Source organism: Nuphar pumila, chromosome 12 (assembly GCF_984573655.1).
Source record: "Nuphar pumila chromosome 12, dmNupPumi1.hap1.1, whole genome shotgun sequence".
NCBI classification, from domain to species: Eukaryota; Viridiplantae; Streptophyta; class Magnoliopsida; order Nymphaeales; family Nymphaeaceae; genus Nuphar; species Nuphar pumila.
The window spans coordinates 14,053,408-14,197,586 of NC_143260.1; the positions used below are offsets into that span (position 1 = coordinate 14,053,408).

Genomic DNA, 144,179 nt, shown 5'->3' on the forward strand with positions numbered 1-144,179 from the left:
TCCTTTAAATTAAATGAAGAGCTATGAGCTTTCAAAGTAAGATTACCTGTGTGTGAGATGAGAAGCATCTTACCATTACCAACTATGATTTGCTCAACCCCATGATATTGTGATTTATGAGAGAGTTGTTGATCATTCATTGTTAGATGATTTGTAACACTAGTATGAGGATATCAATAGTCATCATTGGATTGCTGAAGAGACATGGCTGAAAAAGCTTTAGGTATATCCCAACAAATTTTGGCAATATGTCCTCGTTTTCCATAATATTGTTAGGTGACAACTTTACGACCACCTTGGTTTTGAGGGGTAGGTTTATTATTATTAAACGTGTTTGGAGAGAAGTTTCTTCCTTGACTCCTACCATGGCCACGACCTCGACCCCTGGATGCAGAAAAGGCAGTTTATTGAGGTTTAGGGGTTTCAAGAAGCTTGGTATGAATTAGAAGCATATATTTTTTCTTGGTTAAGAAGCAGATCATATAGATCTGTGAAGGTATACAGGGCCAGATTTGTGGTGACAGAAGTCACAAAGCTTTCGTACTCATGAGGAAGGTCATTCAGGGTTATTTAGACTAATTCTTCGTCTTCTACAAGACGGTTGGCGGTGGCAAGAGAGTTGGCTAAAACTTTATGCAGTCTAGATATGACAACATATTCATACTCTCTTTCTTGATAAAGGTCAAGTCTTTCTTCAGAACCATGAGTATTAAAGGAGATTGAGATCTATATACTTTTTTTAGAACAAGCTAGGCTTCACAGACCGTTTTTGTTCTCATGATTTGACCGAGAACAACTTTAGAAACAGTAGCTTTAATCCAGCTAAGGACCAACTGATCTGAGCGAATCCAAATAGAAAAATTTGGATTGTCTATCTTACCTCCATCTATCGTTGTAATGAAAAGATCGGGTTGAAGAGAAGAGTCATCAACAAACCTGAGGAGATCTTGACTAATTATAACTAATTCAAATTGAGATCTCCACATCAGATAGTTGTCTCAGTTTAATTTTATAGTGAAGACAAGCCATTTGATTAGTGTCATCCGTAAACCAATACCATACATCCAAAAAGCCATGGTCATCAAACCGATGCAATTAGTGATAAGGATAAAGCTATTCTGAGTTCTCAAAATTCTAAAGCCAAGAGGTCTCAAAGTTCCAACACAACAAAAAGTGTTCCAAATATCTCAAATGTAGTTGCTCAATCAGAAGTCTCATAAATTTAAACTATCATTTTGATAGGATAGACATTATCGTTTTTATCATATACAATAACTGTGTACTCTGTTATATTGTAAAATGTAAAACTCTTTCTAAATTATAAATAGACAACTCGGCCTCATGGTGGACAAGTGAGTCTAAAAACTGAGTTTCTCATCTTCATGAAATCCTTTCATGGTATTAGAGCTTTCAAGCTCCAATGAGTTATCAATGGCCTCTTCATCATCTTTTTCCTCTTCTATGGCCCAGTGGAACGTCATTGCTCCATATACCATTGGGATTCCAACTTGCAACGTCCCAACACAAGGTGGCGTGCACTAAATGCTCCTACCAGACAATGCAGAGCCCTCGTTGGTAAGGATACACATCTGTTGGTTTCAAACTTCTAATGCCCCTACTAGACAAGTGGCATAGTGACAAATATCACAAGATTTATGAAAATATTGTGATAATAGCATGAGAACTTACCTGAAAGTTAAAAACAGAAATTTCCCATGATATTTTTCAAAATATCATGTTTTTCGGCAAAACTTAAATATCATGATTTAAACACGATATTTATTTTTTAAATGGTTATTTATCATGACAAAATCATGTGGTTTTTATTTTTAAATATGTTTTATTTATATTTTCTTATAAGATTTTTTTTTTATTTTTTATTGCCAAGATTTTACCAAAAAATGTGACATTTAAAAAAAAAATCAAATTCTCGCAATATTTTAACGAACAAAATGTGTTTTAAACTTTGTCACTATGGCAAGTGGGAGCTCTTGTTAGTGCTTATGTCTAAGTTGGTTAGATACAATACACATGCTCGAGATGACCCTCACTTCTCACTCGGTGCTTTTCTTTGTTTCATTTCTTTCCTTCTTTTTCTTTAAGTATGGTCCATCCAAATGCACATGCAAAAAGTGTCAAAGCTTAGTCATGGGTTTTCTAAATGAGGAAAAACCCTGCAATAAATTTGGGTTTTGAGGAAATTCCTGAGAAAATACCAGCATATATGAAATTTGCAAATACAAAAAATATACAAACATTTTTTCTTTGAAGAATTATAAAAATTTTATTTATCATAGGAAGAACCGAGCCCATAATAGTTTTTCTTTCACTACAATGATGGGGTCAATCGTGATGACTCTTTTCCAACGAGAAAAAATCCCGCCGCTATTGATAAAGCAATAACAGTGAAATTTTTGTCCCGCTATTAACTTCATCAATAATGGTGAACCATGAATCTCGCTGCTATTACTCTACTACGGCCATGAATCTTGCCGCTATTAGCTTCGTCAATAACAAGTTGGATATCTCTTAGAATGCCTTGTCTTGCACACATCTCGTTGTTAAAGACATGTATAAGAGTGAGATTCTTTGGTCATTAGATATTGTCGTTAAAATACTTTAATGACTATATTTAGGGACATGCGAATCATGATTATAGATCTTGGAATTATTGAATCATCAATCAAAGCTATTTCAATTTTTATGACACGAAGAAAATTTCTTACAAATCTACCACAATGATACCTGTATTTGGTGACCAAGTAGTGAAGGAAGATTGTCAACAACAGCTTGCTGAAGTCTGCGCCCATGCAGACTCTAGAGTCCCCACCAAAAGCCATGAAGTTCTTCCTCACGACATTTAAATTCATTCCCTGCATTATTATTATATATTTTTTTAGCCAACATGATCGGTTTGTAATGTTTGGTAAATTTGGTTTGTATAGGCGCAATGTGCACCATTCTTGTTCGCCACTTTACCTCCCATCTGGATGGTTTAAAGGAAATAGGATCAGGAAACAAATCAGGATTCATATGTACTGCAAGAGTGCACACTGCAACCGTCCAACTTTGGGAATTGTATATCCTGTAACAAACACTTCTCATCATGAAGCCAAGGAAAAGTGAAAGAGTGGCCTATCCTGCTGAAAAACATGGCTGACATATATTACCTGTAATGTTGATATCAGCTAATGATTTTCTGAATATAGTGGGTGCAATGTTGGCTAACCTAAGCACTTCCTTTATTACCTGCAATATTCTGGTGGTCACCAATTGATTTGATGGTTAGGATTGAAATTTATGATGGAACTCATCCTAGAGGAACGGAGGGGGCGAAAACCTAGTTCGGATCAGGTGCCATGTGATGGCACAAAAAAATGTGCCTTACGCACCTGATCACCCTCCATCAGGTTTTGGGCCCCCACAACTGATGGGCCCTATCCCTCTGATGGAGGGTGATCTGGTGCGTTACCCGTCAGTTGTAGGGCCCAAAACCTAATAGAGGGTAATCAGGTGCGTAAGGCACATTTTTTTGTGCCATCATATGGCACCTAATCCAGACTCGTGTAAACCCGGGTGCAACCCTTAACCCAGGGAGCCACCGGCTTCGGCTTAGCAAGTGGGATAATGCTTGCAACAATCGAAATGCCCGTCTGACAGTCAAGACCCTTTCTAACTACGCTAACCCCTTGGGTCTAATGTGCGTGCTTAGTTGGCCAACTTCCCAGCATGGTCATTTACATGCCCATTTTGGCCCATTTTTTCCAAATAGTTGCATTGGACACTCTGGTGTTGATCGATCATTCTTGACCATCCTTTTATTTGAGATCTTAGTCCAAGCTTATTGGTGTGATTCGATATCCTTGATCCATTCAATTATATCATATCTGAGTAACCCAGTAGAATCCTAAAAGTGGCCAACTTAACTCAACCCAATGAATTCCATTAACTTCACCTTTATGAGCAAAACTCATGCATGTCTAGACACCACAAATTTTTAAGAGCATTCTGATCTCTTCCATTATCAAATTGACCACAAGTATTTTACTTTCAACAATTGTTTTGGATTTTTAAGGGCATGCCATGGTACAGATATATTGCTTTCGGGCGATGCTTTACATTTAACATCCTCTTTATGGTCTAAAGAGAAAACTTTCATTACAAATTATCAAAGAAAATGAAACAAAATATTTTGACACTAGCCTTCAGTGCAATCCAAGATGGTCTCAATTTTTGTAATTATGTAGGCTGAATGTATGGCCATTTTTGTCGGAGTATATAGTTTCCTGTGATATACTTTGTGCATAGCTTCAATAAACGGTAGGGGCCCTCTCCCCAGCATGCATCTTCTCTCTCTCTCTCTCTCTATATATATATATATATATATATATATATATATATAATTTTTGAAATTTGACCCATGTTCAAAATCATAAATAATTAATTTTGTTAGGACCTTTTTACCTTTCGCATATACGAAACTCACAGAGTTTGCATGATGTATCACTTCGCTCATCAGTTATCGCAAACTTTCACTTAAAAGGAGTTTCACACATTTTTTTGCAAATGTCATGAAGTTCGCATAATCATATTTGCGAACATCCTGTTAAACTCAAACCTTGAAACTTCACAAATATTTGACTAAATTCGCATAAAAAATGTGTGAAACTCCTGTTAAACTGGACCTCGCAGCCTCGCAAATATTCTGCTTAAATTCACGAAATTCGCATAAAAATATTTGTGAACCTCCTATTAAACTTAACCTCGTAACATTGCAAATACTGGACTAAAGTCGAATATATGATACTAAATTTGTGGGATATTGTGCGAACCTCCTTTCTGTTACAAGGAGATCTGCAAATATGTGGCTATTTATACAAATATTTGGCATGTGAACCTGTGTAAGTTCGCATGATTGCCGAATCATATATAAACTCATTTATATATTTTTTTTCTGAAAATAGTTATATTTTCCCTATAGGGCTCTCTACATTGTTCATCTCTCCTTGCAGTGAAGCTAAGGTGCATTTTGACGTTGCATTCTGATAAGGTTGTTGTATCATCATTCTTATTGACTTTCTTGGTTAGGTAGAAAAGTGAGTTTCATACAAACTATATATATATATATATATATATATATATATATATATATATATATATATATATATGCATACTATTTTATTTCACTTTGAACCTTTTTTCTTTTTTTGTAGATATGATCACTTCATAGCCTCATGTATGTTTGTGTTTGGTTGTTGTTGTGAATGTTTTTGTATATTTTCTTATGTTTTATTTAATATTGGCCACCAGATTTACTGTTTAGGGTTTACTATGTTTAGGGTTTTTTATAGATATATATATTTGTTTGTTTGTCTTTTAGTTAATAGTTGTTGTTTTTAGGTGGTATAATGGGGATAGGGTTCACCATGCACAAGCATTGAATATGAGATAGTTGATTTTTAGATTGGTTATTGTAGGTAGTTTTATTAAGAAATTTGGGTTACCACTTAGTCCACTTTGGTGGTGTGCAGTTTGAGCAGCCACGAAACTACATTGCAATTATTTTTTTAAAGTAATTTGAGGGCAAGATGAAGGCACATACAATTATGTTGTCACTGACATGAAACCAAAATATTGGGCTAACAATCACTTTTCAACAAAAAGATATGGGTTCTTAGCATAATATAGCAGAGAGCTTGAATTAATGAATTATTGTCATACATGTCAAGCCCATAATTCCTCTTATTAAAATATTTTGTCTCATGTTGATGAAACTTTTTGAGAAAAGAAAGAATATCCAACAACATATATCAAATGTTGGATAGAGGAACAGAATATAAAGACATAACAACTACATATGCAAGTAGTGTATCGCCACCGACGTTGGTACAAAGCTTGAGACCGATCTCACGATTATAATGTTGATCTTCAAAAGCACTTGTACTTTTGTGAAGAGTGACAAGTTAGCAGGATTCCTTGCGAACAAGCAATCACATGCATTTTGTATAAAGGCATGTTACTAAAGGATCATTGCGACAAGTTTTTCATAGTTGAATTGTATCAAACTGCATATAATGAATATTTATTCTTTCAGTGGTGGATAATGTCTCACACATCGCTCTATCAACTCTTATACTTGTTTATTCATCAAAAGTGTTCGTAAAGCAGGGTCCCTTAGGTGAAGAGATGGAGAATAAAACACATGAATGTTTTGTTATACAACACTAGTGTATGTGATGAGGTTGACCATAATAAGCGAAAACACAAATAATAGCATGTTAGAGTATGTAGCTTAAGTCTCTTCACACTGAGCTTGGTGTTGCCCCTGCTTCTCTGCCCATTCTATGGTGTGACAATCTTAGAGCCTTGTATCTTGCCGCAAATCCGGTTTTCCATGCTAGTACCATACATGTTGAAATTGATTTTCATTTTGTTCAGGATCATGAGGTTTGTCTTTATACATGTCAAGCTCAATGTTTTTGACCCCACGTTGAGCTCACCGGTGCATGCTAAGGATAAAGCTATTACGAGTTCTCAGAATTCTAAAGTCAAGAGGTCTCAGAGTTCCAACACAGCAAAAAGTGTTCCAGATATCTCAAACGTAGCTACTCAGTCAAAAGTCTCATAAATCTGAACTATCGTTTTGATAAGATAGACATTATCGTTTTTGTCATATATGATAACTGTGAACTCTGTTTTATTGTAAAATGTAAAACTCTTTCTAAATTATAAATAGACTGCTCGGACTCACGGTGGACAAGTGAGTCTAAAAACCTAGTTTCTCATCTTCTTGAAATCCTTTCACTTACGCCTTGTTGATATTTTGAAAATGATGTGATTTTATCAATGATGTTATGAGAAATCATAAAATCTAAAAGATGCAGTATTTAAACAAATTAAATATTTTTAAAATATAGTGATTTATTCTTTCACAGTTTGTCGATGGTTTTTTTTGTTTTATACTTTGTATTTTCATATCTTCCCGTATATTTGTTGAAATTCAAAATCTGCCTCAATTTGTCATGAGATTCGTTAAGGCTATATCACAAGCGACTCATAATTGGATTTGTAATTAGTTTTGTACAATTTACATCTAAATCCATATCAATTTCCCTGTCCAAACCTGACTCTGTCAACACGTAACCGACCCATCAGGGTCTACTTGCAACTGCCCAAATAATAAAAGGTCAGGAGCAGGTTAAAGTGCGGGTTTTGTGAGGTCATGAAAATAAAATCACAAACCCGGATTCGTATTATTTCAGAAGTTTACTTTATGTAAAAATACATGTAAAACACTCAGGTCGGGTCGGATACCCAACAAAAAAGCTAGGTCGGGTACCTGGCAAAAATCTTAACCCAAACTTGACCGGCATATTGCTCGGATCAGGTGCTGGTCGACCTGACTAATATTCGGATTGACACTTTTTAGAAATTCTAGTTCAGGTCGGGTCAGGGTATCCCGATACAAGCCCGACCCATGACAGCCCTACGCTTGTCCAAATAACTTATGAGATTTGAATTTCACCTTAAAATACCTTATGAGATTTGAATTTGGTAACATCTTCTTTCATCGAAATCCAATTAAATTGGATCCGATTACGTAAGATTCAGTCATACTCACGCCTACACCCTAACTGAATCGGACCCGTTTGAATCCCTTGACGAAGGGTTGTCTCCATAGTGACAAAAGTTAAAAACTGCAAAATATCGACAGCCAAAACTCACGAGAATTTGATTTTTGTGTGGGAAAAACTCATATTTTTTTGGCAAAATCTCAGCAATAAAAAATAAATTTATATTTTTATAATGAAATATAAAAAAAAATACTTAAAAATAAAACCGCACAGTTTTCTCACCATAAATAGCCGACAAAAACATAAATATCGCGTTTAAACATGACATTTATGTTTTTGACGAAAAACTCGCGAGAAATTATCATGAGAAATTACCGTTTTTAACTTTTGCGTAATTTTTCGCGAGATGTTCATAAATCTCGCTAAGAGCGCAAAACCTCGCAGCAACTCGCGTTCAAAGTCGCGGGAAGCTGTTCGGGGTATAGAGAGAGAGAGAGAGAGAGAGAGAGAGAGAGAGAGAGAGATGGAGAAGGCGGTGGTGAACATGGAGAAGGGAGCCAACTGCAGCGGTTGGAACTACAGCGGCCAGAGAATGGCGTCCGCCTCCGTCGACGGAACCGTCTCCATCTACGACGCCGACCATGCCACCTCCTCCGCTTTCACCTGCTCCTACCAATGGAGGGTACGCACCTCAACCCCTCTCTCTTCATTTCTTTATTTTCTCTCTTTAACCTTGGGTTCATGCCCTAACATATTCGCAAAAATGGTATTAAGGCTGTTGTATGTTGCATCGTGTGGTTTTGCCTCTACAATCTTGTTGAAAGCGGCGGGAGGGGGGGGGGGGCGGACTTGGTGGTTTTTAGCTCTCCTCAGCTGCTTGTTTCGGTTGTAGTTATGTGTATTTCAACTGAATAATTCGCTGCTGATGAAGCAGAATTCGGCCACTTTATTGGGCCATATTATCTATTCAATTTTAGGTCCTCGCTGATTCAGTGTGGAAGAAAATGTTGACACATAAAAAAGATACAAAGATCATTATATTATTGGATTGGGGATTTCCTGCCATTTTTGTCTTAGTTTGTGCAGCTACGAAATCGAAGATCTGTCGGCTCTCTTGTTTGTTGGCACGGAGTTGAGGGATTATAGTCCGTTGTTTTGCCTCTAGATTGTGAAATTAGGGGACGGGGAGTGCTTTCTACTTAGCGTACCTTAACCGTAGCCGCTGCTGCATTTTTTTGTTTATTCCCACTGGTCATTTTGTGTTTGTTACTTTCAATGTGCAATAGTTGTCCCTATTCTTTTCAAATAGTGTAGATTTTTACTATAAAGAAAGGTAAAAGAAAAAGAAGTAAAGGCCACCTTACGATTGAATTAGGAATGCTGTGCGTGGTACGTTATCCGTATGGATGCTCACTGAAACTGAGGCTGTGCCCACTGATTAAATCCAGTTCCAGCCAGCATCAGCAATAGAGCAATAGAGATCTCTATAATCCAAATTGATGCTTAGTCATCATCCACCACACACACACATTTGTATATGCATGCAACTGTTTCCATCCTTCCATCAATTCACCCCTGATCTCATGCCTTGGTTGTTAGCAACAATCTGGAAAGGAACTCCAAAGAATTCGAAGCATCTAAACCTGGTCTCTAAACATCGTGGCTATGGAATAATATGCTTGTTAATGAGAATTTGATCCATCATATGTCCTCAATCCTGTTCTTCATATGCTGTTATGATCCTCAGTTTTCCTATACCTGACACCTGCAGGAGTCAAAATGTAACATCCATGTGCATAGTGGTGGAAAAATAAGTGTATATTAGAGGATGAAAGAGGCTAATGAATGAAGGAAAACAAAAAACAAAAAAAAGAGTCCTATTTCCAGATGAGATGGGCTTAGAGAAAGATTGGATGCAAATGCATGATTTAACTCTTTTGAAAACCAAGAAACACCATTAATACTTGTATCAATGTTACGAAAAGCATGCCGTAACACAGTGGCAGAGCCAGAAATCTAAACTAGGGTGGGCACAAATTCACAGTAAAAAAACCAAATCAAATCCTTAAATCCTAACAAATATCACTTGTAGATATGCTAATTAAAAAAAAGCCCTAAAATTATAAGCAAAATCAAGCATGCATTCATGAAATCCTGTTTAATGTTGATTAAATTAAAACACACACATAAATATCTAGTTAAATACTCATGTCATGTCTAATGCTATTTGAAAAAAAAACACAAGAAACCTAAAACCATAACGAAATATTTATGCCATTAAAAAACAAATCAAAACCTAAACTCCTAAAAAACACAAAAAAAACTAAACCCTAATTAAACATTCATGCTATTAAAAAAACCAACTAAATAAAAAACATAAACACCAACATCACACATTATGTTAGTTAAAAATAAATAAAACCCCTAAAATTCAAACCCTATCAAGTGATTAATGGAATAATTTGAAAAAAACCTAAATTCATTCATGATTCGTGGAATAATTTAAAAAATGGAAACAAGAAGAAGAAGATGAAGAAGAAGACCCCTCCACATAGGGGCGTGCACCAGAGAGCTGCCAAACGGCTGGCCCCGATGCAGTTACACACAGAGAGAGAGAGAGAGAGAGAGAGAGAGAGAGAGAGAGAGAGAGAGAGAGAGAGAGAGAGAGAGAGAGAGAGAGAGAGAGAGAGGTGTGGTGTGGTGCATCGGAGAGGCAACCGTTGGTGACACCGAACGACAGACAACTCAACCACCAGAGTGGAGACTACAGAGAGAACTTTGGGTAGGTGGAGAGAGAGAGATAGAGGGGCGGGGGGGGGGGTGTAAAAGGGTTGGGTCCGGTCAGGGTGGGCACCAAACGAGGTGGTCCCACACTAACCTGATCTTTAACATGTATTTTGTGTCAAGGTGGGCACCATCAACCCTGTTTTGAATCCCTCTACCGAGGGATTTTCAGGTTAGGGTGGGCACGTGCCAACCTTGGCCCCAATGTGGCTCTGCCACCGCCGTAACATGTACTAGAAGTGTTTGAAAGACATTTTTATTGTGTCGAGCTAAACTGTACTATAGTAAATAATAAAACTTGCAAAAATGAAAAAGGAAGCTAAAAATGTTTGCATTTATTTTTCTGTAAAGAAGAAAATGATAACTAATGAACAATTAAGTACACATAAGAAAAAAAAATATATCATAATAACTATTAACAAAAAGATTATCACATTGAATTATATTCACATTACTGCATGAATGTAAAATAGTATAAATTTGTTTTTTGACAAATGATCAACAAAACTTTATCACAATGTTAACACTCATAAGTTCATAACTCATGATTGCATAACACATCATGGAAAACTAATTGTCAATATATATTGTGACAAAGACCTAAAATGACATTATCCAATTTTCTAGATTTTTTAAAACTTTTGCAGTTTTTTATTCTAAGTAGATGTCTTTGTCTTTTACTCTATTCATCACTTGTTTATAGACTTGACAACTTCCTTTAGCTTCATATGTTTGATAAACTTCTTCAATCATTCTTGTTGGTGATGATGGAGTTTGATATGTCACAGGGATTCGGCTAACCAGGTGCCGAACCCGTGTCGACGCGACGTGACGCAGGTGCGACACCTGGTGTGGTCAACCCGATATGTAAAAAAAAAGAAAACCCCATCGAGGGAGGCTCGCCCGAATAAGAAGACAACAAGTAAAGAGAGAGGCGAGAGGGAGCTCACCTGAAAGGGGGCCGTCGCATCACTGGCACGTGGGGCTTGCCGACGTCAGGTGGCCGAAAAATGAATGGGAGAGAGGGAGCCTGCAACAAGGGGAGAAGGCGAGCGAGGAGAGAGAGTGAGCAGCGTGGGGAGGGTTTCTCGAATAGAAACCCTACCCTGCGTGCTTATTTAAAGCACACAATGATTGTTTTATCGGGTTTGGATCTGGGTCGGATCCGAATCTGACCCAGGTCCGATTTTTTTTTGCCGCACCCCCGCACCCATGTTTTTTTAAAGTGCCGCATCCGCGCACCCACACCCGCACCCACACCCATGTGACATAGTGTTTGATGGTGGTTGACTGCCATTAATTTCTAGTGGTGGTGGTTGGCCTTTACTTTTCTCTTACCATTTCTTTTCCTGGTCTTATTTGTATATCATCATCCTTTCTTGGAAATTCTGTAGCATCTTTCCTTGTATCTCATTTGAAGGCTTAGGAGCTACAAATGGCTTTTTTATGAAATTTGTATGAATCCACCCCTAAATGTAGCAAAAATAAAAAGATATTCTATCTTGTTTTCATTCACCAAACAACTACCGGGTTCCTCTATTGAATAACTTCTCACCATTTTGCAAATTTAGCAAAATGAGTTTTGTGATTACGGAAGAATATACACAAAATCAAAATTTGAAGCCTTCAAGACCTTAAGAATGTGGGGTGAATCTTGGCAAGATTTTGTTTGTGAAAGTGGTTCGAATATTAGTCATGAAAATAAAAAGTCAAAACCATGACGACATTTTAGCATTTCCCAAATATGCAGATATGGCCTCCTCAAGTATGGGTCAATCCTTTTTAAAATATTTAGGAAGTCTCATGGTGCGGGGTGGGGCATAGATCAAACTTCCTCATGAGATTTGAGAAATTTGAAGGATGGATTATGGTAAAATTGCATAGTAGTCTCACTTTGAGATTCAAAATCATAGAAATGAGGTGTAGATCTTGGTCTAAGAGGTTTAGTTGTGAAAACAGGGTAAACTTAAAAGCCTGGTCAAAATGGTATTTGAAAAAAAAAGGGAAAAAGTTTGTCGAAAAGTTTTGGTTTTGGACTAAAGAGGTTTTCTTTTTCATTCATTGGTTTTTATTGCATAATTTATCGTATCGTGTTAGCTCAATTATACTTTGTAATGACCCCAACTCATACCCTTTGAAAATGCAGATTAAAAAAAAAAAATCAGTGCGAAAAACTTCCCAGAGACCCGGGGTCCTCACAGTTCCAATTCCAATTGGATAGCCAATCACTACAAAGGGATTTACATTTATCATCCACAAAAAACCAAACCAAACCAAACCAAACCAAACCAAACCAAACCTTTTTATTCATAAATCAATACTAGTCTTACACTCAACTGAAAGTAAAGTAGCAACTAACTGGCTGCCGTGGGCTGGAAGGTTGGTGTTGATGTGGACACACTGAGATATCGGCACCCGCATATACGGATCGTGGTTCGCGAGTAAAGGCGTTTTCGTCTTCTCTTTCTTTTTCTTTTTATTTTATTTTTTAGTTAAAGTAGGGCCTTAGGTCACATTTAATTAGGTTGTATTAATTTCTTTTCTACTCTATATTTTGTAATAGGGTTTATGCGTTTGTTTGCTGCACTTTAATTTTTTTATTTTTAAGGCAATAAAGGTGTGCTTTTGTTTGGAATACTTAGCTTTCATCCCGTTCCCTGAGTTCAACCCAGATTTCACCATTATTGTGAACCAATTTTTATTATTTGGTGTTCGGTTTGCACAAAAGTTTTTATTGAAAATATTCTTTTAAAAATATCTTTTATAAAAATTACACAAACTCACATTATCATATTCAGGCCGAAGTCCCATAAGGAGCTCAATCCATAGTTTTCAAACCCAGTGACTTGTCACTCGGCTCGTCCTTGAGTGACTCATGACTCGGTCAAGTTAACTCGATGACTCCGTTGAGTCTTGTTAACTTTATATATTATATAAAATATGTAAATATATGTATATACTATGTATATTTTATAGTATGTTACCAATATATTGTATATAATATACATTATCTGATAATTTTTTATAATATGTTCAATGTATAATTTTATTAATATATGTATAACCATATTTTTATATATAATATACATAATATTCGTATTATATTTCATATAATATATGCAATTATATACAAAATATATTATATATGTATATATATGCATGACTCAATTGAGTCATGGGCAGACTTGGCCGAGTCATGCTAAAACTTGGTTGACTCGATCGAGTTTTGTACAAAACGAGTTTGTACTGGTTTTTGACCCAGTAACTGGGCGTTCTGGTCCGAGTCAACAAGTTGACCCGACAAGTTTTCAAACTATGGCTCAATCAACCTAACATTCTCCTTGGATTGATTTTCTACCTCTATACACGCCTTGCAGTCCTTGCATTTTTCATATTTCTTGCCACTTCCAATCAAGGCAAGAGAGTCCCATAGTTGCTGCATTTTAAAGTAAAAATCCTGGACTGACTTGTTTCCTTGACTTAAAGCTCACAAGTCCTGCATAAGTTTATACTATCTTGTCCAATTCTCTTGCATATATACTTTCTTCAATTTATCCCATTTATCCTTGGATTTTTGAAACTTTGAAATGTTTATAAGTACATAGACCAAAGAATCCATTATTTTACTTTCACATTATTCATTTTACAATCCATCATCAATGAATCATGATTAGGGTCACCCTCTTTAGGCTTCACACTGGTACCATCAAGGTACCCTCCCAAACCCTTTTCAACAATGATTACTGTCATAAAACCAGAACAAAAACCATAGTTGGTCTCATCTAACTTCACCAGAGTAAGTTGAATCGGATCTCCCTTCTCCATACTACCACAACTCCCAAACTACAAGTTCATACTGCTGCACCCAAGCACACAAAATACAACCAGAAAGGAGACAATACAATATGTATAACACTCAGCTACAACAAGCACAAGTCACAATAATGCATGATATCAATTACTTCACCAAAATACCAAATAAAGAGATCCACCGACACCCAAAGTAATGTATGAATACCAATGACACCCACAAATTGCACGAAAAAGATTTTCAAAACAATACACTACACAATTGTGCCCTGTTACACCAACTATAACAGTTGGTACACAACAGAATATCGAAAACCTCTTTACCACCAACAATAGAATGGCCAAAACAACAATGGAACTCAACTCAAATTAGGTTTTAAGCCCGACAATCACAATCAGATGATGCCTCAATAAAAAAATGACCAAAACCCATCTCATTTGCCTGCTTAAAAACTGCGATAGACCAAGGACCAAACATGAAACCAAAAACTGAAAATATTGGAAAAATCACAGAAAATCCAATACTACGATCACTGCGATTTTTGATTGATATTACTTCTAAAATCAGCAGCTACCAAATCCCCACATCAAACAGGCCAAACTCAGAACATCACCTGGGCGTGCTGACGTCCTCACCTTAGGTTTCATGTCTGCTTCAGGTGGAGTGAGAATGACACCTCTGCAGCCTTTTGAAAGCTCCCACAAGGTCCTCTTTCTAGTGCCAATATTGGCTCTGATACCATATTGCACGATGAGGATTCTGTAATGAAATGGTGGTCTTCAACAAATGCACAAATAACTCACAAACAAGTGTCTATTGGAGACACTACAAGCATGACCCTTGAAAGGGTATAAAAGGAAGAACACTTGAAAAATAAATAATACTTTATTCATGAACAAAATGCTTAAGAAGCATAGTTATTTACATTGAAGGGGTTCACCCCTATATATACAAAAAAGTGGGAGAGAGGAGAGCTCATTTTGAGCTCTCCAAAAGAGACGTTGGATTCCAACGTCTCTTAATATAGCTGAGTCCAACAACATTTATTATTATAGCTGTTGGACTGTAGTCCAACAACATTTATTATAGCTGTTGGACTACAGTCCAACAGCTATTTGCACAGTCAAGTTCCAACAGGAACTTGACTGGATCAAATATCTAGTTTTTATTGAACTAGATGCTAAAAAAGAAAATAATAAAAGAAAATATAATAATATTAAATAATATATATATATATATATATATATATATATTACAGATTACATTTTAACACTCCCCCTCAAACTTACGGTATAATGAGCGAAAGTTTGTCTAAGAGGAAGTGAAATCTGGGAGCAGCGAGAGGCTTGGTGAAGAAGTCTGCTAATTGATATTCTGATGTAACATATGGCAGATCAATGGTTCCATGTAAGTATTCCTCTCTGACATAGTGACAGTCCATCTCAATGTGTTTAGTGCGCTCATGGAATGTCCGGTTGCTTGCAATGTAGATCGCACTTTTGTTGTCACAGCACATCTTTGAAGCTTGCGTTGCTTTAGCTCCCATATCCGCTAGCAATCGTCTGAGCCAAACAACCTCCATAGTGGTAGTTGCCATGGCTCTGTATTCAGCTTCGGTGGAGGAAAGAGAGACTTTCTGTTGCTTCTTGCACCTCCACGAAATTAAGGTTTCACCTAGGAACACATAAAAACCAGTAGTTGAGTGTCTATTATTGGGATCACCTCCTCAGTCAGCATCAGTATATGCAATTAAATTTAATGAAGATGAAGCAGACAAGAAGAGCCCTCGTGAAAGAGAGGATTTTAAGTATCTAATAATACGCAAAATCGCTCCCATGTGCACGGAGGTGGGAGCATGCTGAAACTGACTGACTGTATGAACCGCATGAATTATATCTGGCCTAGTAATGGAAAGATAAGAAAGAGCTCCAACAAGCTGTCTATAAGGAGTAGGATCATCAAGAAGTTCTCCATCATCAATTTTCATTTTAACATTGACAACTTCTGGAGTGTCTACTTTCTTATCATCTGTAATTCCAGACCTGGAAACGATATCAAGAGCAAATTTAGATTGAGATATCAAATACCCCCGAGGGGAATAAACAACTTCAATGCCTAAAAAATATCTTAATAAACCTAAGTCAGTCATTTCAAAGTGAGTTTTAAGAAGAGATTTGATATTTGCAACTCCCTGTTTGTCGCCTCCGGTGATGATCATATCGTCCACATAGAGAAGAAGAATAATGATGCCTGCATCAGATTTCTTAACAAACAAAGCCGTGTCAGTTAAACAAGGTTGAAAACCAATATCAAGCATAACATGACTAAATCGGTCATACCAGGCTTTTGGAGCCTGTTTAAGACCATAAAGAGCTTTTTCTAGACGAAGAGCTTTACCCTTAGGGATACTAATACCAGGTGGGGCTTCCATGTATACTTCTTCAACGAGATTCCCATTCAGGAAAACATTTTTGACATCTAATTGAAAGATAGGCCATGTTCTAATGGAGGCCAAGGCTATTAAAGTTCTAACAGTGGTCATACGGGCCACAGGAGCAAATGTTTCTTCATAATCGATGCCATACTCTTGGGCATATCCTTTTGCTACAAAACGAGCCTTATATCTTAGGGTCCCATCACTTTTGGTTTTGACTTTGTATACCCACCTACAACCTATAGGTTTCTTACCCAGAGGAATATCTTGTATCGTCCAAGTATTGGCCTTTTCTAGTGCATCCAATTCTATTTTCATGGCTTCTATCCATTCTATATGATTTTTTGCTTGAGAATAGGATGATGGTTCAACATATGATTGTATTAATGTAATGGCGGCCCTATACGTGGGTGAAAAAGATTCATAAGACACAAATTTTTCTGGAGGTTTAGAGATTCTAGACGTTCTTCTAGGTGAGACTTCAGAGTATTTTTGTAATGCACATGGAAGATTTTGCTCTCTACGTCTTAAATATTGTAGACTAACATCCCTATGGATTTGCTCTTCATTATCATCATTTTCAACAGCAATAGGACTTTGATCATTGTTAAGGTCACATCCAACATCACATTCATTGGATTTTGAAATTGGATCAATTAAAAACGAGTATTCAGTGACATCCTTGGATTTTTCAAATTCAAAGAAGCTTTCTTTTTCCAAAAAAAGATACATTTTTTGACACATATAATTTGTCATTTTGAAAATCGAAACACCTGTAGCCTTTTTGATTATCAGCATATCCTAAAAAGGCACATGGGATTGCACGAGAAGAGAGTTTGTCATTTCTGTTGGTGAAAACAAAACATTTGCATCCAAAGACTCTTAATCTAGAATAATCTGGAGTTAAGTTAACAAGTTTTTCTATTGGAGTTGTATTCTTTAATGAGGAAGATGACATCCTATTAATGAGGTAGGTGGCAGTTAGGACCGCTTCAGCCCAAAAACTTTTTGGAACTTGATTTGCAATTAGCAATGTCCTAGTAGTTTCCATAATGTGCCGGTGTTTGCGTTCGGCTAGGCCATTCTGTTGTGGAGTGTGTGGACATGATCTTTGATGTGTAATACCATGTAAATTGAGATAGTCTTTGAATTCGTTGGAGATAAATTCTCCCCCTGAATCAGTGCGAAAAATAGAAATATCATTTTGAAACTTATTTTTAACCATTTTATGAAATATTTGGAAGTTAGCAAAGACATCAGATTTATGTTTAAGAAAATAAATCCAAGTATGTCTAGAAAAGTCATCAACAAAAATGACATAATATGTATAACCATCTTTGGAAATTACTGGTGCGGGGCTCCAAACATCCGAATGTATTAACTCAAGTGGTCGTGAGGAAACAAAAGTTCTACTAAGAAATGGTAACCTTTTCATTTTGCCAAGAATGCAGTCTTTAGAAGAAAAATTTTCAGAATTACAAAATTTTTCCAAACTTGGAAAATATTGAATTTTAGACATATGAGGATGGCCAAGCCTTTTGTGCCATAAATCCAATTCTAATTTCTGAATATTATAACAAAATGCATTCTTGGGTAATTCCAAAAAGTCCATGTAATAAAGTCCTCCTTCTCTATGGCTTTCCCCAATCAGCTTCCCTGACTGGCGATCCTGTACCCAACAACCATGAGAAGAGAAGGAGATCTTACATCCATAATCAGATATTTGCGAGACAGATAAGAGATTCAAATTAAGTTTAGGGATATATCTAACTTCTGGGATAAAAAATCTTTTGGATTTTTGAAGATTTTCAAAACATCCTATTCCTTTTACTTCGAGAGATGTGCCATCGGTTGTAAAAACCTTTGACACACTTGAGTTATTTTTAAGACATTCGGATAGACTATTAACATTTGGGGTCATATGAAAAGAAGCACCAGAATCTAAAAGCCAAGGAAAGTTACCTGGACCGGAGAAAGATGCAACTGCCGCTCTAGTTGAGGCTTCGGTTGAGGAGGATACCCCTTTGAGAAGAGGTTGAAGGATTTCCATCAGTTGAGCCATAGACACAGGTGCATCTTGATCTTTTGACTCAGATTCAACAGATGCAACTCTTTTTTCTTCTCTTCTTTTTAACTTTGGACATTGAGGCCTATAATGCCCCGGTTCATGACAATGATGACAAATAACTTTTCTTTTATCAAAGTCGCCGTTTTGCCTTCCAAAATGAGGCGGCTTGTAAGTACGAGTATGATTCCCCGGTCTAGATACAACTAAAACGGAGTCATCATCAACTTTTGGAGTACTTTTTCTAAGTCTATTTTCCTCCATAGTGAGCTCTTCTATAGTATCAACAATAGAAGGAATTTTTCCACGATGTAAAAGGGCTGATTTGGTGGATTCAAACTCCGGCCTTAGACCATTCACAAATTGATAGAAATGTTCCATATCGAGTTGCTTTTGGCGAAGCTCGATGTCTTCGGCACAATGCCATTTGGGCTCAAGAAGAGCCAACTCTTCCCAAAGTTCGGACAACTCATTATAATATTCTCGAATAGTTTTATCTTTTTGAGTCATTGTCCGAACTTTATCTTGTAAATTGCATACATGTGCAATATCTTTAAGGGAATACATGTTTTTGAGGTATTCCCAAGCCTTATCGGCATGCTCAAACTTAGCTAGACTAGAGCATTTTTTTAATGTCTATGCTATTGATGAGCCATGACATAATTTTTGCATGCCCTATCCTCCATTCTTTCCATTTCTTTTCATAAGTGGCTAACGTCTTACTCTTCTCTTCTTCCGTTAGAGGAACCTCTTTATCACCCTCTTTCTTGGTAAGAGATAGTTTAGGTTCCAAATCGGAACCATCCACTATACCTCATAAACCTTTTCCCCAAATGTGGTGCTTCATAATCGAAGCCCACATTACATAGTTAGTATCATTTAGCTTCATAGGAATGATGGTGATCTTATCATTGTCATCCATCTTTTACAAGGGTAAGAGAGGAATAAATAGGAGGAGAGAGAGAGAAAAATAAAAAGAAAAGAAAAAGAGTAGACAAAAGAATAAGAGAGGATACAAAACCATTTTTTTTTTGTAGCACAAGTTCGCCTTTCTTCAAACAAATCTTCTTGAGCCAAGAACAAGGTGATGAAACACCTTTTGTAAATGTGGCACGGAAATGGAGGCAGAAGCACTTCAAGATCTAAGGATTTCGTAGCTCTGATACCATGTAATGAAATGGTGGTTTTCAACAAATGCACAAATAACTCACAAACAAGTGTCTATTGGAGACACTACAAGCATGACCCTTGAAAGGGTATAAAAGGAAGAACACTTGAAAAATAAATAATACTTTATTTATGAACAAAATGCTTAAGAAGCATAGTTATTTACATTGAAGGGGTTCACCTCTATATATACAAAAAAGTGGGAGAGAGGAGAGCTCATTTTGAGCTCTCCAAAAGAGACGTTGGATTCCAACGTCTCTTAATATAGCTGTTGGACTACAGTCCAACAACATTTATTATTATAGCTGTTGGACTACAGTCCAATAGCTATTTGCACAGTCAAGTTCCAACAGGAACTTGACTGGATCAAATATCTAGTTTCTATTGAACTAGATGCTAAAAAAGAAAATAAAGAAAAATAAAAAAAGAAAATATAATAATATTAAATAATATATATATATATATATATATATATATATATATATATATATATATATATTACAGATTACATTTTAACAGATTCAAACACTAGAGAAGAGGAAGAAGAGCACTCAAAAGTGTTAGGATTTCATTACTTCAAAAGAATGAGAGTATACAACATATAGGGGTCTGCCCTTTTTGCTACACAAGAGGACAAAAATAGTTGACTAAGTCCCCTAATGCTATGTTACAAAAATGCCCCTCAATAATAAACATATATACACAACTATGTGGGTAGCACAAATACATGTAATATGACATTCTTTAACAGTAATGAAGCCCTAGAGGTCTTTTACAAATTCCATGGCTAATGCCCGTTTGGCTGACAAATAGCATGGTGTCATGACTGGCCTAGTGAGAGCTTCAATCATGGCTGCAAATGAGCTGTTTGAAAGGCTTGATTGTAAGTTCAAGAATATTATGATTATGAAAATAGTGAAAGGGCTTCTCATCATATGCAAGTAACTGCTCCCAGGTGGTTGTAGTTTGTAGACAATAGTGCGTTTCTACAAGAAAGAAGTTGCTTAGTGAGGAAGGCTGCAGTTATGAAAGGAGAGAATGTCATACTATGAATGGATGACTATTTCTGAAAAGAAGATGCTAATTGTTATATAATGATGCATTTATACAAGAATGAAGTTGTTTACTGAGGAAGGCTGCATCGATGAAAGGACAGAATGGTATTCTGTGAATACATGGCTATTTCTGAAAAGAAGACATTGGTGGCTCTTTATGAGGAATCCTTGAATGTTTCCAACCATTGAGTGAATTTTCCTCCACAAGTGATAATCAAGGGTTCCAAGTTACTAGTGTTATATTTGATGGAAAGAACTACAACTCTACAAGGCATGTTCTTGTTGCATTATGGCTGGAAGGGCCTGGTTTGGGCTGCATGTGTGGCCTGAAGCCCAATAAGTCCTAGGACTAACCTAGCTGAATAAGGCTGGGCTTGGGTCGGGCTAAAATATTTTCCCAATTTACCCATATAAATGTGAGCAGGTCCTGGCTTGAGCCTGATAAGAGCCAGTTGGACTGTTAGTGGGTCAGGCCTTCTCCCGGATCTATAGGTCTCTGATGAACCTACCTGAGCTAGGCCCAGCTCATCACAATGGCTACCCTATAATGTCCATGTAGTAAAGCCAATAACTTGAAAGCTATTATTTTTCTTTGGGCCATGTGGTCTTTTTTTTTTTTGTCAATATATTTTGTTACCACTCTAAGTCTAGATAATGATACCTCTCTCTTTCTACATATGAGCTTACCTTCTCATAATTGTTAATGCTAGGATGCACTATAATAATGGCATTTGAAGTTCATGGATATGACATCTTTGCTATGAGAAGTCGTTTCTTCTAATTGAGGCATTTGAGGCAGATGTCAATGTCGTTAATTATGCAGAAAGTGGATGTTATAGTCAAGTTTTGGCTCCTGTTCTAAAAGCATGTTTGGCAAGATGTCTAGCTCAGAGTTACCGTAAGCGCCTAGGTAAGTGGGGAAGCACGCTTCGGAAGCACGAAATGTCGCGCTTCCGAAACGCGCGGGGAAGCGCACTTCCCCTCGCTTCCCCCATTTTTTTCATTTTTTTTTGTATTTTTTATTTATTTTATTTATTTTTTTTGCTTCCCCCTCGCTTCCTAGGTCGCTTCCGGTTCGCTTCCTAGGTCGCATCCTAGACGATTCCCAGTTCCCTCCTAAGTGGTCCCATGCTTCTCACTTCCTAAAATTTTGAAAGTGCCTCGCTTCCCGCTCCCGCTTCTCGTATCGCTTCCCGCTTCCTCAACTGGCAACCATGGTCTAGATTCATAAACGGTCCATGAATCACAAATTCACCATCAATTAAAGTGTGGACTTGAATCACTTGATTGCAATTAGACATTCCTAGTACGATATAGATTCTTATCTTTTGAAGACTTATTGTGCATGTTTTTCCTCTTACAAAAGTTTCATACTACAGGCTCATGAGCATGATATTACAAAAGTTGTGTGGGCTCCTCCTGAATATGGTGATGCTATTGCTTGCATATGCATTGATGGGACCTTGTCACTGTGGGAGGAAATTGAAGAAGGTAAGGAGATTGTCTATCTCAGAATAAATTCTCATTTTGTTTCAAATTTTTATGCTAGAATTGTTGCTTTGTTAGCCTACATGCATAAAATTGACGAAGAAAGCTTTGTTAATGCCTATGGAGCACCAACTTTAGTTGGTACAAGTATTTGCATCAAATTATTATCAATTTCTAATCCATCTAGCTGCAGCTACACCTATGAAGGGAGGAGCTACTGTTAGAGAGCCACAAGATCTTTTACTTTCCCATTGCTTAAAAAATTGAGCGGACTGTTCTCTTACACTTGTGTGGTTTTTCAAGAAGCCTCTTTGAAGGCACAAGACTCTTTCATGTACTGGGTGGTCATTGTGTTTGCACCAGCTTCTTCAATGTATTTTTCAAAAAGATATGAATGTGAGAAATAGTGAAAATTGGGAGAAGAGATGTTGATTCTCCTTGGGATAAATTGTATTAAATTATAAACTAAGAGTCTATATCCAAAACCTCAAAAAAGGTAATCAGAAAAGTGAGATAAAAGGTGTTCTGGCTCGTAGTAGTGACATGCATGGATGAAGATTAAAGCAGGGTTACTGGAAATGCTATAGGACTCGGGGAAGTGTGCTTCCTCGAAACACATCGCTTTTGAAACATGTGGGGAAATGACCATTTTAAACCATTTATGGGGAAGCACACTTCACATTATTGGGAAGCTCGCTTCCCGCTCGCTTGTCAACATCAGGAAATGTGTTTTCTTTTTTTTTTTGGTCTTGGAGCCTTTAACAAATTTTTTTTTGCCCAATAACGGGGAAACTCGATTCCTATTCGCTTCCCACTAAAATCCTAGGTCGCTTTCCTTTTCGTTTCCTCTTCGCTTCCCTTCTCGCTTCTGAGACGATTCCCGATTCTCTTCTAAGTCGTCCCACGCTTCCCACTTCCTAAAATTTTAGAAGTGCTTCACTTCCCACTCTCACTTCTTCAACTGGCAACCCTGGATTAAACTACTGCCAAGTATGTAAATATATCAAAGTATACATGCCTCAGGGGGTGTTTGATTTGCGGACAATCCTGGACAATGACACCATGTTCTGCCAAGTCTTGTGTTAACCCTGTTCAAGACAGTTACATGGTGTCCTTGTCTAGTGTTTGCATTGATCACGTTAAAACACTATTGTTCAGGACAATTACATGGTGTCCTATAAAGGGAGGAGCAGAACACTATTGTTTAGGACAGTTACATGAGTGTCCTATAAAGGGAGGAGCTACTGTTAGATAGCCACAAGATCTTTTACTTTCCCATTGCTTAAAAAATTGAGCTGACTGTTCTCTTACCCTTGTGTGGTTCTTCAAGTAAGTCTCTTTAAAGGCAGATGACTCTTTCACGTGGAATAATACATTCACATAATGATAGAAGGACCTTATAAACTCTTGGAAGATATTCATGTTATCACTAAAGATAATATTATGCGAAAAAATTCTAAGATTCATAATCTTAAGTTCACAAAGAAAATCATGCTTGGTCACATAATTAAAATTATTAAGGAAACATCATGATTGACTAAAAAATCTCAAGGATAAGCCATGTATACACATATATGTGCATAAGAACAAGCATACACATAGGTTAAGAGACATTCAAGGGAGAAATACAACATAAAAATTTAGTATTTTTGAAAAACATGAGACACATAAGGATACAAGAAATCACATATTTTTGTGAAATATAAATTTTCAACATACATATCTACAATATAAAACATATACGTTATATATCAAAAGACAACAAATTCTAATTTCAAAAAAATCATTTTAATATATTATTTTAAAGATACCTACCATATGCAACTAAAAGTGCCAAAGATACATACCGGAATGTGAAGACCTTAAATCCATACCATACGAATCTTTTCCAAGACCACGATGCACCATGCAATGAAAATGACATTGACCCCGATGCACTCCATAATGAATACCAATACAATGTACCCGTTTGGTGTATCCGCGGGCCACGGTAATTAAAAAGAGGAACTTAAAGACGTGTGCATTTAATAGGGCATGCATATGGAAAGATGAAACTTAAATGAAAGATAACAGAAGAAATCATGCATTGCACATAATCATGCATTTTTCTGTTATGCATTAGATCATGCATGTTTGAATCATTCTTGATATCATGACATTATTTGGTGGTAGCATACGCATTACTTTGTGAAATCATGCTGAAAGGTTTGATTATTTAGTTATTGATATATGACATTGCTTTACTGTTCTTGACTGGTGAGTATATGCAATTATTAGTAGTTATGGATATTTAAATGTTGCAAATTTTATATCTGTACTCACTCAAATCACTGCATGAAATCTTATCCATGTTCTTTCTCTCACCTGTTTTCTTTAGAAGTAGCTGTGCTCAGAATTTCGGTTCTGACACCCTACTTTGTTGGTTTTTCACAAGTAATGGTGAACAATGAAGTTGGACATGCATATGGGGATAGATGAGTTATACTTGGGCTTGTCAGCTTCAGTAGAGGATATAGTGGCTCTTTCTTTTGTCTTTTAGTTCTTTTAATTTCTGTAATTGTTACTTTACTTTCAGTTGAAGAAAACCTTGTCTTTGAAATTTACTTACTCATAATAAAAGAGTTTTAGTTGGTTGATATGGATGATGATTGCAACTTTCTTTGTGGTGGTTGGGCTATCCAATGGAAAGTGGAACTGTGAGGACCCCAAATCTCTAGGAAGGTTTCTGCAACTCTTAGAAAAAAAAAATATTCTGCGTTTTAAAGGGTATGGATTGGGGTTGTTACAGGTTTGGTATCAGAGCCACCACAAAGATTTGCAATCTTGTCATCTTTTGAGTGTTAAATTTTTATTTTTGGTATATGAGCCCTGTCCTGAAGCACCGATAAGTGTGACTCATCCTCCAGAGCAGTCTTCTTCACTGGTATGGTTATTTAATACTTTACTTGATTTATGTGAATTCTGTGTGATTGATTGCAATTATAGTTTAATAAGTCTTGGTGCGATTACGTGAACGATTATTGTTCGTGATCAACCTTAAGGGGGTAGGATAAGTAAGAGTCTAATTTGTAGAAAGGATGTGCGTTGTAGATGTCGCATTATACCCGTAGAGGTGCTTCGTCCTCTACTGTTGCTCCCGCGAACTGGCAGGAACAAAGAGACTTTATGATGGAAGCCATTCATACCTTGACGGATACCATGACGGCTTAAGCAACACAAACAGCGCAGGCGCTATAAGCGGCCCAAAACCTCCATGCGGCACAGGCTGCACAAACGGCGCAAGCGGCACAGGCTGCCCAGGCAGCTGCGCAGGCAGCTGCGCAGGCAGCCGCACAAGTAGCAGCTCGTGACCCTCCTGTCAATATTGTTCCAAACGCGGGTGGAGTTTCTTTCGAAAAGTTCCTGAAGTTGGATCCACCAACTTTTTCAGGAGAGGCAAACCCAGAGGCAGCGGAGAATTGGGTTGAGGAGTTGGAACGGGTGTTCGACGTCCTGTCTGTTCTTGAGGACAGGAAAACATCTTTTGGCACGTACCGTCTGAAGGGCGATGCCAAGAAGTGGTGGGATACCCACGAATGGTGAAGTTCGCCGATTGGGACGAGATCCCCTAGGAGACATTCAGGGAAGAGTTTCTGGATACGTATTTCCCTGCGTACGCCGAGGAACAGATGCAACGGGAGTTCCTCGATTTGACTCAGGGGACCATGAGTCTCGTGGAATACACTACCAGGTTCTGGAGCCTTGAGAAGTATAGCCCAAACCTCTTTAAGAATGAGAAGGCAAGGGCGGCTAGATTCGTGCGAGGACTGAAGGACGGGTTACAGAATCGTGTGCTCGGGGGTCGTTCTTCTACCCTGGCTGAGGCGATCGAGTCAGCCACCGTACTGACCGAGGACTGAGAACGATCCAAAGGTGACTTTCAGAAGAAAGGTGGCAACGGAGGGGGTTCTTCAGGCGGGACCAGGAAGAATCCTCCAACAGGAGGAGGGGGTGCAGAATGGCAAGAAGCAGCGGACCTATAATGGGCAACCGCAAGAAAAGGCCCCGCCAACATGTCGTAGGTGTGGCAAGAACCATCCACTAGGTTTTTGCCCGTTGTTCAAAGGAAATTGCTATCACTGTCAACAGCCAGGACACATTGCTCCTTTTTGTCCGAACAAGCCAGCAGCTTAGGTAGGACAACAACCACTGCAACAGCAACAACAAATACCTCAACCGCAACAGGGTCAACGGAAGACTAATGGGAGAGTTTATGCCGTTGCGACTTCTACTCAGGACGATCAGACTGATCTGGTTTAAGGTATCTTCTTAGTTGACAATCGTTAGTACTCGTGTGATATTTAATTTTGGTACTACTCACATTTAGTCCGTTATAATTTCGCGGACGAAATTCTTTTAAGGGGGTAGGGATGTAAAACCCGAAAATTTTGATTATAAAATATGCCAAATTATGCAATTTGGGCCTAGATCTACATTACGGATCTAGGACCCATAAAGGGGGTAATTAGGATTAATTGTTTTAAACCTCGATTAAATAACAATAAAAACAATAAATAAATAAAATTTTAAGTTTTAAAAAAATTAATCCGAGGATCCACAGTTGGATCCATTTGGATCCAACTTGTGGATCCATTTTGACTTGGGGCCGGGTTGCGGGTCTCGGGTTCGGACCCGAGCCCCACCCCATATCTCTGCCCTGTTAAATGAAAAGGGCAACCCGATAAGGGTTGCCCGATAAAACCCTACCAGAAACAGAAAGGGGTGCGCAGGGGGGTTACGCAGAGCGTAACGACCCCGCGCCCATCTCGGCAGAGGAGGGGGAGTTTGGGCTGATAAAAGCAGTGGAGGGGAGGGGTTTTCCCTCTTCACTCAGTCCCCCATCTCTCTTCACTCGATCCCTCTCTTCCCTCATCTCTCTCCCTCGTCTCTCTCTCGGTCTGTGTGCGTGCGCCTGAGGCAGGAAGGTCGCCGGCAAGTTTTTTTTTTGGCCACCAGCCACCACAGGCCACGGCAAGCAACCTCGGTCACGGCAGCTGCGTGGAGCGACACCAGCAGCTCGACGTTCGCGTCTTCAGCCTCCGTTCGCCGGAAAGCTTCAAAAAAAGGTGCGGTGCTTCTTGGATTTTAGGTGAGGGATCGAACCTGAGTTCGATTTCGGGTAGGGATTGGAGAGGAGGGGTTCATGCTGTCGGAAATCCCTAACCCCTTAGAGTTTGGGGATTTCAGAACCCTAGTTGATTTGTTGGGGGTTTAATATTTTTCGGTTAAGGGTTTTTAGATTTGGGGATCCTAAGTGTTCTGATAGAAGGGGAGGTACGATGTATGTTGATCCCTGTTTGGGGATCTCAGTTGGGGTAAAAATCCCAAACCTAGAATCAGGTAAGTCATTACTGCAAATTGTCTCCATGCTACTCGGCTCCTAGAGTTGATTTTTTTTTTATGTATCGTAACTCGGGTGTAAATATTAAATGTTAGTCCATTCCTGATTTTATATTTTTCCAAAAAAAAAATCCATGAGGCTAATGTGAAACAGTGCAGCTAATGATGGAAGCACATTTATATATCGATCGACTGACACAATGATGGCCTCTTGTTGGGTTATCAAGTAAAAATCGTTTTGGTTTTTAGGAAATTAAAAATAAGTAAAAAGAAAAAAAATCTGTAATGCATAGTTACAAGTGTAGCTTCTTGTAATGTCTGAATGTTTTAAGTCCTGCTTGTTATAAGAATACCTAGTGTAAATGAAATTGCATGTCAGAACTATGTGTTGTATATTTTCCTAAAATTTTATTTCCAGATTATAACATGATGAACACTGTGGATTTGCGCACCTCTGTACACGAAGATTTCTTGAATGAGAATGCATTCTAGCTGCATAACTCTAATGCTAAATACACATTGGGCTAACATTCAAATGTATATTAAGCTGCATTTTTCTCTGAAGTCTAAAGAGATATTAAACTACATATTTCTGGATAGTCAAATGTCTATTAGAATGCATATTTCTTAAAAGGTTTGAATGCCTATTATTTGCTGTGAAACATAGCGTGCTGTGTGATATCCGAGCTGCATTGAAGATTCATGTAGCTCTTTTCGGCATAGGGTACCTAGCCATGTTATTTTGACGGTTTGTGTATTTTAGTAAAGTCAGGGAAATATGGCATACATGATTTAAACTATGTTAGCAAAAATGGTGCCTGTTTTGAGAACACTTTACTTCATATGAAATCCGCCGTTGAGGAATGTGTACAGCTGTACATGCTTAAGACTGTCACATTTAGTGCAAATGAATGACAATACACTTAGTGGCATATAGATATGTGCCTTTCTGTGAGGCAGTCACTTGGGAAATTTTGCCTGGTGGACAATATTGATTGAATACCCGATGCGGGTACTTGGATGGTTAACTCTAGGTTTTGGCACAGGTTACATACCTAAGTTAATTCAAAGTTAACGAATTTACATTGATAGCTCTATCCGTTATTATATACTTAAAGTTGAGTTTGAATATTTAATGGCACGTGTTAGCATGATTTATATAGTTTGTAAACTGTGAGATACTTGATTTCCGGTGAATATGTGAAATCTTATCTTAGCACATCATTTTGCTGGTTGTTTAATCATGAATGTGATCATGGATCGGTTATTGATAGTTTGGTAAGCATGTACGCTTGATGAGAACCTGTATTTCATGTGTACGCTCACACACTTAAAGAAACCATGGATTTGGTTAATACCCATATGTGATGTAGGTAACACACACATATTGAAAATGCATATGAATGAATGATGACATGCATATGTTTGGGTTTATATTTGCATGAATATATATGCTTTTGGCACTTTGGCCTAGTGTTATGAATGAAACACTAATTTGGTTTTATTATGTGGTGCATTGATGGCCTAAATGGACATCATCGGCCTGGAGAGCCGTGGGTTTGATTTTCTTTTATATATGTTTTTAAATGCATCACTTAAACCACATAAGATGGTTTGGTACTTTACTACACTGTTCTAGTGGTTTACACGGGCTGGAGTCCCGAAAGGGGTCCCCGCAAGGGAGGATGCGGGTTTTCACTTTACTTTTGCATATGTGTTGCAAACTTAAAGAAATGGACTTAATTAAAAATATAATGAATGAGAACAGTGTAATTTACATTCTGGGATATCTCATCTGGAGTATGAGAATCTTGGATATCCGGTCTTGGGGAAACTGTGAGGATACAAAAACTCCGCGTGCGTTGTTGCCCCTGTACCCGATATTGAGGTTCTTCTCCTGGCCACAGTTTTAGGGAGAGCCCGCCACTTTACCCGGGAGTGGTGTGTAAGTCACAGCTGTGAGTTTATGGTACCAAAGAAGTGACACTTGTGGGCGTGGGGTGTCCCTTGTGTCCCCGACATTAGATGTGGAGGTATAATGTTCCGATGGATGGTGCTGTTTCCTGATATCGGTCGAGGGCTAAGTTGGAACCCAGTAATAAAATACAAATTGTGTGTTAAGCTAGAGGTTTTAAGTTGAGTAAGAGTAAGACTGAATATATGGAATGTCGGTTTAGTAAGCAACGAAGTAGTGATGGGAGTGTAGTGAAGCTTGGTGAGCAAGATATACCGGTGAATGATTATTTCAAATATTTGGGATCCATCATTCAAATGTATGGAGAAATTGATGGAGATGTAAATCATAGGATAAAGGTTGGGTGGATGAAATGGAAAAGTGCTACTGGAGTGCTGTGCGATCGTAGAATGCCATTGCAGTTGAAGGGAAAGTTTTATAGGACGACTATTAGACCCGCTTTACTATATGGTACGGAATGTTGGGCTGCCAAGAGACATCATATTCAAAAAATGAGTGTAGCTGAGATGTGGATGCTTAGATGGATGTGTGGAAATACAATAAAAGATAAGATTCGGAACGAAGAGATACGTAAGAAGGTAGGTGTTGCACCCATTGAAAATAAGATGCGAGAGAATCGTTTACGGTGGTTTGGACATATTCGGCGAAGGCCTAATGATGCTCCAGTTAGAAGGTTGGAGAAATGGGAAAATATATTAGTTAAAAGAGGTCGGGGTAGGCCTGGGAAGACTTGGATGGAGATGATAGGAAAGGATATGAATGCTTTGAACCTCACCGAGGACATGGCGTTGGATAGAAATGATTGGAGGAAAAGGATTCATGTGGAAGACCCAAAATGAATTTATTTTTTGGTTCATATCGCTGACCCCAATTGTTTTGGGATGAAGGCGTAGTTGTTGTTGTTGTTGTTGTGTTAAGCTACCCTGGGAATCTACTTGACCTCGGGGTTTGTACCCGTTTGGTGTATCCGCGGGCCACGGTAATTAAAAAGAGGAACTTAAAGACGTGTGCATTTAATAGGGCATGCATATGGAAAGATAAAACTTAAATGAAAGATAACAGAAGAAATCATGCATTGCACATAATCATGCATTTTTCTGTTATGCATTAGATCATGCATGTTTGAATCATTCTTGATACCATGACATTATTTGGTGGTAGCATACGCATTACTTTGTGAAATCATGATGAAAGGTTTGATTATTTAGTTATTGATATATGACATTGCTTTACTGTTATTGACTGGTGAGTATATGCAATTATTAGTAGTTATGGATATTTAAATGTTGCAAATTTTATATCTGTACTCACTCAAATCACTGCATGAAATCTTATCCATGTTCTTTCTCTCACCTGTTTTCTTTAGAAGTAGCTGTGCTCAGAATTTCGGTTCTGACACCCTACTTTGTTGTTTTTTCACAAGTAATGGTGAACAGGGAAGTTGGACATGCATCTGGGGATGGATGAGTTATACTTGGGCTTGTCAGCTTCAGTAGAGGATATAGTGGCTCTTTCTTTTGTCTTTTAGTTCTTTTAATTTCTGCAATTGTTACTTTACTTTCAGTTGAAGAAAACCTTGTCTTTGAAATTTACTTACTCATAATAAAAGAGTTTTAGTTGGTTGATATGGATGATGAATGTAACTTTCTTTGTGGTGGTTGGGCTATCCAATGGAAAGTGGAACTGTGAGGACCCCAGATCTCTGGGAAGGTTTCCGCAACTCTTAGAAAAAAAAATATTTCGCATTTTAAAGGGTATGGATTGGGGTCGTTACACCTGTACTTATCGTTTCCAGATTTACGCTGATTCACGGCTGATAGATCAGATTTACGCTGATTCACGGCTGATAGCTTCACTCCCAGATTCAATCAGATTCACGCTGGCAGCCTCACTCCCAGATTCACGTAGATTCACGCTGGCAGCCTCACTCCCAGATTCAATCTGCTTTGAGATCCACACAGATTCACGACTGACAGATCCACGCAGATAGGCTGACAGATCCACGCAGATAGGCTCACCCAACAAGGTTCACGCTGATAGTCTCACGCTGAAGGCTCACCCAACAAGGTTCACGCTGATAGGCTCATGCTGAAATCCATGCAGGTTCACGCTGGCAGCCCTTCACTCCCAGATGTCGCGTAAGGCTCTGATACCATGTTAGAAAGTAACCCTATCGTTTATGGAGAGAGAGAGAGAGAGAGAGAGAGAGAGAGAGAGAGAGAGAGAGAGAGAGAGAGAGAGAGAGAGGCAAGGGGGGGTTCAGTCCATCGTGACTGCCCTCTCATTCTATTAATAACAAGAGTGTAAAACACTAGGGTACTAAAATACCCCTTATACAAGATTAATTTACATCATACATAAACTGGGTCTGGACCCGATCCATTACATAAATGGATCGGGTCAGACATATACATAATGAGGATAATGACGACTTCTTTTCAGTTATATCTCTACCAAATATCTAAAGTCGGAGGACCAAGTTGTTGATATGTTTACAAAGCCTCTTGCTAGACCAAATTTCTCAAAATGTTGTGACAAACTGAGCATGATTGATATCTATGCTCCGGCTTGAGGGGGAGTGTTGAGAGTAAGAGGTTTTTAGATGTTATTTGAAATTTTAAGTTAATAAGGGATGTATATGTAATTTCTCCTTTTTAGCATCTCTCTATTTAACATAGAGAGTAGCCCTAATATGATTCACGAGTTCTTCTTTTCTAAACAGCCGTCTCTCTCTCTCTCTCTCCCTACCTAGGGTTTGGTGCTTCTCAAATATTCTTGAACAGCAAGGATTTCTTGTTATCAAGAAGAAATGCAGTAAGGGTTATTTTCCATAATATGGAAACAATGAAATTAGTCAACCATCAGTCAGTCTATACTGAAACTTCATTCATCAATTTAGTTTTGTTGATAACAAAAACAAAAGGATTGATTGTGGTTCTCAGCATTGAGCTGCTTGACGCTAATGTTGATGAAGAAGCAATTTGAAAGATAAACAGTTGACAACATAAATTTGGGATTTCAAATCTAAAAATATCATATATATGATATCAAAGTACATATTATAGGATTTTTTGGGAATTTGCATTATGATTTTGATGATTTATAGGGTTCAACAAATAATTACTATGAAATTCGTGATTCTCAAAATCCCTAGCTGCCTCTACAAGAGTTCAATATTTGCACAAAAATAGTGGTAATACTATGAATGATAAACAGGTGCATTCAATATGTTACTGCTTTCTGCGTTTTGTTTTGTGTTTGTTTTTATCAATTATAATTCATTGTGTATGTTGAGTATAGGAATTATTCAATTAAATGAATGAAACTTTCATCATGCTGCTTTGTGGATTGCTTAAAATTCCAAATTGGATAAGTATTTGGATCTAATCGGTAGATACCACCTATTCTACGTAATATTTGAAGAAGTTTGGCCATGAGTACTAAATTGCTATCTGCCACTATGTTTGCCTTCGATCTTATAATAGCATTTGATTTGGTAAATTAGGCTGATTAATTGTTAAGCAAGAATTGATTTTTGACTCAACATTCTATTCTGTTTGGAGAAACACTCTATGAAACACAGACTGATTCATGCATGTTATTTGGGTACATAATTCCTAGGAAAAATGACTCTCACATGGAAGCTATGTAAGCTCTTTGAGGGCAATGAGGTTCAAGTGCTTGACCTTCATTTTGGAAATTGCAGAAAAAATTTGAAATTGGTAAGTGCAGTTTTGGTCTTTTGCTCTTTGATCCCTACCCTAGTGTGAAGCATTGATCTGGTTAGACAGTTAGGCTCATCTTAATTTTTATGATGCATATTTATTGTTTCTAGGGGGATAAGTTCTATATGATAAGCACATGTTAATTTATAAAGCACCTTATATTCTTCTATGATGTTTTTCCTCAATGGTTAACCTTCCTGGTACAAAGCCAAATTTGTTCTTGTAAACATACAATTCTCTTCTAAAATGTTTTTCTTTTTTTTTCAAAAGATCAATCATAAGTTTAATATTCTAATAGTTAGTGCATTTTATGGTACATCATTAGTTATTGTAGGGACTAAATGTTTTTTCTCTATTCATTGGGTACTTTTTTTATAGATAAAACATTGTTGAATAACTTTTACTAATCATTATGTCCCTATGTTGCACATTTAAGTGAAAAACTCTATAGGACTACAATTTGGACCTAATGCCTTGTTCTTTTGCATCTTTGGTATTCTTGTTTCTATTATTTCGACACTAACTTTGTCAGTCATTACATGATTCAGTTTTCTCTCTTGATCCACTTCATTCTCCTTCCTCTTATAACAAGCTAAATATTTTCTATATTTATCTTCATTTGATCATCTCCTGTCAACATCCTTTTATCTTCAACTTTGTACACTTCACATGATTTATAACTCTACTCTTGACTAACTTATGTAGCTTTACACTTTCTTCTGTATTTAACTTATTGTAAGGTTTATACTGTCTGTCCTATTAGACCTTGGCATAAGATTTTGGTCCTATTTTTGTCTACCTTGTATTTGTCTAAGCGTTTCATGTTTTTTGCTTGTCATTTAATAAAGTATGCCATTTTATGCTTAAATGTTTTTTTGAACTTTTTTGCTGTAACAACAATGCCTCTGCATACATCACTCCTGTCAAGAGTCTCACTGCCCGCTTCACTATTTCTTTAATGCAACTTGTCATTTTCTGCAAATTGATTTGAATCTGCTAACCAATTCCACTATCTTTGCTTTCATAATATTTCCTAAATATTTTTCACATTGGCACCTCTAAGGTCCCTCCACCTAACCTTTGGCTTCTTTGGATTCTGTTGCTGCCATTTGACTCTTGACATGTGCGTCTTAAACTAGTGAAGTACGTTATTAATGTATTCTTTTGGTTTGGTTGTACATGTGCCTGTTTTCTTTTTTTAATAGACAATAATCTGTATATGCTTGATTAAATCCACTGTTGAATGTTATAAGGTGTTAATCTTTCTTCTTCAAGTATGTTTTTGCCTGTCACATGGATACAGATGTGGGAGCAAGACACGATGCAGATACTCTTGGTACGATGTCAATGTGATAATTTTCAAAAATTAAGACACAGGGACACGGTCATACACACATAAATATATCTATGTGTGTGTAGAAAACAGCGGAGGTCACTATAACTAGGAACATCAAATAATAAAATCAAGTTGAAATTGAAATGTAATGTAATTAATGATAGAATTTAAACTAAAAAAGACTCAAGTGTATACGAAATAAGTAAATAAGATCATAAAAGAAAATAAATAAAGTTAATGACACAATGTTGACTGTGTGTGAAACTGGTTTGACTATGTCCATGGAAGTATCATGCCGTGTCTGTGAAGTGCCGGTTTTTCTCGTTCCTTCTCTTTGATAGGGCATTGGAAGCATATAACATTATGGCAGGGAAATGTTTCACAGCAGTTTAATGAATCTTCTACTTAAAAGAAGCCGTGTCTGGAAGTGCCGAAGTGCCGAGTGTCGTGTCTTGTCTACACGGGATACACATGATAAGTGAAGTGTCCTTGTGAAATAGGTTTTTGCCATCCACAGCGATAAAGTCAAGGATCATTTTCCTCATCCCAGTTTTGTCTCCAAACACAGTTCTTTTATGTACTCTTCTAAACCTATTCACCTTTCTTGCATGCTCATTTAATTCATTACTTGGAATTTCTTTCATTACATGCCAAAGTCATTCTGACTTTTTCATTTAAACTTGGCAAAAGTGCATAGGCACTTATAATAAGAAAGATATCCTTATCTAAGTTGATCTTTAGCCTACTAAACCAGTCACTCATTTTATGAATCTAGACACTTTTTTCTTGCAAAATACCATTAATTGTTATCTTTAGTCAGTTAAATTTTTTTCGTACCAATCCTTACATTCCTCACCTAGGTCCTTAGTTTTTATACCTTTTCATTTTGTCACTTATAAACATATCGTATTTATTTTTATTGTCTTCATTGTGACAACATCCTTTCTTGTTAATGTACTTATATTTATTCCTTTTTTCAGTAGAAATGAAATTTATTTAATCATGTCTGAAGGTGGGCGATGTATCATTGTCAACAGTTCAGACATGGGATCCAATTCTCTTGATTCCATTCCAAGAATTATTGCTTTTTAGGCTATTTCACTAATGCACAATTGTGTATATCTCTAGGTATGGCATAATCTGGGAGCAGGTCTACCATTAAAAACTCATTTCTTTTGAGCCTTACAAACCACCATGCGAACTGAGTCCTTTTTTGGAAACCATCTATTTAAGTGGGAGAACCCTCATTATTGCAACTGACTTTTGTTATTCTAACTTGCTACGTCTTTGTGTGCTGCTCACTAGGACTAATCATAGGGCATTGCTCAAAGTGAATGCCCTTCTCACGTTCTAACCATGGCCAAATTTCATCGAGGCATGGAGAACACCCCATGATTAGACGTTCTTCTTAGTACTCATTTTACAAGATGCGACAAAAGATTTTCTGTTGATTGCTCACTGATGTTAACTATCCTTTATCCAGGCTTTGAACTGGCACCAGTGGAGATGAAAAATCCCACCAATCTTAGCGGATACTTTTGAAGACAGCCAAATTTGGTCTTAACAAAGAGTTTTAGAGGTGTGCGTGCATGCAGCTTATCTAACTTTAAACTCTTTGAATTCGATTTAGCAGTGTTCCACTGATTATAATGACCAAAATAGCCTAAAAAAGTGGCATTTTGGAAATACGTAATTACTTTGTAAGGTTAAATAAAAGGTCACTTTCTCTTCCAAAATAAAATTACAAAAAAAAGTGAGTTTTTCTTTTTCCTCCAAAACAAGATTTATTACACCCCTAAAAGTATCCACAACTTCAAAAATGCCATCATGTTTGAACTTTGAATGTGTTTTGGTCATTACAATCAGTTGAATAAGGCTAAAATTAATACAAAGGGTTTAAACTTAGATCACTCTTAATATGACTGTGTGTGCATACACCATTTTTGACATACAGCTGCATCTCTCTCTCTCTCTCTCCACATTCATATAGACAGAAATGCACACATGTATACATATACATGTACATAATGAATGTGTGTTTATACTTTTGTCAAAGCACGAAAAGTGACATTTAATAGAAGTTATGTATGCAGAGCATAGTCACAAATAGCACCGATATTTTGAAAATATTGCGATATTATTGCTGTAAAATGAACAAACGATATTAAAGGAAAAATATCACGATATTTTCAAAACATCGGAAACTTATATATATTGTGATATTATCGCGATAATATCGCTGTCGCAACCCAGGCAACAACTTTTTTTTTAAACTGTAGGTGTAGGGGTATTTGAGGTTTTAAAAAAAAAGGGATACATGTGTCTTTAGTTTTTCTTTATTAGGATGCTTTGTGTATAAAAATATACCTTTTTATTAGGGTTTGGGTTACTTTTAAGTTTTAACTTTTAAGAGACTCAAAACAAAAGAAACGTAAGGAAATGGTTGCAATCAACGTGAAAGTGAAACAAATAGAAGAAAGAAGAGAACCATGAACAGGGTTGCGCCATATCCTTCACTTGTTCAACAGTCGCGTCGAGTTCTCGAGCAGTTCAACACTTCATCATAAACAGGGAAAAAAAGAAGAGAAAGAAGAGGAAGGAAGGAAAGAAGAAAGATGTAACGACCCCAATTTATCTTCGTAAAAAGTGATTTTATTTTTTATTTTTTTTAAAACAATTATGGAAACCAAACCCAAGGATCCGGGGTCACATATTTAATAATTACCAAACCACAAGAGATAGTGCATTGAATCAATCGAAGGAATAATCAATTTTATTAACTAATATAATGAATGTCATAAAAATATAAATAAATAAAGTCTGTAACGTAGAGACACTCATGTCACGTAAACTTGCAGACTCCATGTAGCACTCACCTCCATCATCGGTCCTGAAAAACATTTTGAACTACAGGGCTAGAACCAGAGTTTTTTGTATGAATTTCTCTAAAAATCCAAACAGAAAGCAAAGAGCATAAACCAAATTCATGCATCAATTCAGAGGAATATAATAACAATAATTTCATAATCAGTTCACCATTCAAGCATTTAAAACAAGTACCATGCAATAATAATTTTCATACGAGACAAAATAAGTATGAATGCATGAACTAATGCTGAACAAAAAGGATACATGATTCAATGCACATGCATGAATAACTTATTAAGTTATTATCAGAGTTTTCTTTTATATGTACGTCCCTATTAAATGCATAAAATTTTAGTTTCACTTTTCATTAAACCCGCGAATACTCAAAACGGGTACTACAATTCCCGAAGTCTAAGTTAGGTTCCCAGTTGTAGCTTAACACACAAATTGTATTTTATTACTGAGTTCCACACTTTTTTCTCGACCGATATCATTAATCGACACTATCCATCGGAACATTAGAAATCAACGTCTAATGTCGGGACATCAAGAAAATCACCATCCACTAACACAACTTTCTTGGTATACCAATAACAACAGCTGTGTCAACACCCCCCCCCAAAGAAAGTGACTGAAATCTCCCTAAAACCGTGGTCGGGATGTAAACCATCACATCAGGTTTAGGGGCACAATTGCACATGGAGTTTTAGTATCTTCACGGTTTCTCAAAAACCATCATCCAAGATTCTCACACTGTGGAAGGGATATCCCGGAAGAAGATTAATTACAATGTTTGTCTCTTTTCACTTTTTAACAAATTTAAGTTCTTAACACAAGAACAATTTTGCAAATCAAAATGCAAAACCCAACTCGGGCTTTGACCCGTCACATTTTAACATTGCAACTAATTTTGGAAAGCCAATAATTTCAGAAACAATTTTGTGATGCATAAAAGCAAATTTTGGAGCAACACCTGCTCCTGGCCCACATGGCCTGCAGTGGTTCTTAACGGACCACACATATGCATCTTATGCAAAATTCTTAGTGAACATGCACACACTTGTTCAAAACATGTTCACAATGCATATTCGATTAGACACAACAAGAATACACATGTAAAACAATTTGCATACGCATGCGAACAAAAGCTTACAACATACATTAACATGATCTAATTTATGCATAAGCTCTCAAACATGCACACAATCTTATTCATGCATACAACAAAATAAATTTCATAATTTTCCATGCGTATGACATAAACATTTGCAACATGATAATTGAATAGATAACATATTCATGAGAAGTACCCTGCAGTCCATACAAATCAAATCTGAACATAACTACATTGTTCAGAAAAACACAACATACCAACCATTACCAATCTGATCAAAATTCACGTGCCACACACATGGAAATAAAATCAGATTGCACAAGAGTCGAGAAGGGGCAAATCTGGTCTAGATTTTATCGGACTAAGCTCCAACCGACAGGCCATACTTAAGCTGCCTCACATGCACAACAGCATGCTGCCGCTGGGCATTGGCATGCTGTTGGCAACATGTTGCGGATGCAAGAACATACAACAACATGCTGCGAACAAGGAACAATGATGTATGAAAATCTGCAGCACCATAATGCCCAACAACAATCCACAAGACGCGTATGTACATATTTTTCAGCATTTACAACAGTCAGCATCTAAAACAGATTGCATCAGTATAGTTTGATGTCAATCATCAAAACAAATTGATGATCAATGTCATAACCAGGGTTACCGGAAGCGCCTAGCTAAAAGGGGAAGCTCGCTTCGGAAGCGTGAAACGTCGCGCTTCCGAAGCGTGGGGGGAAGCGTCCCCCTTTTTTGGGAAGCGCGCTTCCCTTTAATGGGGGACGCGTTTTGTAAAAACCAGTTAAATTTTTTTTTTTAAAAAAGATCGGACCCGGGTTGGGTCCAGACCCGACCCGGATCCAACCTGTGCCAGCCCCTCGAAAACCCTTTTGGAGGGGACTGGCAGCCCACGACAGGGGGCCTCTCCGGCGACACAGGGGGCGGGCCCTGTGTGCGCCCCCTCCCTATTAAAAGACGAGAGGGGAGGGCCTACGAGCCTCCCCCGACCCCCCCCCCCCCCCCAACTCTCTCTCTCATCTCTCGTCTCTCTCCACTCTGCTCTCTCTTCCCCCGACTCCATCTCCCTCTCCCTTTGCCGACGCAGGCCAACCCCCTCCCCTTCACGGCATCCACTCGCCGGCGAGCCCCTCCCCGACAACCTCCTTTCTCCTCGGCAGCCCAGGTAAACACCCCTCCCCCTCTCTTCTTCCGTTGGCTCGCCGGAAGGCCGGCAGGTGGCCGGCAGCCCCTGCCGAGCCTTCCTCCTCTTTTTCGACAGGCAAGGGGCTCCGCCCCCTTGCCTTCCTCTTTTTTTCGACAGGCCCCCCTTGCCCTCATCTTCTTAGCAGGCAGGGGGCGGAGCCCCCCTGCCCTTTTAAATATTCTGGCAGGGGCCATGGCCCCTGCCCTTCCCTTCGTGTAGGGGCCGATGGCCCCTACCCTTTCCTTAAGAAAGGAAGCAGGGGCCTTCAGCCCCTGCCACACCTCTTGGAAACCCAGCAGGGGCCGATGGCCCCTGCCCCTCCCTTGACCGACAGGGGCCTCTGGCCCCTGTCTCTCTTTCCTGTCGAGCAGAGGCTCGACAGGGGCCATTGGCCCCTGCCACCTCTCCCGATTAGCCGCAGGGGGGGGGCTTTGGCCCCCGCACTCCCCCTCTTTTCCTTGAAACCCAGCAGGGGCCAATGGCCCCTGCCCCTCTCTAGACCGACAGGGGCCTCTGGCCCCTGTCCCATTTTCTTGTCGAGCAAAACTCGACAAAGGCCATTTGGCCCTGCACCCATCTCCTTTAACGGCATGGGTCATTGGACCCTACCCCGTTCTCTTTCGCAACGGTAGGGGCCGATGACCCCTGCATTGAGTTGCGGAGAAACCGAGCTTTCTCCCTACCTATATTCATTTTATGCATGCTAAACTACGTATTTTTGCAGTTTACGCAACGGAGCCCGTTCGCGTCCCGCGAACTAAACCGACAATCACTTACGTTCGTAGAAGACTCCATCCTCGCAACACCCCAAGGTAGGAGAAGTTGCACAAGGACTTAAATAATTAAATCAAGCTTAAATAATTGATAATCGAAAGGACTTAATGATATATTTATATACTTATATGTATATAAGTACACTTTTAAATCAAGGACGCGGTTTCGCGATCCTTGTCCTTTGCTTTCGCATTTCAGTTTGCCGTCGCGCTTTGCGCCCAGGCTTTTACTTTCGTATTTACTGCTTATTGTCTTTTAATTCAAGGACGCGGTTTCGCGGTCCTTATCCTTTGCTTACGCACTTTCTGTTTCTGTTGCCGTCGCGCTTTGCGCCCAGGCTTTTGCTTTCATAGTTACTATTTACTGTCTTTTAATTCAAGGACGCGGTTTCGCGATCCTTGTCCCTTGCTTTCGCAGTTCCTGTTTGCCGTCGCGCTTCGCGCCCAGGCACTTCCTTTTCGCATTATTATCTTTTGTTTCTTTTCCTTGCCATAGACTCAGTGTATTCGAGAGGTATACATATTCCTCTTTCCACCCGATATGTTTTGGGAAAACCCTTGATTTGGGGCAAGACCAAGTTGTTGGGTGATAGGTTCCTTTGTGAAACCCATTTACCAACACCAGTGTCGTGACTTACATAGCACCCAGACACTGCGTCATCGGATGTCAGATTCGAGAAAATCACATGCCTTATGTTGGCAAGATTGTGTGTGGTTTCGAAAGATTTGATATGTTAAAATAGTTTTTAAAAACATTATATCTTTGCGAAACACACTCCCGAGGCTCCTATTAAGGACCTGTATCCCTTTTCTCGTAAGTGTACTTCTTAAACATGCGAGACATGTTAGTACTACGATGATTGGATGAGAGAGTCTTATGACCTCGATTAATGCTTAGTGCAGGTTGTTGAAAACACATATAAGAGTGGGATCGCCTTCATAGGCAAGATGCTCGTTTCGGTCTAATGGACCAGAGCATGAAGAATGAGGCAACGGCTAAGAAACCCCGTCGCGCTCAATTCAACCTTGCTTCGTCAAGAGAGAGGACGAAGGGTACCAACTCCGATAGACAGTCCATTTATGGCTTTCAAAAAGGGCAAAAGACCCGTTTTTCCCCAGTCATCGGAGGTTAGGGGGAGGGATAGGGGCTACATAAGTTAGCCTAACACTTCTGCAGAAGTTGGATGCATCCCTATCAGGCCTTAGAGACTTACTCTCTCGACCATCGGTCGTCTCCATAGGAATAAGATTCTGTCAGACAACCGAGGTATATTAAAATACTTAACATAATGAACACTCGGCTTGGACTCGACTGTTTCGACTCACGTGCCATGTATGTACCCGCATGGTCGGTTATCAAGTAATAACTAAATTGAGCATGCACACCCTTTTCAGTTTGTTGTACTTAGCTTATTCCTCCAGTCTATCTGCTTAGTTTGCTCGTTACTACCTGCTGCATAAATTATCTATGCCTAATTTAGTTCTTTCTGTCTTTGTACTCTCCTGCTAGTTTTTCGCAAAGCTAACCCATTTCATGGGCACAGGTGACGATTAGGTGCATCAGGCGATGACGCGACTGCGAGATGATTTAAGGATCCACTGTTTCTGCTCGTAGTGTTTCTCCTGGACATTTTTGGTTTTTGATACGGTTTTCCCTTGAGGAAACCCAAATTTTGTACAAACTTATTACTCTCTTCAAATAGAAGGAATGGTTTCCTAAGTATTATTGCAGATCGTCCATGGTAAATCTTTGTTTTCTCGCTAACGTGCCCAAGGTTGTCAAACCCGTCTTTTTTCTTTTAAAAGAAATCGTTTCCGTTGATTTAGAAATAAACTCTGTAAAGAAAAGGTATTTTCCAACTATTTCAAGGAATTTATAAGGTTCGAAATTTTGGGGCGTTATAACTTGGTATCAGAGCCAGGTCGAAACAGTGATTCTTGGTTATCGAGCATCCGCATCCGCATCGCGCTGTAAGTAATTTAATTTCTCTTTTTCTATACTATTAGACTAGAGTATACCTTACATGAGTATTTGGGATTTTTCTTGTCCAAAGAAAATGAACCCTCCGGATGATGAAAGATTGGGACGTAGAAGGGGCGCAAGAAGAACGCGCTGTCGTTCTGTGAGGGGCAGAAGCTCTGTGGTAGGAAGACTTGAGCGTTCTTCTATCGGTTCAGATCATTGGACCAGCGGGCCGCCCCCTCCCACTTTTGCTGATTCTTGGGGCTTTACGCTTCCGGATACCTACCAGGCACCACTAGCCGTGACATGGGCAGCAGTGCACTTTCGGGAAGGAAGTCGTGTGCCAAATCATGTTTTAGTTAATCGACACACTTCTCGGGAATCCTCTGAAGCAGAATCCCCCTGGCAAGCCTAGATGGGATGCAATTTCTGCGGCGAAGAAGGACATACGATGGATAATTGTCAACTCAGGGAAGCATACGATAGAAGGGGGACTGCAGCACAAGATTTGGAAGACACAGCATCCTCTGTCCAGGGTACTTATGACACACCATCGTGTGATGGACAAATATTACCCCTAGAGAGTGCTCAGGACATCGCTCCACCCACTCATATGCCTTCCCCAAACTCACCAATTTACACACCATCCCCAGACTCGCCACAGTATATATCAGATACTCCGGTAAACACTCCGGCTTCACCGCTATACATATCGGATTCCCCGGTATACACACCAGCTCCACCGTTGTACATACCGGATTCTCTGGTGTACACTCCGGCTTCGCCGCCCTATGCACCGGATGCCTCGCCACATTACTCCCCCACTACTCCTCTTCACGGGCAAGAAGTCCCGAATGAGGATTTGCATCCTTTTCCCCCTCTGCGCGGGTTAAGGCGCACGGGTATCGTAAGAGAGTACTTGAAGTACTCTCATCATCATCCCTAAAAGATATAAACTCGTTGGTTTGTGGACCCGTGGACAGTTTTTGTTTTAACTTTTTGTAAGTGCCCTCTTATACCAGCACTGCTGGGCTTTTTGTAATCTCTATTACTCGGAAATATGATAAACTTTTTGATATTACTCTTCTCTTTCAAAGTATTGACTTATGTATCATCTGGGTATTTTAAGGATGGTTCGAGGGTCAAACGAAGGTTCGTCTGACGAATGGTCAGATCAACGGGGATTCATCATGGAATCGTTGAGCGCATTGGCTAGCGCCATGCGAAATCAAGCGCACAGCCAAGTACCTACCCCAGAACCAAGCCACCCTGCGACAGTATTATATGAAAAGTTCTTAAAGCTCGATCCTCCAACCTTCGCAGGCAAGCCCGACCCCGATGCAGCTGAAAACTGGATTTTGGAAATAGAACGAGTTTTCCAAGTTTTGACAGTCCCAGAAGACAAGAAGACCCTTTATGGTACTTTCAGACTTTTGGGTGCCGCCCGCCATTGGTGGGACACGACTCAGAACATACAGTTCCCGACAGACTCGTTTATTCCTTGGGAGGCTTTCAAGAAGGCTTTCTTGGAGAACTATTTTCCTCCTCATGCGAGGGAGAGGAAAAAGGTGGAGTTCTTGGAACTTTGCCAAGGTTCGTCAAGTCTGGTGGACTACATCTCCAGGTTCCAGGAGTTGGAGCGTCATTGCCCCAACTTATTTGCAGATGATCGGGAGCGGGCGAGTAAATTCATCCGCGGATTAAAGGAAGGACTCCGACCAAGGGTCCTAAACAACATGCCATCAACTCTCTCCGCAGTTGTTGCTGCAGCCACTCTCCTGACTGAGGATTGGGAACGCTCCAAGAGCACCCAAAGCAAGAAGCCACCCGTTGCGGGTAACGATCAAAAGAGATATCCCTCTGGCGGTCAAGCCAAGCGACCGCCCTCTTTCATAAACAAGGAAGGTGGAAGAAAGCCATATCCTCCTTCCAAACGTCAGCGTCCTCAGGGCAACCCTCCCGCCCGGCAGCAGGCGGGCGATGTCTGCCCCAAATGCGGACGACCTCACCCCGGGCAAGCATGCCCTCTTCTTACAGGCGGATGCCTGTACTGTGGCAAGATGGGCCACTTTGCACGCGAGTGCTGCAAGAAGGCGGCTGACGACCTCCGAAGGAATAATGGAGCACCTCTGCTCCCCCGACCACCGTCGCAACCGCAACAACAACAACATTCTTATCAGGCGCAACAACCACAGTCCAGCGGCCAGAAGAAAGCACCGAGGCACGTTTACACTGCCACGGTCGAACAGCTGACCAAGGGCGAGCTTGTGCAAGGTACCATCTTGATTGCTAACCAAGCAGCTTTCGTACTCTTTGATTGCGGTGCCACTCATTCTTTTGTTTCTGTAAAATTTGCTGAACTCTTGCACGTACCTGTAAGTTCGTTAGATAATGCTCTCAACGTCTATAACCCGATTGGGAAGAGCACTATTTGTGCGACCTACGTGCCAGCTTTGGACGTAGTCTTGGCAGATCGACATTATCCGGCCTGCACTATCCTTCTAGATATGACCGAATTTGACGTCATCCTAGGCATGGATTGGCTGCACAAGTACCATGCCAAGATCTTTTGCCATGAAAGCAAAATTGTGTTATCTCCACCAGGGATGCCTAAGGTGGAATTCAAGTTCGTGAAGGCGGTCCGTGCAAGCAAGATGATTTCTTCGCTAAAGGCACAACATTACCTGAGAAGGGGATGCACTGCCTTTTTAGTCAGTGTCGTCCAGTCCGAACCGACACTAATTTCGATTAGAGATCTGGAGGTGGTTCGGGATTTTCCAGACATCTTCCCAGAGGAGCTGCCAGGACTTCCCCCACCACGAGAGGTTGAATTCAACATCGAGTTGCTACCAGGTACTGCGCCAATTTCTAAAGCTCCATACCGTATGGCGCCAGCCGAGCTCGAGGAACTCAAGAAGCAACTACAGGAATTGATGGATCTAGGATTCATTCGCCCCAGTGTCTCGCCTTGGGGAGCTCCTGTTTTATTCGTTAAAAAGAGAGATGGATCATTGAGGTTGTGCATCGACTATCGAATGCTCAACCAGGCCACGATAAAGAATAAATATCCGTTACCGCGTATCGAAGATCTGTTCGATCAACTGCGGAATGCCAAGATTTTCTCAAAGATCGACCTTAGGTCAGGATACCATCAACTCAGAATTAAGGGAGATGACATCTCCAAGACGGCTTTTCGAACCAGGTATGGGCATTTCGAGTTTACTGTCATGCCTTTCGGACTCACCAACGCTCCTGCAGCCTTCATGGACCTCATGAACCGTGTGTTTAAACCCTTTTTAGACACCTTCGTCATCGTGTTCATTGATGACATCCTGGTGTACTCAGAAACCTGTGATCAACATCGCGAACACCTGATCATCATTTTGGAAACCTTGCGGAAGGAGCGTTTGTTTGCTAAATTCTCTAAAAGCGAGTTTTGGCTCAATGAGGTTATGTTTTTGGGACATGTTATATCCGAGAAAGGCGTATCCGTAGATCCTGCAAAGGTGGAGGCCGTACTAAGCTGGCAGCAACCGAGGAATGTTCGTGACATCAGAAGTTTCCTTAGATTAGCTGGATATTATCGAAGATTTATCCAAGACTTTTCCAAAATCTCTCTGCCTATGACAAAGCTGCTAAAGAAGGAGGCTAAGTTCGTGTGGGACGATTCGTGCGAAAACAGTTTTCAGTTGCTGAAGGAACGACTTACTACCGCTCCTATCTTAGCCTTGCCTTCGGGACAAGGCGGCTTCGTAATTTATACTGACGCTTCCGGGACAGGCTTGGGCTGCGTCCTAATGCAGAATGGTAGGGTAATCGCCTACGCATCGCGTCAACTTAAGATTCATGAGAAGAATTATCCGACTCATGACTTGGAATTAGCGGCTGTGGTTTTCGCATTAAAGATTTGGCGACACTACTTGTACGGGGAACAATTCGAGGCTTTTACGGATCATAAGAGCCTCAAGTACTTGTTTTCATAGAAGGAGCTTAATATGAGGCAACGACGGTAGCTAGAATTTCTCAAGGATTACGATTTCACCCTTTCCTACCATCCAGGAAAGGCGAACGTGGTAGCTGATGCTCTCAGCCGTAAGGCTTCTAGCATTTCCGTCAACCTATTATACGTTGGTTGGAAGTTGATTGAGGATTTGGTTTCCTGGAAACCGTTTGCAGTCTCATCAAATTCTATCAGTCTTTCTAATCTGATAGCTCAACCTGAGCTGTTAGCCAAGATCCTTGCTGGGCAAAAGACTGATGCGCAGTACGAGAAGTTGAAGGCTCGTACACAACAGACCGATACTCCTTTCCGACTTAAGGACGATGGAAGCATTTGGCTCAAAAATCTTCTTTGGGTCCCAAATGATCCCGTTTTGAAAGACGAAATTCTCGTAGAGGCCCATAAATCCAAATATACGATTCACCTGGGAGGCACGAAGATGTTCAAAGACTTGCAGCGCAGATATTGGTGGAGCGGAATGAAGCGAGACGTGGCCGAATACATCTCTAAGTGTTTGACTTGCCAACAGATTAAGATCGAGCATCAACGACCTGGCGGAGTGATGCAACAAATGGAGATCCTACAATGGAAGTGGGAAGACATCACTATGGACTTTATCGTCGGTTTGCCAAGGACACGAAGAAAGAACGATGCGATTTGGGTGATCGTTGATCGACTCACCAAATCGGCTCATTTCCTTCCTATCCGTATTAGTCAGTCCTTAGACAGTTTGGCGGATCTCTACATTCGTGAGATTGTGAGGTTGCACGGTGTTCCGGTATCTATCATCTCCGATCGTGATCCGAGGTTTACCTCGAGGTTTTGGGGACAACTTCAAATCGCGTTTGGTACGAATTTAAAGTTCAGTACCGCTTTTCACCCTCAGACTGACGGACAGTCTGAACGCACAATTCAGACTTTGGAGGACATGATGCGTGCGTGCATGATGGACTGGAAGGGAGAATGAGATTCTCATATCAGTCTGGCCGAATTCGCGTACAACAACAGTTATCACGCTAGCATCGGGATGGCCCCTTACGAGGCCTTGTATGGAAAGCCCTGTCGTTCGCCTCTCTACTGGGACGAGGTTGGCGAGCGAAAGATGAAATCTCCTGTAGTGCTACAACACTACACTCAGCAGGTGCAGATGATACGAGAGCGACTCCGTACTGCACAGAATCGGCAGAAAAGTTACGCGGATCGTCGTCGTCGAGAGCTCACCTTCTCGATAGGAGATATGGTTTTTGTTAAGGTATCTCCCACAAAGAGCGTTTTTCGTTTTGGGAAAAAGGGAAAGCTAAGCCCTAATTTTGTCGGACCGTTCGAGATCCTGGAACGGATTGGTGAAGCAGCTTATCGTGTGGCTTTACCTCCTCAGTACGCTCAGATCCATAACGTTTTTCACGTATCCATGCTTCGGAAATACGTTCACGACCCATCACACATCATCCATTATGATGATGTAGACATTCAGAAGGATTTGTCTTTTGAGGAAAGACCAGTCGAGATCGTTGATCGTCGAGATCAAGTGCTTCGATCTAAGACAATATCTCTTGTAAAGGTCCGTTGGAAGCACCATGGAATAGAGGAATGTACTTGGGAGCCTGACTCTGCTATTAGGGAGAAATACCCTAACTTGTACTTTGATCGTTAAGTTCAATTTAATTTCGAGGACGAAATTATTTTAAGGAGGGTTGGATGTAAAAACCAGTTAAAAAAAAAAATTAAAAAAAAATCGGACCCGGGTCGGGTCCAGACCCGACCCGGATCCAACCTGTGCCAGCCCCTCGAAAACCCTTTTCGAGGGGACTGGCAGCCCACGGCAGGGGGCCTCTCCGACGACACAGGGGGCGGGCCCTGTGTGCGCCCCCTCCCTATTAAAAGACGAGAGGGGAGAGGGGAGGGCCTACGAGCCTCCCCCGACTCCATCTCCCTCTCCCTTTGCCGATGCAGGCCAACCCCCTCCCATTCACGGCATCCCCTCCCCGACAACCTCCTTTCTCCTCGGCAGCCCAGGTAAACACCCCTCCCCCCTGCCGAGCCTTCCTCCTCCTCTTTTTCGACAGGCAAGGGGCTCCGCCCCCTTGCCTTCCTCTTTCTCGACAGGCAAGGGGCTCCGCCCCCTTGCCTTCCTCTTTTTTTCGACAGGCCCCCCTTGCCCTCATCTTCTTAGCAGGCAGGGGGCGGAGCCCCCCTGCCCTTTTAAATATTCTGGCAGGGGCCATGGCCCCTGCCCTTCCCTTCGTGTAGGGGCCGATGGCCCCTACCCTTTCCTTAAGAAAGGAAGCAGGGGCCTTCAGCCCCTGCCTCACCTCTTGGAAACCCAGCAGGGGCCGATGGCCCCTGCCCCTCCCTTGACCGACAGGGGCCTCTGGCCCCTGTCTCTCTTTCCTGTCGAGCAGAGGCTCGACAGGGGCCATTGGCCCCTGCCACCTCTCCCGATTAGCCGCAGGGGGGGGGCTTTGGCCCCCGCACTCCCCCTCTTTTCCTTGAAACCCAGCAGGGGCCAATGGCCCCTGCCCCTCTCTAGACCGACAGGGGCCTCTGGCCCCTGTCCCATTTTCTTGTCGAGCAAAACTCGACAAAGGCCATTTGGCCCTGCACCCATCTCCTTTAACGGCATGGGTCATTGGACCCTACCCCGTTCTCTTTCGCAACGGTAGGGGCCGATGACCCCTGCATTGAGTTGCGGAGAAACCGAGCTTTCTCCCTACCTATATTCATTTTATGCATGCTAAACTACGTATTTTTGCAGTTTACGCAACGGAGCCCGTTCGCGCCCCGCGAACTAAACCGACAATCACTTACGTTCGTAGAAGACTCCATCCTCGCAACACCCCAAGGTAGGAGAAGTTGCACAAGGACTTAAATAATTAAATCAAGCTTAAATAATTGATAATCGAAAGGACTTAATGATATATTTATATACTTATATGTATATAAGTACACTTTTAAATCAAGGACGCGGTTTCGCGATCCTTGTCCTTTGCTTTCGCATTTCAGTTTGCCGTCGCGCTTTGCGCCCAGGCTTTTACTTTCGTATTTACTGCTTATTGTCTTTTAATTCAAGGACGCGGTTTCGCGGTCCTTATCCTTTGCTTACGCACTTTCTGTTTCTGTTGCCGTCGCGCTTTGCGCCCAGGCTTTTGCTTTCATAGTTACTATTTACTGTCTTTTAATTCAAGGACGCGGTTTCGCGATCCTTGTCCCTTGCTTTCGCAGTTCCTGTTTGCCGTCGCGCTTCGCGCCCAGGCACTTCCTTTTCGCATTATTATCTTTTGTTTCTTTTCCTTGCCATAGACTCAGTGTATTCGAGAGGTATACATATTCCTCTTTCCACCCGATATGTTTTGGGAAAACCCTTGATTTGGGGCAAGACCAAGTTGTTGGGTGATAGGTTCCTTTGTGAAACCCATTTACCAACACCAGTGTCGTGACTTACATAGCACCCAGACACTGCGTCATCGGATGTCAGATTCGAGAAAATCACATGCCTTATGTTGGCAAGATTGTGTGTGGTTTCGAAAGATTTGATATGTTAAAATAGTTTTTAAAAACATTATATCTTTGCGAAACACACTCCCGAGGCTCCTATTAAGGACCTGTATCCCTTTTCTCGTAAGTGTACTTCTTAAACATGCGAGACATGTTAGTACTACGATGATTGGATGAGAGAGTCTTATGACCTCGATTAATGCTTAGTGCAGGTTGTTGAAAACACATATAAGAGTGGGATCGCCTTCATAGGCAAGATGCTCGTTTCGGTCTAATGGACCAGAGCATGAAGAATGAGGCAACGGCTAAGAAACCCCGTCGCGCTCAATTCAACCTTGCTTCGTCAAGAGAGAGGACGAAGGGTACCAACTCCGATAGACAGTCCATTTATGGCTTTCAAAAAGGGCAAAAGACCCGTTTTTCCCCAGTCATCGGAGGTTAGGGGGAGGGATAGGGGCTACATAAGTTAGCCTAACACTTCTGCAGAAGTTGGATGCATCCCTATCAGGCCTTAGAGACTTACTCTTTCGACCATCGGTCGTCTCCATAGGAATAAGATTCTGTCAGACAACCGAGGTATATTAAAATACTTAACATAATGAACACTCGGCTTGGACTCGACTGTTTCGACTCACGTGCCATGTATGTACCCGCATGGTCGGTTATCAAGTAATAACTAAATTGAGCATGCACACCCTTTTCAGTTTGTTGTACTTAGCTTATTCCTCCAGTCTATCTGCTTAGTTTGTTCGTTACTACCTGCTGCATAAATTATCTATGCCTAATTTAGTTCTTTCTGTCTTTGTACTCTCCTGCTAGTTTTTCGCAAAGCTAACCCATTTCATGGGCACAGGTGACGATTAGGTGCATCAGGCGATGACGCGACTGCGAGATGATTTAAGGATCCACTGTTTCTGCTCGTAGTGTTTCTCCTGGACATTTTTGGTTTTTGATACGGTTTTCCCTTGAGGAAACCCAAATTTTGTACAAACTTATTACTCTCTTCAAATAGAAGGAATGGTTTCCTAAGTATTATTGCAGATCGTCCATGGTAAATCTTTGTTTTCTCGCTAACGTGCCCAAGGTTGTCAAACCCGTCTTTTTTCTTTTAAAAGAAATCGTTTCCGCTGATTTAGAAATAAACTCTATAAAGAAAAGGTATTTTCCAACTATTTCAAGGAATTTATAAGGTTCGAAATTTTGGGGCGTTACACGTTTCCCTTTAATGGGGGACACGCTTCCCTTTAATATGAAGCACGCTTCCCATCACGCATCCCCCTCGCTTTCCCAACGCTTCCCCCTCGCTTCCCCTGTTTTTTTCAATTTTTTGTATTTTTTATTTTTATTTTTTATTTTTTTCGCTTCCCCCTCGCTTCCGAGACGCTTCCTAGGTCGCTTCCGAGACGCTTCCCGAATCGGTCCTAAGTGGTCCCACGCTTCCCCGCTTCCTAAAATTTTGAAAGTGCCTCGCTTCCCGCTCCCGCTTCCCGTATCGCTTCCCGCTCCCGCTTCTTCAACTGGCAACCATGGTCATAACAGCAAAAAAAAATCAGAGTTTACTAACAGTCCATAGGTGTAGGTATGAATATGATTATCAGCCAATGTATCACTCGGTCCAGATCTGCATGTTCAAGAGCAGACTTGATCCGGTCAAATCTGACTACAGGAGGGAAATCGGTAGACAAACCCGATCTGCATGCTTGGAACACTTTAGATCTGGGTCGGATCTGCATACATATATATATGTTACAGATTTGAACCAGATCTGCAAACATAATTACATGCTGCAGATCTGTTCTGCATGCTTGAAACACCTAGCAGATCTGGGTCGGATCTGCATACATGTATATATGTTGCATATCTGAACAAGATCTGCAAACATAACTACATGCTGCAAATCTGTTCCAGATCTACATGCATGTATATACATATGCTGCAGGGCAAGCACAACAGAACAAAAAAAGTGTCTATTAGCTGCATGCATGAATCATAAGATCCATTGACAAAAATAGGCTGAGATCATGAACCTAAATAAATTTCTTTTTGTCAAAAAGATAACAGAACAAGTATATGCCGATTTCATATGAGAAAAAAGATATTATACATGAAAGTGAAGTGCATGTTTAAGATGTATCAACCGAATCTATATCATGAACATATACATATTTTTTTTGATGAGTATTAAAACCCAGCCTATGCCAAAATCGGCGGGGTAAAAAAAAAAAGATATATATATATATATATATATATATATATATATATATATATATATATATTCAACATAAAAAGGGGTTTGGATGCAGAAATCGGCAGCACGTATGTAACTCCACGAATACTTGATATTAAATCCTTGTTCAAATATAATAAAAAAATTGTTGGTATGGTTACATCAACTAAGGATAAACAAAATCGTAATTCGAAACATAGGTTTAAACATGATTCTAGATTTCAGATTTTTATTTTTCCTTTGATAATATTACATGAATTTGATTTAACCCATTTCTCCCCGTTCAAATCTAAAGAGGAATCGGTACCTTGGTTAGGAAGTGGAAAAAACCCGAAGAATCGTCGGACAATAAGCACGGGAGATGGATTCTTTCTCTCCTTCCTCTTCTCCTCTCTTTCTTTCTTTCTTTTCTTTCTTTTCCCTTTTTCCTTCTCTCTCCCCCCCCTCTCTCTCTAGAAAACAAAATCTAGAGAGAGACGAGTTAGACCCTTATAATTTTTTTTTTGTCTTCTAGAGAGAGGGTGCCGTCCCCTCAAGTGTCTATCTTTTAGAAGATAGAGTTCTACCAAATGTAGAACTCTATCTCTCTCTAACTTCTATTTATCCTCTTATTATCTTTTATATATATATTTAATTAATTAGCGATCTATCTAGAACATCTAGAACACCTAACTAGATAGAGTTCTACTCCACGTAGAACTCCACCTTATCCAATAAATACAAATTTCGAAATTTAATTAATTAATATTTTCATTAATTAATTAATATTTAATTATTAAATAATTAATTTTTAGAATATTCTAGAGGATGTTGCCACCTCTAGAAGTCCTCTCATAGCAAAATTCTCTCTTAATTTAACCTTTAAATTGATTTTAAAGCTTTAAATTTGTTACTCTTGGTTTTCGGATCCGGATCCAAGATCCAAATCCATATCCAAAATCCATATGGATCCCAACCCGAACCAGATCTTAGTTAATATGGGTCTTAGACTGGGTCTTGATCTATATCAACTCGGATCAGATCCGATTTGATCTAGAAAATGGTAAAAATAGAGGCAAGTCATTTTTGAAAAACGCAATTTTCGGGCCAACCGTAACTCGATTTTAGAAAAACAAAATACCAATGTTCTTAGAGTTACGAGACACATCTAACAGTATACTTACCTGATTTTTGCATTTGAATTTCGCTTGATTATAAAGGTTAAAAACAAAAAATTTCTCAAATATTATTCACCTTATTTTGGTCTTGCCAGTGAGCCTTGGACCACGCCCAGACTCAGCTGATGACGTCACCTATAATTGAGGATATTTTCTATGATTTTTTTATCAACTTTATAAAACACTTAGCCAAAATTTTAGAAATTCAGAATTTAAAACTATAAAATATACACAATATTACAAAAGAGGAGGGAAGGAAGAAAAGAAGGAAGGAAAGAAAGAGGAAAGGAAGGGAGAAAAAAAGGAAAGAAAGAGGAAAGGAATGAAGAAAAGGTAAGGGAAGAAAGAAAAGAAGGAAGAAATGAAAGAGAAAGGGAAAGAAGAAAAAAAGAAAGAAAGAAAAGGGAAGAAAGAGGGAAAGGAGGCTTTACATTTATTTATTTATTTTATTTTTTTCTATTTTTTTTCATTTTGTTTTTTAAATTCTGAGATTTTCTTGAGATTTATTAGAAAACTGATAATATCCTGATATTATACCTCGCTGAGATATAGCTGATACCCATATTTGTGACTAGGATGCAGAGTCAATTATTGTTGTTGTCCTCATAAATTTATTTACTCTAATTTATCAACGTGCTAGTAAAATTTATTGTATTCTGTTTTTGCCCTCATCTTTTTCTGAAAGGCTATGTCACATGGATATGTATGTGGGAGCGGGACATGATGCAGATTCACCTGAATGATTCAACAATTTTTAATAATTAGGACATGGGGACACTGTACACACATAGTTGTATGTATGTGTGTGCGTATGTATGAGACAACTATTCTAAATCGCTATAATGAGGGACAACAAATAATGGAAGTAAATTGAAATTGAAATTTAATGTAGTTGATGACAGATTTTAAAAGAAAAAGAATTCAAGTGAATATGAAATAAGTAAATAAGATCATAAAGGAAAATGGATAAGGTTAATGACTCAATGCGGACTGTGTGAAACAGGTTTGACCGTGCCGATGAAGTGTCCGGGTGTTGTATTGCGTCGATACAGGATACACATGCTAAGTGTCTATGTGGCATAGCTGAAAGGCAAACTCCTTTTTCCTAATTTGCATTAGAAAAGTTTTCTATGTTGATACATATGTTTGGCCCAAATTTGAAATTGGCCTAAGGAATAAGAACCTCGACTCATGTGGGTTCAATTCAATTGCCAACTAGGCATGTGTAAATGCAGTCAAGGCTGACCTCTTTCTGCCATGGACGTATTTGATCCTAACCAGACTTAAACTGTACTGACCAAGGTGGCACCCACATCTAACTACTTGAAGTTGATCATAATCCACATTGGTTTGGCACCAGTTGACATATATTATGTAATGAAATGACTGTAAGGAAATGAGTTCCTCCAACACTCGAAAGAGTTCCACCAAATCACCAAAATGAGCACCTAAAAGCCACAAATGGGTTCTCACACAAAACCCACCAAAAGTGGCTAACACAAGAATTAAAAATAATATTTTTATTGATAATGAACCATGCAAGAAGCATACGTGTGTGAGGGGGGTTTCACCCCTTTATATACACAATCCAAAGACTCCCCAAAGAGATGTTGGGGGAGGCCCAACAGCTCTAAATAGAGCCATTGAACCTTCCCAACGTCTCTTGAGTTGACTAGTCCACATTTGTTGACTAGTTGAATTCAAACCAAAAAATTAAAAAGCTAAAAAGCTAAACTAACCTATATATATATATATATATATATATATATATATATATATATATATATATATATATATATATATATATATATATATATATATATAAACATTGCTCCTCAAACTTATGGTTGGATAGCCGAAAGTATTCAAGAAAAAGTAAAATCTAGGAGCAAAGAGATTTTTAGTGAAGAAATCCACCAATTGATATTCGAAAGTAACATATGTAAGATCAATAATGCCATGTAGATACTCCTTTCGTACATAGTTACAGTCTATTTCAATATGCTTGGTACGTTCATAAAAGGTTCGATTGTTGACAATATAGATGAAACTTTTGTTGTTATAATACATCCATGATGCTCGTTTAATCTTGACTCCCATGTCAGCCAACAATCTTCTTAGCCAAACCACTTCCATAGTGGTTGTAGCCATGGTTCAGTATTCTCTATCAGTTGAAGAGCGAGACCTTCTGCTGCATCTTATACTTCCATAAGATCAACGAGTCACCTAAAAACACACAAAACTAGTGGTTGAGTGTCGGTTATTGGAATCACCTCCCCAGTCAATATTAGTATAAGTAGTTAAATCTAATGATGAAGAAGCAGACAAAAAAAGTCTTCAAAAAATAAATGTTTTAATATATCTAATAATACACAAAACTTCTCCCATATAGGAGTATGCTGAAACTAGCTTGCTGTGTAAACAACATGTGCTATGTCAGGTCTCATAATTGAAAGATAATGAAGTGCCCCGATAAGCTATCTGTACGGTGTCAGATTTTTTAGTGGTTTTTCATCATCAATTCTCATCTTAGTATTGATAAATTCGGGAGTGCCAACCTTCTTATTATATGAGATTCTAGACCTGACAACAATATCTAGATCAAATTTAGATTGAGTCAACAAATAACCTCTAGAAGAATAGGCAACTTCTATGCTAAGAAAATATTTAAAAAAACTCAAATCAGTCATTTCAAAATGTGTTTTGAGAAGTTTCTTAATGGTTTCAAATCCCTGTTTGTCCCTTCCGATGATGATCATGTTATCTACGTAGAGGAGAAAAATAATAATACCTGCATCGTAAATCTTAATAAACAAAGCTGTTTTAGTTAGGCAAGATTGAAATCCAACATCAAGCATAACTTGACTTAACCTGTCATACCAAGCCTTTGGTGCTTGTTTAAGACCATACATGACTTTATTTAAACGAAAAACTTTTCTTTTATGAATACTTATACTAGGCGGTGCTTCCATATAAACTTCTTCAACCAAATTCTTATTAAAAAATGCATTCTTGACATCCATATGATATATTGGCCATCTTCTCAGAGAGGCAAGGGCTACTAATGTAACGCCTCAAAATTTAAACGTGTTTTAAAAAACATTGACGAAAAACCTTTCAAGTATTAAAGTTTTTACTTTTAAAAATCGACAACGGAAGCAATTTAGAAATGAGCACAAGTTACCAAATTTTGGGTACGTTAGCCGAAAAATCATCATTTCACATGAAACGACTACTTAAAGGAAGTGAGGAAATAAAACAATAGATTATTAATAAAATCTGCAGTTTATTACAAAATGAGCATTTTCCTACTATCTAATAATCTAAAGAAAAACTCAAAACTCAGAGTCAAGACGCCAGCAAAAAGAAGGAAAATCTTGAGCCATGTTGTATTACGCTGTCGACCGCCTGTGAAGTCCTACTCATCACCTGCCCATGAAATGAGTCAGTTTCATAACAAACTAGTAGGTGCATGAATAAACAATGTAGAATAAAATAAAGCAGGACATTCATGAGATAAGCAATTTATTACATTAGAAACAACAAGTACAATATGTAATCTACTCTAGCAGGTACAACATATGCAAAGATCTATTGTCTTGAAACAATTATAACAACATTTCGAGTAGTATAAATCTCAATCATCTACAACTTATTATGAAAATGATATTCTTTAAGTTCTGATATTAACTGGCCTGTGGGTACGCACAGACGCGAAACGTAAAAACAGTCGAGACCGATCCGGGGGTTTATTATGTCAGGTGTTTTTCATTAACCCGGATGGCTGACTGAGTCCGCTCTTAAGGGGACGATCAGTGACTAAGAGAGTAAATCTCCAAAGGCATTCGTGGCCCATGGATGCATCCAACTTCTGCAGAAGTACCTGAAAGTTACCACCTAGGATAATTTATGGTAATCCCAATTCCTTTAATTTCGATGACTGGGTAAGTCGAGTTTTTTGCCTGTAGGGTGGTTTTTAACAACCTGTCCATCAGAGTTTTTGTACCATCCATCCTCTCCCTTGATGAACCGTGAAAGTCGAATGGATACGACGGGGGTTTCTTAACCGCCGCCCCATTCTACATGCTCTGGTCTGTTAGACCCACTCGAGTATCTTGCGTGTGTAGGCGAGTTGTCACCATTTATGTGATCTCTGCATTGTGCCATATGCACGCATCGAGGTTGCCACAACCTCCTCATCTAAACATCGTAACACCAACATGACATATTTGTCTAAAAGTACGATCGTACCTGCCTGAAGGTATGATTACGATGAGAGGACAAACTTTTAATGTCTTGCAATTCCTTCAGTTCATACATGATATGCATTGCTTTTTAAGCATTTGGCCTATGAAGGCCGACATTATTATTTCATTTATTTCAATAAAGTGCTTGTTGCCCACTTCGAGGTACTCAATGACCTCTCATACTTCTTTTCGTAATATTTGTATCATATCTATCTTAAGGTCCAGTTACGATAGCAAACTTGTGGGTTTCTCGATGGATAACCCATCACAGTATCTTATAAAATCGGTAATTTACTTAGCATGCTCAAATACTATGTCATAAGAAATCTTAAACGGGTCTTGAGATCGCCGTGGATCCAATCATTTCTTTTGAGTAACCGACTCGGGGTACCATTAGTTGCATCTAGCAACACATAACTAGATCACAAGCTTTATAAGCAGAAATTCATTCTCGAGGAGTCAACCTTGCACAAGGAAACACCTCCTCTCGACTTTTAGTGCTTGTACACAATTTCACACCTTTCTAAAATGGGCAAAATGTGGTACGTGCACCTGCATACCCTACGAGACTTGCCTGAGGGTGGCAACAAGATTCATCATGCACTAACAAGCAGGGCATCTACAGTAAAATCACAACAATGAGCAAGTACAAAAACATAGTACTAGGGATTTCTGTAGAAATGAGTCTACCCATATAGCATACATCAAACATGTAATTTCAACGAAGTAAGAATGAGGAAACACAAAACAGGTAATCACAAGTTAAATAATCCTACAGGTAAGCATGTATACAAAATAAATTATTCTATCTCAGAATCTTTATATCTTATTTCATTCATCCAAAATCCTCGTGCGACTTTCCCCTACCTCGGGATGTTGTGTAGTTGTGTGCGCCTAAGAGTGTAAATGATACGGGGGTCGGGCCGCGGAGCACGAACGGGACCCGTTGCATAAATCTGCAAGAGTGTGAGAGCTATTATGCCATAATGTTCCAAAAGAACAGAAGGGCAGTGGTAAGGCCTGCCCTGTCGGTGGAAAGCATGAGCGACAAGGGTTGAGACTCCTGTCGTACGGAATCTGATGCGTGGCAGGGGTCAAGGCCTCTGCTTACGAGGAAAGAATTGAGTGGCAGGGGCCCAAAACCCCTACCTGACAAAACAGCGAACAACAGGGGCCTCGACCCCTGCATGCCAAACAACGAATGACAGGGGCCTCAGCCCCTGCCTCAAGAAAGCAACAAATGGCAGGGAACTCGGCTCTTGCCTGACAATACTGAATGGCAATGAATGGCAGGGGCCTTGGCCCCTGCCTGACAAAATGGCAAACGGACGACAGGGGCCTCGACCCCTACCTACCAAAACAACGAATGGCAGGGCCCCCGGCCCCTGCCTGACAGAACAATGGCGAAAAAAAGGAAAAAGGTCATGGCAGGGACCGCCGCCACCCTGCCAGCCCCCCCCCCCCACACACACACAACGCAAAGAAAAGAAGGGGGGGGGGGGCGTCGGTCCCCTGCCACCCTTCAGGTAGGCACAAGGGGAGTGGGAGGGCACGACAGGGGCCGTGCGCCGCCTGTCGGCCTCTCGGCAAACCCTCAAGGAGAGGGAAAAGAGGGAGGGCACGACAGGGGCCATCGGCCTCCTGCCGGTCTCCCGTCAAGACGATAGAGAGAGGGAGGAGAAGGGAGAGGCACGGTAGGGGGGCGACGGCCTCCTGTCGGCCTTCTGACAACAGAGGAAGAAGAAGAGAATAAGGGGGGAAAAGGGCGTACCTGGGGGAGGATCGACGACGTCGGCGTTGGTGTCGTGAGCAGGGAACGACAAGAGGGTCGACGCAAGGAGAGCGAGGAGGAGGAGACTCGAGAGGGAGGTGCATCCATCCTCCCCTCCTGTGATGCTCTTAAAGAGCTCGGGGAGGGGCGACAATCGGGGAAACCCTCAAGGGTTTCCCTTATCTTGTCGAAGGGTTGGAGCGACACGGGTGGGGTGCAGCGCACAGGGGAGAGGGTTTTCTTAAAAACCCTTTCTTCTGCGTCGGGTTTTAAAACCCTAACGAGGATGGGCGCGGGTCGGGTCCAGACCTGACCCGGGTCCGATATATATTTTTTTTCACGTGGGTTTTACAACTAAGGTTCTAACTGTGACCATCCTAGCAACTAGGGCAAATGTCTTACTCTTGGAAATATCACTTGGCAACTAATCTGACTTTGTACCTTGAAAGAGTTTCATCACTGTTAGTTTTTACCTTATACACCCATCGACAACCTATAGGTTTCTTTACTGGGAGAATATCTTGAATAGTCCAAGTATTTACCTTTTTTAAGGCATCTAACTCTACCTTCATGGCTTCTACCCATTCAGAATGTTCTTTTGCTTGAGCATAGGTTGATGGTTCTATATAAAAATATATTAATGCAATGTAGGCTTGGTGCTTTGGTGAGAATGAATCATAAGACACAAATTTTCCCAAAGGTTTTGATACTCTAGATGGCCTTCTAGTTTCTATATGGTTTTCATTATTAATATATTTTTCAAGGGCACATGGATGTTCATAATTGTTACGCTTGGAATATTGAATACAACTTTTCTCTTCTCTAATCTCATTATCACCATATGGTTCTTTACTTACTATATAATTTCTAACTTCCTAATCTTCATCAAGATCAACATCACAATCGTCATACTTTGGAATTAGATCCAACAAGAAAGAATACTCAGTTATTTTTTTAGATTTCTCAATTTCAAAAAACTTTTTTTTCTAAAGACATATTTCTTTAAACATATAGCTTTTTATTTCTGAAATCAAAGCATCTATAACCTTTTTGGTTATTCACATATCTCAAAAAGACACATGGAATAGCATGAGGGGAAAGTTTATCATTCTTATAAGTATAAACAAAACATTTACACCCAAAGATTCTTAAACTAAAATAATAAAAAATTAGTTTGAAAAGTTTTTCAATTGGTAATACATTTTTTAAAGAGGCAAATAACATTCTGTTAATGAGATAAACTGTAGTTAATGTGGCTTCAACGAAAAAATCTTTAGGTATTTGGTTTAATAAACAAAGTTTTTGTGGTTTCTATGATATGCCTATGCTTTCTTTCAGCTAAACCATTTTGTTGTAAAGTGTAAGGACAAGATTTTTGATGTGTAATACCATTTAAATCTAGGTAATCTTTAAATTCTTTTGATAAAATTCTCCCCCTAAATCATTGTAAAAGATAGAGATCATTTTTAAATTTATTTTTTTACTAAATTGTGAAATATTTAAAAATGTGAAAAAACTTTAGATTTGTGTTTAAGAAAATAAATCCAAGTATGTGTAGTGAAATCATTAACAAATATTACATAATATGCAAACCCATCCTTAGAAAGGTGTTGGGCCCCAACTATCTGAATGTATTAATTCAAGTGATCATATAGCGATAACAATTCTTTCTTGAAATGACAATATCTTCATTTTGCCAATAATACAATCTTCACATGTAAAATTTTTAAAATTACAAAAAAATTTCATCTTTGGAAAATATTGAATTTTGGATACATTAAGGTGGCCAAGTCTTTTATGCTATAAATCCAAATCTAGATTCTGAACATTACAACAAAAAATATTCTTTAGTATTTCCAAAAAATTCTTCTTGTATAAACCTCTTTCTCTATGGCCTTCTCCAATCAGCTTCTCTGATTGGCGATCATGCACCCGACAACCAATAGAGGAAAAGAAAACATTACACCCTTGGTCAAATAATTAAGAAACAGACAAAAGATTTAAATTTAATTTAGGAATATATCTAATTTTTGGAATATAAAACTTTTTTGAATTTTGAGAAATATTTTAAAAATTTCCTATTCCTTTTATCTCAAGAGATGTCCTATTAGCAGTAAACACATTTGACCCACTTAAGTTATACCATTTGGATAAGATATCACCATTTGACGTCATGTGAAATGAGACACCTGGGTTAAGAAGTCAAAGAGATTTACCGAGATCAGTGATGTCAAAGGAAGATACCGCGACTCCAATTGATGGAGCTCCTTTGAGTAAATGTTGAAGAACCTCTACTAGTTGAGTCAAGGACATGTTCCCAATAGATGATTCTTGTGTAGTTTTGAACTTACTTGATTCTTGTGCTACCGTGGCTACCTTCTTCTCATAAGGTCTTTTCAACTTAGGGCAATAGCTTTTGACGTTTCTCGGTTCATGACACTACTAATAAACCAAGACATAATCTTGGCATGCCCCATACTCCACTCCTTATAGCAGACCATTGCATTGGTTTTTTCCACCTTCGTAAGAAGTACTTTCTCACCTTCTATTTTCGTGCAGATTAGTTTGGGTTCCGGATCGGTCCCATCCACTAGTTCCCACTTTCTTCATATGAGGTGCTTCATAATTAAAGCCCATGTTACATAGTTTGAGTCATTGGGTTTGATGGGTTTTAAAGTAACATTTTCATTGTTATCCATTTTACAAGAGCTAAATAAGATAGAACAAGAAGAAGAAAAAAAGATAGAGAAGAGGAAGAAAAAGAAGAGAGAAGAAAAGACAAGGTCAAGATCATGATCACTCCACCACCGATGATGAGAACAAACACTCCTTCACTTGAAGCACAATCATGATCTCACTAGCACTTGAATAGAATTTGTAAAAGAGCTTCAACACTTTCAAATTTTGAGTAGCACGATTCCCAATTCACAAAAAATAATTTCATCTTGATCATCAAGCTCTGATACCATGTAAGAAAATGAGTTCCTCCAAAAGATGTTCACCAAATCATAAAAAAATGGACACTCATAAGATTTTCACCAAAACACCAAAATGAACACTCAAAAGCCACAAATGGGTTCACACACAAAACCCACCAAAAGTGGCTAACACAAGAATTAAAAATAATATTTTTATTGATAATGAACCATGCAAGAAGCATACATGTGTGAGGGGTTTCATCCCTTTATACACACAATCCAAAGAGTCTCCAAAGAGACATTGGGCCTTCCCAATGTCTCTTGAGTTGACTAGTCAACATTTGTTGACTAGTTGAATTCAAACCAAAAAAGTAAAAAGCTAAAAAACTAAACTAACCTAGTTACTAAACCTAGTTATATATATATGTATGTACAAAATACATATACATTGTATATGTATATATTTTTAACAATGACCTCCACGAGGTACAAGAAACCACTATGGGCACTAAGGGCCAAATACAAGCCACAAAGGACAATATCACAAGCCTCTAAGGGCATGCTCAAGTGCACAAGGCACAAGCTCACAATCACAACAGGGAACATACTTAAAAATATTAATTTTATTAATAAAATGCTCTTCAAGCGAAAACACATACAATGGACAAGATACCCATATTTATATACAAAAGAGAGAGGTGAGAGACAGCTATACTTGCCGTTAGGCTCTAAAGTAGCTGTTAGACTAGTTGTTAGGCTCTAAAGGAGCTGTTAGACTAGTCTTTAGGCATGCCTAATGGCTACTTTAAGAAGTAGCTCAAATAATAATAAAAACATAAAATACAAAAGATGAAAATTACATATTTAATAAATAGGAATGATAGGGTGCTCCCGGAGTACCTACTCCCACCTAATAGAAGCTTCAAATTTTTCTAAATTTTTGAGCTTTTTTGTTGATAAGACCTTATAGATATGATCTACAATTATTATTTAGTGGAAAACAAGTTTTGGATCATGTGATTAGGACATGCATGTATGTTTCTTAAGATCTTCAAAATCGATGGCTCATAATGTACCAAAATTTTTTGACTTAAAAAATCCGATTTTTATGTCCAAAAAACATGATAAAAAACATTATTCCTATCAAATAATCTATGTTGAATACATCTATATGGTCTGATTGAGAAGATGCAACATAGAACTATGATTTCCAATAGGTGGGAGTAGGTGCTCCTGGAGCACTGTAGCGTTACTCATAAAAAAAAATATATATATATATTTATATGAATAATATATATATATATATTTATATGCATAAAATATATATATATATATATATATATATATATATATATATATATATATATATATATATATATACAAATATACGTACATGTATACTATCACACACACATATACATCAAATATTTTACATATTCACCAAAGAACTGGTCTTTTGACTTTTGTAATCCGTTATACTGCTAACTGCTATTCTCTGCTTATAATACTTTCTGCTCCCGTCACCTTTCTATTATTCTTCATTCAATGAATTTTATTGTTTACAAAAAGAATCTACATGGGCATCTTCATCAAAATGGAGTGATGCATACTGATTTGAATGTGTCAGAGATGCTGGGGTTAACTATCAGATCTGGACTTATTTGAGCCAATCTAGGTGAAATGTACATGAAATTTCAGCCTAACTCGTTGTGCTAGCCTAGGTCCATTTGGTGTGGGTTTGCCTGTATTTGTATTGGATCCTTTGCATGCCTGTTGTCTTTTGAACCACCTTTTTAAATATGACTCCACTTGATGCTTGGATCTAGTATATAGACATGATGAGTTCAAGATGAACATATCCTTGGCTTGGTTTCAATTGAACTGTTTCTAGGTTGTAACTCAAACACATAAAGCTCCAGGTAATCATCAAGAATACCTTGGGTCATATCCATGCAGGTTGGGCTTCCTTCCTTGTGGCTCAGATTCTTAGAGATAGATCTAATTGGTTTGGGTGTGTTTGGGTCTCATTTGATTGGAACCAAGTCTATCTAATTCAAAATCCAATTATTGGGACCTTAATGTGGATCAAAGTAGGTCTGATTAAAATCAACACGTGGATTGGGGTAAACTTGAACACACATAGCCCATGACATCAAGCCAGACCTGTGTCCAGGGTTCCATGGCGTGATTCACGTCCTAAGTTTAAGAGCCCGACCTGCTAAACCAATTTCTCTTAACTGAATATCATAAAATGGAACACAGGTGGGAGCTGTGAAGGGAAGATGAGATAAAGTCCAATGGGGATGCATTCCAAAATAAGTGAGTTTTGGGGTTGAATTGATAATTCAAGGGAATGACGGCTGCATGAGATTGGAAAGTAGAGTCAGATGATAAGGAGCTCACTGAAACATAAGTGGTTGTGAGGAGGAAAGTAACAGATAGGCATCCCAAAGAGCCCCGTCAGAACAGGAATAGTGTAAAGGTCAAATAAGTTTTTCTGCATATTTTATTCTACCAACTGTAAATGTAGTTCTGGTTTCTAATTGGGCACCCATTAATGTCAAATTCTTTCAGGTCTAATTAAAAGGTCAAAAATATAATTATGCAATTAGTTTTTATTGGTCTCATATTAGCCATTATCATGAAAGATCCAACATAGGGCTTCATGATGTCAGAAATATGCATCAAAATATTAACATATAAATAATAATTACATAATATTTAATCATGTAGCTAATATCAGCTTATTAACAAATATGAATTATGGAGAGTAGATTCATCATATGTGTCATGAAACTAGTCTGTTAAGCATCATATCAACTAATTACTACAATGTATGAATTAGCCAATTGAACCTTTCACCGTCAGGAGAAGCCTACCTCTGAACTTGTGGAATCTACAGGAATTAAGATTTTAATGTGACAACACAAATCTAATATTGTAACAGTAGTAATTAGAATAACTAGCATATTATATCTTAAGGAAAATTAAGATCAGAATAGGTTATGTACAATATAGAAAATTAAACTGTCTCTATCTCCGTAATTCATATACATGTAATCATGTTTAAAAATCTGAAGAGCAGAAAATATGGTTATGCAATCATGTTTTTTTTTCAATAAGTGGTTTTTCTCGGAACAATATCGGGAGTTTTAAAAATTGAAAAAATATAAAAGTAATAAAAAATAAGAAAATAATAGGTTTTGTATAATTTTTCTTGCAAACACAAAAAGAAAATTAGTTTGCAATTTTTTAAAATACAAAATAAACAAAAGCAAATACAAAAACTGGGTTAAAATATATAAAAATAAGTTTTTTTTTTAAATATCACAAAAATATCATGATAATATCGTGATATTTTAAAAATATTGCAATATTCTGCTGCTATTATTGGCTTATCTTGAATTTCCTATAATATTTGTGATATTTTCAAAATATCAGTGATATCCATGACTATAATACATAAGTGGCTTAAAATAGTTACATGAAAATCCAAACTATGTATAGAGAATGATAAAACCCTATGTTGCTGACTGGAAACTTGGGGCTTCAAATGGGTAAACCACCCTACAAAATTCTAATCAAGTACATCTAAATGGTTCGTTGATGTTTCATTCCTTTTTATTTATGTTCTTAATACATGCCTGCCTTAGAATGAAAGCTTTAGTTTATAATGATTGCTCATAATCTGTGTAGGCAGCTGCTTATGCAAACGGGCACATCAGGGTATATGAGTTGCTGGACCCACTGGAACTAAAGAGATGGCAACTTCAGGTATGACCTTTAATGAGGCTTCTGCATTCTAAGTGATTTTCCATTTCCATTATTGTCATTCATCCTTAGTTCTTGCATTTTTCACAAAAATATTGTTGATGAGTTCGCCCATGCGAGGGGTCAGCTGGATTTGCCCTGAAGTGAAGGGACATCTCAAGTTTGAAACTCGAGGGTTGCATCTTGTGTGCTATGAAGCATAAGGAAAAGCTTTCCTGGCGCATCAAGGGCACCGAAACAGGGCATGGTCAAAGTTGCATCTCTAGTTGATCCATAAAATTGGTGGTTTCTCCTCGGCATTAGAAAAAAAGTGTTGATGAATTCTATGCATTTAAATTTCTGTTATATATATATTGGGCTATGTAATTTGGGTATTTGACCAGGGGTATTTTGGTCATTTTGTACATGTAATAGGTGCTGTCCATTAGGGACAGTTTTGGGCTTTTCTTTTTGTATTTTATCTTTTAGATTAGGGGCTCTATGGTCAATATGATCATAGAGCTGTTGGGGCTCACCAATGGTCATAAATATGACTTCTGGGGAGCTTACGAAATGAGAAGTTCATTTTTATATTTGTGGTCTCTCTCTTTTGAGAGGTTTGTGTGTTAGCCGTTAGTGGCTTTTTTGTATTTGGCCCATAAGTGGGATATGTATTTGTGTATGTGCACATTTGTAGCCACTTTGTGGCCTTGTTGTAGTGCACTTGTTGTTTTAAGCTCTTAAAGGTGTGAGGATTCATAAAGAGAAAGTGTTGAAAGGAGGTGTTGGGAGTTCGGAGCGTGCAAAGAAGCCTACGGTGCATTTACATCAACTTGAGACACCTCCTCCTCTTCTTTTCTCTCTCTCTCTTTCCACTCATTCTTCTCTTCTTTGCCACTATGGATTATGAGTCCGGTTCCCATCAAATTTGATGGGAGGAACTACAATATGTGGGCCGCAATGGTAAAAGGAATTCTTATGGAAAATGATATGTGGCACTTTGTTGATGGTTATGCATTGGAACCATAACCAATTCTCACAATAATAGTTGTTGGAGATGATGGTGGGTTTAAGTAAGAAAGCCTTAAAGGAATTGATAGAGAAAAAGTTATGCTTGTATATAAAAAAACATAAAGAGTGGCAAGTTGACCATGCCAAAGTTCATTTCCTCTTCATGGGCAGTATGCATGAGGAATCTTTTTTCGACATACTTGAATTCGAAAGAGCCTATGAGGCTTGGGAATATGTTAGACAAACATATAGCCAAAAAGATGTGGCTCACAAGTGGGATCTCAAGGATAAAATACATAGTTGCAAACAAGGCAATAAAACTGTGAGAGAATATTATAGTACCCTCAAAAGGGTTTGGGACCAATTAGCTAAACTTGAGCCTATATGGGAAACTCTGAATGATGCTCAAGAATGAAAAAAATACAAGCATGAGTAACAATTGTTCCAATTCTTTAGAGGTCTTAGACCCGAATTTGAGCAAGTTCGGGTCAATATTATTCATAAGGAAAGCCTCTTCCCCTACATGAAGTCTTGGCTCAAGTATGCATGGAAGAGACGAGATTGAAATCTATGTCCGATTCTAAGTAGATTATGGACAATGTTTTATCCGTCTCAAGATCGGGTGCCAATACAAATGTTTACAAACCACCACATTTTTCAAAAGCTTACTATGAGAAGTCTAGATATGATGACCAAGAGGAGCATAATAACATGTCATAATTTTAGAGAATCGGGTCATATCAAGCCATATTGTCTTAAGTTCAAAGGAAGAGAAGACAAAAAATGTGCCATCCGCATGAACGTCTCACGAAGAAAGAAGTGAGACCAATGAAGATTCAAAATCCATTAGAACCATATTCTCTCAAATCATGGAGACCCTTCATCCACTAATCAAAAACTCTTCTTCCTCTCTTTCCAGTGCAGCAAGGTTTCTTGGCTTTTAGATTTTGGAGCTTCATTTCATATGACTCCATCTATATCTTTACTTTCCCATTGTAGCATTAATTTCACGCAAAGTAATGTTTTGACCGCCGATGAGTCTTCTCTTAACATAAAAAGCATTGAAAATTTGAAAAGTACTTCAAAATTTAATTTTCTATTCCAAAAGTTAGACTTGTTCCAAAACTAAATTTAAATATTCTTTTTGTTTTACAAATTACCGACCATAGTTGTATTGTCTGCTTCTTATCTAAACAATGTTTTGTACAAGATCTTCAGTTTGGAAAGCAGATTGGGGAAGGACACAGAGAAGTTAACCTCTACTACGTGGATCACCTTCTTCTTCAAAAAACAATTTTTGTTGTAAAGTTCAAAATGTGGACTTAGTTTTGTGGTATCAAAGCCTAGGACATCTTAGTTTATCAAAATGATCTCATGTACCCCATTTGAACAAGTTTTGTAATGAAAAATTACATTGTGAAGATTGTGTTTTTGGCAAAATGAGAGCTCTTTCCTTTCCCAAAAGGACTTTTTTTCTTTAAAACCGTTTGAATTAGTACACTTGGATGTATGGAGACCTTCCCTTATCTTATCTAAAGGTGGTTTATTTTATTATGTGATATTTGTTGATGATTATACTAGATTTACTTGGATATATTTTCTTAGGCACAAGTATGTGGTTTTTGAAAACTTTAAAAAATATATAACCTTATTAAAAATCAAAATGGACTAGCTGAGAGAAAACATAGGCACATAATTAAGACTAATAAAACTCTTTTGATTTCAAGAAATGTTCCAAAACATTTTTGGATTGAAGCTTGTATGACGACTGTATATCTTTTCAAGAGACTTTTATCATCTAAGCTTTAAACATTTCTCCTTATGAAAACCTTTTTAAACTATCTTGCGCTGCAAAATAATATGCATAAGGGTGGACATCGGGTCAGGCCGACCCGATAATGGGCCTACAAAGGCCCGATAAACCTGAATGACTTGCCCTGTAATATCGTGTATTTTATACTTGGTCAAATTTAGAACTTCTGAAAATTTGTCCAAGTGTTGAGAAAAAAATCGATAAACCTTCGATATTAGGAATGTGGTAATTGAGTCTGGGCTTGGCCCATGTCTCATCAACAAGACCTAAATGAGCCAATTAAAGGGTGATAAAAAGTTTTACTTTCAACCTTTAAATTCAAGCGAAATTTGGGTTAAATTCAGTCGAATTTCGGAGGCGAAATTTGAATTATATACCGTTAGATGCACCTCGAAATTTTGAGTTCAACAATATTTTATCTTTTCAAATTTGGGCTACGGTTGGCTTGAAAATCACAATTTTACAAAAAAGGCCCGCTTCGACGAGCCAGGTTTGGATTTGGATCAGTTTGGATCCAATCCATATGATCCAAATTAATATGGATCTAGACTCGGTCCAAGACCTATATTAATTAGGATATGATCCTGCTTAAAATCCAAATGGATTTTGGATATAGATTTGGATCTTGGATCTGGATTCAGATCCAAGATCCAGATCCAACAAAAACGCAACTTGAAATTCAATAAACAGGTTTAAATTTAAGGATTTTAAAGTTAAAAAGACTCTCAGAGGGATAAGGCACCCTCTGGAAGTTTCTGGATATTTAATTATTAATAAATATTTAATTAATAGTTAAATTAATATTAAATAATATTGAATTCCGAATTTCAGAAGTAGCTAACTAATTGGGTTTTCTAGAAGAGCCCACTAGTAACCTTAGAAAGAGTAGAGTTGTTAAAAGAAAAATAAAAGTTAAAAAAAAGAAAAAGGAAAGTCAACAAAGGAGAGTTTTAAAAAAAAATTGAAAAGAAGGGTGGAAAAGGACTCCCATATGAGAAGTCCTCTCTCCAGCCCTCTTTAGAAGGTGCTGGACTTTTTTCTTTCTTTTAAGCCACATAGGGGGCATCACCATAGAGTCGTTGGGGCCCCCAACGACTATTGGGAGCCCCCTGTGGTCCCTTGAATGTATAAATAGGGGCATTCCCCCTTGTGTTTTGTATGACTTGTGGAGCTCCTCTTTTAATAAAAAGAGTCTATTATTTTTATGTGTGGCCTTCTTGTAAGGCCTTTTTGTATTATCCCTTAGTAGATTTTCTCTTTGTGTGCCTTTGTGCCAAGTTCATTGTTGGACATTGTGAATGCATTTGCATTCTTGATTCTTCCGCATACTTCTTTACATGGTATCAGAGCCATCCGATCCTTCCAAGGTGAAATCTTGACACTCTCCCCACTTCTTTTATATATCCTCTTGCTAAATCAATGGAGACCAAGATCAACCTATCATTCAAGCTCAATGGAAAAAATTACATGATGTGGGCATCCGCAATGAAAAATAATTTCAAAGGAAAGAAGCTTTGGGTTTATGTAATGGGGATCGTTCCGGAACCCCAACTTAAGCTCACAAAGACTGAAGGAGGTTAAGAAAAAGCTCTTAAGGGAGATGTTTGCCTCAAAGCAATTGAATATCAACGACAAATGGAGGATTGGGAAAGCAACCATGCAAAAATCCTAGCATGGTTTATGAACAACGTTGAACTCAAGGTATGTGCAAATATTGCAAAATTTCATCGAACTAATGAAGCTATTTTTTGCAAGAGAAAGTTAGAACCTATGTCACATGGACTCGGCAAAACAGATGCCATGGAGGATGTAGAGCTTAGACAAATAAAAATTGAAACAAGATACACCACCCTAGAGCTCATTATTTAACTCAAAAAAAAAAGAAGAAAGAAAGAAAGAAAGAAAGAAAGAAAGAAAGAAAGAAAGAAAGGAGAGAGAGAGAGAGAGAGAGAGAGAGAGAGAGAGAGAGAGAGAGAGAGAGGAAGAAGACTTCTTCCTCTTTGAATATTCAAAGTTTTTCCGGCTTCGTTTTCGAACTTCAAATAAAGTACGGATTTTCTCTCTTGATTCAAATAGGGGAAAAGCGCATATGATGGATTTGTGTAGGGTTTTCATTGGAAAAAAAATTGGATTTGGACTGGTTACTTGATTTTCTGTGCACTTAGTGAAATTGGTCCCACTGTGCAAAGGGGCTGATCTGGACAGATCTGTCCCACTATGCGTGTGGACAGATCTGCTGTGTTTCATAAGGTGCACAGATTTGCTGGTTAAATTTACCGTATGGATATGCTCAAAACAGTCATTTTTTCATGCACACTGCTGAATTTTTTTTTTTAAGATTTAGATGGTCTGCTGAATATACATATACATATGTATGTGAATACATACATACGTATATGTATATGTATATGTATATGAAGGGTAGGTTCCCTAGATTGCAGCCTCTGGTTGGGGTCAGATTTGACCCAAACCAAGGCTGCCACAGGGTCCACTATATATATATGTAAGTGGGCAGTTCGGCCAGGGTTATACTTAACCCACCATGGTCTAGTTTGGGATCAAGTTTGATCCAAACCAGACCTGTCCCAGGTCCAGCAGGAACCAACCCCTTATATGTTTTGGTCTTATTTTTAGACTGTCAATAAGAATATATTTTGATCTACCTGAAAACTATTGACTGTGTGATGCAGCTGTATATCTGCGTTTTCTTTTTCTTTTTAAGTAGTAGTGCTGCAGTGTTTCCTGTCAAAAAAAAAATAGATATGACAGTCGGCTGGGCACCATTGAGAAGGGCACAACCCCGGCCGACTGCAGTCGGCTGGGGTCATGTGCTTGAGGACTTAAGGAAACAAAAAAAGAGATGTTTTATGTCTGATTTTTTTTTTTATTGAGATAGAACAGGGGACTGTTCAGTCCCAGCTGACGCAGTCGGCTGGGCAGAACAGTGCACTGTTCAGTCCCAGCCGACTGGTTCGGCTGGGGCTGAAGCTCGGTAAAAAGGAAAAAAAAATGGGCACTGTTTTTTGGGACTGAACCTCTGAAAATATATCTATCTATCTATCTATCTATCTATCTATATATATATATATATATATATATATATATATATATATATATATATATATATATATTTGGGACAGGACAGTGCTGTTCGGTCCCAGCTGACGCAGTCGGCTGGGGCTGGGTCCCTGTCAAAACAGGAAAAAAGGAAAAGTAATAGCGAAAAAATAATAAATAAAAACATATACTATCACATATGGGTAAGTGAAGGACTAGACAGACTCCAATAAAACAGTTATGTATAGTGGACATGTCACGTGTGTACTTGTTCACATGCAATGTATTTGCATAATTCACACATAAGTGTAAATTATAAATATGTCCAGATTTCGAGACAAGTGTGCAGATTTATACCTAATTGCAGATTTAGAGCTACATGTTCATATACATATTCCAAAAATTTCAGGTTTCATGTATGTATTGAATTAATGCTCATGATGTAGACATGTTTGTATCTAGATTCATATTTGTCAAGTGCTCGTAGCTAAGTTCAGATTCACTTATGTAAATTGCCCATGTTTATTTTCAGATTTACATATAATAAGTGTTCGGACTTCATGCATGTTAAAGATCTAGATTACGCATATTTAAGACTGGACTGTTAAGCATGACTTTATATGATCATTGAAACGGGGGTATGTGACTACCAATGTTGGCCCGTGTGCGGGCACCAATGATATGGACTCAGTGGGTATGAGTGTTTATACCTCGAGCTTGCCAAAATGGCAAAAAGAATTTTGGTTATGTGTGATTTTGACATATAAAGTGTTGTTTGCATACATATGCATGAAATGAAAATGTAAATATTGAAATTTGGGTTTTTGTTGCACTTTCATGATCACATGAATGTTTGCATATCGAGCATGAGATGAATCATGAAAAGAAAGTTGTATTTTTGCAATCATGTGATCATATGCATGTGAAATTTGTTATTCATATACATTCTTGGTTAGTGTGTATGAATGTACATTTGAGAGCATGTTGAATGATTGCATAAGTGACATGCTCATTATGGTTTTTGCATTAGATGCATCAGTGGTCAAAAGTGAACCACTGTAGGCTGTATGGGCCACGAGCAGGTGTTGCTCCATGACTAGTTTTTATCAGTGTTTTAAAACTCGCCGAGTCAACTCATTGACTCGGCTGGGCTCACCCCTCCAGCGAGTCAACCCGGCAAGGCAAACTCGGTTTGCCAAAACTCGGGCTTGACTCGGCCTGACTCGGGCGAGTTTTGAGATGTTTGAAATTTGTTTTTTGAGTTTCAAATTACAGTTTCGAAATATATAAGTACATATATTTTAACAAGGGTTACCCCAGATTTTGTATAAAAAAGAAAATAAAAATCATTTAAAGATAAAAAAGCATTTAAATCCATAGAATAAAATCGCCATGTTGTTCGAACTACTGTTCTCCCTGTGTTATCAACTTATTCTAGCAAAATATTTTAAAGAAATGATTCTCACTATATATGGCGGGTCAACTGTGCCTATGGGAAGTCACATTTAGGTTTCATCATCCATTTGTTATGTGAACAAGCATTGTACATATTCAAATATTAGTAGTGTTTTTATAGTTGTGCCATTAATATATTTCCTGCATAGTTTTATACATGAGAAAATTGCTTATTTATGTTGATATTGGGCATTCTGTAAACTTTCAATATGCACATATATCCCTGTTTTACATTTATGGATTTGTTAGAGAGGGAATTAAAACTTTTAAAACAAGTTAGCATATATGATTGGCCATTTTAGGAACCTTAGGTAGTAGCAGACTGAACTCATGGTGACCAAATCCTCTAATTCAAGTCATGAATTAGTCAAAGTGCTTGTATAGATCATGGTTTTAAAACTCGCCTAGTCAACTCGGTGACTCGGTTGACTCGGCTCGGCTCAGCCCTCCAGCGAGTCAACCCAGAAGGGTAAACTCGGCTTGCCTTGACTCAACCTGACTCGGTCTGACTCGGTCGAGTTCTGGGATATTTGAAATTTGATTTTTTGGGTATTTCAAAATAACAGTTTAATAATAAATAATAAATTACAAGACAAACCAGTTCAAAGATACAATAATCTATCAATCTTTATGTGTTGATTAAACATATTGGCAAAAAAAATGATTCAAAGATCTAACAAAAAAGTGAAGCATACACGTATCGGTGCTTGTACTTCATGTTCTGGTGTTGGGTGCCTTTGAGTGTTGTTTTATGAACACATATTATGAAACAAAGTCTCTATCACACTTGTGCATAACAATCTGTACCCTGTCATCCTTATTTTTTGACAGAAACACCCATATCATACCAGTTGTGCTGATCTTGTACAGTATGCTTGTACATGTATCCATGTGACAACATTTCCCTTGGTCATAATTGGAATTTCTTCTGGAGATTCATTCTCTTATTGTTGTTTTACCTTGTTGCAACTAATTTAATCTGGCTTTTTATGCAAGATGATGTGTTGTTGTTCTCAATGAGGTGAGATCACTAGAAAGGATCAAAGGAAAGCTAACAAAAGCTAGGGTGTCTTCTGGAGAAGTTTAGCTGAAATTCCTAAACCATTCTATTTAGAAATTTGAGTTTAAGTATGTTTCTAGACTCAGTTACATGGGGCCTTCATTGAATACCAAAGACATGCTTGTTATGAAGAAGTTTCTTCATGTAACTTGATCTTTCCATGTGACCTTGTTATGAAGAAGTTTGTACTTTTTCTACTCTGAACTTGCAATTTTTTATTGTCAACTCTTTAGATTATATGTTTACTGAAAGACATGGTTTGATACAAATTATATATTGTTTTTCTTTTAAAATCAAAAGTTAACAAAACCCGGTCCGAGTCACCGAGTTGACCCGCCGAGTCATGAGTCAATAAAGAACGAGTCGAGTTCCGAGTGACGGGTTTTAAAACCTTGGTATAGATATCAAATTCAATTATTCAAGCAAACCTCTATAGCTCTTTGCAGTTGTTTTTATATTCTTACAGACATTTGGAGACTATGTTTACTCAAAAACACGGTTTCAGACAAATTATATATTGTTTTTCTTTTAAAATCAAAAGTTTACAAAACTCGGTCTGAGTCACTGAGTTGACCCGTCGAGTCACGAGTCAATAAAGAACGAGTCGAGTTCCGAGTCACGGGTTTTAAAACCTTGGTTTTTATGCATCGTAAGAATCAATTTAATGTTTATTGAATGTTGAACTAATTGCACTGTTTCATGTTATAACGAGCTGATGTCCTGTGATAAGTTTTGCATGCTGATTTGCGAAATGAATGTTATTGTGTTTTGTATGTTGATTTGCAAAACAAGTATTGTGAAATAAATCAATCTTTTGATAAAGAAAATAATATAATTAATGTTTTTCTTTTATATCCTTTCTTTAGTGTCAGAATCCTAAATTGCGGTTTTAGGAAACCGTGATGATATTAAAACCTCGTGTGCGTTTGTGCCCCTAAACCCAACTAGGTGACTCACCTTCTAACTATGGTTTTAGGGAGATTCCGCCACTTTGCCTAGGGGTGATGTGTAGATACAACTGTTGTTATTGGTATACCAAGAAAGTGACATTAGTGGATGTTGATTTTTCTAATATCCCGACATTAGATGTTGATTTCTAATGTTTCGATGAATGGTGTTGATTCCTGATATCGGTCCAAGGACAAATGTGAGACCCAATAATAAAATACAAATTGTGTGTTAAGTTACAACTGAGAACCTAACTTGAACTCGAGAATTTGTTATGCCTGTTTTTTGAGTATCCGAGGATTTTAATGAAAGTCAAACTAAAAGTGTGCATTTAATAGAGATATATATACAAAAGAAAACTCTGATAATAACTTAATAAGTTATTCATGCATGTGCATTAAATCAATGCATCCTTACTGTTCTGCATTAGATCATGCATCTTTACTGTTTTCCTACTTGTGATATATTCTGTTGCATGATTCTTGTTATTAAAATGCATGAATGGTTATTTAAAATATGAGATAGTTGTTATATTTTCTCTTAAATTGTTGCATGAATCTGATTTATGCTCTTTTACCTTATTTGGTTTATTAGAAGAATTTGTACGCAAGATCTATGATTTTGATACCGTATTTCGCATGTTTTTCACATCCTCTGATGACTGATGAGACATGCTGCTACTGCGATCTACGAGGATCACATGACTATTAAACATTTTACTTTGGGACAAACTGACTTTACATTTTGTCTTACTTGTTTTTCCTTTCCTTATTGTTCTTAAATTCTATTGATTAATGAATAAAGTCATTTTGGTTTGGATAATGGTGATGTAAGCTCCCTTGGGGTTGTGGATGTGTTATAACTGGAAGACTTTAGGGTCTCTAAAATTGTTTTCTCAATCATTTTAAAAAAATAAAATAAAATTTTCACTTTTTCCACGGATATGAGTTGGGGTCATTACATGCCCGACCGCTGAAAGCCTGACTCAACACTATTCGGGTCGGGCTACCAATCTTGTTTGTAACGAAATTAAGATGATAAACTTGAAATTTTTTAAAAATAGTTCTTAAATTAACGCGTTTCCTGGTTGAACCAAGTACTTCTTCCCCCTTCCTTCAACTTCCTTTTTTCTGAAAAAATAAAAAAAATTACAATAAAAATAAGAATAATTAATTAACAAAAGAAATATTTTCCTAAATTATAATGAGAGAGAGGCCATAATTTTTGGGATGGTTTTGCTTCATCGCGGATGTTATCGAGATGGAATTGGGTTGCCAGAATAGGATGATATAGAGTTGGGTTGTCAGAATAGGACGAGTTGGGGTGCACACACACAGAGAGAGAGAGAGAGAGAGAGAGAGAGAGAGAGAGAGAGAGAGAGAGAGAGAGAGAGAGATTTTGGCCCGAGTCGGGCCGTGTAACGACCCCAACTCATACCCATTGAAAATTGATTTTTTTTAATAATTATGAAAACAATTTCAGAGACCCGGGGCCTTATAATTATAACAACATCCACAACCATAAGGGATCTTACACTACCATCAACCACACCAAACTAACTTTATTCATTAAACTATAAAGTCTAGGAACAATAAGCAAATGAATATGAATAAACAAAATGGAGCCACTTTGTTTCAAAGTAAAAATTGTTAAGCCGTCATGTAGCCCTCGTAGCTCTTCGAAGCAGCTGCTCTCATCACTAGGTCTCAGAGGTTGAAAAAAAAACATAAGATATAGGGTGTCAGAATCATAGATTCTGCGTAGGAATTCTTTTATTGATTCAAATAAGTAAGAAGAATGCAAATTAGATTCATGCAACATTTTTAGAGGATAACATCTACAACAAAATCATAATTCAACTAACTATTCATGCATTAGAGAACAAATATCATGCAACAACAATATATCACTATTAAAAAAATAGGTAATGACGCATGATCTAATGCAGAACAAAAATATGCATGATATCGATACACATGTATGAGTAAATTATTATCTTTTATCCGAGTTTTTTTTATATGCATGTCCTTATTAAATGCACACAATTTTAGTTTCACATTTCATTAAAACCTGCAGATATTCAAAACGGGCACAACAAATTCTCGAGTTCAAGTTAGGTCCCCAATTGTAGCTTAACACACAATTTATATTTTATTACTGAGTTCTACACTTGGCCCTCGATCGATATCATGAATCAACACCATTTATCAGAACATTAGAAATCAACATCTAATGTAGGGATACTGAGGAAATCAACATCCACTGATGTCACTTTCTTGATATACCAATAACAACAGCTATGTCTACACGTCTCCCTCAGGCAAAGTGGCAGAATTTTTCTAAAACTGTGGCTGGGAGGTGAACCACTTAGTTGGGTTCAGGAGCACACAGTTTTTTAAAACTGCCATTCAGGATTCTTACACTATGGAAGGGACATCCAGGAGGAAGCATTAATTACACTGTTTTGTTCATTTTATTTATTTTTATTAAAAGACAAGTTCTTTACACAGGATTTGTTTTGCAAATCCGCATGCAAAACACAACACGGGACCTTGGCTCATTAAAATATTAACAGTGTAATTAGTTTAAAAACCAATAAGTTTAAATGGATTTTTGCAATGCATTTAACAACTCGCAACACCTGCTCGCTGCTCACATGACCTTTAGTATTACACATTTCAACCACTCATGCATCACATGCAAAAATCACGTGAACATGTAATTTATGCAATCATTTAGCATGCTTACAACTGCACATACGTTCACACAAATTACGAATGTACAATTTCGTATGCATATGCACACACACCTTGTTCTCATATATTTGTCTCATGCATTTCATTCGAGTATGCACATGCCTATGTTAAGCGTCATAAGTTACTTTAAAAAATTTAACCATTAGTAAAATGCACATTTATACCATGATAATGCTGCACGTATGTGGTGTCTTGTATGCCACTAAGCTATGGAAGCAAAACATTGTGACACTTTGTGACACATAAATATGCATAACAAATGTATAGATGCATGCATGTGAGTCCAATCTTGCATAATATATATATATATATATATATATGTATATAACATTTTCCCTCACATTGTTACATGTATGTATGCCTAACAATTTACATGTAAACATATAATTTGGTCACATGACAACAGGCATGACAAAACACATATCAATCAGGTATGCAACTAACATTCAATGTATATATAAATCTGAACATTTAGAGCATAAGTATATGTTACATATGTAAAACTGGATGGTGGTAACACACAAGACACAATTTTAAACATGTCCAAATATGTATATTTAACGTGCACAATCTGTGTATTTAACTTGTCAAAAATCTAAACATACAACAAGAAGAAATCTGAATATTTAACATGCGAAAATCAGCATATGTATCTATTTGAATACTTGACATGTATAGATCTAGGGGAATTAATTTGATGCAAATGAATGTAAATGAGTGCATGCAAATGCAAATGTATGCAAAATGATGTAAATGGATGCATATGCGTGCAAAATGAGAGATTTGTTTGATCCTGCCTACATACAAGATGTTTTTGAAGACAATTTTCAAAATAATGCCCCAGTACAATAGGGGAAGAAAATTTGGATAAAAGGAAGATAATTGACAAAGCGACTGACTTCTTGATTGATTAGAGAGACACCCTAAGAGAGGTCATTCCTTATAAGAGGCGTTTTGCAGAGAAGAAAAACAAGCTTATGAGGAAAATTGATAATTTTATTAATGCATTGAAGGAAAGATGACAAATCAAGGAAAGATAAATGGGATTGCATTATCCCTTCAAAAGATGCTAGCGTCGTCAGCTTCTTGAATGATTGAGGAAAGAGCTCAGTCAAGATGACTAGCCCTCCTTTTCATTTTCAACGAGGAGATTCTTATCAATGCAGTCTTGAACGATATTCTTCAAGATGAAACAATGCTCGGTATCGTGACCCATTGTCCAATGAAACTTGCAGAACTGATTTTTAAACCTTCTTATGGTCACAGGAGGATCTGCTATCTTGGGTAGTCTAACCATCCCTTCGGCTATCATGTATTCCAGAACTTGCTCGAGCGACTGTTCTAAGGGAGTAAAGTTGCGATCGTATCCCCAACCGTCATGCTTTGGTTTCCCTTGGGATTTTAATTCTAGTTGGATGCTCGCAGGAGGGCTGTCATTCTGCCTGTTGATTCTGTTCTCTTTTCTTGTATGGTCATCTCTGCTGGAATTTAGACTCCTTGATCCGCTGGTGTGGTTCTTTCTGCCACCCATTTTGCTTTTGCCATTGCTGTTGCCGGGGCATTCGCAGAGAATGTGAAGTTTGACTTCTTCTTGGTATCTGAATTGCTCTTTGAGAGTGTGAGACTCTCATATACTCCATTCTCTATTCCCATCTCGAGCCATTCAACTCGTTCTATCAATTTGATGAAAGATCATGCTGGGGAAGTAGAGATCAGTTCTCTCAAAGGTTGAGAGAAATTATTCAGGATGACTGACAACACATGCCCTTCTGATATCAGATCCTTCATTTGATTGCAGGTGAATCTCCATCTGTGGATAAAGTCTCTGGCCTTTTCAGTGTCCTGCTTCAGATTGTAAAGGTGATTCAGGGTAGGTAGCACCTCCGTGTAAACAAAAATCGCTCAATAAAAAGATTGACCACCTTGTCGAATTCCTTCAACTCAATGGGATTGATGTGCTCTGAATACCACTTGGCGGCATTGCTCTCTAGACTGCGAGGAAAACATCTAAACAAAGCGCGATTGTCTCTATTGAATCTATTGCATTCTGGAAAGAACATAGCCAGGTGAGCCTTGGGTTTGCCAGTCCCGTCAAATTTGACAAATTTGCAGGAGAGATCTTCTAGGCTGTCATCCCCTTCCAGACCATCATAGAAGTCTTTACTGGTGAAGACTTTCTTGCCCTTATCGCGGGCTTGCAGATCTCGAACCGTCATGACCACATCTCTGAATTGTGGTTGGTCAGAATCCTTGACAGACTGATTTTTGAACTTGTGGGCCGACCCTTGTTCCTGGGTTGATTTCCGAAATGCCTGCTGGGTCTCAAACTCTTCATCGGTGTCACCAACCGATTCTGACTCATCAGATGTATCTTCATGCTGGATACGCTTCTTGGATATCTTCAGCTGTTTCTTCAATGTTCGGCCCTTACCTTTTTCTTGGTAGGAATCTTGCCGGAACTGGCCCCTGCTTGCTCTGCCATCATCTTACTCATCATCTTTTGAAACATGACATACATCTGGGGATCGACATCATCATTGGCTTGTTGATTTGTTTCCTGGCAGATCGCGGTGAATTCATTTCTTGCTCGCTGCCACTGCTAGGGTGCTGAGGCAACGCTGTTTTCTTCTCGGATCTGGTCTGAACCATTCCACAATGCCAAAATTCTCTGTGGGACAAAATGATGGTTTAGATTGAAGAATTTTTTGAGAGAAAGGTAAATGATGAAGGAAATATTGAGGATTATGAAAGAGATGGAAATTTTGAATAGAATTTCGAAGATAAAATTTGAACATTTGAAAAATTGCAGGCAGGATCAAAATAAGACTGAAAATTCGAGATCCAGAGGAAAGGTAGGAAAAGGGAAATCGCCTAGACCTTTTGAAGAAAAATATGAGTTTTTTTGAAAAATTGTTCAGGGTTTTGATAAAATTATTGGAAAAATAGATGAAATTTGGAAAATGATGTAAAAGGGAAATAAAAGAAGGCATTCAATCATATCCTGCACAAATAATTATGCACATACAACATTCCCTAAAAAGCTGACTCTAAAATGCATCAATTTTGAAAGAGTTGTAGGACCCTAATCCTAACTCTAGGCTCAGATCAATTGTGTCCAATCATGCTATGCCGATATACTCGAGCCGAGGCTCGATGTACGTGGCATAAAAATCCATCTCCGGTTCTAGGGTTGTGTTTTCCCAACATCCTTGAGCACCTGCCGATATACGTTGGACTATGACCCTTGATATGTAAAAGGGAAATAAAAGAAGGCATTCAATCATATCCTGCACAAATAATTATGCACATACAACATTCCCTAAAAAGCTGACTCTAAAATGCATCAATTTTGAAAGAGTTGTAGGACCCTAATCCTAACTCTAGGCTCAGATCAACTGTGTCCAATCATGCTATGCCGATATACTCGAGCCGAGGCTCGATGTACGTGGCATAAAAATCCATCTCCGGTTCTAGGGTTGTATTTTCCCAACATCCTTGAGCACCTGCCGATATACGTTGGACTATGACCCTTGATACGTGGCAGGGGTCGTTAGCCCAAATAAGTGACCCAGTTGTGAGGCTCTATCCCGAACTATGGTTCTAAAAGAGAGCCCAACAGCGTGAAGATCGGGTAGACATAGGTGGGGTGGTTTTTGAAAAATGAGCAAATGCAAAAAAATTGAAAGGCTCTAACACCTAAAGAGATAGAATTTTGAAAAATTTGAAGAAGCAAACATTGTTTTTATACAAATCCTATATTGAGGAGTGTTGTATTTCAGACCTAAGTCTAAGTGATCATGCATAATTCTCCTCAATTGGTCCTACCAAACCACACCTAGCCTGTATGCCATCCATGTCAGCTTGGTTCAAGTCTAGGCTCCTAGGTTCACATGATATCAGAAAGTAAAAACTGACATTCCATAGAACACGATTTTGATCATTGAGCTAAGTCAAAGCACACAATTGATTAGACGAAGACATGTCCCATCTCAGTCGCCAAACCTGTTATCATCGCAAAATTTTTTCCCTCCCTCTGCGAGAGTGAGAGAACGATTCTGCGAGTCAAACTCGACCAAAGTTTTGAAAATGGTTTTGAAAATTACTCGCCTTCGTTTTGAAAATTTGCAGGAAAATTCTGTGGAATGAGATTCACCTGTCGGTATAAGGTTTAACAGTTTCTGGCGCCTTTACCAGGGGTAATCGAACCAAGGATCAAATGTGTGCTTTGACTATGTTAAATTATCTAAATCATGCTCTATTTTCCTAGAATGCACACAGAATCAGGCATTTGCTGTGAAATTTAAAAAAAATGCAAGTTTAAGAAATATGATGTTTGCTTAAAAAGTTGAAATATGCTTGGAAAATGATTGAAAAAGTGCTTGAAAATGGAATTCCTGAGAAAATCATTGAATTTAATTGGAAATCAGAATTTGTATTGGAAAATGGATTCTCAGGAAAACTTGAACTTTGAGAAAATCGATTTTGAGGTTTGGATTGCTTTTCTGAGGAAATAGATTTGAGAATTCTGAGAAAATCAAGAAGTTCATTGGAAAATGTTTTCTGACATGAAAAATGGATTCTCAGGAAAAACTAGGAACTCTGTGAAAATCAATTTTTGGAATTTGGGTTTGAAATGAAAATCAATTTCTAAAGGAGATTTGAGAATTCTGAGAAGCCAACTTCTGAAATAATTCAAGGAACTTTGGAAAAATCGATTTTGGGATTTGAAAATGAAATTGAGAATGTGGAAAACTTGGGAAATCTTGGTTTGAACTTGGGAAATACTTTGAAATCTCATTTGAAAATTCAGAGTTCTGAGAAAATCAAATCCTGAGAAAGACTTGGAAATTTTTGGGAAATGAGTTTGAAAATAATGCAATTTCAATGAAATGAATGTGAATTTGAAAGATATTTCATTGAGGAATTGGGAAAATCCTTTTGAAGTTTTGAGAAATGCAGTGCATTTTTTAAATTAGCCTAAGAGTGTAGGCGGAATGTGGTTAATACGAAGATCACAAGTCTTGGTTTTCTTCGTATTCTGACTGTGGCCATAAATACGAATCCCGCTAAATTCGTGAACTCCCTAAAAGCTTGTGCACGTGCCATTCGTGTCAAACATAGTGATTTTGGAAAATGTGTATATGCATCATACATCAGATATTGGAAATTGCAGAAATTAAACTATATGCAATGCTTGAATTGAAATAAAAGAAAATAAAAGTCTTCTTCCTGGATATTCCTGCAAAACTAGAAAACATGTTAGCACAAAAATGTAGGTTTATCTAGATTTATCCAAAAATATTGGAAATTATCGGATATTATTCAGATATAAACTCAAATTCATACCCCTTTGATATAAACATGATAAATAAGGAATAAATTTCGAAAATAAACTTGAAAATTCGAAACTGGGGTTAAAATGACCAAAATGCCCTTGATGACCTTGAAATCAGGGTTTTCTAAAAGAATTTTTCTAAAATTTGGAAATTTGAAAATCAAATGAAATAAAATCAAACATAATATGATGACATGCATGAAAATTTGGAAAATTGAAGTTTGGAATTTTGAAATTTAGGTCAAATATACCAAAATGCCCTTGATAACAAGACTATGGCCTTGAAACCAGGGTTTTCTTAAATAAATTTTGCAAAATGGTTAATTGAAATGCAAATGAGGCTGAAATTAATCCTAATGTGATATGATATGCTTATTCACATGATAAAAACCCTAAAATGACAAAAATATCACAAATATCAAATTTAACTTGATTTTCGCTTCTGAAATTAAAAGTAAACTAACATACAAGGTAAATGAACTTGAAATTTAGCCAAATTTGGCATGGACACCTAGACTAACCCTAAAAAACAGAATGAAGCTCGAAAATCTATTTTTTTGTTATTTTTTTAATGTGAAAAATAACTAAAAATGTTAAAAATCAAGATTTTGCCTAAAATGCTAATTCTAAATTAGATTTCGGGTATTAAACTTCCATAAAAAATTTTCAAATTTTATGGGGTGACAGAGGCCAATTAGACAAAGATTTTTGGCTTTTACAGATTTTGGTTTTGACATATGGTCGGAGCTTGACAGCTTCGGCAAGTCGGATCAGAATCTTGTGACTCTAGGACTTAGGGCAGACTGACAGGTTTCGGAAAAAAATATGGGAAAAATAGCAGACAGAGGAGAAAATGACTGAAATTATGGGAAAATGTCCCTGACAAACAGAGGAAGATTTTCTCTTTTTATAATATTAGGATTCAGGTTATGGTTTGGGAGAGAGCAGAGGATTATCAGAGACCTGGATCTCCGAAATTCTCAGACATTGGGATCCGACAGACAGGGAACTTAATTCTGCAAAAAATACCAGGCTATTCTAAAAATTCTCAAATTTCGAGGAACGACAAAAGGAAGGGTTAGAAACAACTTCTTTGTTGGAAGTTTTGACATTCAACCTATGGGTTGAACGGACACAGTGGATTAGGGTCGGTCTAGACCCTGACAAGGAAAAAGTGAGTTTTTCCCAGGGTTCTGGGAAAATCGATTTTTATTTGGGACTAAAACTGCTTAGAAAAAGCTAGGAAAGTACTGAAAAACAATAGGCTCTAACAGGAACTCTCTGTATTTTTTTGAGGGAAATTCGGATCGTTTATTTAGGAGATCTTGGAGGTTCTTGTCTGCTAAAACAGAACCTGAAATTTTCAGAAGGGTGAAATCCCAGTTTGGGATTTGATTTTTTTAATGGGCTTTAGAAATCCAAATTGATCCCAATTTTTACTGTGAGATTATGGACAAATAGACCTAACTACCAAGATTTTTTTTGGGATTTATTGAAACGAAAATCTATATAAAATAATGGTTGTAACTTATGCTAAAACTAACACCTAAAGACCTCAATATGAATCTTAATGACATTAAATAAAACAATAAAACTAAACTAATGAGATGCCTAAAATACATATTTAATATGAATACAATGTTTAAAACGAAGAAAAACGGGGATGTACGAAGTTGACTTGATATTGGCTATTGAGAATAGGGGACCCGATCCATCCATCAGATGGATCCCCTCCTCTATGCCACTTTGGTTATTGTAAACCAAGATTACAAATCCATGATATAGCCCCTTCGACTATATGAATCCAATTTCAAAACCAGATTCGTAATGGAATCATATAGAAATTGTAGAGGCAAGAGTCTTTACCTTGGATCGGCTGGAAGATGGCTTTGAAGTGGTGCTTGGCATCGGTTGGTAAAGAAGCTGCACAAGAGTAGGCTAAAGGGAGATGGTTGTTGATGGAGGTGATCGTTGCTGCCAAGGAAGCACCGGTTGGAGGTGGTTCAAGCAAGGCGGCTGCTGCTGCTGCCTTGGCTGGAGAGAGAGACTCCTTGGTGGTGCTGCAACTTGGGAACCGGCTGCAACAAGAAGGTTGGTGGCTGGACCGGTGGTGAAGGTGGTAGCTGGACCGATGGTGAAGAGGGAGCAATGGCCAAGGAGGGCTGCCTTCAATGGAGTGGTCGGCTGGATGAAGGGGGCCTGTTGTGGAGCTCAAGCCATGGCATTTATGGCTGCTGAAGAGAGGACTTAGGGTGCTGCCAAGAGAGATGAGAGAAAAGGCTGAAAAGAGGGAGGCTCCAAAAGGGTTCCAACGTATGGGTCTTCCTTTTTTTTTTTTAACAAAAGACTTAGGGTTTTTTCATTAGGGCTAAGGTTGAGAGGGGTTAATGAGAGGGAGAGAAGGTGTACGTGAATGGGCTGGGCCTTATGGTGGCTGGACAATAGGGAAGGGAAAGAAAAAAAGGAGGGAAAGAAAGAAGGAAAGAAAGGGAAGAAAGAAAGGAAAGAAGGAAGAAAAGGGAAAAAGGAAAGAAAGTAGAGAAGGAAGAGGAGGAAGGAAAGAAGAAAAGGAGGAATGGCTGGAAGTGATGACACGTGAATGACAAAGAGGGAAAGAAAAGGAAGAAAGAAGAAAGAAAGAAAAAGAAAGAAAGGAAGAAGAAAAGAAGGAAAAGAAGAAATGAGAAGAAAGAAAGAAAAAGAAAGAAAGGAAGAAGAAAAGAAGGAAAAGAAGAAAGGAGAAGAAAGAAGAAAGGAAAGAAAAGAAAGAAAGAGAAGGAAGAAAGAAAAGGAAAGAAGGGGAGAGGGGGTTGGAGGCTTGGTCGACCACCTCAGTGGGTCCCACCTCCTCTCATAAAATAAAAATAAAAATAAAAAAAAGAAGAAAACAAAGAAAGAAAATATATTATTTTTTTTAAATGAAAATGTAGATGTGAATGAAGGAACCATCTCAGAGTGGGCTCACTTTCCAAATTTGAAATTCATTTTGAGCATCATAGGGGTAGAATAGTCTTAGCTATTTTTGGCAGTTTTCGAAACGAGCTCAGAATTTGAAGTTTCATACCCCATTGCAATTGAAAATTTGAGTTTGAAAGAAATCAAGATTGTTTTTCTTGAGAAAGTATTTCCAAATTTAGAATCCCAAGGGTAAAAATGTTAATTTTGAAAACCCAAGGTTTGAAAGTGAATTCTGAAAACTTTTAAAACTCAATCTAGATTGGAATTTTCAAAACTGGAGTTCTGGATCTCGAAAAATGAAATGAAATGTTATGAAATGCTGAGAAATGATATGAAATGATGAGAAATGTCATGAAATGCTATGCGAAATGCAGACCCTGAATGAAGAATTTTGGATATTGGACTTTGATTGAAACTTGTACTAGTTCAAAAAGTGTTAAAATTGATAAGATTTGCAAAATGGTTCAAGAAATGGTTTTTGGGCTCTACCGGGCTAGAGTGACACTGAAAATTAGGGTTTAAGCTGATTTGAACTAAAATGAACTAGATTGAGCTTGGTTTTAGAGTTTCAAAACTCGATTGGACTGACAAGGCACTGACTCAATTGAACTCCCCGAATAGATTTTCAAGAAAAGCTGTCATTTTTAGAGAAATGATACAGAATGGTCACTGGAGTGAAGTGAATTACGAACCAGAACTGGGCTTGAGCTAGGATAAAAATCGGTAATACTGAGATGAACTAAAATTGAAGCTCGAACACTAGCTCAACTGACTGGACTCAGCTCAATTTCAGCTGAATGAACTGAAATGGGCTAAAATGGGCTCCTGGACACTTTGAAATGGTTTTGGACTGAAACCGGAGCACTTAAACTTCTGGTGAGCTCAAGCTAGACTCAGGGGAATAAGATTGACTGTGAATGACTGACTCAGAGACAATTGACTTAAATTTGAGTGAGAAATGAGCTCATTTCTGAAGAAATGATCCCATTTTGACAGGAATGCTCAAAAATGAAAATGATCTGTTCATTGTGAGCTCAGATGAGCTTGAAATGACTGGTATTCTAACTGTTCTGAACTGACCAATGAGCTTGGTTGATTCCGACTGACTGGGGTCCGGGATGACCTAGGGGTAAAATGATAATTTTTCTAATGAAAGTGGGTAAAATGGTAGTTTTCTAACACAAACTTGGGGTTTGACTCCTACACTGACCTACCAGGGTTGGCACTGCACGAGGGGTGTGTGTCTGAGGATGAATGGGGAAAATTTGGGGTGTTTACAACTACTTGCTCTTGGACAATGCACTTCTTCACAGAGACTTACCGCTCTAGCCAGATTACCTGATCTGGTCATGCACACCCTCACAGAGAATCCTTTGGGAACAATTCCTCAACAGGTACCATATCCAGTGAAAACTATTGTGATACATGCATTAATACAATTGACTACTCTCAGGGTCGATAGCCATCAACACGAGCATAAACATGTATACAATCAAAGGATCACATTATACGTCACTTTATATGACATTAAAATTATAAAATCACACATTTAACAATAAGGCTTCATGAACCAAAGTTCAGTATTGAACTTAAACATTTATCGCATGCATTCATAATTTTATTTCATGTGGCATTGAAAGCATATCATACATAAGCATATTATCCTACACATCATATCATCGCCATAAAGAACATTGCACTTCGTAAATTGAACATCGAAGCACGCGTAAACAAAACATGAGTTTTATGCATGCATACGTGAACATGCACATTTCATAATATGAAGCAACTAACCTCAACATACATAACTCCTACGTAGTTCGAGATTTGCACACACGATAAAAGTCATGCATTTTTCACTACATGAATCGATATATCACCTTAGATATAATTGTGTAAGGGTTGGTCAAAATCTCATTGACCATCCTACCGTACATCATACACATATATTTCTCAAACTAACAAGACATACAAGTTCAAAACAATTTATAACATTCGCATGCATTCTTTTATACAAGAATAAATGAGTCCATCTTATGACAAGACAATATATATAACATTCACAGTATGCATCGAACACGACTTATATATATCCATAGTAGTTATATGTGCACCATGTATCAAATTCATACAAACACACAAAGCAACATAGTATGCACAAACCAAAGTATGATGGCACACATTGCGTATATATTATACATTCATAAGTGCATGGGTCAAACCCATACACAGGTGTATCTGCAACAAACACACTCCATATTCCGCTAATTACAATCATGACAAGCATGATCTCCGAACTACAATCACAAGAGTCCTAGATATCCATAACTAAGTGAAGTGTGTGAGCATAACTTATATTTATAATTCATTTAAATATTCAGTGCAACGACACCATGCTTACACAATTAGTGCCTAAACATGCTCTCTACAAGTTCAATTAAGGTATCTTACCTTAATAATGTAAAGAACAATGAATCGAAACTCAAAAGACTAAGAAGTTTCGAAGTCTGCAAAGACCGCTACCCAAGCAATACAACGAACCCTTCGTGTGCAATCACAAATGCTAAAAACTCAAAAAATGCCAATTATAACAAGATTAACCAAAAATAGCAAATTACCTTATAAATCATTATCAAGAGCCAAATAACACACAAATACACTCCAATAATTTACAAACTCCATCAAAAATATATTTAAACATAATATATATATATATATAAATAGTGATTTATAGCTCAAAATAGTTCTATAAATGCAAATTATACCTTGATTGACTTGGATGAACAAATGAATATGTAATAAATAAATAAATGAAATTCAAAAGCTAGAAACACATTTCTAATTTGGAGATAAAAAAATGAGTTCTTTATTTATTAATAATCCTTAAAAATTATGGGTTTTATAGCATATGTAAGTTCGACTCCACAATGGCTCAAAAACAAGATTGGAAAATCTCAGAACGGTAAATTTTTTAATGATGTTTCTTCCCAGTAGATGGTCGATTCTGAAATAAGTTGGGAAAGGCATGAAAACATACTACATATATTTTAGCTTTTGTTGAATAAGGCTCCAGTTAATTCAAGCAATAATCTACTAGAGAGAAGATGAATAGGCACACTTGAAATAATAACAAGCCAACAGGATATAAACTTGTATATCTGCTTCTCTTCAAAATTTGAAAGAAGGGACTGTGTCAACACAAAGGAAGACTGCAAATCAAAACCAAAAGGCTTCTCAATTATTACTCTGTTTCAACCTCTTTTAGTTTGAGCATTCTCAGCTAATGATGACGCAACATCTAGAAGTGCCTCTTGTGGAACAAATAGGTAAAATATCTGATTGGCTTCAGAGTGACCCTAGAAAGCAAAGAATAAACAAAATTCCAAAATTCGAGGTGTGTACGCCTCGGCTTGAGGCGTGCCTCGCCTCGAGGCATGCGCCTCAAGATGTATGAGGCGCACGCCTTGGGGCTTTTGCGCTTTGTACATGTGCCTCAAGGCATAAAGTCCCTCGCCTTGAGGCGAGGCACACTTTTTGCACCTTGAGGCACATTTTTAATAACACTGGTTGAGCATATATCGACTTTTCTTCAACACTTAGACAATTTTTCAGAAATCTCTAAATTTGACTAAGTATAAAAATAGACGATATTACAGGCCGGGTACTCGATTGGCTATGGGCTGCCTGACCCAATGTCCATCCCTAAATATGCATACCTTGTATTTTGGCTATTTCGGTGAACTCCAACAAGATTTCAACAGACTTTTGGTTCAAAATAGGAGTTTTGACGGTGCTGAGTATCATGAGTTTTGCTACATTCCACCTTTAAGAATGGAAAACAAGGGAAATATATACTGTTCACTTTTCAGGAATAAGCATCCACATGTTGGACATGAAGTGTCCAACAATAGACATTCCCTCTTCAATCTGTAATTCATGGCATTCTGTCTTCAGTTTTGCAAGTATCAGACACGTATACCTATAAAATTAGAGCATTTGAGTTGTGCCCTGGCATGTCAGTGCAAGGCATCAGGGGCCTCCTAAGTTGGGTTCAGTTAAAGGTTTTTCTTGGGATGTGCCAAAAGGTTTCTATATGGAAGAACAACCCAAGCATCATCTTGAGAACATGTTGGAGTTCTCGAGGTATGAGTTAGGCAAGAGTGCCAGTAATGCATGAGATCAAGGTATGTGAGCAGGATCATTATCCTAAACAGTTTAGCTAGTAAGAATTATGGAGATTGAGAGGCTATGTCACATAGGTGCGGGTATGGATCCGGGTGTGGATGCGGCGATGCAGCACTTCAAAAAAACTTGGGTGCGAGGGTGCGGGGAGAGTATATATATATATATATAATTTTTAACAGTTTTAACTTTTAAGTTAACACTACGTGTATGTGTGCATTTATGCATTTATATATATAATATAGATAAAACTGGACTTGGTTAGGGTTAACTGAATCTACTTTTGGACAGAAATGAACCTTGGTTGACTTCACCTGACACAAAGGAAGCCTTGTCCAAGTGTCGCACCCGCATGGGTGCAGTGCCCTGTTAAAAGAGTCCGTGCTACATAGTTGAGAGGGTGTTTGTATGTTGCATTTGTGCATGATGTCATTCTCTTGTTCACTTTCATAAGCATGTACTCTTTAATCAGTTGTATAGTTACTTCATTTTGCTTATTTACTTAGATTTGTGGCATTGTTCTTATATTAAACTCTTTATTATTTGATTAATATCACAAGGTACTCAACTAGCTTCCATTTCATGGTAGTTGATATTGGAATTGGGTAGTAGAAAATAGCAATTATTAGTTATTGTGGCTAGTTGATACACTAGTTTAGTTGCTTGCAGATATTATGAGCGTATATTATATAATTCATACTGCCGAATACTTGGACAATAGTCAACTTGCAGAAATTCGGGGTTTGCTGGGGCTTCCTGTTAGCACCCCATCCTTTCTATTGATCAATTTTGAGTTTTAATATGCATAAAAGCTGCTTTCAAGTGTGCTTTTGTGCAATTATACAGTTCATATCTCAGTAAGAATTTGAATACCTTTCAAACCTGATGATTGTGTGACTAATTTGTTTTTCTCCTATGCGTAGTTTGCTACAAATGATTGACATTAGGGGAATGAATCATCTTTCTTACAGGCAGAATTTCAGAATGTATCAGATACAGTTGCTAGATTTGCAAAACCCTCATGTATGTCTGCTGCTGTTGCATGGAGCCCACAAAGGGCTGAATCTCAACGATCAATGTTCATCCTTGGTTTTAATTCAGATGTATTGCAGTTAAATTCTTCCAAGGTATTCAGAAGTTGCTAGTAGCATCTTTTATTTTCTGCAGCTATCAAAAGAGCTTTTTTTCAGAAATAGATTATTAAACATTAGAACTAAGGATAATAATTGTTTCCATTCTTTTCTTGTGATTATCTTGTTTTATAACCTACAAAATATCTCTTAATTCCATATTTACGAAGTTTATAGCTGGGATTTCCTTGCAGCTGGTCAGTCTTATGCTATGTAGCAATTTCAACATTGGAGGCCTTAGTCATATAAACTTCTGTTGGCAGGGAAAAGACAAATTATAGGAATATTGTGTCTCTGGATGACCTAAATATATGTATCTTTGTTATTTTGAAATTGTTAGAGAGAGCATTACTGGCTTTATGTATATGTGCAGTTTTGTTCATTACCCATTACTTCTCACAGCTTTATTATTTCTTGTATTCTTATGGGTATTTCTGTCTATGGGAAAAAGATAGTATGTACTATGTACATGTAAATGTTGAAACAGTTCTATGACATCTTTTGATGGTTTTGTCCCATTTCTTGTTATGTGCCTTAATTGAGTAGTTGACTCATATTATAGGCATGGTTGGGGAAGCATCTCAGCTTTTAATAATGTGATGCCGTTGTTCTATATTAAGTAGTGATTTGAGTACTTAAAATTTGTGATGCAATTATCAAATTTGTTTAACAATATCTTAGTAGATTTAAATACAAGTCTCAAATATTCTTGACAGTTTAGAAGCTATAAAACATTCTCTTAAAAACATTATTGTTGTCACCAACTATTATATTTTCCTTTTTTATCATGTGGCATTTGAAATGAAGCTTATGTACATTGCTATATAAAGCTACACTGTTTGAGCAGCATTTGAAAATCGATTCTCAAAAAATTTCATTTTCATAAGAAAATGTGGCTTCCTTGTGTCCTTTAATTTCAAAATATAGGTCTTGAAAGCCCCTTCGGTGATGGTTTATCCTTTTTCTGCTTACTGCTGATTGTAGACATGCCACACAGATTGTGAGAAGGAAACTTTACTGCTGAGAACCATTTAAACATGTTTAGCAAGTTGTTGCATCAGGAGTTTGATTATAGCCGAAAGTCAGCTCCTGCTAAAACAAAATATGCTTCAAAGTAATGTAAACATTTTACAGGTTTGGGAATTTGATGTGGTTCACCAGAGGTGGCAACTTGTTGCTGAGTTGGCTTTACCTGGCGACCAGGGTGATCGAGTGTATGCTGTTGCTTGGGCTCCAAATATTGGCAGGCATGGATGTTGGGATTTTTCATAAATGTGAGTTTAATTTTTGTTAAGTACAGGTCTATTTGTTCTTGTAGGCCTTATGAGGTAGTAGCTGTTGCAACATGCAAAGGAATTGCAATATGGCATGTGGGACTCAAACCTGATACTGATGGAAGGCTATCAGTTGAGAAAGTTGCTTTGCTTTCTGGTCATGATGGGGAGGTACGTGTAAGCTAAATTCCTCTAAGGTTGTGACTTTTAAGGTCTATCTGCCAGCTTGCGAATGACAATCAACTAGTAGCATCTTCTAGATGCGAGCCTTAAAAGAAATGTATTCTAGATGCTAAATTTATGCCTAGCCAACTTAAACCCATTCAAAGCAAGCACTAGATTAATTGATTTATTATGTTTTACAAGTTATACAGATCAAAGACACTTGCCACTGGGTTCTACTTGAAATTTGGCCAAAATTTACTGTGGAATTATGGTTACAATATCAATTATCTGGAAGTTCACTATAAACATTGTCTTTCTTTAGGTGCTAATTTCTGAGAGGTTCAGGAGATCAGGCTCAGAAATTGTGAGGCTTTAAAGCCTGAAATCTGTGAATTATTCATGTTAACCTTTTTTTCTTAATAATTTGTAAAGATTTTGGTAGAAGAATAATGTATATGTATGGACGATCTGGATGTTAAAATATATAATCTTTCTTGTAAATATATATATTAATCTGTGTATACATTAAATATGCATATGTATATTTGGTTTCATGTATTTTTATTTTTAGATTGTATTTTTTGGATATTCATGTATTTTTATTTTTTATTCTTTTTGTGTAATAGGTGATGCCCTCTAGGGGCATTTTTGTCTTTAGGCTTCTAGCCGTTGGGACCAGCCCAACTAGCTGTTGGGCTAGTCTAATCGCTAGATCAACAGATCTAGCTGTTGGGACCATCCTAACGGCTAGTTGAGTCTAGCCTCTTCTCTCCCTCTTGACTATTTATATGGGATCTCTCCTATATCTTAGCAATGCTTCTCTTAAGCATTTTATGTTAATAAAATAAATATTTTTTATGTGTTCCAGCCCTTTAGAGGCTTGTGCTTGTGCACTCTATTGAGATCCTTTATTTGCCCATAGTGGCTTATTGTATTTGTCTTTGTAGCTTTGTATTTGTGCACTCTTGTAATCGTGTAGCCCTTGGTGGCATTTGCTTGTGCACATCTTTGTTTCATTACAATGGACTGTATACTTGTTTGGCAAGTTTCAAACTTTTTTTTTGTCTCAAGATGTTATAGCAGTTAGACCATTAAATGCCAATCCAATGTTCTCTCTGTATACTGCTAGGAGTTTGTGTATTCAATTTTAAATTTTACGACTTGATTTTTGCGTTATTCTTCTTATAAGAGACTATCTTTTGTCCCCTTTTTTTTTGGATAGGCAAGCTGGGGGATGCCCCCCATGAGGTTCGAACCCAAGACTCCTCGGTTATGATAGTGCATCCTTACTATCCATCTATCTCATTTGATCCCTACTATTTTTGTGATTTACTCACACAAAAACATTTTTGGTGCCAGCTAACATGTTCATATATCCCATAACAATATGGAGCAGCTAGACAAAAGAATTAAACATAGTAAAATGACATGCAAAGAACATACCTATCAAGCTATAGCAAAGTGTTTAAGGATAACTGATGAACAATTGGCTATCTCAAATGAAATCAGAATCTCTCATTCTACTAAAAGCACTTTAAAGTTTTTGACCCCATGTTATATTCTTATTCTGGAAGTGCAGTGAACCAATTAAGAAGGCACACATACATTTTTCTTGGATGAAACTATAAGAATACAGGATAAAGATGTTGCAGTCCTACTACAAACTAATCCCATGCATCTTGATGATGGTCATTAAAAGTTGTGTGCTTCCAAGAGTACCTTCTTCGCTAGGGTGTACCAGTCTATTCAGGTTTGGTGTTCATTAAAGAATGACATCTGAGAAGCTAGCCCGTCAGTTGGACGTTGGAAAAGAACCAAGACAACTTGGATAATCATCTAGGGCGAAGAAGCCAAATCATATGTAGATGTAGATGTAAATGTAGTCAGAAAAGATGATATAGAAGAACCAATTTCATTTAAAAAGTCATGTCAAAATTAGTAAGTTCATGAATGAAGAAACCTTAGCTTAAAGAAGCACAAAAAATGAGACCTTGTTTAGAAGCTAAAAAGGGACTCGTTCATACAAGTGAGCATATGAAAGTTGAAACTTAAGCATGGAAAAGTATCTCACCACCAAAAGTACAGGATTATTTTTTTTATAAGATGTTCTGAATGTTGTTTGAAGAACCAAAAAAAATCATTTTTTTCATGAACAGTTTACAACTTTCAAACTTCACCAAGCTTAAAGACTTCCAATAAAAAAATGCTTGGCATAAATATAAGGTTGCTAGTCATAGACAAAAATGTTAGGAAAAACACTAGCTTACATAAGTTGGTTTAATTTTATTCTTCCATATTATGTGTGCAAGAAAATAACATGCAGTGTTTTAGATCGGGTCAGGATAGATTCAATCCACTTTGTAACTCTTTGTAAATTACCATGTAAAATATTTTTGTATTAAGGGTAATCAGGCAAAACACTCAACCCTAATGCCCTCACGTTAAATAGCAATGAAACAAGAGGCAGCCACAAAAAACAGAAAATTCATGGACTGCTCTATTCCAACGCCTTCTTCTTCCTCTTTTCTCACCCATCTCTTGCAGGTAATCAAAGGTGTTACACAATCTTCTTTTCATGGTATCAGAGCTAACCTTCTTCATCCAGGTAACTCCCAATCAAATCTGGTCTATATCTTCTGATCTCTATCCTTCTTTCTCCTTCTTGATTCACACCCCTTGAGTTCTCTTCTTTTTCTTTATCCGGGATCTCCCCTGATAACGTCCTTAATCAGGGAGAGATCTTTATTTCTTTACTTTATCCCTCATTGTTGTACACGTTATTGCTGTTCACGTTTTCCCTTAAAAAAAAAAATTCTTGTTTCTTCTTTTTCTCAATCCCTAAAACTTCTAACTCTTTCCTTTCCCTTTCCCGATCTTCTGTTTTCTGTTCTATTTCTTTCTATCTGGTATCGTGTTCTTTTTTGTATTGCTGCGTCCAAAGAAAAAAAAAACAGGTTCTGATGTGAAACTGAAGAGTCACATCCCTCCTTGGAGTTACGTCCCTTAAAAAAAATCAACCAAATCACTACCTTTCAGTTTTGGGTGCTTTCTATTATCTGACCGTCACAACATAACCTTGTGTGGGTATGTCACAAAAAAAAAATAAATTTTGCTCGTCGATTTATTTTGTCTTTTTTCTGCACCCAACTTCCTTTTATGGATCAACTTCCTACTATTCCCATGAATCCTTTTCTTCTTTCTCAGCTTGTCCTTGAGAAATTAACTTCAAACTATCTCATCTGGAAACGTGAGATCACTCTCTTCATAGAAAGTCTGGATCTGATGGGACACCCAGATAACTCTGATCCAAAGACTACTGAATACTTGACAGAGAAAAAGGATGGAGAAGGGAATACTGGAAGCAGTCTCTCATGCAATCCAGCATACCGTCATTGGCTTCGGTAGGATAAGATGCTAGCTGCATATCTTTTATCTACCCTTTTTCAGGATGTTCTTATCAACATAGATGATGACATGAGTGCGAGAGAGCTCTGGGATAAACTTCGTGACGTTTATTCTCAGGTCTCTGAATCCATAGCAATGCAGCTGAAATCTCAGTTTTTGAATATGAAGCGAAACCCGTCCTCTATCATGGAGTACATAAACAGGATGAAGACCATCACCGATGAGCTGTCCCTGATTAGACAACCTGTTTCTGACAAAGATAAGGTTCAACAGATCCTTGCTGGGCTTGGACCATAGTACTCCATGCTTGTTATATCTCTCGAGTGCTAGGAACACCTTCCTCCGTATGAAAAATTCTGTCCCATCTTGTTGCAATTTGAGACTTCACATGTTCATAAAGGGAGTGATGATTAGCGCGATAAGTCGTCGAAGTGCTTAATATTAATGTGGGGTCAAATAGAGGTCGGTGGCGACAGAGTAATTACAGATCAAGAGGCTGAGGTAGGAACTATGGACAAGGGAGAAGAGGATTACTTCCCTTACCACAACAACAGCAAAACTTTCAGCAACATTAAAACTGAAACTGTGGAGGCCTTACCTGTCGGTTGTGCAAGAAAAGAGGACATAGTGCTGCTGATTGTTGGGATTTGCCCAATTTTGGAGTAGCGGTCAGAGCAAAGAAGGTGGAATACAATGCCAATTATGCACAACTGCAGCAAGGTAACGAGCAACAACGAAACCATGAAGTTTTGGTTGCAGCCTTCCAGCAAATGCAAGTGGGTTCAGCAGCAAAAGAATCTCATGATAAAGCGTGGATTTTGGTTTCAGGGGCCAGCAACCATGTTACAGGTGATGATGGCAAGATTTTTGAACAAAGTTTATACTGGCCATGATAAGATCATTGCAGGCGATGGAATTGTGCACCCCATCACTCTCATATGGAAAGCTCATGTTTTTAGCATTCCTAAACCCCTTTGTCTAATACCTTTCTTGTTTCGGGCCTCAAACGTGATCTTGTGTCTGTTTCTCAACTTTTTCAACAAAATAATTCTTCTATTATCTTTACTCTAACTATTTGTGTGAAGGGATTGGATTCGAAGGAAACATACACTGAGAGAGAGAGAGAGAGACATGAACCTATATGTGATAAAAGAAGCTCTAAACTTTCAGCTTTTCCTTTCTGAGACACAATTTCTTTCAAAATTATCAATTGATCTTTGGCATCGTCGTCTGGCTCATTGCAGTCATCCTTTTTTTGCAGTCCTTAATTAGATCTGGTTTGGTGTCTGGTTCTTTTTGTAATAAAGAGTTGATGATAAGGAATCTATGTTCTAGTTGTCAAGTTTGTAAAAGTCATCAACTTTCCTTTTAAGTTATTAATAAAAGGGTTTCTTTTCCTTTCGAAATTATTTATTCTGATGTTTGGGGCCCAACTCCTATTGCTTCTTATTCTTCAAGCAAATATTATGTGACATTTATAGATGGGTATAATCGTTATACATGGATCTTTTTCATGAAGCAAAACTATGAAGTGTTCAGGCTATTTTGTCGTTTTCATAGGTTCGTCAAAAATCAGTTTGGCCAAACCATCATCCGTCTACATAGTGATGGAGGAGGTGAATATAGTTCTAATGCTTTTAAAGAATACTTGCAAATTTATGGCATAATACATCAGAAATCATGCTCTCATACTCTTGAAGAGAATGGTATAGCTGAAAGGAAGCGACACATCGTTGAGAGTGCGATGACGATGATCCATGTGAGCCATGCTTGTTTAGGCTTATGGAGTGAGGCTTTTTGTACTGTTGTTCACATTATAGATAGGTTGCCGATGAAAATTGTGGACAATCAGCCCTTTTTAAGAGGGATCATTGTCTGGCTGCATTGAAGGTTTGGGGATGTGTTTGTTACGTACACATTGATGATTCTCTACATAAAAAATTTCTCCCTAAAGCATCAATATACAGGTTTGTTGGCTATGATGATGAACACAAGGGGTACCACTGCTGGAATCCAGTAAAACATTGCATAATTGTGTCCATGTTTGTTTTTTATGAGCATAATTTTGTCTTCACACAAAAGGACTCTAACATGAACAAATCCTCTTTGCCCTCTTCCCATAATTATGATATGCAAGACTAGATGAATATGCCAATGTTGCAGAACACTGAAATGCATTGTCAAGAAAATCATGGCGATCATTCACAAACCGTGTATAGACATGCATCTAGAAAGAGCTGATAATTTCACTTACCAGCAGGCTTCTTTTAGCGGTGCACAAAATATTGCAGCAGGAGATGGTTTTTTGGCCAATGCACCCACTGGAAATGATAAGCGATATGGGCAGGTTTATCATAAAAGAGCAAAAGAAATAGTAAACAATGCTGGAGACAGATCAGCCTGTCAAGATTGAAGTGAGTTGTGACACGGGTCAACAGGAACCGACGGTTGAAATGCGCAGATCCACCAGAGAACGGCATCATATTGACATGTGGGTGAGTTAATGCTTTTAGTCATGATTATCAAATATATTTTCATACAATGATGGGGATTGAAGAACCCAAGGTAGCAAAAGATTATTGTTGGATTGAGTCCATAAACGAAAAAATGTGTGCATTGTATGCATGCTGAACATGGCAGATAGTGGACAAACCTATTGACAAAAATGTCGTTGGTAGCAAGTGGGTATACAAGCTAAAGCAAAATGCAGATGACATCATAGAGCGATTTAAAGCTCATCTTGTAGCAAAAGGGTACACACATGAACACATATTAGATTATGATAAAACATTCAGTCCTATGATCAAAATGATAACTATTCGGTTAGTGTTTTGCCTCACCATGATGTATAATTGGAGAATGTATCAGATGAATGTAAAAAATGTTTTTCTTTAGAAAGAGCTCAAAGAAGAAGTCTATATGGAACAACCTCTGGGATTTGCAAATGGAGATCCAACAAGCAACGTATGCCTTTTACAGAGATCATTATATGGATTGAAGCAGGCTTCAGGAGCTTGGTTTTAAAGATTTTCTGCTGAAATCCGAAGATATGGCTCAGGTAGATTATTCTCTCTTTACTTGCATTGGAAAACATGGAATTACTATTCTATTGATATATGTGGATGACATTGTGATTATTAGAAGCTCAGACCAGAATGTGGCAAAACTAAAAGAGTATTTGAGGAGTTTTCAGATGAAGGATTTAGGGGATCTCAAGTTTTTCTAGGTGTTGAAGTTGATTGAATGTTCCTTTTCCAGCAAAAATATGCCATTTACTAAAAAGGACTGGAATAAAGGATTGTAAGCCGATTTTCACTCCTGTGCCTATTAATGAGAAATTGAGAATTGATGAAGGCCGTCCCATTCAAAATGGAACAACCTACATGAGTATAGTGGGAGCACTACAATATCTGAGTTTTACTCACCCAGATATTGCTTATGCAGTCGGTCGTATCACAATTTATGCACGATCCAAGAGGGGGCATATGAAAGTTGTAATGCGTATTCTAAGATATATTAAGGGTACCCTCAGTGATGGCTTACGATATCTTCTGAATAAATGGGATCCTTTAATCATTTTTGGGTTCATAGATGCATACTGGGCAAGAGATCCCGATATGAGAAGATCTGTCTCAGGATATTGTGTTTTATTGGGAAGCAACCTAATATCCTGGAGCAGCAAGAAGCAACGCACTGTGGCCAGATCAAGTGCAGAAGCAGTGTCGTTCTATGGCATCTCTTGCTGCCGAAGTCACTTAAATTAGACATATCTTATCTACCCTAAATCAGAAGATTGAATGCTGTGTTATATATTGTGACAATCAAAGTGCCATTAAAATTGCGTTGAATCTTGTGCATTATGGCAGAACAAAGCACATCCAGATAGATCAACATTTCATTCAAGAAAAGATTGATGACAGAGATTGAAGCGAAGTATGTTGGTTCCAACAATCAAGTCGCTGACATCTTCACCAAGGGACTTACAAGAGCAAGATTCTGGCTCTTAAAGAGCAAGCTGTCCATGATCCAATCTACATGTATAGCTTGACGAAGGTTGTAAGAAAATAACGTGTACACTGTTTGGATTGGGTCAAGATAAATCCGATCCACTTTGTAACTCTTTGTAAATCACCATGTAAAATATTTTTGTATTAAGGGTAATCAAGTAAAACACTGAACCCTAATGCCCTCATGTTAAATAGCAATGAAGCAAGAGGCATCCACAAAAAACAGAAAATTCGTGAACTGATCTTCTATTCCAATGCCTTCTTCTTCCTCTTTTCTCACCCATCTCTTGGAGGTCATCAGAGGCGTTACACATCTTCCTTTCAATGTGTAAGGCACACTAGTGACCCAAGTTGACAAAGTTGATTTGTATAGTTGACCTCAATAATGGTGCTTGATGTGCAAAAAGATGGAAGGGAGATAGAAACCTTGAGAAGGATTAGTTCTGACATCTAATCACCTCCAATGTAAGGTTGGCATACTCTATATATTTACAACGCCTAAAAGGGTTGGTCAAATACACATTTTTTACTCGATATGAAGAATATGAAACAAAAAACGAAAATAAAATATATTGCAAGTTAGCCATTTTGTTGTTAACTAGTACTTAACACCAATAAACAGTCTCACCCCTTATAGATGTTATCATCAATATTTTGGCACCACTTAATATCATGACTCTTGGACATGGTGGTTTCTTTGTGTTCCATTTGCATAGTTGTTGGTTGGAAAACACCTTATCTTTATAGTATGTGCAATAGGAAATTTCCATTGGTAGGTGGTGGAAAAAAAATGAAGGCATGAATTACATTGTTTATTTTTTTTGTTTTGTCTTCAAGTCTCTAGCACTGTTGTAAATATCATATCGGAAAGTCTTGGGATATGGGTGTATCGTACCATATCGTATCGTAAGACATGGGAGAAAAAAACACTTAAGTTTTGCAAAAAAGACATAAAAAATAAAAAATCTAAAAATTAAGAAAAAATGTAAAACTGAGAATAGAAGAAAAAAATAAATTTAAGAATGAGTACAAGAATTAAAAAAAGCAATCGAGTAAAAATAAACATGGATTATTAACATGTCATTAACATGAAATAGAGTTCAGTAATTCATTACATAAAGCCAATACCATAGATGATAGAACATAGAAGCATAGTTCGCTATATGACTACAAAAGTCAAAAGACTCAAGAACAACAAGACTCATCACTTGAAATTCACTACATAATCTTATACATAGAAGTCCACTACAACTACGTAGTTTACTACATGACTAAAAAGGTTAAAAGATTCTAAACAACAAGACTCATCAATTGTCTTCATTATCAAACATGCTGCGTTTATTATCAGAAATGACATCTTGTTGTGTGACTTGTGCCTCCTGTTGCTTTTTTTTCTGAATCATATTTGCATTTTGTTGTGCCAGTGCATGAATGTCCTATGCACATGTCAATTCTTGTAATATTGCTTCTCTCCTATATATCTTCCCCAGATTCTTGAACAATGTGTTTTTTAATGCGATGCAAATCCCCAATAATCAAATGATAGAATCTACATTTGAAAACATTACACTGCTCGAAATCTGTCCACGTGAGGTTTGCTAAATCTAATTAACACAAATGCAATCAATTAAAATTTAAAATAAAATGTCACTACATACCAAAATCAAAAGGTTTACAACTTTAAATAACACAATGATATGACCAAGAAAGGCCATAGAAAGTTACAAACTAAAGCTCAAAAATATATATATATATATATATATATGAGAAGGTGGTAGCTGCTAACCACCTTCTCAGCGCATCAGGAACGAACGTGCATCCGCTCATTATTTTTCTTTTGCCAAAAACTGCCTTAAGTGCCAGTCAGCGACCACCACTAAAAGTCGTTTTTACGACTTTTTTAGTGCACAACCATCAATAGCAGAAAGTATAAATCATTATAATTAGAAAAACAAAATACTACAAGTTAAAAATGAAATGTAATATAATTGATGACAAATTTTTAAAGAAAAGAATGCAAGTCAATGCAAAACTAGTAATCAAGATTATAAAAGAAGAGAGATAAAGTTAATGGCATAATGTTGACTATGACTATGTTAGACACTGGTTTGTTTGTGCCTATGAAGTGTCCTGGCGTGTCTGAGTATCATGTCACGTTGAAATGAGATACACATGCTAAGTGAAGTATCCAAGTTATGTAGATTATGAATAAAAAGTACCGCAGAAATCATGGTGAAAAGTATTGCTGCAAAATACTGTACCAGAACTCAAAACCAAAAGATATAAAGGCAGTACAAAATAAAAAGAGTAATCCAATAGGAAAAATTTCAGGAGAGAGAATTTATTTTTGTGGCATTAGAAAGGGGCAGATAAAAAGTTCAAGAGAGCAAGTATAGGATCTTTTTGGGGGTTCAAGCTTCTGCAAAGACAACCAGTAAAATCAGTCATTCAGAAAGTATACCTGTTCCACTTGGACTCAATTTTCGGGAATCTTGAAACAAATTAGAGTATATTTATGGACACAAGAACAAAGCATATACACAAAACCTGTGCATTCACGTCATTTGGTTCATGTCCTCGGACATGAATATTCGGCCATTAGAGAACATCCTTGAGATTAATTGACAGAAAGTGCAGCTGTTCGGGGGGGGGGGGGGGGGGGGAGATTCATTTCACTAACATGGCTTTTCTGTTTTTCCTTCAGGTATGGCAATTGGAATGGGATATGAGTGGTATGACGCTAGCAACTGCTGGAAGTGATTGTATGGTTAGGTTATGGCAGTCAAATTTGAATGGCGTCTGGCATGAACAAGCCACTCTGGATAGTAGCTGAGTGGATGACAAAGTGGTTTATTTGTGATGACAAAGTGTCGGCTCCAAGAAGAAAAAAGAGACGGTTTTCATCACTCAAAAGAATTGGTGAAGCTACGTATTTTAGTCAATTATGGATATCTATCTGAGTCACTCTCGGGGGTGAATTCTCTCCTACTTGATCAAGTTCAGATCTTGTGCTAGGGTGATGTTATCATGAAATTTTCAAATGAAAACAGATGTAACGGTTTATTACTTGCCATTGTTCTCAGTTGGTAACCTATAGAAACGGTTGCATTTGACCCATAGCATTATGTTCAGCTTTGATGTTGCATAAAAATGTACGTATGAAGGGCTTTTCTTTTAATGCTGTTTAATCTGTGGCTTCCTTCTTTCCCGTTGGTCAGTTGTAGGGTGGTGTGAGACACTGGAGAGAATCAACAGAGAATTCACTTCAAAAATGTGTTTCAATGTTCTCAGCCAATTTTTTGTCCAGGTGGAAGGTCCTATTACAAAACAAAGCCCTGCTCTCTCTCTCTGTGTGTGTGTGTGTGTCGATGGCCCAAAGTGCAGACCAAATATTAGTGAGGATAGCTGTATGTTTTTGGAGCACATAGCTGTTTGAAGAATGCTGTGTCCATGGATGTATTTTCACCTTGAAGGCACAGATTTTTCCATTTCACTCCTTGCTATCAACAACAATCACCTAATAACTTTTAATAAGTTCCTGTTTGTGGTTCACTAATAATTTTCCATATATTGCGGGTGGGTGTGCCTAGAGATGACTTCATCCAGGTACCAAACCAGTTGTCCTTCAATGGTATCCTTGTGCTGTCTTAGAAAAAGGGTTGAACCACCACCTCTATCTTGTAATTTGCATCATTCCTACTCCCTTCACCATGTTCTTTTGCCTTGATTGGTTTAAGTTGAAAAAGAATGTTGTTTGCTGGGTTACGATGTTAGCACCTTCAGGATAACTGATAAGATTTTGTGTGTGTGTGTGGGTGCACACTCATGCATGCCCGTTTGAGAGAGAGAGAGAGTGTGTGAGAGAGCCAAAACAAGATTTCAACATAGCCACATAAAGGGTCAGCAGTGTCGAACCCAAAGAGAACAACAAAAACAAGCAAGAGCAAAACAAACAAAAAACAAGTGGCTCACGCAAGAGCCGAAAAACCAATAATGTTCAGAGGGAGCGGAGCAACATCAGGAGGAAACGTAAGATCGGGAAGATGAATATGTAGAATCGCGCAAACGTCTACTAGGATTTTTTACGCAAAAAGATTAATGTGAATAGGAGATTCCCGAAAAATGGCATCGTTGCGTGCCATTTAAACGAACCACCAAGTGGTAAACAACCACGACCTCTAGATTAACCGCCACCGCTTACTGGCAGACCAAACCCAAGATGAGGTCAAGCGCAAAAGACTCCTTCATAACCAGGACTTCCGGGTGCCTCCAAGTCCTACGAAAGATTTTCACAAAGGTAGGGCAAGACCAAAAAAGGTGGAACGAGGATTCTTCAGCAGCATGACAAAGCACACAACAGCTCGAAAGCTAGATGCCCCACAGCTCGAAAGCTGGATGCCCCATCTCTTTAAGGTAGAGTGAGTTTGTACCTTATCGAGCAAGATTAACCAAGCCAGGACCCGAGAATGGGGAGAAGGGCCCTTCGCCCATAACGCAGATTCGAGCAACCAAATTGCCTTCAGGGGAAGCAACGATCTATAAACTTTGCTGGTTAGAAACTTTCTGGTAGGAGCAATAGCCCAATGCACCCAATTACCAATATCGGCGGGATAATCAAAATAGTCACTGAAGATAGCTAAAGCCGACAACCATGACTTACGTAGATGGGAAAACGCTCCAGGCCACGAACGAGGGAAAACCAAAAGGAGAGAAGGAGGCCCATACTTAGAGAGAAGAAAGCTAGCGCAAGGATTATCCGATTGATCCTAAATGGCATATAGTAATTCATTACTGCATCTAAGATCCGTGTAAGGCCATTATGTTTCCAATCTTGGGCACAATATCCTTCTAATTTTCCCTCTAGGAATCCTTGAAAGATTTCTTTGACTGCTCTTTGTTAGTTCCCACGCGCTCTTTTGTTCTTGCAAATATTTCTTGATTTCTAAACTGCTAGTAGCATGTGGAACATTATTTCATGAAAGGTAGTTCAGATGAAAAACCCAGTGTCCCTTTTTTTCTTGGGTCGAGCTGGGGGATTAAGGGCCCCCTCCTGTAGGGTACAGTAGACTACCCCTACTGTCGGGTAACAGATACATACCAGTCAGGTGGCTTATCTTTCCAAATGATGTGGTCCCCATTAACGCGGATACAACTTAGTAAGGATCAGACTACTGAATCTGGTTGACTGCCATTGGAGTTTACAATAGTCTAGAACTTCTTTGAGAGAACTCAAAGATGATGGGGTTGATCCTCTACCCTCAGTGATTGATCACATCTTAGTAACCCAAAGTCTTTTGTTTGAGGAGATGATAAAAGGTTTGTCTCTACAGTCGAATTGATGCAAGATGCTGTCCAGAACAGACGACTCAGGGAAAAGTGACTCAGGGTTCATCTGGAATGCCCCAATCAAAATGAAGTCACCTGAGTGACTCCGACTTGAAAAGGCAATTTTAGTGCTCAAGTCGGTCTCATAGGAAGCCAACTGAATGTCCAAACAGCCAGCAGGGGGGGGGGGGGGGGGGGGAGGGGGGACCAACAGGAAGTAATGATTCCATGTTTGGTCCAGTAAAAGACCTGACTATGGGATGCGTCATACCAGCTCAATTTGAAGTAGTTTGTGGGTTAAGTCATTCAACCTCATGCTCACATTGTCACGAATCAGTTGGTTACGGATCTTCCAGATCTGCCAAAAAATTGAAGTGGGTAGTTTGAACGCTAAAATCCAGCGGAGGGCAAGCTTGAAAGAACATATTTAATTAGGCATAATTTGCCTGCAAAAGAGAGTTTTGGTTTGCCGTTAATAAGAAATGGTTCAACATTTCATCCAAAAAAAGGGAGAAATGGTTCAACAAGAGTGTCTTATGAACAGAAAATGACTGTACTGTCATAAAAAAATGACACATTTTTCAAAATGCCCTAGAATTTGCAAAATCTGCCCGGTGTCCACAATCACAAATGCCTGACTTTTTTAGGACCTTTTTACTCTTCGCACAAGCGAACCTCCTAAGATTTACACGATATATTAGTATGTTGTTCGAATCTCGCAACCACTCATTCAAAAGTAGATTCCCATGATGATGTAAAACTCACAAATTTTGCATAACCAAATTTGTGAACCTCTTGTAACTGAAACTTGTGTAAGTTTGCAAATACCATACAAAATTTGAATATATAGCATGGCATTCGCGAGATACCGTGCAAATCTCTTTTAAGTAATTGATCCTCAAGGAGGTCCACAAATATGTGGCAACATTCACATATTAGGGTTGTGAATGTTTTCGACCTTTGCACTATGGTCAAGCTTCACATATAAGGTAGTACCATCATATATATAGTGCGACATTTATGAGCTACCATGTGAATCTCTTTTAAGTAAATGATCTTCAAGGATGTTCACATATTAGTGTTTGCGAATGTCTTCAACCTTCGTATTTTGGTCGATCTATGCAAATAAGGTACTACCATAGTATATATATATATATATATATATATATATATATATATATATATATATATATATATATATATATATATATATATATATATATATATATATAGTACAACATTTGTGAGCTATCATGCAAATCTCTTTTAAGTAAATGATCCCGAAGGAGGTCACATTCACATATTATTGTTGTAAATGCCTTCGACCTTCACACTCTGATTGTTTTCTTTACAAATAAGGTACTACCTTCACAAATTTGAGGAATGACTTGCCTGCGAATATCTCGTTATTTTGTAAAGGTTTGTATAAGCATTAAATGCGATAATTATTACTATAAAATCGATGGTTCACATTCCATGACTATTTTTGCATAAACTATGGTTTTTTATGGTCCCCAATATTCTTTCTTTTTGGCGACTAATGCTGGTGATTTTATGGCTATTCATCGAAGGCACTTTGTCGATGGTACTTTACTGGCAACTTTTTTAGAATCTTCGATGGAGAGTTTTTTTGGTAAGCACATCTTTATCAGTTGAATCAATTATTTTTTGAAATAACATAAATAAGTTATCTTGTTAAAGAATTGCATGGTTTTCAAGTTATCTCAACATGTTCCATAGTATATTCTATTTTTTTTGTTTAAATCATTTGACAATGAGTGTCCGTTTGTCGCTTTATTTTCTTAGTGATTGGTATGCCTCTATCCTCGAATTTGATTGTTTATCTATTGTGTATCTTGTATTATAAATATGAGTAGAGAAATACTTGCATCATTTATGAGTTTTTCTTTTTCATTTTCAATAGCCTATTATGTTCATTTTTGTTAATGCTTTTTCAATAGCATATTTCTTGTCTATGTTGCCTGCTCGTTTACCTTTATTTGTAGTTTTATTATTATAAAAAATTTGAATTTGTTTATTACAAAATGGGAATTGAAGATACTGTCTCGAAGTGGGCCACACCCACACCATGTGTTACCATTGAAAAACAGCAGAAAAAGCCAAAGAAGAAAAATTACACATTGGGTGATACTTTCTACTATGAAGTTCAGAGTATGCTTGACAAGTGGGTAGAGAGCGACCTTTCTCCGTGGCCAAAAGTTTTGGTGTATAACATTTACCATAAAAAATGCAGCCTCTCTCACTGAAAACTCAAAAATTTGCTCTCAAACAAGCAACAACTAACACCTTTAATATGGCACAAATCTATGGTTGAAGCTGAAAAAAGGTTGATAGTGTGTGGCCATATTCATGTAACCCATCCAAGAAGCATATAAGGGAAAAAAAGAGTTATGTGTGCAATCAATTGTAAAGAAGTTTGAGCCATTGATTCAATTTGAGGTTGTAGCTAACTTCAATGCTCAACTAGATGAAGCTAGAGGCATGGCCACTTGCAGTGGCAGTGGTGAGATGGAGAAAAAGAGTGTGGAGAATAGAGAAGGAATCTATACCAGGGTAGATGAGGTACCTCAACAAGGAAAGGATGTGAAGCCTGAGGTTGAGGTTGGGGTGGAGAGTGCATAGTAGGATCCTGAGAGAGATCATTTGGAGGGATCAGAGAAGAGTCTGAGGTGGAGGTCCCGAATACTAAGATGATAAATCAACTCTTAGAGGAGCAAGAACATACATTTGTAAGATATTTGTAATCATTGATTAAATTATCATATATATATATATATAATGTTTTTAGGATAACTAGTTTGATTCTTGCAGTTCAATATTTAAAATGCTATATATATGTGTGTGTCTAAAGCATATTTGTAAGATAACTATGTTGAGTATTGCAATTCATTGATTAATTTGTCATATATATTTAAAACATATTTTTAGGATAATTAGTTTGAATATATACATTCATTAAATTATTATATATATGTGTATATGTGTGAAACATATTTTAAGGATGACTAGTTTGATTCTTGCGATTGATTGATTACTTTATCATGTATGTGTGAAGCATGCTTTTAGGATAACTAGATTGATTTTTGCAATTTAATCTTTAAAATGTTATATTTGTGTGTGTAAGCATGTTTATAAGACAAGTTCTTTGAATATTTAAATTTAACGATTAATTTTTCATATATGTATGTTATTTTAATTTGAGTCTTATATTTAATAATTAATTTATGATATTTAACTAATTTAAGAAAAAACAATTATTATTGCAAGATTCGAAACCACAAGATTTAAAAGATCCCACATCCCACATGCACTGGGATGAAGAGGCACTGACGAGATGATGAGGGAGAGTGTGAAGAATAGAGGGGAATAATTCTATACAAGGGCGGATGAGGTACCTTAGCAAGGGGAGGATGTGAAGTCTGAGGTTGAAATTGAGGCTGGGGTAGAGAGTGCACAGTAGGATCCTGAGAAGGATCATTTGGAGGGATCAAAGAAAGATCTTCAAGAGTTTGAAGTGGAGGTCCCAAATAATAAAGTGGTAGATCAACCCTTGGAGGAGCAAGTACATACTCTGAGGAAGAAGTCACATCGCCAAATAAGGTCTGATACTAATGGACAATATTTTCTTTATTTGTTATTTTGTATAAACATGTTTGTAAGATGTTTGCAATTATTGTGAATTTTATATTCAATCATTGATTAAATTGTTATATATGTATATATATGTATGTGTGAAGCATATTTTTAGAATAACTAGTTTGATTCTTGTTGTTCAATATTTAAAATGCTACATATATGTATATTTGAATCATGTTCGTAAGATAACTATGTTAAGTATTGCAATTCATTGATTAATTTGTTATATATGTTTGAATCATATTTTTAGGATAATTAGTTTCAAGATATACACCCATTAAATTGTCATACACATGTGTGTATGAAGTATATTTTTAGGATAACTAGTTTTATTCTTATAATCAAATGATTAGTTTGTCATGTATGTGTGAAATATGTTTTTAGGATAATTAGATTGATTCTTGCAATTAATCTTTAAAATATTTTATTTGTATGTATGTAAGCATGTTTTTAAGACAAGTTCTTTGAATATTTGAATTCAATGATTAATTTGTCATATATATGCGTGATTTTAATTTGAGTCTTATATTCAATAATTAAATTATGATATTTAACATATTTCAACAAAATTATTTATGATTGTAAGATCCACAACCACAGGATTTAGAAGATCCAACATCCTGCATGCTGCTTCTAAGCACACTCGTAGTTCCTAACTCTAATGGAGAAAGAAAATGACTTGCTCGATTGAATGCATTTTAAAAAATTCTTAGAGGTCACACCATGAAACATCGATTACAATCTCTTAGAGTCTGTTCTGCAGTTCTTGAATTTGACAAGCAACATATTCTAGCTTGAAGATATTGAAATAACCATCGCATTGGAAGACATACCATAAATCAACGAATTTAAGTGGCATGAGGAGCCAATTAGTGCACATCGGTGGAAAGATTTCAAGCACATGTGTGATATTTATTTAAGAGCAAAGGAGGATGCATTCAGAGGTGTAAGGAAAAAGTTATCATGGCTGATGAGCCATTTTGACCACAACAAGGTGAGGAGAATGAAAGAAAAGCTACCGTGTGTTGGAGGGAAGGGTGGTACTAGGGTGGACAAGGATATGTGAGCATTCCTGCTTTACTTTTTTGGTACATGTGTATTCATCGACACTGGTGGAAAATCGATTTATGGATCGTACATGCAACTATTTCAAGACCTGAAGCACGTTGATGAATATGCATGTAGAGTAACCATACTTGCACACCTATACTCAAGTTGAGTAATGTGAGGAGTGAAAGTAACAACATCGCTAACATGTTAGTAGTGTTGGAGGTATTTATTCCTTCATTGTACCTTAATCTTTTATTTATACTCAAATATTATTTAACATTGTTGATATACTATATTGTGTATTAATCTGTATTAGTTCATGTATTGATTATTGTAGGTTTGGATATGTGAACACATATCCATTGAAAGGCCCTTGAGATGTAACTGTGTTCTTGTATTTTCACGTATTGCAATATGGAGTTAATCACACAACAAAAAGCAAGTCAATAATCGAAGAACATTGGGTCGTCAGATGGAATGGGTCGTATGCACTATAAAGTTGCACAAGCTAACCAAGATACATGTATGTATAGAAAACAATTTCCTACGTTGTTATCAATAATATGATATATGACTAACCATGAATGAAACTTCATTATGTAGATAATGTAATGCCCATACAAAGACACATACAAGAAAGAAAAGGAGGATGTGGTTGTGCAAGACACAGACATCACGAGGAGAGACATTTGGTTGCACAACATGAATGAAGTGGAACACCAATTGGTCAACTGAGTAGTCTGATAGTTTGAGTTTATTCAGCAACCACTTCATTGCCCTCACGCAATTAGAAAAAAATTTCTTTTTGCATGAAGGATCAAACCAAGGATTACCCTATAATGTTATTCTCTGAACTTGAATACTGACACGAAAGTGACAATGACATCAACTTATCATCTATGGTACATGCCCACGAGGACAAAGATATAGTTTCTGGCAACCTATAATTTGCAAGCAATCCCTCTGCAAAGAGTGACATTGAGGAGAAGGATGAACAAACGAGAAGTCCGAAGCATAGAAGGATTGTAAGTGGAGCAAATGAAAAGTTGGCTTTTGCACTGGTTGAAATCCACATGTTGAAGAATTTGCAAACTGCAAAAGAGTCCATTATACAAACTCAAGATGACCTGATCGTTAACAAGAATTGGGTTATCGAGAAACTAAGAGTAATACAACCACAACAATGACTTTTGCATTTAAATACTTTTATATTTACCTACATGTAACTTTTATAATTGAATACTTTTATAAATTTGAATGGATATGCAACTTATATAAAGTTATAAAAATTGAATACTTGCTTTATAATTACTTATGATCACATGATCCTTTAAAAATTTATAACAGTGCTGAAGATTAAAACCCTTAGCTAACAACAATGTCTTGATTATTTGAGATTGTTGTTAGCTATTAGAAAGCTTTTCAATCATTAAGTTTTTTTTGTTACGCAACTTGTCATACAGCTGAGATGCCTCTACTTTAATCATTACTATTTTTTCTTAATTGTATGAGAATCCATTGAACGAGAACCTATTCAACCATGTCTTATTAGTATAAAAATATAAAATTATTTTAATGTCCAACAAATGCTTATATAGCTTATACAACATACTAAGGGTTTGACTTTCCAAATTTTATTTGTGCATCATTTTTCATCTGCCATTATTCATACCATGCCATCAATATCTTGGTCCTCTCATCTCATTTATAAGTCATCATCAGCTGACATGCTATAGTCATCATCATCATCTGATACTCCACTATCACTAATTGATTGTTGAGATGCACAAACTAAATCAAAATTCATTGTATCTATCATTTTTTTTGCTTTTATTCATGCTACATTTATGCATTTCTAGCTTTTAAGATTAATCATAAAAAATAACACTATCATCATACCTATATCTCAAGCATAAATTACAATGTCCAACAAGTTGAACCTAGTTATGTCATCAAACCTAAAAGTTGAATGTCATCCAAATTACTGTGGTGAAGATCACTAGCACTAATTTGCTGACATAGTTCTCTATCTTCTACAGTGATCCTCTAATCATGTATGGCATCAATTATTCGTTGAAGTTCTTCATTGCCTGCGTATCCAACATTTATATTCTTAATTGGTTTGAACAATTGCATGTCCTTCGCATGCATGTTAAGAACATCATTAATGCCCACTGTTTGAGATAGATGAATATTTGCCAAAGGATTGGGCTCAATAGATGGTATACCTGCTCCTTGTTTTACTTTGCAAACAACTAAATAAACACCACCACCAAATAACATCGATTCTATATCACCATCATCCAAAACATCTATCTATATTTGTTGGTTATCTGTGCTTATACAGGTGACTCAATAAAACTGTTGCATATCTGGTTTTACAAGACATCAAAGCATTAAATTTCTTAAAGCTACTGGTTTTAGAGACAACTATAAATCTCCAATTAGTGCTACAATAGTGTTCTTTGACCCTTTCATAGGCCATCATTAACTACCTACATCAACCACACAATATATCATTCATCTAATTTATATAGTATGTGACAAAAAAGTCATCTGTATGTCTTTTATTTATGCAATTAATAAAAGGCATAAGAATAACCACTTTGAAGACCAACTACCTACAATAACCTTAACCCTATTTAATGCTTGTACACAGTCAAACTCAACCCCATCATACTAATTGAAAACTTGTACGTAGTTAACCCTAGTCTCATTACCCCAACACAAAACCACCAAATATTATATAAAAGACAAGCAAAAAAACATAAATCATCTACAACACCAACAAATATATATATTTGTGAAGAAAAACTCTAAATGGTAAATCCAATAACAAATTTATAAAATATAAGAAACTATACATAAAACATCGAAAACAACAACCAAACACAAATAATATAAGGCAATTAAATGCTCATATCTACAAAAAAGAAAAATGTTCAGAATTAAATAAAATAATATGCATATATCTATATATATATATTGTTTATATGAAACTCACCTTTTGACCTAACTGAAAAAGTCGATGAAAAATACTGCAACCTCATCGGACTAGTGCAAAAAAAATGTCACAAAAACTGTCACAAGGGAAGAGGGAAAAAAGTTAAGATTTTAGAGAGAAAAGAGCTAGGGTTCTAACTAGAAACAAACGAAAAAAACAAAAAATAAAATCACGACTTTATATATGAATTAGCAAGAATGTGAATATATGAATATTCGTAGCATAAATTTGTGTAAGTCAACAAACATTTATGGAACTCTTTTCATTAAAGAGAGTTTCATCCAAGAAGATTCGAAGGAACTTTACGTGAAAGTCATACATCATTTGTGAAGGTAGTATCGTATTTGCAACAACCATATCATAGTGTGAACGTCAGTGATGTTCACAACACGTATATGTGAATTTTCCCACGCATTTGCTGACTTCCATGATGATCAGTTACTTAAAGAAGATTTGCAAGGTATCTCGTGAATGTCCTACCATATATGCAAATGTCGTATCGAATTTGTGATTATTCACCAAGTTTTATTAACAAGAGTTTCTCCCAAGGGGATTGCCAAAAGGATCAGATGCACACATTTAATGTGTGAATCTCCTTTGTTTGGATGAAAATAACAAGATTCACAAATTTGGTTATGTGATATTAGTGAGTTCTGCAACATCATTGTGTAAATCTACTTTTTAGTGAGCGGTTGCGAGATCCTGACAGTGTACTAATATATCATGTACAGGAGGTTCAATCGTATAAAAGGTAAAAAGGTTCTAAAAAAGATGAGCATTTGGCATTGTGGGTACTAGGCAGATTTCTTAAATTCTGGAACATTTCTGAAAATGTCACTTTTCGAGGACAGTACAATCATTTTTCGTCTTTTGAATCCAGGGACGATATGAAAGCGATGAAGGAAAGATATAGGATATTTGATTAATGAAAGATTATGAGCAGTCCTTTAGGTGCTCATTCTGTATGGAAGCTAACGTGAAAGGGATGTAATACTTGTCAAGGTAAGACGATTCCTTGGATCAAACAAATCTCGAGTTCACCATCTTCCTAGAAGTAACAAAGAGCCTGCTGCAAGAGTCCGTTCGGAAGCTAAAGGTCTCGCCAATTGCACTATTTTAGGACTAATAAACATACTAATTATGATAAAGTTCACTGCCTCTTGTAAATCTTTAGTTATCAAAATCCAATCCAATTTAGTAACTGAAATACGTGACCCGTTTCACCCCATTAGGGATGCAAATTTGTTGGATTCAGTTTGGATGTAGGCGTCGCTGAATCCGACATAGTCCAGTTTCAATCAGATTTAAAGGCAGATATAAGACGTTATTCCAAAATCCAGGTTCAATTAGCTAAAATAGCTAATCAGATAGGGAAATTTACACTTGAAATGATTCAGATATTAAATGGATTCATATTCAAATGCAAAGCTTTCAGACACATCCGAATCCAATTAGTAACTGGATGCTGCTCTTCTTTACCAAATCTAACTGCATGCTGCCTAAAAAAAGAAAAAATTGATTAAACAAATTTGGATTTGGACTGATATCCAATCCGAATTCGGTTGTTTGACATCCCTGCACTTGAGCCAGAGCCGTCCATCACACGTAGAGAAGTATCAGTCAGTAGAGCATAAGACTATGCATGATTTATGACACAATCGTTTCTTCAGTTCAATGATAACGAAGATCAATTTGAAAAAAGAAAAAGGTGGTTTCTTCCATGTTGCAGCCACATGCTGTTTGGAAGGAAAGATAACTCTCTAATCTGAATATTTTTTGCATATATTTACTGATAAAATAAGTCTGACTCAAGTTTCATTTGAATTAATCATTTTGGCCGACTCTTTTTACATAGATGAATAGTACAGTAGCAAGAAACCGAGTATATTAGCTTTGGTAATCACGTAATTGTAATTTATTTGCATTGAAGAGATCAGGATTTAATCTCTTAGAGATGAAAAGTACCTTTCCATAACTTTGTAATTCAACAGGGTTGGATTAATTGAATCATGATGGTACTGAACCAGAATGAAATATCACAAGTAACCATATTTGGTTTTTATCAAATCAATTTATCGTCAAGAAGTGGCATTATGGATAAAGCAAATAGATGTAAAAGATTAAATATTTGCCAGTGATATTAAACTCTGGTATTTAGTTCTATGGTCGGGATCAATGTTATCAGTATGGGTGCGCACCGGCCTGTATCAGAAGATACTTAAATACGATTCACCATTGAATCGGCTATTTTTTTTTAATAAATATTAAAAAATAATAAAATTTATTTTAAATAATTTTAATATTATTTTAATAGTTTTAACAAGTGTCACGTTCTCGTTGACACATAATATTTTTTTATTATTTTATGAAGGAGTAGTAACCAATGTCCGCACTTGTGGAAGGGTGACAACCAATTTTCCTATAACGGTTGAGTTACATCAAGGATCTGCATTAAGCCCTTTCCTATTTTGCTATAGTGATGGATGAGCTTACGAGATCAATTCAAGAAAATGTGCCGTGGTGTATGTTGTTTGCTGATGATATTATTTTGATTGATGAGTCTAGAGTTGGGGTTAATGCTAAGTTAGAATTATGGAGACAGACATTGGAAGCAAGATGTTTTAAGTTAAGTAAGAGTAAGACAAAATATATGGAATGACGATTTAGTAAGCAACAAAGTAGTGATGGGAGTGTAGCGAAGCTTGGTGAGCAAGAAATACCGGTGGATGACTGTTTCAAATATTTGGGACCTATCATTCAAAAGGATGGAGAAATTGATGGAGATGTAAATCATAGGATAAAGGTTGGGTGGATGAAATGGAAAAGTGCAACTGGAGTGTTGTGCGATCGTAGAATGCCATTGCGGTTGAAGGGAAAGTTTTATAGGATGACAATTAGGCCCACTTTACTATATGGTACAGAATGTTGGGATGCCAAGAGACATCATATTCAAAAAATAAGTGTAGCTAAGATGCGTATGCTTCGATGGATGTGTGAAAATACAATAAAAGATAAGATTCGAAACGAGGAGATACGTAAGAAGGTAGGCGTTGCATCCATTGAAAATAAGATGAGAGAGAATCATTTACGGTGATTTGGACATATTCGGCGAAGGCCTAATGATGCTCCAGTTAGAAGAATGGAGAAATGAAAAAATATATTAGTTAAAAGAGGTCGGGGTAGGCCTAAGAAGACTTGGATGAAAATGATAGGAAAAGGATATGAATGCTTTGAACCTCACCGACGACATGACTTTAGATAGAAATGATTGGAGGAGAAGGATTCATGTGGAAGACCCAAAATGATTTTCTTATTTGGTTCATATCGTCGACCCCATTTATTTTGGGATGAAGGCATAGTTGTTGTTTTGGCCAAGAATGATTCACTTGAGTAGCAGTATCAGCTGATACACCTGAATCGTTGGCCAAATGATTCAGGGATGATACCGATATTGACAACATTGGTCGGGTTAGGGATTGAGAACTACCATCAACTATAACCCAAAAAGATCATGTTTTATAGTCAATATAAAGGAAGAATAAAAAAATGAGTATCTTATCCAAGCAATAACGTTTGTTTCAGTAGATATACACCCGAGGCACTTAACTCTCTTGACTAGACAAACAGAAGCAAGGCCCTGTACAATGATGATAAGGGCAATGAATGATGATCAAAATGATGTGAGGAGACTCCTTGGGGTCGAAGGGTAAGCCTTCAGAGTTTTACGCTAACAGGAGGGTGACCCTAAGTATGGCAGACCTCGGGCAGTTTCTTCGAGTAAAAAAAAAAAAATAATGATGTGAGGAGGTGGTGGTAATGGAGGTAGGTTGATAATTTACGAAGAAAAACAAAAAGAGATATGAAAATCAGCATGAATCAGTTCTCTTTTTTCTTTTAATATTTTGCAATGATTATGATATTTGTTTGCTTTTAAGTATGAAATCCACATTTTAGAATTTGATTGAACTTCCAAGTTATCATTTACTTCATTTCTGTATTTTCTTTTTTTTTTCAGCAATTTTGATTTTTTTATTTGATATTTTAAAAATCAAATCAAATTTTTTTAAATAAACTGATTCAAAATTATCAACTCGATTCAAACCGATTTTTTGAATCTTTTTTAAAACAAGTTGATCCACAAACCAAATCTGCCAACATCTGCTTTTAGAACACACTTTTAATGTGTTGCTGCACCTGATCACCCACCATCTTTAGGATACACAGTACGGTGCTAACAAATTGGGGAGGGTGTTGTGTGTTCTCCCCCGAAGACAAATTCGTGTGTTCCAGTGTGTATGAAAAAATATCTTGGGATCCACAATAATTCATATGCCAATGTTACCCATGACGATTTTATAATAAAATAACATATAAAAAAAGTAGATATGCGTTTGATGAAAATATCCTCTTATAAAATAGATATTCGTTTGACTAAAATGTTCTCCCGTAAATAGCTTTGCATATTCTCGCGACTCTTATCATTGCGTGAGTCGGAGCCCATCGACTCCTTCAAGGGGACACTGCCTGAGCTGAAATTTGTGAAGCATATTCTCAAGAGTGCACCATTGCTAGAGTCTCTAAGAATCAACCTCAATCCGAGAAAAATGGTGCAGTGGGATGCCATTACTAATAAGCCCATTTGCTTGGAGATAATGTATCCTCAGCTGCACATAAAAACCGCTTTGCAACAGGAAATGAACTCGACGATGAACGTTCTGGATCACCCTTTGACAACGCACCACCTGCTATAACAGGAGCTCCCTTTGATGACGCACTCTTTGTCGTCGTTTGCTGTCGTCGGAGCAACATTTGTCGTCGTCTACTGTCGTCGAATCACCCTTTGCCATCGTCTGTTGTCACTAGAGCACTCTTTGTCATCGTCTATTATCGTCGGAGTACCATTTGTCGTCGTTTGCTCATGAGAAATAGTTGAACTACCAGAGGAATCAACATTCTGTTTATTGTTCATCATGATACCAGAGTGCAAACATCGAATTGAGTAGACAAAGAATAATGATTTACAGAAGAGATAATGGTGACAACGTCAAACTAAGTAGATAGAGAGCAACAATTTACAAAAGAGATCAGATTAGAGAATAGTTATTTACAGTAGAAATCAGATCAGAGAGTAGCGATTTACAGTAGAAATCAGATCAGAGAGTAATGATTTACAGTAGAAATCAGATCAAAGAGTAGCGATTTATAATATAAATCATATCAGACAGTATTGATTTATAGTGAAAATCAGATCAAAGAGTATCGATTTACAATGAAAATCAGATCAGAAAATAGCGATTTACAGTAAAAATCAGATCAGAGAGTAGCAATTATAGTGAAAATCAGATCAGAGAGTAGCGATTATAGTAGAAATCAGATTAGATAGTAGCAATTTACAGTAGAAATCATATCAGAGAGTAGTGATTTATAGTGAAAATCAGATCAGAGAGTAACGATTTATAGTAGAAATCAGAACAGAGAATAACAATTTACATTGAAAATCAGATCAGAGAGTAGCGATTTACAGTAAAAATCAGATCAAAGAGTAGTGATTTACAGTGAAAATCATATCATAGAGTAGCGATTTACAGTAGAAATCGCTACTCTCTTATCCGATTTTCACTATAAATCGCTACTCTCTGATCTAATTTCTACTGTAAATTGCTATTTTCTAATCTGATTTCTACTATAAATCGTTACTCTCTGATCTGATTTTCACTATAAATCGCTATTCTCTGATCTGATTTCTACTATAAATCACTATTTTCTGATTTCTACTATAAATCACTACTCTCTGATCTGATTTTCTACTGTAAATCGCTACTCTTTGATCTGATTTTTACTGTAAATTGCTACTCTTTGATTTGATTTTTACTATAATTTGTTATTCTTTAATCTAATCTTTTTTGTAAATCGTTGCTCTTTGTCTACTCAGTTCGACGCTGCCACCATTATCTCTTTTGTAAATCACTATTCTTTGTCTACTCAGTTCAATGCTTGCACCCTGATATCATGATGAACAATAGACAAAATGCTGATTCCTCTGGTAGTTCAATTATTTCTCACGAGCAAACAACGATAAAGAGTGCTCCGACGATAATAGACGATGACAAAGGGTGCTCGAACAACAATAGACAACGACAAATGGTACTTTAGCGACAGCAGACGATGACAAAGAGTGCTTCGATGACAGCAAATGACAGTAAAGGGCACTCCGACGACAGCAGACAACGACAAAGGGTGTGTCATCAAAGAGACCTCTTGTTATAGCAGATGGTGTGTTGTCAATGGGTAATCTGAAACGTTTAGGGTGAAATATTGCGAGAAGCTCCTGTTACAATAAAGGAGTTTACTGCTTAAGGCGAAAAGAGAATGTTTGGACTTTAAAGAGTTAAGATCATCCTCATTTTTCGGAATGAAGGGTATTTTTGTCCTTTTCTAGAATCATCGTTTCATAACGAAAATGACAAGAAAGGGTACTTAAGTCTTTGCAACCGTACCAGACTTCGATGCTAACTGATGCAGACACACAAGGATGCGAGCCCCACGCGCTTATATACGTGGTGCTCATTCAAACCCCTGAGGGAGAACATATAACCTGCTTCGAACAAATTGCACCTTATCTAAATTCCCCTAAATTTCTTCAAGAATTGAATAAAAAGAAAAAAGAAAAAAGAAAAAAAATGATAGGTTCTTTAACACACGTGCAAGGGGCACGTGTACAAGCTAATATAAGCATATGCTGGGCGACCACTAGTCTTTGGGCTATCAGCCGCGATGCTGACCACAGGGATCCCCTCTCCATGTGTTCTCCCTCCAAGCCCAACCAGGCGCCGTCTGCTGCCTTCACTGAAGAACCCCTCTGTGAATCTTGTTGGCCGAAGAGAAATGACGGCGAGGAGGCCGAAAGGATTGAAGAATTCTACCGGTGGGAGAGGTGTCAGTGCGGTTTTCTGTGGGCTTCTGCCCGTTGATCCATGGGCACCAACGGTTGATTCCCAGAGCATAGCTTCGCAACTGTTTGCTGCCTCTCTGCTCCCTTATCTTGGTTTCCTTTACTTCATCACCAAGTCCAAATCTTGGCCAAAGCTTACCCTTTTCGGCTTCTACTTCCTGCTTGCATTTGTTGGTGCTACAAGTAAGTCTGTTTTCTTTCTCTTGTTTTTTCATCTGTTGTGTGTGATTATCTTGGAAATGAAGGTGAAGAGGTTATGCCATCTTGAGTTAAAAAGGAGCTGCTGGTGCGTTGATCCAAATTTTTAGTTTTTGTGCTTCTTTTGTTTCTCTTTGGATCCTGTTGCTCTTAATTTTGAGGGTGCAGTGGTGTCAAAACGCTTTTCCTGCTCAAGTATGTGGAGAATCATTTTTTTTACCTTTTACCCAATATAAGAATTTACTTCGTAATGGAAATGATCATATCAATATGTGTTTAGTTTTCCATTATTATCTGGATGACTGATAACTTTAACCATTTTTTTTTTGCCTTCTTTTTCTCTTTTTTTGGTTGAGGGTGAGGGATGGGTGGTCTTGGATGTTAGAGGATGAAGTTGGTGTCATGTTTTATTGTGATGTTCACTTTTTGCGAATTTATACCATAAATTCAAAAAATGTTTGAATATCTATCATTAACTTTTTCTTTCAGTATATGTTTTTAGTCTCCTTGCCCTAAATTGGGATGGTTCCTGCACGTTATTTTCAACTTCTCCTGATATCTGTGATGCTCATTCTCAACTAGCAAGGATGTTGGATATCCATGAATAGATGCTGCTTGCTCAAAGATGAAATGCGAATCGGGAAATTGCATTGTTACTTCAATTGGTATCGTTGTAGCTTTTGATTTAGAATCAAGTGAACATCTTGAAATGTTCTTGATGGATCAGTTAAATAGGATGAATTGTCACTGAATTATGATGGCATTACCTCATATGCTTGAAAGAACAAGTGAAGGTGATGACCTTAACAAATAACAGGTAGGTTTTGCAATAAGATTTTGCTTTTTCAGAAGGAAGATGGTCGCATTATTGCACAGTCTATCGGAGAGCAAGGTCCCACGATTTTCTACTGCAATACAGAAAAGTTGTAGCAGAACCTTTTCAAAGTCTCCTTCATTTATTTATTAAATCCGCAAATACCCTTAAATTTGTAGGCATGGCAGCACAATAGTGTTTGCGTGACTTGTAGACATTACTCACTTTCACCATATCAGCTTCTGCTTTATTAGAATGCTACAGAATCTTCCATCTGCTTCTTTCCATATAAAGTACTAAAGTCCCCCTTTTTTCTTTTTGCATGTTCTTCATTTTGAGTTCCCCAATCTTCTTTGCGATCTGACTGGCACAAAGCAATGTCCTCTTGCTTCCTGGAATTGTTCATATGCAGCAATTTCATTACAAAATTGCAAACATGCATCTACGTGTTCAAATCAAAATAATAAAGTTTTTTGGGGTCTCTGTGCACAACCTTGGCAGTCCAGGTTATTACAAATAAGGAAGCAGTTATTTATGTGTTTCAGTTGCTTGTCTATTGATCATTTGCCTTACTTTGGTTCTTTCTTTTTAGTGCAAAGTTAGTTCTTTCTTTATGGTTCCCCATGTAATGCTCTGTAAAGCTCGTTTCCTCTTCCTTTTCCCCTAGATATGTACTGGATTTGAACCCAGTTCTCTTGGTTAAGGTGCCAAAATCTTGGTCCCCACATTTAACCCTTGTGTTTCTGTTTTTGTTTTTCATATTTCTTCCCCTTCTGCAATTACTATCTTGAATCTAGTCTGCTTATCATTTTCAGTTTTCTTCCTTGAGAAGCACAATGGACCAATGCTTGAACTTTTCCATGAACTCTTAAGTAGTTTAAATTCTTTTTGACATTGTCATGAAACCAGTAAGGAAAGAATGTCCCTATGCGCACTTAAAATGTTGTTGGCAGTCAATATGACCTGGCATATTGAATAGCGTTCTCATATTTCATGATGAACATCATTTTTGTCACAAGTTGGGCCAGCATCTTTAATGAAAGGGGGTAACCGAATCCTTTGCCATTCTTCTACAACTTCCCAAGTTGCAAAGCATTTTTCATTTATCTTATCCCCATTAAAATTGTTCATTAGGTTCTTTTCCATTGATTCAGCATCAACTGTTCCACACTTTCTCTACTGTACCACCTACCACTTGAAAGATTGTTGGAAATTTTTAGTTTGTAATTTTAAATGTCCTTCGTTCCCTGGTCCCCATTCCACCCAGTGGATCTCAATAGATGAAAAAAAGGATCTTCAGTTCCAGTTCCCTTGACTATTGAAGACACTGTTAGAGTGGATGGATATCTCATGTTAGAAAATTGTTTCATGAAGATCGCAAGATTGGAGGATATATTCCGAGTTTTGGACCATTGCTTCTCTACTATCCAGCCAATCAGGCTCAAATTATTCTTTCTGAGAGATCTTCACATATAAGACCATACACAAACTCCAATAGGCTTAACTTTGTGCTAGAGACCATCTCCTTGCTTTTCTAGCATGTTACACACCCTAATATCATGTCAAAGCCTTCAAATGGCAGTGGAATGGTGAAAACTTCTATATAGAGATAAATGATAGGATCATCATATGCATACATAGATAAACAATTCAGAATTACTTAGTACCAGCCTAACTAATTTCGGTCAAACCCTATTGATAGATTGTTTGCTCTAGCATGAGCTGATATGCTCTGGTATTGTAGTTTGTTTCGGCCACCAACTTGTGAAGGTTTAAATTTGTCAATAACAGGATGTAGCTAATATGCAATATCCATCTAAAGGAATGTTTACTGATATCCAAGTAACCTAATGCTTTAGGTGTTTCTCAAATTCTACACCTGAAATGAAGAAATTTTTCTTATGGGATTTTATGGAATTTATGGACAAACATTTGTACTTCAAGACATGTGCCTTAACTATTTGTTAAGACCATAGTCACCTGTATCGTTAAAGCTAAATTCTCGGTGAGGGTATTTCTCGGAGAGATTTACAAAAGTTGATAAGTCTCGGGAGTTTAAAAAATTGAAAAATTATAAATAACAACAAAAAAGCTAAGAAAATGATAAGTTTTGCATTATTTTTCTTTCAAAAATATAAGGAAACATGTTTTAAAGTTTTAAATTATAAAAGAAACAAAAAAATAGGAAATGCAAACTTAAAATAAAAAAAGAGTTTTTCCAAAAAATATCACAATATTTTGTCTTCTGGCCATATTTTGAAAATATCACGAGATGTTACCTTTAATATTGGCTACCTTAAAATATCAGTATTTCTCGCGATATTTTCAAAATATCGCCGATATCGGTGACAGTGGTTAAGACATCAGATGCATTGATAATCTCAAATTCATTTGTTGTAATTCTGCCTGCAGCGTCTGGGAGCTGTCAATGCACGTCTCCTTGTGGTGTGACGTTGCAGGTTCAAACCCCAGTGGTACGTTGAATAGTAACTGGTGGGGGTCTGCCTAACCCCAGCTTGCCTTAAAAAAAAATCTGCCTGCAGCACCTGGGAGCTTATGTAATTCATCTAAACTGTACTGCTAATGGCTCCTCTGAGCATCATTAAACAACACTTGATTTCCATTATGTTAGAAATGGCTGTGTAAATATGGCAGCACCATGGTATTAGGGAACACTGTAGCGGACTATAAAAATCCCTGATACAATCTATCTCCAGTCTTGCTGAATTTGTGTAACTTAAGAACTCCTAAACAAATGGGAAAACAATGTCATGTTCTGATGCAATCAGTGGCAGAGCAATCTGCAGGGTTGGGGGTGGGGGGAACTGCAAGCAATATTCACAATTTATCATCAACCAAACTTTGGGTTACACCCAGAAAGGATATCGACCTTAGGTCAAGTTCGACTCAATGTTGAGGTCCCCCCCACCCCCCCCACACACACCAAGAAGTTACTTGCTTTGAGAATAATAAGGTCATGAATATCTCTCTCCCGTATTTTGGTTGCCCCGCTCATGAAGCATTTTGTTGCAAACTTATTGTTGCATCTAACCATAGTGAATAATAGAAGCTTTCTTTCATCTGTCTTTAATTGATTTGGTTCTCACAACAACGTTTTTTATCCTTTTCATGCATCCTTGAATGTGTTAATGGAGCAGTTCCAGCTGGTATTTATGGTAATTTCTTTTCATACTTGACGGATTTTACTTATTTTTTTTTATCAATGGTTCTCTAGAAAATGTCTTGAAACTAAAGAGTGATTTCTCTGCATTGTCAGCTAAGGTTAAATATGGGACCTCTTTGTCAAATGTTGATTGGCTACATGGTGGTGCAGAATTTTTGTTAACTCTGACCAATTTATTCATTGTGATTGGGTTGAGAGAAGCATTGAGGAAAGCCAAACGAGGAACAGGATGCAGAGCCTCAAGTGTCAGTTCGAAAGCTGATGAGAAGCAAAAATCAGTGTAGGTAAAATCATTAGCTTGTAAATAAACTCAAGCATATACCTTGTTCAATGCCACATCAAATTTTTATGAGCTCTTGGCTTAGCTGTGAGGTGTATCTTGAAATATTCATTGACGTACTGTTGCTTTTCAAGTACTTGTTGAGGTCAAACATGTTCTGTAGGAGTCATTAGAAGACTCAGAACCGGAGTTACCGGAAGCGTCTAGGCATATGGGGAAGCGCATTTCGGAAGTGCAAACAATATTAATGGTTGTAGGACCCATCATCAGAAATAATGGGTGTAGGACCCTAAATATCATAATAAACTATATCTAATGGTTTAGAGACAATAATAGTGGTAAATAAAAATCGAAGATCCTTCCCAAGTTGACAGGCTTCATGCACTTCTCTCAAACTACTTTTGTAAACAGGCAACTTAAATTTGTTAACTACTTTCTGAACTATTCTAAGGGACAAATGTCCCAATCGCTGGTGTCATCTTTCCAATGAAGTTCTTTCTTCAACCATTACATGCTTGCTTCTTTCCCTAAGAATCTGATATATCCCATTCTTACTCATGCCTTTGATGAGGACCTTACCCAATGTTTGATTCTTAACATAGAAAATTCATGATAGAATTAAAAAAAATGTGTTATTATCGTGCATAAACTTTTGCCCATAGGCTTACCAATGACTGCATGCTGGTGAGCGATTTTCCTTGCTTCAAGGAGGTACTCGTCTATATTTTTTGACTCCTTTTTCAAATCTTGAAATCGGATATTCAATTGAAGAATATGAGATTGAGAGTGAGCAACATAAGACCACTTTAGGGTATTCCAAACTTCAAGTGAGGTTCACAGACCCACTATTAAGCTATGTATGGGTTCTAACAATGATAAAATCATCCAACTCAATGAGAGTTGGTCTTGTCCTTACCATAAGACATTTAGTATTAAGATCCAGTTTCTTATTATTGTCTGAATTGATGAATTTTGGTGTACATGGCTTGGAGCCATCCATGAATTCCATTAACTCATACGAGTTTAGGATAGGCAGGAACTAGGATTCCCAGAGCAAATAGTTCTCTGAGATAAGCTTCATAGCCATAAAGCATTGAAGATTGGACGATGCTAGAGGGTGAAACAAAGGTGAGAGAATGTTACCCGAATGAATGCTTGCCCCTGCTGATTGAGCCTCCGATGAGGTAGATATCAAAGAGGAAGATTCCATGATGAATCTCGCGAGGCACTGATACTATAAAAGAAAAGCGACCTTCGATTTAACGTGGTTCGGTCAATAGACCTACCTCCACGATTTTGGTCACGTACACTAACAATCGCGTGTAGGTATTTCCCTTAATGCTTATTTATAATTTACATTGGGAATTAGAGACGTATTCAACAACTCATCTAATTGGTCGCTTGTTACCTTATGCAACACATTACAAGAAGGAAAGTTTTGTTTCTTAATCGATTGGGACTCTTCCAATTCTTGAATTTTCTTCATATTGGATGCTTTGTTATTGGAATCTTCCACCGTGCGAACCTTCTTGTCATTCTTGAACTTTTCAAATGTGTGAGCTTCTTTTGATGCTTCCAATGTGTGGGCTCCTTCCTCATTGGCCACTCCACCCAAGGTAGATCGGTTGACTTGTGGATCTAGTGGAACAGGTCCTCTAATAGAGATAAACTAATAGTGGCTTGGACAAAGGGCCTTTTTAAAAAAGGGAAGGTAGATCTAATGTTGATTATACAGATCATTCAGCAAATGGGAAGGATGAATCAATGGGGTAGGGGCCATCCTTATGCATTGATTAACATTGTTGTGCAGATTACTGCATACATGAAACAAATCTATGATAGAGAAAAACAATTCAAAGAATTGAATGAAGATGAATGAGTTTTTTTTCGTTTTTCACTCATTTCTCTTTCGTTTTCTTCACTTTTTTTTTTCTTCTCACATGCTTTCACAATCGTTTCTAAATATGAATCCTGCTTCACGCTTTATACTACTTTTTTATACTCATTTGTCCACTTTTGCTTCAATAACTCACTTCTTGTGTCTATTTTGCTTCGTGGTACTATAGCCTGTCCTTGTGCCAAGAGCAAACTAACACTTTTGAACAATAAAACTTAAAAGGAGTTTACGATAACAAGAATACCAAATACTTGGTATCCTTGTTATCATGGTATACCTTATATACTTGTTATCTCAGTGTATACCGAACTCTCGGTATTCTCTGTACTCTTATTGTGGTTATCAAATCAACCAAATGCAACTATTATCAAGGAATCAATATTATAGAGGAAACCGTGTACTTTTCTATATATATGTTCATTGTATCTCTCTTATATTCATTCAATCAATATAGTTCGAAAGATCTTTTTAATTCTTTGTTCTTGTTTTCTTCATGGTATCAGAGCTTAGGACGTAGTGAGGCTTTTTTTTTTTTTAAGTTGAGCATCAACTAAAGGCTGTTGCTGCAATCGTTGTTTTTTTAGTATATCGTGCTATCTGCCTTCACTACAGTAGGCGTATCATCAAGTTTGGATTGACTTTCTTTATATAGTCTGCGCATTTGCTATTTAGGTTATTTTTTTACAGTCTGCACATCCTCATATTTGCACCATCTTCATTGCTACAATCTTCATCCATTGTCCAAATCATTTTTCTTTTCAATCTGTATATCCACTCTATAGGTGGACAGCGGAGTTGAAAGTACATCAAGCCCAAACTCTGAATAGATGGAGAGCCCTTTTTTCCTCCATCATTTAAACAATCCCGGCATGACGCTGGTATCACAGTCATTGACCAACGGCAACTACACTAGATGGTGTCGCGCAATGACCATGGCACTATCTGCAAAGAATAAATTTGGTTTTGTAGATGAGTCTATTAAGAAACCGAGTTCTCCTCTAAAGACCATTGTTGCCTGGGAACGATGCAATAATATGGTATTATCATGGCTGCTCAACTTATTGCGTCTTGATTTGTCCTCAAGCGTTATCTACAATGAAATTTCAGCCGAAGTGTTGACCAAGCTTTGCGAGCGATTCTCTCAATCAAACGGTCCACGCATATACCAGATCCAATAAGAGATTGTTAATATCAGACAAATGCAAAACCTCGTAGTAGCCTACTATACCAAGATGAAAGGCCTATGGGATGAGATGTCCACATACATGACTACTCCACCATGTATATGTGGAACGACCAATGACATTCACGAACAACAAGATCAGGAAAGACTCATGCAATTCCTAATAGGTTTGAATGAGAGCTATAGTGTCATAAGGAGCCAACTGCTCTTGATGTCACCATTACCAAGTATATATAAAGCTTTTGCATTGCTCATGCAAGAAGAAAGACAACGTGACCTCAGAGTCACGTCCAATCAAGAACCTGTGGCAATGGTTATAAAAGGTTCTAATGTTCAAAACAATGCGGATCACACCAAGAATCGTCATAATCGTATCCGCCTAAAGTGTGATCACTGTGAAAGAATCTGCCATGTAAAGGTTGAATGCTTTCATCTCTACTATTTTTCAAATCGATTTGGTGCTCCTGCCAATGCCCATTAATGGAGTCAGACTAGTGCAAGTTTTGTAACTTCTGAAGGCAATAAGTCCATCCAAAGCCCCAAACAACTTACCTAGGAACAACTTGATCAAATATTAGCTGCAATAAATCTAGGTAATCCTAAACTAGTACATGTGGTCAACCTAACATGTAATCTCGATGTTTCTTTTGTATGCTCCATAGCGCCCGAACATTGGATCATAGACACGGATGCGACAGATCACATTAATAATTCTTTGCCAAATTTAATGTCCCCTAAGACCACTATTTTCCCTCCTATTGGATTTTCAAACGGCTCCTCTACACATGTCACTCACATAGGTAGTGTTCAGTTGGCTCCGAAGCTTCTTCTATCAAATGTCCTCTTTGTCCTAGAAATTAAGTTGAATCTTATTTTTGTGAGTAAATTGATTTAAGACCTCAAATGTGATGTTTTCTTTTGTTATGATTATTGTGTTTTTCAGGACCATCTCTCGAAGAGGAAGATTTGAGTGGGTAAGCGACGTGATGGACTTTATGTTTTTTAGACTAGTGAATCTTTCCCTGAATAATTCTTCTTTTGATTCCAATATTTGGCATTTATGTCTTCGACATCTTTTGAATGCTAGATTGCAAATTCTTATGAATAATAAAAAATTGCATAGGTGTATTCATCACGATCATTGTGACGTATGTCACAAGGCTAAACAAACCCGACTTCCATTCCCTAGCAGATCCATTGCTTCATCAAAGCCTTTCCAACTTATCTATTGTTCATTTGGGGAGGATACCAAACCACCCCATTATCTAGAGCATAATATTTTTTGACCATTGTTGACGATTATTCTAGGACCACATGGGTTCATCTTATGCTGCACAAATTAAAAATTATTGTTGAAATAAAAAAAAAATCATTGTTGAAAATCAATTCAACAGTAAAATTTTAAGTCTCAAATCTGATAATGGAACTGAGTTTTTTTCAAGTGACATGCAAACTTTTTTTAGAGAAAAGGGTGTTGAGCATCAATATAGTTATGTTACAAACCCCCAAGAAAATGGTGTGGACGAACGTAAATGCAGAGATCTGCTCAATGTTGCTAAGGCCTTGAGATTTCAAGCCTCCCTACCTAGTAAGTTTTGGGGAGAATGCATTTTAACGGCTGCATATATCATTAATAGCATTTCTTCAAAACCATTACACCTTACGAGCTTCTCCATGAAAAAAACCTGACTTATGACCATTTTCGCATTTTTTGATGTTTGTGCTATGCTCATAATATCCATTACTCTCACAAATTTGACAATCATGCTTGCAAAGGAGTGTTCATAGGATACCCATATGCTCAAGTGGGATATCATGTGTATGATCTTGAAACACAAAAGATTTTTGTAAGTCGGGATGTCAAGTTTTATGAAAATGTCTTTCCTTTTTAAGATCATAATACTCTGAATGAAGAAGAGGGGGAGTATCCTACTCATTCCCATTTTTGATCATCAGTCTTGCGAAAATCAAGAATCCAATAAAAGTGCAGTCAATAAAACACCTACACCCATCCACCTCGATTCAAATCCTGAAACCGCTAAGCCCATTCAAGTCTATCTCCGAAGATCTGAAAGAAACCAACAACTATCACTGCGCCTCAAAGACTATAGTTGCTACGCCATTGCTCCCATACTCCAATCGATTAATGTGAGAGAAAAGTCCCACAACATAATTAAATCATGAGTTGTCAAAAGTTATAAGGTATGATCATTTTTCTAAGGGACACTGTGCCTTCCTAAGTGCTAATTTTTAATGTCCAAAACCCAAAACCTTCTACCAAGCCATGAAGTTCTAGTATTGGCGTGATGCCATGACTACAAAGATTAGGGAATTGAAAGAAAACCACACCTGGTCGATTATGAATTTATATGCAGGAAAGCACCCAATTGGATGTAAATGGGTATACAAAATGAAGTATTGTTCTGATGGCTCTATTGAAAGACATAAAGCCTGCCTAGTGGCCAAAGGCTACACTCAAATTAAAGGATTCAATTATAATGAGACTTTTGCCCTGATTGCAAAGTTGGTCACCGTACGATGATTGATAGCTATTTTAGCAATAAAACATTGGCATATATGTCAAATAGATGTTAACAACACATTTTTACATAGGGATCTCAATGAAGAGGTATACATGGACTTGCCACCGGGTTTTTTGGTTCAAGTGGAACATAAGGTTTGCAAGTTGCACAAGTTGTTGTATAGTCTTAAACAGTCTTCTCGAATCTGGTTTACTAAACTTTCACATTATATGCTTCAAGAAGGTTTTGCTTAGTTTAGGGCTAACTATTCTCTTTTTTCAAAGGCCACTAACAAAGCACACATCTTTGTTCTAGTTTATGTGGACGATATCATTATTGCAAGATATGATCTCACCTACATCAAGAAACTCAAAGTACAAATAAATCAACAATTGTGATTGAAAGACCTTGGACATTTAAAATACTTTCTCGACATTGAAGTCACCAGATCCAAGAACAACATCTTCTTATCTCAGCGTAAGTATGCCCTTGATATTCTTCAGGACATGGGATTCCTTGGAGCAAAACCAAGCAAATCACCCATGGAATCCCACATCAAACTTAGTCATGAAGATGGCGCCTTATTAGAAGGCCTGAGACCGTACAGACATCTGGTGGGTCAGTTATTATACCGCACTATAACTCGTCCATATATAATTTTTGCGGTCAATATTCTAAATCAATTCAGCAGTCAGCCGCAACAACCGCATATGAATGCCACAATTCGGGTCCTTCGATATATCAAAAGTTGCCCCGAGAAAGGAATTTTAATGTCCTCCACAAGCAACATCCAAGTGATTGGTTATTACAATTTTGATTGGGCCTCTTGCCCAATCACTCGCAGGTCCACATCTGGTTATTGTATTATGATTGGAAACAACCCCGTTTCCTGAAAGACTAAAAAGCAGTCCACCATGTCTCGCTCATCGACTGAAGTTGAGTATCGATCTATGGCCTTAGCATGCTGCAAACTCACATGGATCAATTAAGTACCTGTTGATGGATTTTGGCATTCATCACTCCCATCTCATGACATTGTATTGCGACAACTAAGCAGCTCTTCACATTGCCACAAATTTGGTTTATCACGAGTGCACCATACACATCAAAATTGATTGTCATCTCGTGCCGAGAAAATTCAGAGTGACTTGATTCAAACAAATTTTATTCCCACGCACTCACAGTATGCAGATCTTTTCATTAAGGCGCTTGGCACTGACCACTAATTCTCTCATCTCAAGACCTAGTTTGGCATCTTCAATCCATCCACTCCAACTTGAGGGGGAGTAAAAGGAGTTTACAATAACAAGAATACTGAATACTCAGTATCCTTGTTATCACGGTATACCTTATATACTTGTTATCTCAATGTATACCGAATTTTTGGTATTCTCGGTAACTTTATCGTAGTTATCAGCTATTATCAAGGAATTGATATTTCAGAAAAAACCATGTACTTTTCTCTCTCTCTCTCTCTCTCTCTCTCTCTATATATATATATATATATATATATATATATATATATATATATATATATATATATATATATATATATATATATATATATATTCATTGTATCTCTCTTGTATTCATTCAATCAATATAGTTCAGCATCTTTTCAAATCCCTGTTCTCGTTTTCTTTAAAACTTGTGTCAATTTTCAAGGACCTTTTTTTTATCATGAGAAAAAAGATTGTCCTGTAACAGTGCTTATATAAATGCATGGAGCTCCGTTCATTTTCGTGGAAACTTCCTTATTTTTTATCCACGCAAACGGGCCCCAAGGCATCTTCGGGGGACATTCACAGCCAACCATTGCTTGCGTCAACGACGCAGGAGGTAGGAACCAACGACGTGCCCCGGTTCTGTTCATATGCTTCCAAATCCTCAAGGGCAAGAACTCTTCATGTAGCTCGTTTCAATTCCGAGTGCCCCTCATTCTCTACTTTTGGTATGGAAAGATAAAAATAACCAAAAGGTTAGGATGTTTCCTGTCATGTGCAGATAAGAGCAAAAGGTCTCAACTGTCACCAACAAATGAAGAATAAACACTAAAAAAGAAGGGGCATGATGTGAAAACCATGCGTTCTATGTTTCTTCGCTTGACAAGCACGCACCACCTTAACCATCATTTTTACTAACTTATCCACGTACCTTCTTCTTGTTTTTTTCTTTGAGGCCCTGTTTGGAAACTAGTAGGTGAGATGGGATGTGGCATTTCAGTCAGGAGGGGTGGCAATAGTGTCGGGTTGGCGGGTCGACCCGACGGGTTGGCGGGTCAGCATACCTCAACCCGAACCCGACCCGTTTAATAAACGGGTCGGCTGTGGCAAACACGAACCCGGCCCGTTTAGTAAATAGGTAACCCGACACGACCCGCCAACCCATTTAATAAATGGGTTGGGTCGGGTAAACGGGTTCTCAGGTTCGCGGGTCAGGTTGGCGGGTCGAAGGGTTGGTTGGTCGGGTTGGCTGGTTGGCAGACGGGTTGGCGGGTTGACCCGCCCGCCTAACCCGTTTATTAAACGGGTCAGCCGGGTTGGCATACCCCCAACCCGAACCCGACCCGTTTAATAAACAGGTTAGGCGGGTCAACCCGTTTATTAAACGGGTTGGCTTAAGCCCAACCCGAACCTGCCTAAGAGGCGGGTCGTGTCAGGTTTTGCCACACTAATTTCAGGAAGTGGCAGCTGTTTTGCCAAATGCATTAACTCCTATCCTCCTAAATTCCAAACATCGCCCCCAAGTTCCTTTTTGGTTTTTTTAAACGGGGGTAGAGGTTAAAATCAAAACCCGTACCAGGATGGAGGCGAGCATGGATTTACACTTTCCTCCACCCCCACCCCCACCCCGTTCTCGATCCCTGTTAGTAAAATAATTAAAATACCTTTAAGGATGACAGTGGACCGGAGAGAAATGAAGCCCCGCCCCAACTTGCCCAGTTTGGACCGGGGATGAAGGCAAGGATGCCGGTTAAAATGAAAACCCATGAAAGGATGAAGGCGGGGATGAAGAGCAGAATTTTGATTAGGGATGGCAGTGGGGTGGGGCGGGGCGGGGGACAAGGTCTCCACCCCCGCCCCGCCTCAAGATTTTATCCTCCAGGCGGGCCGCCTCCATCCCCGGCGGGGATGGATTTTATCCTCCACCCCCGCCTTCATCTCCGTTTCATGTCCTCCATCCCCGGTTCAAACGGGGATGAGGTGGGGTGGGGATATTGCGGGGAAAAGTGGTTGGGGCGGGGATGAGACAGGGATCGTGGCAGGGACAGGACGGGGCGGGGAAAAGTGCACGTCCATCCCCGCCTCCACCCCCGGACGGGGATGGATTTTAACCTTCGTCCCCACCTCCATCCCCGGGGCGAGGCGGGGCCCCGCTTTCCCCAGGTCCACTGCCATCCCTAATTCTGATACAGGGCAGGAGTGGAGACCTTGTCCCCCTCTTCCGCCCCAGTCTACTGCCATCTCTACTCTATGGAAATTAATATTTAATAAAGAGAACCATCTTTTACCTGATATACTAAAAACTCCATGCTTTATGAAAAAAAAGATATTCCAAGACCCATGTTTTCAATAAAACTGATAAATAAAGACCCGAAGTTATTTTCACTGTTAAGAAGCACGTAAAATGTCATCAGCCTCATTTTGGAAAAGCCAGTTTTCATTGTGTTACAGTTATAGATGGATTCATGGTCAATTTAATAAGAATAACCCCTTGATTCATATTTTTTGATGAAAAAATATGATTTTTTAAATCATAAAATTTTGTATTTTGTCAACCTTTGATATGAGAATCACCAAAAAAATCTTGCACGAGTCCGATTTCAGCTATTTAAATGTCAATCTTTACAATGAATGTTGTAGATCACATCTATGGAGTCAGATCTCATAAAAGCAATCTGCATCAATAATGAAATCCCAAGGTGTATCAAGATAGGGATGCAGGGGACGAGTGGAACTGATTTGCCCATTGAATTACATGGTTCCTGGAAAATGTCTTTTAGGCAAAGTTTCAGTTAGAGAGACTCATCTTTTGCCCAATTGCCTGACTGAGGAAAGCAGATTTAATGACGTGTTCAGCCCATCCACGTAGTGCCACGTAATGGCTGCCCCGATAGCAGATAAGGTGATCCATCAAATCACTCTAAGAAAGTGATTTGACATCTTCACCGTCCATTGCTTCATTCACGAGGACCACCCCCCTTCTGTTAAGCGGTCCCCCATTCAAAAGGGACTAACACGGCTGTTCACTAAAAGGATAGGTTCAAGCCCAAATATATATATTATTTTGAGGAAGAACCCTCGCTGAAGCGAGGAGAACCCGGTGGGCCCCACGACCAACGTGCCTTACGTGGCACACCTCTGAAAGTGGTTCAAGAAGTTAAGCTGCCCGGAGAGTCTCACACCAATGAACCATGGTGTCCTTTAGGGGTGGCAATCGGGTCGGGTTAGCAGATTGGCGTGTCAGCATACCTCAACCCGAACCCGACCCGTTTATTAAATGGGTCAGCTGTGGCAAACATGAACCCGACCCGTTTAATAAACGGGTAACCCGACACGACCTGCCAACCCATTTAATAAATGGGTTGGGTCGGGTAAATGGGTTTTCAGGTTCGCGGGTCAGGTTGGTGGGTCGGGTTGGCGGGTTGACGGATCGGGTTGGCAGGTAGTCAGGTTGGCGGGTCGGGTTGATGGGTCGGGTTGGCAGGTCGGGTTGGCGGGTTGGCAGACGGGTTGGCGGGTTGGCGGGTTGGTGGGTTGACCCACCCGCCTAACCCGTTTATTAAACGGGTCAGCCGGGTTGGCCGGTTGGCATACCCCCAACCCGAACCCGCCTAAGAGGCGGGTTGGCGGGTCGGGTTGGCGGGTCGGGTTTGCGGGTCGTGTCAGAAATTGCCACCCCTAGTGTCCTTGTAGAGATTAATTGCAACCATGGTTTATATTTGGCCAGGTAAACGTAAAGATGTGGGCACACTGTTGAAGTAAATTCAATGTCATCCTTGTGCCAGAGAAAGCAAAACACAGTTACATCTAAGCAGTAGGATTCAAATTACCCATCAAAAGAGTAAAAAAAAAAAAAAAAGACAGGTGAGGGACCTCAAATTCAAGAAGCGTTTCCAGTGCACGGAAACAAGCATCTAATTAATACTGTACATCTCTTACTTGACTCCTGCCTCTGTATTTGTGGGTTACAATAGAAAGTCCTACATAGAAATCTAAGGCTGAATACCACTACTGGAGATACCTCGGAAGAAAACTGGAGAGCAACGGCAGCAGGTGATTGAGTTCAGTGTTTACTCATAAAACTACATAATCCTTCCTTTACGACAAACGTGAACATGTCCATTGATCTTTGTAAAATGAAGTCCATGATGTGCCAAGGGCCATTCTTATGACAAAGGAAAAGACATTGCTCGTCTTCTGATCTTAGACTAGAAGAAGTCCGTGACGTCGAAGGAGAGATCCTGGCAAAGATCTAAGGGTGGAAAATCTATGCCAACAATCGGAGAATTGGTTGCCGATGTGGTGGCTGATATGATATCGGTCAAGTCGGATTCCGAAGTGTGCAGATTTGGCTGCTCCATGCCGTAAGAGAAGAAGTAGTAATTCGAGTCAGGAGTACTGGACGAGACGAATTGTGGTGATACAGATCCCATTAGTTGATCAAACGAGTGTTCTTGTTGCTGCTGCTGCAGTTCTTGGTGCTCTGGGGTCAGGGGGAAGGAGAAAGGTGTGGCAGTGTTTGGCTCATCTAAGCCTTCAGTCTTCACCTTGAGGCCAGTTTTGAAGTTCAAAAGCAATTGTGGCTGGAAATTTTGAGGCTGCTGGTTTTGTTGGACAGACAATGTTGTGGAAAACTGATGAGTTGATTGGTTACAGGTGTGCTTCCCCCTGTAAGTTATGTCAAAAACTGTTGGGTTGTGGTCAGATCTCTGCACCTGCTTGGTTGCTTGACATCCTTGTTGAAACCGGTGTGTGCATCTGTAGTACCCTCTGCATACAACATCAAACATACCCAATTAGTCTTTTCATTTACCAACATCCATTTTGCTTCACTCCCTTTTCCCTAGTAAAAAATTTCATCAATAAGGACAGTTTTTTCTTGATGTAAGTTCTAGGGGGTAAATAAAAGTACCTTGGGTGTTTAGCACCAAGTATGTCCTTTTGGCCATACTTCCTCCAGCTATACCCATCATCTAATGGCTCTGGTCCTGTCTCTGGGTTAGTGTGTACTTGCTCTGTCCATTTGGGCAAGGTCTTTCTGCAGCAATCAACAGAACCATATATTTAAAAAGAGGAAAAGAATTGCCTGCTTAAAGACAAAAAAGTGCCAAAGAATGTGTACATAACATACGCATAAAAGAGAAAAAGGCATTGCTCTTTTAATTTCACGAACTTGGTTATGCTTAAACTCATGTCAAAATGAATAAACTCATTTTTTAATGGCAAATCATGAATCCCCACATTGACTGCCACAGTGTGGTGGCACCACCCTTCAATGTGAAGAATGTGCATCTTTATCTAATACAGATCTGCCTTAGATTCCTGGGATGGATGGTGTGGATGAAGACGAACTAAAACTGCCAACTTTTGGTGCTTCCTTGAAGCAACGTCGACAACCGACCATCGGACTAAAGGCCAATTTGGATCATTGAAGAGAGCCAAATTAACGCCTTCCTCTACCTTTCTCAACAAGGGCTCGACTCTTCAAGGACATGTCTGCCCAGTTGACTTCCTATAAATAACTAATTAAACACTGTTTCAGGCCCCCTATCCTCATCAGCTCTAAAGATTTTTTTTTTTGGGATAAGGGGAAGAAATCTGAAATCCCATTATGACTCGGGAAGTTTCATTATGGGCCTAGAGGTGCCATGTTGACTGTGACCCTATTTCAATATCTGTGGTGTAAAACTCTATGAGGACTCTCATAGATTCTAGTTACTGCGCTGCGCTTAAACGAAACCATGAGGGGACGTTTGATTGCGCGGACAGAACTGTGTAGAACAATTCTGTGAGTTCTAATTAAAGATGAAACATGAAGTCAAACAATCCGACCTACCTCTTCTTGCAAACACTCCGGCGTTCCTGTTCTCTAAAGGCCTTGCTGGAATTCTTGTCGAAAAATTCTCCCGGCGGGCTGCTACTAACCGAGTGCGGAGAGTCGGCCAACACCGACACCGGCGGCATCTCCGGCATGCAGGACTCACCGGATCTGAGGATGGAGAGAACGTTGGCGAACGACGACAAGACCTTCTGCACCAATACACCTCTCAACTCGGAGGATGATGGTGGTGATGATGAAGATGATGGTGCCTCAAGGATCCTTTGGAGCTGCTTCGTGAATTCTTCGCCTTCAGTCAGTTCCATTATCATTCTCTTCTGCAGGTCTCGGCCCCCCATTTTCCTATCACCAACGAGTCAGATCACGGGAAAAAATCCTCAAATTATGCTCCTTCGGAATTGATTGATGTCAAGTAGCAGGCTCCGGTTGATGCAGAGAAGAAGTGTGTCGAAACCTTCAATCCCCGAGATTTTGGTGTCTAAAACTGCACTTTTCCCATGGAATTGATGTCTCTCACTCATTTGCTGATGAGAGTAGGGTTTTCTTTGGAAGAAAGCGGCCAGAATTCTTAAGGTTCTAGAAGCAGAGGATCTCTGTGAATTGATGAGTTTCTCAGTAGATAGCTGAGAGTGTTGGTGTGTGGAGATGGTTAAAAAATGGGTGCATATATATATATATATGTATATATTTGGGGTTCAGGGTGGGGGGATGAAGTTTGATTGTTTGAATATTGAATGGGAGAGAAGGAAGACGTTTGACCAAAGAACTGTAAGGAATGCCAAGACCGATCTTCGGTCTTGCTTAAGAGCGAGTGATTGACTTGGTCATAATCCTACTCTTTTGCATTAACATGGCACGTTTAACTCGAATTTCTACGGAATTGTTGCCCAGAGTTACCAATATGCCCTTTGCAGCTTCCACTTCACAAAAACTTCTGCTGTGTTCACACATTTGGAGGCAAATTGGCATGTGGAACCTAGCTAGCTTCGAGCGCATTTGGCATGGTTCCGAGGGTTCGGTGAAATTCGAACGTGAGCCTTGAATCCCAATCAGAAATGAATCTGAGGGTTCGGTGAAATTCGAACTCGAGTCGTGAATCCCAATCAGAAATGAATCTGAGGGTTCGGATTGATAGATTATGCTAACCACCCTATAAAATTTACTTGGAACTTAGTTAATTGACATATTTGAGCTAGGTCTTGTTTAACTTTGTTCAATAGATCAAGATACCCAACCTGTCCAACTAACTCTAAGCTAGCCTAGGACCAGGTCAGGCTGGGAAACAAGACAAGCCGCTTGTGCTTGACTCATAAAATGGGTGCGGTAAGCCAAAAAATGGCATGGCTTGGCTTGGTACTGGTATATGCTTGTTAAGTAGCAGTACATATATGTTCGAGATATATTTTATGTTATGTAATGTAGCATAAAATAAATAGTTGATACATTTGGCTTGTAAACAATCACTTTTAGGAGTTCAAATCCATTGCTTCAGCTTTGAAACATTGTATATTTTGGTTAAACGAACAAATTTGAACTTGTCTCACTAGGTCTAGAGTTCAAATATTATTTTCGGCCTTGAAACAATCCATATTTTTTTTCGCAAACTCGGCATCTCCAACTCGGCTCGTTTAGCTCAAGCTCAGCTGAACTCGTCAGGAAAACGAGCAAAGCTTGAATACCTCATGTTTGGTTCGTTTACCAGCCTTAGGTCCTGAAGCTGTTATAGGCAGAGATGTGAGGGACCTTAAAATGGTTGACGGGGGTAAATTTGGGCAGTCAGTGGAAGGGGAATGGTCAAAGAGATCATAAGGCTAACTTTGACTATATATCAGGGGCAATTTAGTAATCAGGTTGGTCACAAAACACAGACCGTCGAGGGCTGTGGTGGTAAGAGAGTGGAAGTGGGGTCCACTCATCCTCAGGAAACGACCGAGAATTTTCAAACCTTCTTCCGCGTTGGCCATTCCCCAAGACCAAGAGGAGGATGGCGTCCTCATGCTGACGTCAAGAGTCCCTTTCGACGATGTCACCCGCGCATGACTTTAAGCTCACACCCTCCACCCTAACGAGGAGGCTGAAGAGACGTATTTACTGCCGTCCATCGTTTCGTGCCCAGATTCCATACCTTCCTGGCCGTCCGATCGACTCCCCAAACCACCCGTGGAGTTTTAGTTTAAATGATTGAGATGGGAGTCTTGTAAAACGCGAGGCTGATTCATCGGAGGATTGGATCGGCGATTATTTGGGTTTCGATTTGTTGACGAGAGGGGAAAGGGAAATTACGGGAGAGCCCTTGTATTTATTCCACACGGAGCAATGATGTCAGTATCAATATCGGTTCTGAATCATTGGGCCACCGATTCATACGTATTGGCCGATACCGATACTCAGCTAAATCTTTCTGTATCATTCAGAAAATAATAAAAAAATATTTGTATAAAGTATAACGTGATACGTGTCATAGGCCGATACAGGCTAATACACACCGATACTGATAACATTGGTATGTAGCCTAACAATCGGGGGGCGTTTTGGTAATGGGTGGGCAAGCGTGGACCTTGGGATTTCGGCGACGCGTAAAATCCCTAACTGAGATCTTTACCAGCAAATGTGAGAACAAAATGATTGAGCAGAAGAAAATATGGCAGCCAATACCGCGTGAGAAATTCAATTTTTTTTATGTATTGTGTTAATATCAGCAAAATATTGGATAAGACAAATTAGTTAAAAGACTAAAAATATAGTCAAAACACCTGATAAAATATATAAAAAGAATGTTTTCCCGATATATAAGTGATAGAATCACTAATTTTTTTAAAAATTGTCATGTTATTTTTCAAACCATGTGGTATTTTGAATGACAAAATGATAAGATTTTTGCAAAAAATTGCAAAAAATCAATGTGACATTTGTCGTTATGGATGGATGATACACTGTGATATTGAGTAGGATCTGAAAATAGATCTTCTGATTGCACAGACAAAACACTTTAAGAGGACATGGGTGTTGTCATAGGTTTTGCACCAAACAAGTTTGCTTTTTTCTCTTCCTTTTCTCTTGGACAGAAAGAGCTGGGGGTTAGGCATACCCTTACCAGTTAAACATCAATACCATTTGGGATTCCAACTTGCAATGTCCCAACACTAACTACTCTTGCCAGACAAGCGGAGCCTTAGTGGGTACAAGTTTGCCTTTTTCAAGAGATTAACACTACAAGGAGGATGTAGGTCAATAGTGGCGACATATCTCACCTCTATCGACCTATTTATCACCGTTATAGACCTATAACCACAAGAATTCTCACCGATAAGTCTCCAAAAAAAATTAGCTTTTGTTAAGTAATAAGGATAATATTTATAGCTCATCGTTAAAGGGTAAAAATAATCTCAACGAAACTAGGAACACCAATAGTAGCGTGACAATCTTTAATGGTGAAACCGTTTTAATGATGAGATACTCTTGACTTTATAGCCTATAATGACGAGATTTGTAGCTCGCCATTATAGGATATGAGGCAAACTAACTCATTGTTATAGGCTATAACAAGGTGAATTTATTCGCCGTTATAAGATGGTGAAATATGAATCTCGCCTATAACGGTGAGATAGAGATCTTGCCGTTATAGGCTATAAACCTTCAAGCAAAAAATAAAAATTTAGTTTTGATTTTTTTTTACATCCAACAAAAATAAGTAAATAAAAAGAGTTTAGAAACACACTTTAAATACAAACCCACTATACTCCTACATCATCTTCAAGCCTACAACAAACATATACACTTCTAATATTCACATAAACAAGTAAACAAAAAGAGTTTATAAATTGTATCATCTCTAAGCCTACAACAAATACACTTAAAATGCAAACCCTCTACATCTTTTTTAAGCCTACAACAAATATATACACTTCTAATATTCACATAATCAAGTAAACAAAAAGAATTCAGAAATTGTATCATTTTCAAGCCTACAATAAACACACTTCAGATACAACCCCCCTACATCTTCTCCAAGCCCGCAACAAACATATACACTTCTAATATTCACATAAACAAGTAAACAAAGAAAGATTATAAATTATATCATCTTCAAGCTTACAATAAACATACTTTAAATACAAACCCACTACACTCCCTTCATCCTCTCCAAATCTGCAACAAAGATATACACATAAATAATTAAACAGAGAGTTTTAAAATTGTATTTTCTCTAAGCTTGTAATAAATACACTTGAAATACAAACCTTCTAATTCCTCAGTAAGCCCGCAACAAACATATACACCTCTAATATTCACATAAACAAGTAAACAAAAAGAGTTTAAAAATTGTATAATCTTTAAGCCTGCAACAAACATATACACTTCTTATATTGACATAAACAAATAAATACTATGGGTTATATGTTGTATGACTGACTCATATTTTTAAATGGATTGAAACCATCATTTGCCAAGCCGAGATGAATATTGCGAGGTTTTGCCATGAATGATATATATTTTTTGTCAAACTTCTTTCACACCATAGAATTTGATGGATGAATTAGTATATTCTCATCACTTGCACATCTGATCTTGTGCCATCTCATATTTTATCCAATTTTTGTTGTCATGAATAAGTGTTGCAACCTCAACTTTACAAGAAAATATCGTAACACCTTTTAAGGAACTTTATTTCATTTGACTTTATGTGGTTTTCATATTGAAGCATTATACTTTGGGCATGTTACGTTATTTTCATAATCCAAAAAAAAAATGCAGTCATTCATGCATGCATCTATCTTCACGTAATCCAAGACAGTGTGATTCACAAATTTATTCATCTCATTGTAAGAGTTCGACAATCTTTTTTACTTAGAAAACCCCTTCAACAAATTAATTAGTATGTTGAATGATTTGTTACTCTAATTGTTTATTGTTTTGATATGTAACAACTTGAAGAAAAAAGCTAGTTTTGTTAACTTTTTATAGCTTGGATATAGATCGCTCTAGGCATCACCCATTAAGTCTTGAAGGGGCTTGTGTTCACTATCATCATCTAGAGATGGATCCAATGTTGTTTCCATAATAACGACATCTAACATTTCTTCGACCTGATCTAAAACATTTATCGTATCCTCGCTCTCATCATGATATACATGCACTGCATCTATGTGGGTTTAGGCTACACTCACATGAGATTAAATATATTTCAGACTAAAACCACGTCTAATCACGTGTAGTTTGATCAGTCATAGAACTTTAATTTTTTTATTATTGTAGTTCTAACATGAGCATCACATCCTACTAATAGAATCAACATGAGCATGTGATGCTTCAAGGAATTAATCAATTCTAGATATATAAAGTTCAAAACTTTTGTCATGAATGTGTATCCATGATTGATTCATATTCATAGATGGTGACCCCACTATATTCAACATGAGAATCTTTGATCATTGGGTAATCAATTTATATATATAACATTAATATTCTAAGTAAAATCAAACATTCATTATTCATGAATTCATGTTTAATAGTTAGTAGAAAAAACACAAAAGAAACTCTAAAACTCTAATTAAACACTCAAGTTATTTGCAAGAATCCAATTCAGTACCCTAAATCTTAAAAAAAATCATGCATTTATACTAATTAAAAATTCTTTAATATTCTAATAAAAATAAAATATTTATTACATGCCTAATGATAATAAAAAAACACAGTATACACTAATTCCTACAAACAACATAAATTATGCATTTATGATAATTGATAAAACACCATTAATATTCTAAGAAAATCAAGCATTCATTATTCATGAATTCATGTTTAATAGAAATTAAAAAAACACAAAAAAATCTAAAATCTTAATTAAATACTCATGTTATTAGCAAGAATCCAAATCAGTACCCTAAATTCTAAAAAAAATTATGAATTTATGCTAATTAAAAATCCTTTAATATTCTAATAAAAATCAAACCATCATTACATGCCTAATGATAATAAAAAAATACAATAAACCTTAATTTCTACAAACAATATAAATTATGCATTTATGATAATTGATAAAAAACCATTAATATTCTAAGTAAATTCAAGCATTCTTATTCATGACTTCATGTTTAATAGTAATTAGGAAAAACATAAAAAAAAACTAAAACCCTAATTAAACACTCATGTTATTTGCAAGAATCCAAATCAATACCTTAAATCCTAAAAAAAATCATGCATTTATGCTAATTAAA

The 144,179-nt window shown here is 37.8% G+C and overlaps 3 protein-coding genes across 3 annotated transcripts; 2 read left to right on the forward strand and 1 right to left on the reverse strand.

The window, feature by feature from the left end:
* Window positions 1-8,043: 8,043 nt before the first annotated feature.
* SEH1H (Transducin/WD40 repeat-like superfamily protein) lies at window positions 8,044-104,038 on the forward strand. The gene is made up of 8 exons (XM_089983192.1): window positions 8,044-8,256; window positions 22,270-22,381; window positions 33,354-33,454; window positions 66,224-66,301; window positions 91,824-91,979; window positions 93,117-93,229; window positions 93,301-93,427; window positions 103,538-104,038. Exons 1-8 carry the CDS (start codon window positions 8,098-8,100, stop codon window positions 103,664-103,666), a joined length of 975 nt encoding a protein of 324 aa, XP_089839318.1. The 5' UTR covers window positions 8,044-8,097; the 3' UTR covers window positions 103,667-104,038.
* Window positions 104,039-120,633: 16,595 nt separating this feature from the next.
* On the forward strand, window positions 120,634-125,381 carry LOC149820067 (1-acyl-sn-glycerol-3-phosphate acyltransferase). The gene is made up of 3 exons (XM_089982579.1): window positions 120,634-121,004; window positions 124,992-125,009; window positions 125,111-125,381. Exons 1-3 carry the CDS (start codon window positions 120,644-120,646, stop codon window positions 125,299-125,301), a joined length of 570 nt encoding a protein of 189 aa, XP_089838705.1. The 5' UTR covers window positions 120,634-120,643; the 3' UTR covers window positions 125,302-125,381.
* Window positions 125,382-136,001: 10,620 nt separating this feature from the next.
* On the reverse strand, window positions 136,002-138,600 carry LOC149820068 (putative WRKY transcription factor 53). The gene is made up of 3 exons (XM_089982023.1): window positions 137,959-138,600; window positions 137,035-137,160; window positions 136,002-136,892 (listed from the first exon to the last, which is right to left on the reverse strand). Exons 1-3 carry the CDS (start codon window positions 138,297-138,299, stop codon window positions 136,331-136,333), a joined length of 1,029 nt encoding a protein of 342 aa, XP_089838149.1. The 5' UTR covers window positions 138,300-138,600; the 3' UTR covers window positions 136,002-136,330.
* Between the last annotated feature and the right edge of the window lie 5,579 nt (window positions 138,601-144,179).

Coding starts and splice junctions, on each gene's coding strand:
- SEH1H (XM_089983192.1), top strand. CDS start 8,098: ATGGAGAAGGCGGTGGTGAACATGGAGAAGGGAGCCAACTGCAGCGGT. Junction 33,455..66,223: donor GCAGAAAAAATTTGAAATTG/GTAAGTGCAGTT, acceptor TAATCTGTGTAG/GCAGCTGCTTATGCAAACGG. Junction 66,302..91,823: donor TAAAGAGATGGCAACTTCAG/GTATGACCTTTA, acceptor TCTTTCTTACAG/GCAGAATTTCAGAATGTATC.
- LOC149820068 (XM_089982023.1), bottom strand. CDS start 138,299: ATGGGGGGCCGAGACCTGCAGAAGAGAATGATAATGGAACTGACTGAA. Junction 137,161..137,958: donor CGGAGTGTTTGCAAGAAGAG/GTAGGTCGGATT, acceptor TGATTGCTGCAG/AAAGACCTTGCCCAAATGGA. Junction 136,893..137,034: donor CTTGGTGCTAAACACCCAAG/GTACTTTTATTT, acceptor TGTTGTATGCAG/AGGGTACTACAGATGCACAC.
- LOC149820067 (XM_089982579.1), top strand. CDS start 120,644: ATGCTGACCACAGGGATCCCCTCTCCATGTGTTCTCCCTCCAAGCCCA.